This window comes from Mustelus asterias, chromosome 13 (assembly GCF_964213995.1).
Source record: "Mustelus asterias chromosome 13, sMusAst1.hap1.1, whole genome shotgun sequence".
Classification (NCBI taxonomy): Eukaryota; Metazoa; Chordata; class Chondrichthyes; order Carcharhiniformes; family Triakidae; genus Mustelus; species Mustelus asterias.
Window position 1 is genome coordinate 60,420,237 of NC_135813.1, and position 125,425 is coordinate 60,545,661.

Below are 125,425 nucleotides of genomic sequence, written 5' to 3' on the forward strand. Positions count from 1 at the left end.
TAGTAATGCTGTGGGTGCTATTACCGTCCCCTCTCCATTTCGCCACAGTCTATCCTGCCGTCCTTGTATCGCTCCCCTTTCTTTCCACATGGTCTTCTCAGCTATTCCAGCGCCCTCCTGTAATTGTATTACGTCATCTAACGTGGGCTGGGGAATGATACTCCCTACCCCTGGTCCTGGATGTGGTTCTGCTATTTCTACTGGAGCTATTGTAGTTAATGCACATCCTGATATTTCTTTGGCTGCTTTGTCAGCTTTTGCATTTCCTTTAGTCACATTATCTTTTCTTTTCTTGTGTGCCTGACATTTTATTATGGCCAATTCTTTTGGGCCCATCATAGCTTGTATTAAGGCTTTTATTTGACTTTCATGCTGTATTGGTCCCCCACCACTTTTCATAAACAAAGAACAAAGAACAGTACAGCACAGGAAACAGGCCCTTCGGCCCTCCAAGCCTGTGCCGCTCCTTGGTCCAACTAGACCAATCGTTTGTATCCCTCCATTCCCAGGCTGCTCATAAAGCCTCTCTGTTTCCAGATTGATCCAAACAGATGACACACTCCATGTGCATAAGCCGAATCCGTATACACTTCTACTGCCTCCCCTTTTGCTAATTCACATGCTCTGGTTAGTGCTTTAAGTTCTGCTAGCTGGGCCGAACAGGGCTGTTCACATTTTTCTGCTTCTATAACTTCAAGTCCTCCTGGTCTTTGTTCAACTATGGCATAGCCTGCGTGGTTTCCTAAGTGATCCCTGTAACATGAGCCATCTACATACAGTGTCCTTTTCCCTTCTGTCACTAGTCCCTCTCCTCTTAAGTCTTCTCTCAGTTTCATAAATGTTTTTGCTTCTCTTAAGCATTCATGTTCTTCTCCTTCATGAGGTAATGGCATGTAATCAGCTGGATTTACTCTGTTGCACTTTATTATCGTGATGTCTGGAAATGTGGTTAGTATTCGATAATGATGGATCCTAGCAGGTGTCAGCACAAATTTTCCTTGCTCAATCAATTCAGCTACTTTGTGGTGTACATGTATGTTTATTAAATATCCCATTGTGATGGTAGCTGCTTTTTCATAAGCCCACCAAGCAGCTGCCAAACCCTGATAACATGGAGGGTATCGCAGGGCCACATCATCTAACTTGGTGCTATAATAAGCTATTGCTTGTTTCTTTCTTCCTTTACAACTTTCTTGTATTAACACAGCAGTTGCGAATCCTGTTTCCTTGTTGCTAACAAAAAGGTCAAAGGGTTTATCATACGAAGGCAGCATCAGTGCTGGTGCTTGCACCATCTCTTGTTTCACGCTATCAAATGCTTCTGAGGCCTCCCTGTCCCATATCAAGATCGCTTTTAACTCCTCACATCCGGCCTCTTTCATTATTTTCCTTAACGCTTGTGTTTTTTCTGCATAGTTTTCTATCCATTCTGAACTAAATCCTGTCATTCCTAAGAATGTCATCATCTGTCTCACTGTCTGTGGTTTTGGGATTTTCAATACTGCTTCTATCTGCTGGTGAGCTATTCTTTTTTGTCCAACAGTTATTTCTCTTCCAAGGTATTCTACTTTTCTTTGACAGAACTGTAATTTCTTTCTTGACACTTTATGTCCTCCTTTCGCCAGTTTTTCCAGCAGTTTTAAACTTTCTTCCCTACACTGTTCCTTTGTTTCTGTACACAACAACAAGTCATCCACATATTGTATCAGTGTTCCTTCTAGTTGTATCCCTGCCAAATCTGTTCTCAACACTTGGTTGAATACATGGGGAGTGTTTGAATCCTTGTGGCATTCTATTGTATGTGTACCGTTTTCCCTCATACTTGAAAGCAAATAAGTACTGACTCGCTTGTGCCAAGGGCACACTGAAAAATGCTGAGCATAAGTCTATTACTGTAAACCATCTGCTTTCATTAGCTGCTCTCAGGTCGTGTACTAACCTCCACTTTTCCCCATCTGCCTTTTTAACTGGTAATAAGGGTGTGTTACATTTACTTCGGGTTTCTTTTAACACCCCTGCATCTACTAATCCTCTGATTGTTTCTCTTATGCCTTTTACTGCTTCTGCCTTGATTGGATATTGTGGTTTATAAGGTCCTTGACATCCTGGCTTCAATTTTACTTCGGCTGGGGTAGCTGTTTTAACTTTGCCTACATCTGTGTCGTTCTTTGACCACAATTCCTCAGGGAGAGAATCTAAATCTTTTTCTAACTTTGCTCTCCATTCTTGCTCTACTTCTTTATCTTTTAACTCTATTTTTACCTCTTTTGGTCTTCCAGTCATCCTTGCATTAACAGATATTTTCATCATTTGTCCGTCAGTCGACATTCAAATATTCTCATTGTTTGCTTTAATAAATTCCAGTTCCTGTGCCCTAAACGTCATAAGTCCCAAATCCTTTGGTCTGTAATCAGGATTCACCTTTAGCGTAACATGTGGTTCTGTCTCAGGTACTGAGAACCATTTTCTGACCCATTCATTCTTTGTAATTGTGAGGGCTGCTCCCTCTGGTCCGATTAAAATGCTGTCTGAATTTATTTCCTGTTCTTGTCCTGCCTCTTTATTCCACTTCTCCTGTATCTCTGACTGTTGCATTTTATCAAAAATCATTGTGCTATGTAGTTCAGTTTTTGGCCATTCGGCGTCTGGAATCTGTGCCTCTACAAATGTCCCCCAAATTTCCCATACCTGCTTTTTAATTTGTTCTTCTATGTCCCCTAGCCAATATACATTGGCCCACACTTCTCCCCTTACTCTAATTACGTACATGCCCGTCAGATTAATTCCTTGAGTTGTACACTCTAATTTTAACCCTAACCCTAAGATTGCATCTCGGCCTAACAAATTCAGTGGCGTTTTATTGCATACTAACACAGGCACATGAGTGGTTTTGTTTCCAACGGTGATAGGCACCGGCATCGTCATTTGAGTCAATACTGCTTTCCCCGAGAACCCCATAGTTTTTACAAACTGACCTGACAATGGTAGGTGTCCTGCATATTTTTCTTGTATGCACGTACAAGTAGCTCCTGTGTCTATCATCATGGGGATCTTAACCCCACCTATTCTAACATTGATTATAGGTTCTTGATTTGCTGTGTCCATTATTTGTACGTACTGGCCTACCATTTCGGGGTTCTCTGGGCCTCCCTATAGGAAACTCTGGTGATTTACTGGCCCCTGACTCATTGGGCAGTCACTGGTTGGCACTTGCATCATTTGCTGACTCATTTGTTGTTGACCTCCTTGTCTATAGTGTTTTGGGGACAATTCATCTTTATGTGTCCTGTTTCCCCACATCCCCAGCATACCCCTGGAGGGCCAAGTGGTCCTCCCTGCCTGGGGCCTTGATTATATCCTTGGTTTTGTCCCCTCTGATTTTGATAGGGTGCTTTTCCCTGTCCCTGTCCTTTTCTGTTCCAATTCTTCTGATTTTGAGGTAGATATGTGGTCTGATAATTTGGATTGTATCCCCCTTGGTTCATGGGCATCGGGAAACCAGAGATGTTATAGGTTATAATAGGCTGACATCCCTCTCCCCGCCCTCTCTGGTGTTGGGTTGGGGGTTTCTTCAGTAATCACTTCAGTTATTATGGGTGCCATTTTCTTGGGGGTGGGGTCCGCTTTTGACTTTTGTTTAGCTTTTATTTCTTCTAACTGCGCCTGCAGGAGCTTACGGTGTACTTCTTTTAATTGGTTATCTGCATTCTTCTCCACTTTACGGTGACTCTCTACTGCGTGGATAACATAGTCCAGAAATTCCCTGTAAGTTTTTGATTCCAGGCCTACTACTTCATCCAATCTGGACTTAGCTGAAGCCGGTAGGCCTTCTAAGATGGCTGCTCGGAACATGGCCTTAGTTAGGGGGTCTGTCAGGATGTCTCTTTCCGTGTCCCTTCTCCACCTTTTTAACTGATTTTCAACATATGTTGCAGCATTTTCCTCCTCTCCCAGTGGGTCTCCTTTTAGTGATTTCAGATCTACACGGTTAGGGTACAATCCCCTTAGTGCTCGCCAAATTAGTGGGCGGTATTCATCTATGAGCACTCCATCCACATTTGGATCGAGTGCTGCAGTAGGAATTCCAGCAAGTCTCATGACTTCAGCCATTTGATTCATTCCCAGTACTTTTGTTAGGAGAGCTTTGATATCTCCTAGGGCCATTCTTTTTCCTACCATTCCTGCCTCCAGCTGTCCAATCCACCTCCCAGCCCCATCCATGATATTTGGTAATTCACTATTTAAATTGGGTAGGTCCTGTCCTGCCCACGGAATGTACTGTACTCTATTTCCTTTTACAACTACGGGGAATGCTTTTGGGTCTTCCCATTCTATTTCTCCAAACTTGGTAGGTGGTCTCCTACTTCGATTTGACTTTCTTACCTTTTCTTCGTCCTCCTCACTCAAACTGGTGGAGTCTTCCTCGTCCAATTCTTCACATATAAGTTTCATCGGGGTACCCATTGTATCCCTGTCTTGCTTCCTTTTCTTCCTGCACTTCCCTTGCTATATTTACATTTTTCATCCCATTCTTCCTTACCCTCCTTCTCTTCACACCTTGCCTCACTGTCCACTGCCTCCTCACCTTTTTTACTCTGTTCTTCCTCCATTTTTCTATTTGCCCATTTTAACACCCTTACCCGAACCATCTCTTCCTCTAACTCTTGCCTCATACGGCGTATGTTATCCAGTTCTCCTTCCACTTTAGTACCTTCTTCTTCCCTTTTTTCCTTTCTTTCCACCTCCTGCTTTGCCCATTGTTCGCGGGTCATGTCCCTTTCTTCATATTCCCCCTCAAAATTCACTGTCCCCTTTATTACTGGATACAGCCCAGCAAAATCTTGGTTTTCCTTATAAGGGGGCGGGGCTCTATTTGGGTCTTTCAATTTTTCCTTTTCCTGAATCTGAATTGGCATTCGCATTTTCCATATGCGCTTTTTCTCTTTTCCTTCCTTTTCAAATAATGTTAGTATCTCCAACTCTTTACTTTTCTGATTTCTCTTTTGTGATTTATCCCTTAGTTTATAGTTCTTTACTAGTCCTTTCTGATCCTCACATCTTTCTGTACACCAGGTGCCTCCCTCTGGCCACTGTGTGTTTAATTTACTTGTTCTTTTGGTCCATTTTTGGGAGACATGGGCTATGTCTCCTTTCAGGGCTGGGTACTTTTCTCCCAGAATTTCCACCGGTGTCTTAATTTGATGTGGCATGTTCTGTTTCTTTGCACTGCCTTGCGGCTTAATATTTTCTGATATGTTGGTATTTGGCACTATTGTTATTTTTATGCGATATACTGTTTTCCCTTTTTCTGTCCTTGGACTATCTTCCCACTGCACTTCCCTGACTGACACCTGTATTTCCAACCGAGGTCTCAGTATTTGCTTCCCTGTTCTTCCTTCTCCTGGTGCTAATCCTTTTTCTTCTGCTAGTGGATAATATGCCTCCACTTGCTCACTGATTTCCAACAGAGCCTTACTTGGTCTGATTTCTTCTATTAATTCTGTCAATGTTTCTTCTACTGCTTCACTCGTCCAATTTTTGTATATTATTTCGTCCCAATTTACGTATGGCCACTCCTTATTCACTTCCTCCAAATTAACTACTTCAGTTATTCTTCTTAGCAGGGCATTTCTCTCACCCTCATACCACGCCCTAAAACCTCCTCCAACTATTTTTACTAGATCTTCTCTGAAAAAATGTGTGTTAACACCACTACTTAAGAAATCTATTACTGCAATATTCCTACGTGATTCATCACTGTCGTGATCCTGCTTTACACTCCACATTTACCAACAGCTGCTTACACCGCTATTCCAGATCAACCTTTTCAGGCTTCTCCTTGTAGCCCCTTTACTTTATTTCACTACCTATCCCCTCTCTTCTTCCGGCGATCAACGTAGGTCCTTAATTACTATATCAGGTAGGAGACCAATCTCTCCTAGATCTCTCCTTCCTCTCGGCTCACGTCTCTCTCTCCGAGGTCCTGGGTAGGTTTGGACTGGCAGGCTTGCCTACACTTACTCTCCTTGGGCAAGTCGTAACCTGGAAGCCCGCTCCAAACCGCTCGACTAACCTAATTGCATCAATTAGCGTTCGGTTTTTGTAGCGTCTCACTTTTTACCCATTCGTGGACAATACAGTACATACAACTAAAGCGTGCTTTTTACATGCAAAATTTACCCTTCCGATCAGACTCAGTCTCTCAATATTTTACACAATTTTAACTTTACCAATGCAGGTTATCTTTTGGGCAGGTGAGATCCAGGACCAGTGGAGAACCGGGTGCGCCAGGCCTCGAAAACCCCTTTCTGACAACAAGGATTTACATGCATGCAAGTCTGCTTACCTTGTTGACAGAAGGCCGGCTGGGGATTTCTCGGTTCCGGTCGGACCACCGTCTCCCTCGATCCCTCCGGGGTTGAGTCACCGGACGACCTCAACTCTGCCCTGCTCGCAAGCGCCAGATTTGCCGTGGTTCCCCGTGGACGGCAAGAAGAGTTCATCAATCAGAATAGAGAGTCTGAGTCTTGATCTTCCAGGCAGCAAGGCTTTATTAGCTAATACATTTCAATAAAGCCGGGATTTCCAGATGAATCCAAAAAACCAGTGCTCTCAGTCTTTTTTATACACATTTAGCTTCATATTTCATCATTCTTATCTTACAGTCAAGGTTTTTTTTGTTGCAGACCCCAAGGCCACTTTTCGTTAGCCACCATGGTTTACTAGACCTACGTTATCTGCCTTCTTTCTGATTGGTCACTAATGAATGTGCTATGATATCATTGTGGTTACATCTTGCCTTCTTATCTGAAGTTTATTGTCTAATCAGCCAAGGTTGTTGTTTGTTCAACCATTGTAGGGCATCCAAGTCTTTTTTACTTTCTCACGTTTATTTAAGAAATTACTTTCAGCTTCTGTGTGTTTGCTTGACTTCTTTTAGCCTTTATGTTCATTTATGTGAGTATCCATGTGTACTGACCTGGTAAGGTATTGTGCACTTAAAAGGGTACAAGTGCATGCTTAATAAGATATGTGATGATATATGAGAGCTTCTTAAGTAGTGATTATCTCTTCTATGTTAATTATTATCTCCTACTTGTCCTAATAATTATTCCTTCCAATATATGTTGTCTTAATGATTATTCCTTACATTTTCCAGAGTAGAGCTTGATTAGATTGACTGACAGGAAAAAAAATCAGGTGACTGGGTGGAGCTATGCTTACACAGAGAATTCGAGCTCAGTTTGCTGTTTGGGATCTTTAGAGAGAGGTAGCTTTCTCTGTCTCTCTCTGGAGTTGGAGAAAGGAATCTGCCAGGAAATAAATCTCTTTCTCTGAGATTTTGCTGTTTGGGGATGGATCTTTCTTTGGAGGTGGCTGTATGAGAATCAGAAGACAGGTGTCTGGCTCTCTGTCTAGAGGTGTTAAAAGGCTGGAAATCTAGCATCCACATGAATATATTTTTTTTGTGCCGATTCAAGGCAGGGATTTATGTCTATAGGGGATGTTATTTAAATTAGAACTATAGAGATTAATAGTTAAAAATTATACTTTGTCATGTTTAAATATTTTAATTGGTAAAAGTTATGCCTTTTTGTTATATTTTAACTGTGTTCCTAAACAAAGTTTGTTTTGATTACAGCTTCCAAGTTGGCCAATTGAATCATCCCTGGAGTGGAATACTTTATGCTCACCCTAGTGCCAAAATTGAAAGGAAAAGTTAGAGTTTAGGCTAACTTCATCATATATCTTGGAGTTTCTGATCTGGTCCCTAACACTAGCTCTATACCATTGTGCCATGACCTCTGCTTGATTTGTCCTGCTGGTCAACTAGGACGTATCAGGGATAATTATGGTGTTTAGACATTATCTCCAAGTTTTAATTCCTTGAGCATGACTATGTCGGACTGTTGCTGGACTAGTGTGAGATAGCTCTCCCATTCTGGCACAAGCCCCCAGATGTTAGTTAGGAGGACATGGCAGGGTCAGCAGAGCTGCACTTGACATTGTTTGTTTCCAGTGCTTAGATCAATGCTTGGTGGTCCATTTGGTTTCATGCCTTTTTATTGACTTTGAAGTGTAGTATTTAAGAGTCTGCCATATTGCTGTGTGTCTGGAGTAAGGATGGCAGATTTCCTTCCATAAAGGATATTCGTGAACCAGATGGGTTTTACAACAATTGACAATTGTTTCATGGTCATCATTAGACTTTTACTTCCAGATTTTTATTAAAACAATTAAAAACAAAATTCAAATCTGGGCCCTCAGACCATTACCCTGGGGCTCTGGATTACTTGTCCCATGACAAAACTACTACACCACCCCCCTCCCAACAAAGAGGTCAGCACGCATATTGGAAAGACAGCCATTGACTTTGGCAGGCTACCAAAACAGGCATGGATAAAGAACAAACTGACTGCAGGACTAACATAAAAGCAAAATACTGCGGATGCTGGAATCTGAAACAAAAACAGAAAATGCTGGAAAATCTCAGCAGGTCTGACAGCATCTGTGGGGAGATAATAGAGCGAAATAGACAAAGGGTTTAAGAGAAGAGATTGAGAGGAGATTTGATAGAGGTGTTCAAAATCATGAGGAGTTTGGACAGAATAGTTAGGGAGAATTTGTTCCCAATTGTAGAAGGATCTAGAACCAGAGGACACAAGGTAAACAGCAACAGAATAAATGTGTGTGTACTGTTTCTTTTTTAAAAATGCAGCCTCTGGCTATGACCTGGAATACACTACACACACACGTGGAGCAGTATAAATGCTACACACACACGCGCGGAGAGGTATAAACACTACACACACACATACACGCGCACAGATTTACAAACACTACAGACACATGCGCACACAGAGTTATAAACACTACACATACACACAAAGGGAGAGGTATAAACACTTCACACACAGACACACACACAGATATAAATAGTATATACACACCCGTACACATACAAACAGAGATGGTGCAGGCAGGTTCAATCATGGCTTTCTAGAGGGATTGGATAATTATCCAGAGAAAAAAATTGCAGGGCTACACAGGGCCTGGGACTAGTCTAGTTCCCCTTGCAGAGTACTGGCACTGAGATTACCATCATAAGATGCGTTGCAGCAATTTGTGAATGCTTTTTCAAAGGTATCTCCCGATTCTATATCTGCAATCTATACCACCCAGAAGGACAAGGATGACTTAAGAACTTACACTCATAACATAATAGCAGCAGAGAGTAGACCACAAGGCCATTTACACTTCCTCTGCATTCAGTATAATCACGGTTTATCAGTTCTATTCGACAGGCACATGGGAATGCCACCAGCTGTTTAATCTTGTCCAAGTCGCACATCTTCCCCATTTAGAAATCTATTACCGTCCCTTTTTTATTGCTGGGTTAAAATCTGCATTGAAGTACCTTCACCACATGGATGGCAGTGGTCAAAGCTGATGGGTCAGGAGCACCTCCTCAAGGGCAATTAGCTATAGCAATAAATCTTAGCCTTGCCAGCAACATCCACATCTCATGAATGAATTACAAAAAAAACAGAGGATTGAAAACATGGAATTTAACTGCAGCTGTTTTTTATACTTGAGTCTTCTTTATCAGTCCCTCAAAGTCGAGGATGATTTGCTTCCACTACAGGGGGATGGGTTCTGTGCTGCTGAATAGTTCAATCCTGGAGCTGCAGACTCTGCTACAGGTTTGGCAGGTAGTGTTTGATGAAGTGGGTGTGTGAGATGCTCTGGATTCTGTGCTCTCTTCCCACTGTTTACCCTTGGCCTCTGCGTGCTCCAACCAGTGACACTCGAGGGGATTGGCACCTTCGTGGATGCTTCTTCTCCAGTTTATGCATTCTAATGCAAGCTATTCCCACGTAAATGGGAATGTTGCACTTACTTAGGGAGGTTTTCAGAGTGTCCATGTAGCATTTCCTCTGCCCTCCCACTGATCGCTTGCCGTTGTAGAGCTCGGAATAGAGCACTTGTTTCAGGAGTCATGTGTTAGGCATGCGGACAATGAGGCCACCCATCGCAGCTGGTGGCGCAGGGCCTTGATACGGGGGATATTGGCCTGGGAGAGAACACTCACATTGGTATGCCTATCCTGCCTATGGATTTGCAGGATTTTGCAGAGGCAATGTTGGCTCTCCAGGGATTTGAGGTGACTGCTGTGAAGGAGGGAGAGAGACTCTGACTGCTCCGTAGACCATGAGCTTGGTGCTAGATTTGAGACAAGTCACTGCGCTGCGTTGGCTATAAAGTGATTTGGAGCATCCCAAAGTTTCAAAAGACACTATCTAAATGCATGTCTTTATTTGATTGTATTCAAAGGAAAAATCAATCCAAAAGCTGAACAAAATTGCTTTGGATTTCCAGCCGCATACAGTATTGCCAATTTGAAAGCAGAAAATGGCATCAAACTTGCAATTAAAATTTCCAAATGTTTGAAAGAAAACAATTTGGCTCTCATTCAATACATTGTACTTGGAAACAGCTGCTTCTGCTGTTAGATAAAGAAACAACACTATTTTATGGAATCACAATCTTACAGCACGAGTAACTATTTATAAGAACATAAATAGGAGCAGGAGTCGGCCATCTAGCCCCTCAAGCCTGCTCTGCCATTCAATAAGATCATGGCTGATCTGATAATGGGTTCAGTTCCACTTACCCGCCCGCTCCCCATAACCCTTAATTCCCTTAATGGTTAAAAATCTATCTATCTGTGACTTAAACACATTTAACGAGGTAGCCTCTACTGCTTCATTGGGCAGAGAATTCCAAAGATTCACTACCCTCTGGAAGAAGTTCCTCCTCAACTCTGTTCTAAATTGACTCCCCCGTATTTTGAGGCTGTGCCCCCTAGTTCGTTTCCATTGTAAGTGGAAATAACCTCGCTGCTTCTACCCTGTCTAGCCCCTTCATTATCTTATATGTCTCTATAAGATCTCCCCTCAACCTTCTAAACTTCAATTAGTATAGGCCCAGTCTATTCCATCTCTCCTCATAAGCTAACCCCCTCATCTCCGGAATCAACCTGGTGAACCTTCTCTGTACCCCTGCCAAAGCTAATATACCCTTTCTTAAATAAGGGGACCAAAATTGTACACAGTACTCTAGGTGCGGCCTCATCAGTACCCTGCACAGTTGCAGCATGACCTCCCTGCTTTTATACTCCATCCCTCTCGCGATAAAGGCCAACATTCCATTTGCCTTCTTGATTACCTGCTGCACCTGCAAACTGAGTTTTTGTGATTCATGCACAAGGACCCCCAGGTCCCTCTGCACAGTAGCGTGATGTAATTTTTCACCATTTAAATAATAGTCCATTTTACTATTATTCCTTCCAAAGTGGATAACCTCACATTTACCAACGTTATACTCCATCTACCAGATCCTTGCCCACTCACTTAGCCTATCCAAATCTCTCTGCAGACTCTGTGTCCTCCACGCAATTTGCTTTCCCACTCATCTTTGTGTCATCCGCAAACTTTGTTACCCTACACTCGGTCCCCTCCTCCAGATCGTCTATGTATATGGTAAGTAGTTGAGGCCCCAGCACCGATCCCTGCGGCACACCACTAGTCACTGATTGCCAACCGGAAAAGCACCCATTTATTCTGACTCTCTGCTTTCTGTTAGATAGCCAATCCTCAATCCACGCCAACACCACCCCCAACTCTGTGTATCTTTATCTTATGCAGCAACCTTTTGTGAGGCACCTTATCGAATGCCTTCTGGAAATCTAAATACATCACATATTTGGCTCATAACTTACCAGTGTCAACAGCTATCTAGTTACCCCATTCCCCTGCTCTTCTTCCAGAACCCTGCGATTATTTGATTTTCAAGAATACATCCAGTTTCACTTTTGAAAGTTTATGTTGTATATGCTTCCACCACCCTTTCCGACAGTCTATTCTCGATCATCAAGAGTTACCACATCAAAACAAACTCCTTTCGAGTTGCCTGGACACTTGGCAATTCTCTTAAAATTTATATTCTTTGGTTTTTGATCCTCCTGCAAGTTTCTTATCTACCTATTAAAACCATTCATAATTTTATCAAATTTCCCAATAACCTTAGTTCTAAAGAGAACAATCCAAGCTTCTTCAAATCACTGATATCCCGCATCCCTGGTTCTATTCTAGAATGAATCTTGCACACTCTCCAAGACCATCACCATGAGGTGCAAGTGTAAAAAGGGGAGATCATGCAGTTGCTGGCTACAGTATTGGAGAGCAGAACTCTTCTGCCCTTTTCTCTTACTGTGCAACTTACTTTAATTAATTAGTGATTGAAGACAAGAATAATTAAACACAAACAAATCAATGCAAGTAGAGAAATGGAAATGGAACAAGACCGATAACTCCAAGCCAGACAGATGTAACTTTCATAAAGTCAACAAATTGATTAGATTTCCTTGAGGAAGTTATACAGCTGGTTTAAGAAGGTGTTTAATGAGATGCTTCCTGAGAGATATGGGCCAAAAGCAAAGGCTGAAATAAAAGATTTGATCATGCTGGCAAATTATTTAACCAAAATGCATCAGTGGTAGTCATTTTAAATAGGCATGATTAGAGTTTCGCAGATGTCAGCAATCACGGTTCTGTTGGTATTATTTAGTGACATTTGATTAGGTTTTAAAATTAATGAAATCTTTAGATAAAATACACAATTGAAAGAGGTTAGAAATAAAAGTCTAAAAATTAATAGAAATCGTGCACTTAATATCCAGAGATTACTAATTGAAAGTTGCAGACTTATTTAATATAGGAAATATGAATAAATCAATTTTAAGATGTGACAAAGGGGTCAGGTAAATGTATCAATTTGTTGATCTAACATTGGATAGTGTTAGAGTATGTTCCAGTATGGATACCTGCAATGCATAAAGGGAGATGCGTGCGAGTACTTTGAACGTGTATATATATTGGGCAGGATTCTCCAGCCATTCACACCAGTGGGATTCTCCCATCCTGCTGCAGTGAACAGAGATTTGGCTGAGCACCAAATTCTCCGTCCTCTCTGGCAGCAGTGGCGGGGTGTGAAAGGTCGGGAAATTCTGGCGATTGTTTTCATAAGTCCATTTGAACAGATTGAAACACATAGCAAAGTCATGGATTTTTTCCTTTCATATGATAAAGCATCCAATAAAAATAGTAGTCTGCTGCTGGTGATGGAAGCAGTTTAAAAGTTTAATATCACAAAGACAGCATATTGTTTATGGACATTAGTGTGAATTTTGTTTCCCTGCAGGCATCAGAGTGCGGTGACTAGGGGATTTTCCACAGTAACTTAATTGCAGCGTTAATGTCAGCCTACTTGTGACACTAATAAATACTTAAATTTATGGTATAGTAGTGCTTGCCACACTACAATGCAAGTTGTTATGATTGCAAAGGGAAATTCGGTTTTGGATTAATAGTGGTGGATCCAAAATGTAAGAGTACTGTGTTCAGCTGTGGTCAGAGACCTAAAGATAAAAAAGGCAAGGGGACAAACAAAGATATTGTTAGAAGGGAATTGGAGATTATTCTAGGTTTCAGATCATTGCGACATGAAGACCGACAAGGGAAACTAAAACTACAGAAGGAGAATTGCTCTGGGGCTCTCCTGTTGTAATTGCAGCCAAAACTTGAGAAATAGTGTTGATGGCAGTTTTTAATGGTGGTGCTTATGTTCTTCTCTCAGGGATTCCACGAATCTCCTACAAGGGATAGTGTAGCAAAAGATTCAGATCATCCAGGTTTTTGAAGTAGAAAATTTATTAGGTGGACATAAGGGGAATTTTGAGTAAAAGCTGAAGGTAAATCAAAAACATAATTTCTTCATAATTGAGTTTTGTACAGTTGTGGATAGGTTGTATTAAATATGGACCAGTGGATTGAATGTACATTAAATTCATGAGGGAAATAGAAGTTTTTAGGCAGAAAGACAAGTGTTCAGAATGGTGTCTTGAAATATGGTCTGAACAATGGAGCAGACTACCTGGGTTGAACAGCATTTTAAATTCCAAATTCTTTACACTCAACTGTATGTTAGGTTGATGGTCAAAAGAAATTTCAATCAATTGAGATAATAATTGGCATGTTTTTAATTTGTCATGATGTGGGGATGCTGGCGTTGGACTGGGGTAAACATAGTAAGAAGTTTAACAACACCAGGTTAAAGTCCAAGGGTTTATTTGGTCGCAAAAGCCACACAAGCTTTCGGGGCCCCAAGCCCCTTCTTCAGGTGAGCAACACTCACCTGAAGAAGGGGCTTGGGGCCCCGAAAGCTTGTGTGGCTTTTGCGACCAAATAAACCCTTGGACTTTAACCTGGTGTTGTTAAACTTCTTACTTTAATTTGTCAGTCAGGTCTCTCTACTTCTTGGGAGCTGCCCATTATCCTCTGACATCTTGCTCTTAATACGACCAAAAGAAGTGAAATGAGGAGTACAGGTTCAGCATACTGTGTTGGAGCATCTCTGCACTGCACTGATCTGAAGCCATCATTTTGAAACTAGTGTTTGTAGAATTTTACTACCCATTCTTCAGGATTTCTACCCGAAACTTGATTTAGATTTCAATTTATGGTACGATTGGCTTCTCTCTCTGACATTGTGCTCATTATGTTACAATTGAACATTAATCAACAACCCTAGATTTACATCCATACATTGCTGTGATATAACTGTGAGTTAATCAACATCATATAATTGATGGAATGCTGGCCTCGTAGGATTGTTTCTTGCACCAAATTAATCTTAAAAAGAATTGCGAGCCCAAAATGTCAGAAAACTGGTTTACTAAAGGGATATATATATACAGATCAAAAGTCACATTTGTAACCACACCAGATAGTTCTTGGTAATATGTTACATTTGACCTGCAGTGTTCAAATTTCACTCTTAAAACCAGTCACTTCAGTTGACATCACTTGTTCATGTAAATCCACCGGGAACACGACAGAGAAATCCGGTCAATGGAAGAGATGATGCAAAGAATTCCGTTTGAGAACCGTAAAGGCTTTCTTAAAGGAATGAGTGATTCAGTCCTTTGCAGCTTGTGATTTTTCACCTCCCTCAAATGGAAAAGACTCTTCTCCTCCCACCAGGTGTCCTAAGGTTTTCTTCCTTTCTTGCGTAAAGATTGTCCTTCTCCAGAGAATGCAATAAACCTACTGGCTCCGGGATCCTACACCAACAGAAAGTACCATAAGGATTCAACTTGATGCAATCTGACAGAGTCAGAACAAAGAATTTTATAAATCTAAAGAAATGCACATTGCACTAGAAAGATTACTACGTTGGAGTGGGAACTCTGAATATTCCAACACAAACCGAGCAATGTTATAGCTGAAGACACAAAGGACAATGTCAACTACTGAAATATCTAGTTTGATAAAAAGTTTTTAAGTTTGTATTAAATTCAAGATGGAATATGAACAATCAGGGAGTAGTGAATTCACAACAGAGGTTAAAACTTCTTTTTCCTCTGAAATAGCTCAAATACTTGGGAACAATCACTTTCTATAGGAACGCCATCATCATCTGAACAAGCCAAGCTTTTGCTGGATTTGAAGTTTATATGCTGATCTGACATGGTTTGCATTTGCAGATTAATTAATTAGAAAGAGATCTTGGTCAGACAACAGAGGCTACGACAGAATGTCGCTGCAGGCTTGATGGATCAGCCAGTCTTTCCACCAGCCTGTCACTATTAGATGTAGTTTGGTGTTATTACATCACTTGAAGCATTGGATATTAAGCTGCTCTTTGTAAAGACAACAAGGATAATTTTAACCCAACACCCACTTGGTTACAAATTTAAAAAAATGGAAAACCCAACACTTAGCCGCCCATTTCCGCTTGTAATAGAGGTGGGTTCATAGAAACCCTACAGTGCAGAAAGAGGCCATCTGGCCCATCGAGTCTGCACCGACCACAATCCCACCCAGGCTGTATCCCCATATCCCCACATATTTACCCGCTAAAATCCCTCTAACCTACGTATCTCAGAACACTAAGGGGCAATTTTAGCACGGCCAATCAACCTAACCCACATATCTTTGGGCTGTGGGAGGAAACCGGAACACCCGGAGGAAACCCATGCAGACACGAGGAGAATGTGCAAACTCCACACAGACAGTGACCCAAGCCGAGAATCGAACCCAGGTCCCTGGAGCTGTGAAGCAGCAGTGCTAACCACTGTGCTACCATGCCGCCCCACCACAGTGTTAACCACTGTGCTACCATGCCGGGTTGTGGGGGCAGGCAGAGCAATCAGGCAGGCCATGAGGAAAGGGAACTTTATTTCGCATCGTGCTATATTACATATAAGCCTAAAATGATTACAGCAAATATCCAGGCCAATCAGCATGTCTTGTCCATGCTGGCTATCTGCAAAACAAACTCAACTAGTGCCACTCCTCTGCCTTTTCCCAATAGCTCTGTAATTTTCTCCTCTTCAGTTATTATTCAATAATCTTTGGAAAGCCATGATTGATTCTACCTCCACCACATTCACAGGCAGTTCATTCCAAATCTTAACCACTGGCTGAAGTTCTCATGTTGCCATTCACTTGAATTGACGTCCTCTGGTCCCTGACCCTTCCTGCATGATTTTGAATGCCTCTATCAAATTTCCTCTCAACTCTTGCTTCTCTAAGAACAGCCCCCTCTTCTCGAATATATCCTCATCCTCGAAACCATTCTTGTAACCCTTTACTTGGTCCTCTCCAATGCCCTCATATCCTCCCTAAAGTCCAGTGTTCAGAAATAGACACAAAACTCCAGTTGAGGCTGAACCACTTTTATAAAATGTTATCCATATTCACCTTGCTTCTGTTTATAAAGAGATCCTGTATGCCTTATTTAACCACTTTCTCAACTTGTTCTTCCATCATGAATGATTTCCACACATACACATTTGTATTTATTTTATATTGCCTTTTCTCATTTTTCCTACCCAGCTCTTTCACCTCACTGCATTAAATTTCATCTGCTCATTCCACCAGCTTGTCCATGTCCTACTGAAGTAAATTACTACTCTCTGCATAATTCACAATGCTTGAAGTTTTGTGTCATGCACACCCAAATCCAGGCCATTAATACAGAAGAAAAGGAATAGTCATAATAATTATCCCCGGGGAACCGCATTAGATACCTTCCTCCAAAAAACAACTATTCATCACTACTGATGAACAGTCACAGAGACTGGTCACCAAGTATTCCCACTACTTTTTCTTTATTTTGTTCACTGTTACTCTGTTTCTTGTCACCCAACTAACTTAGTATTCATGCTGCCTTTTATTCCATAAGTTTCCTACATTACAGCAGTGAATACACTTCAAAAAATATCTTTGTTGACTACAAAGCACTTCGAGATGTCCAGTGGTCACGTAAAGCTCTGTACAAATAAAGTCTTTCTTCTTTCACTTTGCTGACTAGCCTGTTATGTGGCACTATCAAATACATTTTGGAAGCTCATGTACATCACATCAACTACAATACCACCGTCCACCCCTTCTGCTAGCTGATCAAAAAATTCTTTGTCCTTAACAATTCCATGCTGTTTTTTCATAATTAATCTACATTTGTCAAACCGGCTGCTAACCTTGTCCCAGATGATTATTTCAAAAAGCTTTCCCACCACCGAGGTTAAACAGACTGGCCTGCAGCTGCTGGGATTATCATTACATCCTCTTGAGAAAGGGAGTAACATTTATAATTCTCCAGTCCTCTGGCACCACCTCTATATCCAAGGAAGATTAAAAGATTATGCCAGTGCCTCTGCAATTTCTCCCCTTACTTCTCTTTGTATCCTTGGGTGCATCTGATCCAGTCATGGTTATTTATTAGCATCTGGCCCTAGACTACTTCATTTAGATACTTGATGCCTTAGTTCCATTTCTCTACCCGAGTACAAATTTACAAGATATATAAATGATGATTGACTAAGGTGAAACTTATCTCTACAAATGCAGGTTTAAGTCTAATTGCTGTTGAGCCGCATTACAAGCTGATTGGTGGAAGAAATATTGATTACCTATTTGACTAACTTGCATTTAGAACCCATGTCAGATTAACAGGGAGAACACCAAGGTTGGCAACAGGTGTACTATCTAGTAAAGCCTATTTCATTGTGTAATTACTATGTGTTCTTAGCTGTTTATTCCAGTTAACATTTTAAACACATTTACTCTATTATTAACTCACCTCCTCTACTCGTTTGGGCTGTGGTCGTGAATTCCTGATAAAGGTGATTTTTCCAATTTTGAACTCATAGTTTGGGATTCCTCTGTACAATAATGGTAAAAAGTTAGTGTGCAGTTACCTTTAACTGATACTGTCTAGGAATTATGAACGTATGTTAGTCTTCAGCATTTTTCAGATACTTGGTAAATTTGCACTGTCCTTTAATCATTTGGTCACTGTTTAAATATAAATATCCTAAACACAGTCTTTAGCCTTGTTGCACTCTGTCAAGTTGTCACAGGCTCAAGCCCACTAAAAACTTGAGCACATAATTTTGACTGAACTTTAATGCAGTATTAAGGGAGTGCTGTTCTGTTGAGACTGCCTCTTTCTTGGAGGAGATGTCAAAACGTGTCCGATCTGCCCCCTCAGGTGGATGTAAAAGGATCCATGGCACATTTGAAGACCAGAGGAGCTTTCCTATGTCCCAGTCATTTATGATACTAGCAGTGGTTCAAGAAAGTCAGTTGGTGAAATATGGTACAGGAGCTGATGTTTACAGCGTGAAGGATAACAAGCATACATCTCCTAATTCAACTACACCCCAGTTTGAGTCAGTGTCTCTTTATATCTACCCAAGTGAAACCACAATTAATAATATTATTAAGAGTTTGATTGGTAATTTATCTGTATGTGGCTACTTTCTGTACACAAATTGGCTACCGCGTTCCCCACAATAGTAACTATACTTTCAAAGTAACTCATTGGCTGTCAGTGCTTTACAACATCCTGATCTTCAGGATGATGGAGATGCTATATCATCTCCATCATCCACACTTTAAGCATTTCAAAATTTGGATTTTAATGCAAAAAAAAATGCTGAATGAATAGATTCCATTATTTTCAATTTCCCAATCTTAAGCAGTGCTCAGAGGTTTGGGAATTAATCGCTCGACTTCTCAGCCATAGGAAGAATGGAATGTTATCATGTTTCTTTGTTCTTTACTCTAACATGAAGAAATTAACATTACTTTTTCAGATTGCCGTAACAATTTTTGAATTCTTCAATAATCCTTACTGCACACATCTGTACTCTTCCAATTTTGTCATATTCTTTGAAAGGCAAGTGTCCAAAATCGCACACTGCAATGTGACTTAACCAAAGCCACAGAAATACATCCCACCCTTCTTCCTTGAAGTCAGTGAGAGGATTTTGATTGTCCATATCATGTTCAAGGTACCATCTGAAGCATCACTTTTTTGAGGAAAGTTTGTTGAAGAGCAGTAAAGTTTGGTTATGGAACCAGACATGTTATAGGTCACTTTTCAGTCCAATGGGAATGGTAGAAGTTGTACAAGTGAATAGAACTCTATGATGACTGCCTTTTCCAGTAAGAAATTCTCTCCCTTCTCTAGTTCTAAATCATATAGGTCTCTCTTCAAAGCCAAGTTTTTTTAAATATTCATGGACATCTCTGATCAAGCTGGCATTTAATGACATCCTTAACTGACCTTGAGAAGGCGTTGAGCAGCTTCTCGAACTGCTGCAATCCATATGGTGCAAATACACTCTGTGGTGTTTTGTAGCAGTTTCATGCAATTGCACGGCTTGTTCTGGCATTTCAGAGGGTTGTTAAAAATCAGCCACATTGCTGGGGATCTCAAGTCATGTGTAGGCTACAGCATGTAAGGATGGCAGATTTCCTGTCCCGAAGGACATTAGTGAACCAGTTTTAACAATAAGTTTAAGCTTCTTTATTAGTGTCACAGATAGGTTTACATTAACACTGCAATTAAGTTACTGTGAAAATCTCCTAGACGCCACACTCCAGCGCCTGTTCGGGTACAGTGAGGGAGAATTTAGCATGGCCAATGCACTTATCCAGCACGTCTTTCAGACTGTGGGAGGAAACCAGAGCACCAGGAGGAAATCCACGCAAACGCAGGGAGAATGTGCAGACACTGCATAGACAGTGACCCAAGCCAGGAATCGAACCTGGGTCCCTGGTGCTGCAAGGCAGCAGTGCTAACCACTGTGCCACCATGTCACCCATCTGGTAATAATCTGGTAGAGTAATAGTCATTACAGCATTGAAGGAAGCCATCTGGTCCATTTAGTCCATGACAGCTTTCCGTACAACAATTTAATCAGTCTCATTACTTGCTCTATCCCCATTGCCCTGCAAGTTTATAGGTGCCCATCCAAATTCCTTTTGAAATCACTGATCATCTCCACTTTAATCCCGGGTTGCATTTGCTGCATTAAAAACAAAATCTTCACTCCCTCTGCAGTTTCATGATTAATAATGAGACTAGCATTTTATTCCAGATTTATTAAATAATTGAATTTAAATTTCCTCACAGCTGTCTTGATGGGATTTGAATTTATGTCTCTGTGAACTCTGGAGCATTTGTTCAGATTACCACTATACTTCTGTCCTCAGAGAAAGAGAGAATACACGAGAGTGATTGATAAAGGCTCTAATTAATAGGCTTCTCTAGGACTATGAGGACTGAAAGGCAGAGATGCAATGACCTTAGGATACTCATCAAAAATACCCAAGATTAAGACACATGATTAATTAGTTACTTGATACACAGCATTAATTATAACAGACTAATACTTCTTTGACACTCGGTAACAGTCTGACACTAACCTTTTAATATCTTCTGGGTTGATTTGCGCTGGACTGGGATCAACTCCTTTCTTCTTCCCATCCAGCCGATTTCCGGCACCAGTAAATGCCTGAGAGCATAACAAACCAACACAAATGTATAACTATCTTGATCATAGGCAACAGGATGCATTAACCCTGGGAATACTCATGGAATTTGTTCTCTATGAATTGCTAATTCAAAGTGTAGGAATAAAGCAAGGTGAAAAGGAGTTTATCGGACTCTATGTGGATGGGACAAAAGTTCTTTATTTTGATCTGACATTTTGGCAGCTGTGACTTTAAAATGCAATCTGCAAAATAGTTTACCAAACATCCTTGATTTCTCCTATTGCAATGTTGCAAGATTTATTATTTTAGTCTCATTGCTGACAGGTTTGAGCCCATGATTTTATATTTTTCTCTAAGGATATGGAAAATACTGGGAAAATTGCACGCCTTGCTTAATCCCTAGAGTCCTGAGAATGTGGTGATGGGTCTGCTCCTTGAATCATTGCAGTTCTTGTGATGATGGCACTCCCACAATGGTTTTAGACAGGGATATTGACCTTTCAATGATGAATGACTATCTTCATTCCTGGAGAGTGGTGAACATTCCATCGTATATCTTTTTAAAGCACCTTATTTCTATCCTAATATTGCAGCCACTATATTGGTGTAGCTATTTCAGTTTGTCACGATGTTGGGGGATTAGATGATGATGGTGGGTTCTCTCTTGTTCGAGACTTTTATCCACTACCTGTGAGCCCAAGCCTATATGTTATCCAGGTTCTGCTGCAAATTGACATTATTGGAGGAGTTGAACACTGGAATTATCGGTGTAATGGCCCACTCTTGGTCTTCTGATGGAGGGACAGCCATTGCTGAAGATGACTGGACTATAGGGAAGTACCGCATGCTATCTCGCAGTGACATCCTGGGACTGTGTGACTACTGTCTGAATCTACATTTATTTTCTTTTTGATGAGATTAAACTCCAACCATTTGTGGAATTTCTCTGAATCTCACTGACGCAAATCTTGCTAGGGCTGCATGGTGCCATAGGTTCTTGGAAGTCAAGAGCAGCTACTCTCACTTCTCCTGTAACATAAAGCTCTTGCATCCATGGCCGAATCAAGCCCATGATAAGCTTGGGATCAGAAATCTAATGATGGCATGACTAATAACTCCCTCCTTCACTTGACAGATGATTGGGAGAAGATTGATGGGGCATTAAGTGGCTGAGATAAATTTATCCAGTTTGTTTGTGCAGTTCCTTTAAAGTGAGATGCGAGGTATGTTTAAAAAAAATAACACTCTAGGATGTGTTCTGCTCTCTATGAACCTGGCTCTGGCATACATGTTTGATTCTAGGTAGTTGGAGAATCTCACATAAGGCAGTTTGCAAATCTTAAAAGTAAACAGAAAACCATTTGAAAAGAACCACCAAAGTTGATATTGCAACAAGTACAGAAATACTACTTGTATTTGAAAGTGGATTCAAAGAGTTTAGGTTAGTTCTGAAGAATTGCAATTTAAATTATTTTATCAGCTTGACACAGAAACAGACACAACTATACTGTTAACATGAAATACATTTTAGAACAAGCAATTATCTGCTTTGAACAAGGGTTCATGGGCATTGGAGGTGGTGCTTATGGGGACACAAGATAATCTGGTACTTGGAAGCATTTCCTAAATAGCGTCTGCCATTTTTTTGCCTGGGTAGATTAAGAAATGCTCATCTTGCAAATGTGGGACAATCTTGCATATGTGGGACTCTATTAGAGCAATCATCCACCCAATGTAATACAGGATAAAGAGGTTAGAATAGAGCATACTGACAAGATTGGAGGCAGATTGCATAGAGACTGTAAATTGGGACGATAGCCAATGTAACAAAATGCACTATCACTAATCCCAGGCACCCTATTACAGGACACGAATGCGTTTTGTTTTCGCCTTACCCTGAATCCTAAATCAACTGGCACAAAAACAGTGTGGTCAGTCTCAATATCCTAGAAATAAAACAAAGATAATCCATGTCAAACATCAGGCAGTAAATATGAAAAAGTTGAAATAGACTTGACTTGAATGTTACTGCTGAAAAGACTTGTGGGAGGTGACCTAGAAGTAAACTAGTTTTATATCACATTATTTTAAAGTAAATAAATGCTCAGCTGGGATGTAATTTCCATAACACTTCTAAATCACAGAATACTTTCGTGATCAAGCTTAAACTATTTGAAGGACTTTATACTAGGGTTGCAAAATAAATCCAGGAAGATACATTGTTAATTAGGTCAACAAACATGTAGTTACACTGAGAAATCAAAATAACCCAATAAAATAATAGATGAGAAACATAAATGGAGGGGTCAATTCCAGAAAATGTTTTGTATGTACTACAGTGAAGTGAAGACAGAGATTCTTGTTTAAGTAACAAGAACCAGGTGGTCACTATTTTTATTATAGTAACAAGAGTGCAAAGAATAAATTCACTAATAAGTTAGTCACTTTGAGCCATTGCATTTCCATGCATCTTCAGGCCAGCTTAAAAAGTACAACTGAACAAGGATCTAATTTGTCATTTGAGATCTCAGAGCAGGACAACAGAAAACATGATCAGCGAGAAACAGCAAGATTCTGAACAAGAATATCAGAGCAGATTTGGCAGTCACAAGCATTGAGATTATGACGTACCTGCTCCAACACATCCTTTTCTTTTTAGATAGTAATAAAAAAGACGTGAAAGCAAAATATTGGTGCCTTTAACAACCTCAGGACATCCCAAAACGCTTTGCATCAAGTGTAGTCACCAATGAAATGTCGGAAACAGTGGTCAATTTATGGATAGCAAGGCTTCACTAGAGCAGTGTGATAGGGACCAAATAATCTGTTTATGTTGCTTGAGAGAGAACTATTGACCCATATATTGATTCTCAGCCTCTCTTTTCATCTTTCAAACAAACCATGATTAGCACTCTGGACCACAATCGAGTAAGTATAGGCAGATGTAATAGAAACTCATGGCTTCAGACTTGGTAGAATATCTAATAAATATCACTTTTTCTTCATGGGAGCTGAATCATAAAAAGCTCTCCAGGTCATATGTGGATATCACTGGTGTACATAAAAGGTCTGTTCTACTAACTGTGAATAATAGAACCAGAAATTGAGTGGCCAAACATTTAATCAAGTTATAAATTCTTTGCATATATTCTATAACTTTTTTTAAAAACCTCAAATATGACTCATCAAAATGCATGGACACACACTAAAGCCTTACAGATGCAAACATCAAGTCACATCAAGAAATAGCACAAATACAAATTTGTTCCACATCTAGAAACATAGAAAAACTACAGCACAAAACAGGCCCTTCGGCCCCACAAGTTGTGCCGAACATATCCCTACCTTTTAGGCCTACCTATAACCCTCCATCCTAATAGAAAATCTGATTGCAACCCTTCTCTGTATGACCATCTATAACTGAATAATTAAAAAGACTTGGTTACAGTATTTTCATACCGAGGTGTCTTCAGGCTGGTAATGTCTCTCGGGTTCTTTATATCCCAATGGAGCATCAAAATCTACCTGCGCATTAAATAGAAAAACTGTGAATAGTGATGACTTCCCTTATACCAGACAGAAGAAACAATAAACACAAAAGATGCACATTTGTACATCCTTTTAATTGACATCATGAAAATCTTTCACAGAAGACTAACAAATTTGTAGCAAAATAATCCTTATGATTTCTAAGCTGTTCACCATCCTTGACTGGATGAGGCTACCTGAAACTTTACATCCAACCCTATAGTGCAACAAATGTATGCTTACAGTAGTTGAGGCAGACGGACCAGGAGATTCCCAGGTTTGATCACCGGTTAGTGCTGGGCTTTGTTCAATTGTGGACTTGCTGATAGCAGATATACTACTATTTGCCTCTGCATCACTGGATTTTCAAGGTGCCAAAATATAATTAAATGGGGTTCCTACATCGGATTGCTTTGCAACAATCTCCGCTGGAATCACAGGAGGAGAGGGCAGGATTTGGCTTGGTCCCAATGAGATTTGCCAGACACCCCACTGACACTCACCTTACAACTCGTACATTAACAATGACCATTTTGATTAAGCACTAATCCCCTGTGCGAGGCATTGTTAGAACAGCAGTGGAAGAAACTGGTGATGAGAAGGATCGAATTCGCAGCATGTTTACAGTCCCAAATATGAAAGTATTGCAAAAGCCTTTCCTCTAAACCTCAGAAATAACAAGTTGTGTGCTCAACTGCTTTTAAAATTCAACAAGAAGGCAGCACAGTGGTTAGCCGTGCTTCCTCACAGCACCAGGGACCCGGGTTTGATTCCGGCCTTGGGAGTCTGTCAGTGTGGAGTGTGCACACTCTCTCCATGTCTGCGTGGGTTTCCTCCAGGTGCTCCTGTTTCCTCCCACAGTCCAAAGATGTGCAGAGTAGGTGGATTAGCCATGGTAAATGTGTGGGGTTACGGGGATGGGCCTAGGGAAGATGCTCTTTCGGAGAGTTGATGCAGACTCGATGGGCCAAATGGCCTCCTTTTGCATCATAGGGATTCTATGATTCGAAGAGCTGCTGCATGGTAGTACTTGATTTATTCCATCACTTATAAACAGTGAAATGTGCAAAGAGCAGTCAGGGGAAGGTTGAACAAAGATTGGCACTTCTGTAGCAACAATCGAGTCCTCTGGATGTCCCAAGGCACTTCACAACCAGCAAGTTACTTTTAAAATGCATCACTGCTGTTGTGTCGGGTAACATGGCAGCCAATTTTACACATAGCAAGATCCAGCAATGAGATGAACCACTAATTAAACAGTTTTAGTGGTAGTATTTGAAGGATAAATACTGGCCAGGACACCAGGAGAACGTCCTTGCCCTTAAATTTTGCTTTGGGATCTTTTGTCTACCCAAGGGCAGACAGAATCTCCGTTTAACATCTGTTGAAAGAAGTCACTTCCAATAGTGCAGTATCTCTTCAGTATTGCACTAAAATCCCAGATGAGATAATGTACTTGTGCTTCAGTAAAGAGCAAACCCAAAACCTGACTTAGCTGAGAATGTTGGCACTGAACCACAGACAAAACCTTTAATTAACTCTCAGGATCACCCGGTGGGGTGGCTACACATCAGCAGATCAGGCAAGCACCTTCTCTTTATCACACATTAAATTTCACATTTAGTCATAACGAGAAGCATTAAACACCAAGCTAATTGATGAGACTTACATTCATATCACATTCAATGATTGAAACAGCTTTATCTGGTTTTGTTTCCATGACCCGAAGCTCATAGATCTGAAACACACAGAAACTTTTCAACACCCTTTACCATATCTACGGGTCACGTTGCCACAGTAAATTAGCTCCACTTTGTAACATTCAGCATGCACTTTGAACTTGTCAAAACAGTTGCACAATGTGTTCTAATGCATATACAGTGGTATAGGGGATAATGTTCAGGTCTGAAGGGGAGGGACATTGTGAGTTTTGTCAATGCAGTTGCACAAATAGAGTTATAGCAAGCTTCCCCCACCTATATCCTGCCCTTTATATTTTGAGTACCCTATCTACACCTGCATACTTTATATTGCCTCCAGTTATTCTTCCTAGCAAAATAAATCATAGAATCATAGAAACCCTACAGTGCAGAAGGAGGCCATTCGGCCCATCGAGTCTGCACCGACCACAATCCCACCCAGGCCCTACCCCCACATATTTACCCTCTAACCTACGCATCTCAGGACTCTAAGGGGCAATTTTTAACCTGGCCAATCAACCTAACCCTTCACACTTCTCTGCATTAAATTTCACTGCCACTTGTTTTCTCAGCCTGTCTATGACTTTCGAAGTTTAACACTTTCTTACTCACAGTTCATACTTCCAAATAATTTACAGTAATTACTGAGGGATTACTCAGGCAAAGTTATATCAATACCATACGCACTCTCTTGGGGTAATTTTGATGTCATTTCCCCAAAATATGCTCTTGCTGCATGCTCTGTAATGGAGAGAAAAAAAGCTCCTCTTTGGAATCTCATCTCACTGACCCAGCTTAAAATCAAACCTATGACTCCTTATTGGATTCCCATTTTGGTAGGAAGAATAACTGGAGGCAATATAAAGAATACAATTCTAAAAGGTGTAGATGGACCTTCTAGGTATATGTGCACAAATGATTGAAGGTGACAGGGCAACATACATACATAGCCGCCAATGAGAAATAATTAGAACCTGGAGTTCCCATACAGCACTGGCCACTCACTCACCTTCTCATTGTAGTTGATAGCAATGACATCACCAGTGGTCAAACATGCAAAGTTCCTCAAGGCATTTTCCAATCTGAGAGAATATTAAGGAAAAAGTACAAAACATCGTAGCTAGACAACTGGGTAACTAATTTCCAGCAAAAAAGTGAACAATTTCAGCACTGAACCCAAGTACTTCTAGGTAACAAAATATATGGACAATAACACAATTACCGTCAGTCATGCATCTACTGTGGATCTTAAGCTACCCTGTCCCTTCTCGGTAAATCAAGTGAGCCACTGTTAGAATCTAGACCTTATCTTATAAAACTAGAACATAATCTGACTCAAGATTTAGTGGTTGTTTCATAATAGGACAACCGTCACTGTACACTGTATTTAACTCTGGCTATTCGTTCAAAAAAAAAGTACCTGGCCTGCAGCTGAAACACCAGTTAGTTACATTGTGTGCTTTCAGTACAGCTCCTGCCACTTACATCCATATATGGGATGAATTTCCGAGGCGCATTTTTGACTGATTCTGATATATAGTCATTATGTCGATGACCTTGGACAAGGATTAGGGGGAATAGATGAGAAAAGGGAATTGGGAGGAGAGTATTTTTAAACCCATGTTCAACTGGCACACCAGCAAATGAATCAAAGCTGGGTGCACAAGAGAATGGAAAGGGTGTTACAAATTTCAATAAAATGACCTTCACTGACAGTTTAAGTGGTCCTATATATTATGTTTATTTTACAGCTAGTCTACCACACATGTTGCCCATGTGAAATCAAATCTTCAAGTGAGGTGCAGTTAGAGCGAATGGATAATTTAACTAAGGTTAGGACAAAGGAGATTCTCTGCAGTACTGGTTAAGGAGTCCTAGAGATACAAATCAGGCAGGCAAGAGAGCAACTAGTGGGGAGAGGCTCTAATTATAGCATGGTAAGTGTACTTGAGCCATTTTTATTATAAATGTGGAGATAGTAATTTATAATAGCAAATGCTTAAAAAAGTAAATTAACTTTTTGTGTAAATTATATGCAGACATGAAGGATTAGCATTTTTCTCAAAATAGTTGTGGGGCTAACAGCATTTTCTGTTATTTGTCTAAATTGTATGTGCAGCACGATGGCACAGTGGTTAGCAAGGCTACCTCACAGCGCCAGGGACCTGGGTTCGATTCGCGGCTTGGAATAATTAATTATTATTTTTGGCGCAACTTGGACACCAGCCTTTGGATATTTGTGTTTAATGCTGCATCATCATCTCACTTGAATTTGTAAAAAGTTAAAAAGTTTATTAGTCACAAACAGGCTTACATTAACAGTGCAATAAAGTTACTGTGAAAATCCCCTAGTCGCCACACTCCGGCGCCTGTTCAGATACACTGGGAGAATTGAGCATGTCCAATGCACCTAACCAGCACATCTTTCGGACTGTGGGAGGGAACCGGAGCATCCGGAGGAAACCCATGCAGACACGTGCAAACTCCACACAGACAGGAATTATTTTTATTTATTTTGCTCAGTCATGCACACAAAGGGCCAACTTATGCACGAGTTTGTGGGAAATTTCACATTCCAGGGCCAAGCAGCTTAGAGGGAATATTGCCAAGGAGTGTGAAGAATTGCATACACCCTGAGGCACAATCACGGAAATAAACTACTCGTCATTAAAATTATACATTCATTCACATCCGGGAGTTGCTACTCTCAGGTGTGACAATGCTGTCTTATGGCTGCTCCATAATGTTGGTGTTTAAGGGATCGATCACTTTGGAGATCAGTCACACATTCTGTTTCTTGTCTTTGGTCACTGCCACAATGTTAAAATAATTTACTGCCATTATTATTGAGAACTACATTGTTCAGTTTCAAATTACAAGCCAAACTGATCTGATATGAGGTGAACGCAAACACTCAAAACAATGGCAGACAGGAAAAAGATCAACTGGTTCACCAAGCCTGTACTGTAATTGTGCCATAAGAACACAACATAAGAACTAGGAGCAGGAGTAGGCCATCTGGCCCCTCGAGCCTGATCCGCCATTCAATATGATTCATGGCTGATCTTTTCATGGACTCAGCTCCACTTACCCGCCTGCTCGCCAAAACCTTTAATTCCTTTACTGTTCAAAAATCTATCTTTGCCTTAAAAACATTCAACGAGGTAGCCTCAGTTGCTTCACTGGGCAGGGAATTCCACAGATTCACAACCCTTTGGGTGGAGAAGTTCCTCCTCAACTCAGTCTTAAATCTGCTGCTCCTTATTTTGAGGCCATGCTCCCTAGTTCTAGTTTCACCTCCTTGCTTCTATCTTATCTGTTCCCTTCATAATCTTATATGCATCTATAAGAACTTCCCTCATTCTTCTAAATTCTAATGAGTAAAGTCCCAGTCTACTCAGTTTCTTCTCTCAGCTCTGGAATCAACCTCTTGAATCTCCTCTGTACCCCCTCCAGTGCCAATACATCTTTTCTCAATTAAGGAAACCAACACTGTACAAAGTACTCCAGGTGTGGCCTCACCAGCACCTTATACAGCTGCAACATAACCTCCCTGTTTTTAAACTCCATCCCTCTAGTAATGAAGAACAAATTCCATTTGCCACCTTAATTACCTGCTGCACCCGCAAATTTGTGGTTCATGCACAAGGACACCCAAGTCCTTCTGCACAGCAGCATGCTGCACTTTATTTAAATAATAGTCCATTTTGTCGTTATTCCTTCCAAAATGGATGACCTCACATTTATCAACATTGTATTTCATCTACCAGACCCTTGCCCGCTTAAACTATCTATATCCCTCTGTAGACTTTGTGTCCTCTGCACACTTTGCTCTACCACTCATCTTAATGTCATCTGCGAACTTTGACACACTACATTTGGTTCCCCAACACTAAATCAGCTATGTAAATCGTAAACAATTAGAGTTCCAGCACTAATCCCTGAGGCACACCACTAGTCATTGATAGCCAACCAGAAAAACACCCATTTATCCCCACTCTTTGCTTTCTGTTAGTTAACCAATCCTCTATCCATGTTATTACATTACCTGTAACACCATGCACCTTTATCTTATGCAGCAGCCTTTTGTGCGGCACCTTGTTGAATGCCTTCTGGAAATCCACATTCATCAATTCCCTGTTGTCCACCACATTTGTAATGTCCTCAAAGAATTCCAGTAAGTTAGTTAAACATGACCTGCCTTTCATAAACCCATGTTACATCTGCCCAATGGGACAATTTCTTTCCAGATATCTTGCTATTTCTTTCTTGATGATGGATTCAAGCATTTTCCCCATTGCAGAAGTTAAGATAACCAGCCTAACCATGCCATCTTGTGCGTCACAATACTGTACATATACTCCTCACCTAGAAGCTGTGTAATTTTCTGGGAGAGGCAAAATTTCAGTTAACTACCCAAGGCCAATTAGGGAAAATAAAAGCTGCAAAATCCCTTCAGGTGATCATACTCTTTATGCCTCAGGTAGTAACCACTTCTGTGGCGTCACTGAAGGATACACGGCTTTGGGATTGGTGATATCCAGGAAGTCTGGGGCCTGCGGCTGGAATTTGGAGTAAGTGGCGACCATGAGGTTCACGCTCTCTATCTGGACCAGGCCCCCTTCCTCCAACAGCAGGTTCTGCATCATCTAGAGACAAAGATATGTTAATTAGAACACAGAGATAGAGGCTAACAGCTATTAAAGCTGACCAAGTTACTGGTGTATTCTTAGTATGTCATGAACTGGGATACATCAATCAAGAAACCATTTTACAGGTTCAGTACATTGATTCGATTCAAGGAGACAAGGTTTGACTCAAGTATTTGGAGCACTGGTACTAGTGAACATTTGTGCATCTGACCTCTCCTAAATTGATTCAGTTAATCTTAGCTATGCCACCATATAGATATGTCAAGCAGAGCGTAGGCATTCACTTTTTTGATGAGGTTGGGATTGGGGTGAGGGGGGTGGTGCAGGTACGATTAGTGGTAATGGGTGCGAAACGTAAAAAGTACCACAGTAGAGCGATCTCAGTCCATTTGTCTTAGTGGCCATATGTACGGGAGTAGGCTATTCAACCCTGGAATCTGTTGTGCCATTTCATTATAGCATGACAGATGTGTATCTGAACTCCATTTTCCTGCCATTGTTGTATATTGTTAATTGTATCAATCGAGGTTAAGTACATACAGGCAGGTGAAAAGCATTGATTGGTTGGTTACGTTAGCATTTAAAGAGAGACTCCTGCGACTCGTGGGCACCCCAGGGGCTGGAGTGCATCATCAGCCCACAAAATGGGATATTAAATTTAATTTTGATCAGTTTCTGTGGCAGTTTTTGTATTTAATTATACTGCCCTTTATTTGTTTGCTAAACAGAGTGTAAAGAGACACTTATTGACACAGGAGTAGAGTGGAGTCAGGAGACATATACCCATAAAGTTTCAATTTGGGAATATCTCTATTCAAATAAAGACTGGCTGTGTTTTTTTTTCCTTCACTGACTGGCTATCAGGAGTATAATGTGCAATGGGTAGAACTGAGAAATAAGAAGGGGGAAATCACTTTGATAGGGTTGTACTATAGGCCCCCAAATAGCCGGCGGAAAATTGAGGAGCAAATATGTAAGGAGATTACAGATAGCTCCAAGAAAAATAGGGTGGTAATAGTTGGAGATTTTAACTTTCCCAACATTGACTGGGACAGCCATAGTATTAGAGGATTGGATGGAAATAAATTTGTTGAGTGTATTCAGGAGGAATTTCTCATTCAGTATGTGGATGGCCCAACTAGAGAAGGGGCAAAACTTGACCTCCTCTTGGGAAATAAGGAAGGGCAGGTGACAGAAGTGTTAGTGAGGCATCACTTTGGGACCAGTGACCATAATTCTATTAGTTTTAAGATAGCCATGGAGAATGATAGGTCTGGCCAAAAGTTAAAATTCTAAATTGGGGCAAGGCCAATTTTGATGGTATTAGGCAGGAACTTTCAAAAGTTAATTGGGGGAGTCTGTGGGAAGGCAGAGGGACGTCTGGTAAGTGGCAGCCTTTCAAAAGTGTGTTAACCAGGGTTCAGGGCAAGCACATTCCTCTTAGGAGTGAAGGGGAAGGCTGGCAGAAGTAGGGAACCCTGGATGACTCGGGCTATTGAGGCCCTGGTCAAGAAGAAGAAAGAGGCACATGACATGCCTAGGCAGCTAGGATCAAGTGGACCCCTTGAAGAGTATAAGGGGTGTAGCAGTAGAGTTAAGAGAGAAGTCAGGAGGACAAAAAGGAGACACGAGATTGTTTTGGCAGATAAGGCAAAGGAGAATCCAAAGAGCTTCTGCAAATACATAAAGGGCAAAAGAGTAACAAGGGAGAGAGTAGGGCCTCTTAAGGATCAACAAGGTCATCTATGTGCAGATCCCACAAGGGATGGGCGAGATCCTAAATAAACATTTCTCATCCGTATTTACTGTTTAGAAAAGCATGGATGTTAGGGAACTTGGGGAAATAAATAGTGATGTCTTGAGGAATACACATATTACAGAGGAAGTGCTGGAAGTCTTCAAGTGCATCAAGGTAGATAAATCCCCGGAACCTGATGAAGTGTATCCCAGGACATTGTGGGAGGCTAGGGAGAAAATTGCAGGTCCCCTAGTCGAGATATTTGAATCATCGATAGTCACGGGTGAGGCGCCTGAAGATTGGAGAGTGGCAAATGTTGTGCCTTTGTTTAAAAAAGGCTGCAGGGAAAAGCCTGGGAACTACAGGCCAGTGAGCCTCACATCTGTGGTGGGCAAGTTGTTGGAAGGTATTTTGAGAGACAGGATCTACAGGCATTTAGAGACACAAGGACTGATTAGGGACAGTCAGCATGGCTTTGTGAGTGGAACATCACGTCTCACAAATTTGATTGACTTTTTGAAGGGGTAACCAAGAAGGTAGATGAGGACAGTGCAGTTGATGTTGTCTACATGGACTTTAGCAAGGCCTTTGACAAGGTACCGCATGGTAGGTTGTTGCATAAAGTTAAATCTCACAGGATCCAGGGTGAGGTATCTAAATGGATACAAAATTGGCTTCTTGACAGAAGCCAGAGGGTGGTTGTAGAGGGTTGTTTTTCAAACTGGAGGCTTGTGACCAGTGGTGTGCCTCAGGGATCAGTGCTGCGTCCACTGTTATTTGTCATTTATATTAATGATTTGGATGAGAATATAGGAGGCTTGGTTTATAAGTTTGCAGATGACACCAAGATTGGTGGCATATGGACAGTGAAGAAAGTTATCTCCGATTGCAACAGGATCTTGATCAATTGGGCCAGTGGGCTGACGAATGGCAGATGGAGTTTAATTTAGATAAATGCGAGGTGATGCATTTTGGTAGATTGAACCAGGGCAGGACTTACTCAGTTAATGGTAGGGCATTGGGGAGAGTTACAGAACAAAGAGATCAAAGAGATCTAGGGGTACATGTTCCTTGAAAGTGGAGTCACAGGTGGACAGAGTGGTGAAGAAGGCATTCAGCGTGCTTGGTTTCATCGGTCAGAACAATACTGTGTACAGTTCTGGTCACCCTATTATAGAAAGGATATTATTAAACTAGAAAGAGTGCAGAAAAGATTTACTAGGATGCTACCAGGACTTGATGGTTTGAGTTATAAGGAGAGGCTGGATAGACTGGGACTTTTTGCTCTGGAGCGTAGATGGCTGAGGGGTGATCTTATAGAGGTCTATAAAATAATGAAGGGCACAGATCAGCTTGATAGTCAATATCTTTTCCCAAAGGTAGGGGAGTCTAAAACCATAGGGCATAGGTTTAAGGCGAGAGGGGAGAGAGATACAAAAAAGTGTCCACAGGGGCAATTTTTTCACGCAATGTCTGGAACCAGCTGCCAGAGGTAGTAGTAGAGGCAGGTATAATTTTGTCTTTTAAAAAGCATTTAGACAGTTACATGGATAAAATGGGTATAGAAGGATATGGGCCAAATGCGGGCAATTGGGATTAGCTTAGAGGTTTTTTAAAAAAAGGGCAGCGTGGACAAGTTGGGCTGTAAACCATGCTGTAAACCTCTATGACTCTATGAGTCTGCACAAGTACAAGTAACAGAAGAATAAATTCAGAATAGTACTACCCATTTTGCGTGAAAATGTGTTCCTGGTTTCAAACGCTGAATGGCCTAGTTCTAATTTTAAACTGGTGGCCCCACATTTTAAATTCATCCACTAGATCAAAAAGGGTTTTTCAGTATATATACACTATTGACTTGTTTTACGGTTTTAAAAACCTTTATTAGATAAACCCTCAATCTGCTATCCTGAAGGGAAGTAAGCAACCTGTCTGTACAGTTCAGGGGTAAGCAACCTGTCTGTACAATTTAACCATTTAAGACCCAGTATAATTGTAATGAATCTATGCTGTACCACTACACAGCCAATGTTCATCACTTTGTAAGCGAAACATGAATAGTCACCCAATTCTACCTCAGAGGTGAAATGAGGAGGGCTCAAGCACTGCAATTATTTTTTCTGGTCTTTCTGGGCCTCCACAGATCTCAAAATGTTGAATTTTAAGGATATTCCTTCAGTTACAGTAAACATCTTCAACACAGAGTTTGAGACACAGGGTAGAGATATCAAGGTGGAACATTATTATTGAGATAATTCAAATATCTTTAAAACATTAAAGTTAAAAGTTTATTTATTAGTCACAAGTAAGGCTTACATTAACACTGCAATGAAGTTGCTGTGAAATTCCCCTAGTCACTACAGTCCGGCACCTCTGGGAGGAAACCAGAGTACCTGGAGGAAACCCACACAGACACGGGGAGAACGTGCAAACTCCACACAGACAGTGATCCAAGCCAGGGATTGATCCCGGGTCCCTAGCGCTGTGAGGCAGCAGTGCTAACCACTGTGCTACCGTGCCACCCCAGGGACACATACATCAGGGTAAAAATAGCATCTGATGATCTCTCAAATATCTCAAAGCATCTCACACACAATGAATTACTCTTAACCGCATTGGTTGTTTTTGTGATACAAATGCAGTAGACATTATATGCATAGAAAGTGTCAACAATAGAGTTGAGCACAAGTTTGCTTGCTTGATGTGGCATTATTTCAGGGATTGCTATTGGCCAGAACATCAACGCAACCAGCTGTTGGGCTTCCAAGTGCATAATAGTCTTTTCAAGATGCCAGCGAAGGAAACAGGGTTTAATCGCCAATCAAACAAAAGAGCAAAGAAAATTACAGCACGGGAACAGGCCCCACGGCCCTCCAAGCCGGCACCGACCATGCTGCCAGACTGAACTAAAACCCCCCCTACCCTTCCGGGGACCATATCCCTCTATTCCCATCCTATTCATGTATTTGTCAAGACGCCCCTTAAAGGTCACTAGTGTATCCGCTTCCACTACCTCCCCCGGCAACGAGTTCCAGGCACTCACCATCCTCTGTGTAAAAATCTGCCTCGTACATCTCCTTTAAACCTTGTCCCTCGCACCTTAAACCTGTGCCTCCTAGTAATTGACTCTTCCACCCTGGGAAAAAGCTTCTGACTATCCAAATCGAAAGGAAATCAATCATAAAATTGTTAATCTACTTAATTAGAAGTTGTTTCATTCAAATTATATGATAGTATCCTACTATACTGAATGTAAGTTGCTCAATTCAAATTAGATAATTCTGTTTTTTAAAGCACACAACACACTATCAGATGTTAAATGTGCATTCCAAAAGAATTCCAAGCTGGCCTCTTGATTACAGTAGTCATCTTCACGACATTCCTGACATTGGTACATGCCTTCTCCCAGCCTCAGCTCCCTGAGCATCCTTCGGAAATTAGTTCAAAATATTCACAAGTCTGTCTTGTTAACACCTCAGCAATAACACCTCAAAATATAGTGCTGTTGTTTTACTCCCCACCAATCCCCACTCACCCAGTGAGGCAGATAACAGATCCCTTCCTCTGCCACAAATTCCAGGACGCCACAGTGTGTCATTCGATCAGTCTTCCTGTTAGTAAGTTTAAAAAGCATTGGGTATGTAATATTCAGACGACCTGATGGAGAATATAAAAGAAATGGTTTAAGTCCAGCCATGAAAGGAAAAGAACTAATTCAGGCAGAGGAAAACTTCAGCAAGCCCATCTCTTTTTGGAATATGAAATTCCACCTGCCCACCTTCTTGCCACATCCCTCATTCCTGCTTAATTGCTTTCAAACCCGTTCTACCCTCTGCTGTGACAAACTCCCGCGGTAATTTATTCCACTTGTACATCAGCCTTTAGGTGTTGGAAGATCTGCACAACTTTTGCTCTTGAATTCCTAGCTTTAATCGTTTACCATACCAATTTTGCCAGTCTCCTTCAAAAAGTTAAAAGTCTTAATTCCAAAGGGAAGCTCTTAAATCAGAATGCAGCACATTTCTTATGGCAAAAAAGGAACTTTGGTATGGGTTCATGACATGTTTTAGGAATGAGAGCTGCAGAGGGAGTTCCTTTTTAAAAGAAAATCTGCTAGGATGCTTACAGACACAAATCCTAACCAATCCTTCTCATGAACTGTTGCTGGTACATGTACAAAACAAAAATTCACTTTTAAGACTACCCTTAACTTGCTGGCAAACAGTGGTAAAGACTATCCTCAGGGATTCAGATACTTACTCAGTTGATCCAGAGCAGATGGTGGCATTATTACTGCAGAAGAAATAAAATAAAATCCAGTTAAGTATAAAGAGCAAGGCACCCTCATTTCTGTGATAGAAACAACAGCAATTTTTATTTATATGCCTCTTTAACATATCAAGCACCATGGCATGGTTTATTAAGAGTATGGCAAAACAAAATATTATACTGAGCCACACGAGATAGATTAGGTTAGGTGACCAAAAGCTCAGTCAAAAATCTTGATTTCATGGAGTGTCTTGAAGGAGGAGCGGCATAGATGTTTAGAAAGGGAATTCCATTGTGGGCTGAGGTAACTCTAGCACACCTTCCAATCCAGTTCAGACTGTTAGGATACAAGGACTCGAGAGTATAATGAATTTGATCTGCATATGCATGTCGGAGGGTTGTGGGGCTGGGGGAGATTACAGAGATAAGGAGTGTAGACATTTGAAAACAAAGTAAGAAATTTAAAATCAGGATGTTGAAGTATCAGAAGCCATTAAGCACAGGAGTGTTGGGTGAATTTGGTGTGAGTAATGACTCAGGCAGCAATGTTGCATGATCTCAAGCTTACGGAGAGTAGAATATGGGAGATCAGCCAGGTGTACATTGGAATATCGAGTCTAGAGGTAACAAAGGCACAAATTAGGGTTTCAGCAGCAGATCAGCCTAAAACAGGGATGAAGTTATGTCAATGTTACAGGAGCAGGAAATAGACAGTCTCAGTGAAGGCACAAATGAGGTTGGAAGCTCACCTCAGATTAAATATTTTACCAAGGTTGCGAGCAGACTGTTTTAGTCTCAGAGTGTTGCCAGGGAGAGGGTGGAGTCAATAGCTAGGAAATGGGGTTTGAAGCAGGGGCCGAAACAATGGCTTCAATCTTCCCAATATTTAATGAGGAAATTTCTGCTCAAGTCTGATAGCAGTCTGATAAGTTAGCAACTGTGGCGGAGTCAAGAGAGGTGATGGTGGTGAAGTAGAGATGGTCAGCGTACATGTCAAAAACGTCCGTATTTTCGCACATAATCACTGATGGAAAACACATCGATGTAAAATGGGAGAGGGCCAAGGAAACGTCCTTAGGGGACAGCAAAGGTAACAATTCAGAGCAGGAAACCATTGCAAGTGTTTATCTACAATAAAATAGGTAACAATGAAACCATGTGAGAAGAGTCCCACCCAGCTGAATGGCAGTGAAAAGGAATTAGAAGAGGCTGGTGTGTCTCAATCATATCAGGTTGCAGTCAGGTTAAGACACATGAGGAGGAATAGTCTACCTTTGTCACTTTGGTAAACCATTCAATATTGTGCTAGCGGTAGAGCTGTGATTGGAGGGATTCAAACATGGGAGTTCTGGGGAAAATGGGTGCGAATTGGAGGAAACAAGCTCAAGGGCATTGGTGTGGAAAGGGAGGTTAGAGATCAGGTGGTAGTTTGCAAGGATGGTGGCTCCAAGAGCTAATTTTCCAAATATATTTTATTAGTAATATTGGTTAATGTGAGGACCTGGAGGGGCAGTTGGGTGGTCAACAATTTATTGGGAATAGGATTGAGGGAGTAAGAAGTGGGTCTCTGGGACAAGATGAGCTCGGAAGGGGAATGAGGGCAGACTGGAGATAAATAATAAACCAAGTTCAGGGGATGTTTGACTCAGTAACCTAGGTATGTGGCAGAGGCAGCTGATCTGATGGTCTTGATCTTAGTCATGATGTGGAGATGCCGGCGTTGGACTGGGGTAAACACAGTAAGAGTTTTAACAACACCAGGTAAAAGTCCAACAGGTTTATTTGGTAGCAAATGCCATTAGCTTTCGGAGCGCTGCTCCTTCGTCAGATGGAGTGGAAATCTGCTCACAAACAGGGCACAGAGACACAAAATCAAGTTACAGAATATGGATTAGAATGTGAATCTCTACAGCCAGCCAGGTCTTAAAGATACAGACAATGTGAGTGGAGGGAGCATTAAGCACAGGTTAAAGGGATGTGTATTGTCTCCAGACAGGACAGCCAGTGAGATTCTGCAAGTCCAGGAGGCAAGCTGTGGGGGTTACTGATAGTGTGACATAAACCCAACATCCCAGTTTAGGCCGTCCTCATGTGTGCGGAACTTGGCTATCAGTTTCTGCTCAGCGACTCTGCACTGTCGTGTGTCGTGAAGGCCGCCTTGGAGAACGCTTACCCGAAGATCAGAGGCTGAATGCCCGTGACCGCTGAAGTGCTCCCCCACAGGAAGAGAACAGTCTTGCCTGGTGATTGGCAAGCCGTGTTCATTCATCCGTTGTCGTAGCGTCTGCATGGTTTCCCCAATGTACCATGCCTCAGGACATCCTTTCCTGCAGCGTATCAGGTAGACAACGTTGGCCGAGTTGCAAGAGTAGGTACCGTGTACCTGGTAGATGGTGTTCTCACGTGAAATGATGGCATCCGTGTCGATGATCCGGCACGTCTTGCAGAGGTTGCTGTGGCAGGGTTGTGTGGTGTCGTGGTCACTGTTCTCCTGAAGGCTGGGTAGTTTGCTGCGGACAATGGTCTGTTTGAGGTTGTGCGGTTGTTTGAAGGCAAGAAGTGGGGGTGTGGGGATGGCCTTGGCGAGATGTTCGTCTTCATCAATGACATGTTGAAGGCTCCGGAGGAGATGCCGTAGCTTCTCCGCTCCCGGGAAGTACTGGATGACGAAGGGTACTCTGTCCACCGTGTCCCGTGTTTGTCTTCTGAGGAGGTCAGTGCGGTTTTTCGCTGTGGCATGTCGGAACTGTCGATCGACGAGTCGAGCGCCATATCCTGTTCTTATGAGGGCATCTTTCAGCATCTGGAGGTGTCTGTTGCGATCCTCCTCATCTGAGCAGATCCTGTGTATACGGAGGGCTTGTTCGTAGGGGATGGCTTCTTTAACGTGTTTAGGGTGGAAGCTGGAGAAGTGGAGCATCGTGAGGTTATCCGTGGGCTTGCGGTACAGTGAGGTGCTGAGGTGACCGTCTTTAATGGAGATGCATGTGTCCAAGAATGCAACCGATTCCGGAGAGTAGTCCATGGTGAGTCTGATGGTGGGATGGAACTTTGAACAATACCATGGGGTTCTTAGTTACTGAAAAAGGCTGCTGCAGCACTGTCCCTCAGTACTGCACTGAAATATCAGCCTCAGCTGTTTTACTCAGGTCTTGGTGCAGGGCTTAAACCCAGAATCTTCAGAGTTCGTGATGAGAGTGTTACCACTGAGCCGAGCTTATCTCACAAGGCAGACTTCTTCACAGAACTCCCTTACCATTCAAGGTCTTCCCAATTAGTGATTTTCCTAACTCTTGCAAAGAGACATTATTATGCAATAGAATACTGAACATCAAATCTCTTTCACCTACATAACTCACTGTTCAGCCCCCTTCATTCATGGGGCAAATTCCTTTCCCAACAAATATTCAATCCTACCCAATCCCATTTCCCCATCCACTTACTTTTCCCTCCTTTTTCTACATCTGATCGATCGCTGCCTGCAAACATAGAGACTGAGTAGCATCGGTACTGTGTTGAGAAACGATTCCGAAATGCATGCGGAATTGCCTGGTCGAACATATTGAAGGCAAACTATAGAGGGAGGAAAAAAAGAGAATGACGAAATGGTTGTCAAAAGAAAATCAAAATGCATCACACCAAGGAAAAACGTGTTCACTAAATGATTGATTATAGAATCCTACAGTGCAGAAAAAGGCCATTCGGCCCATCAAGTCTGCACCAACCACAATCCCACCCAGACTCTATCCCCATAACCTAAATGCATTTACCCTGGCTAGTCCCCTTGACACGATTGGGCAATTTAGCATGGCCAATCCACTTAACCCACGCATCTTTGGACTGTGGGAGGAAAGCACAGCATCCGGAGGAAACCCACGCAGACATGGGGAGAATGTGCAAACTCTACCCAGACAGTGACCCAAGCTGGGAATCGAACCCAGGTCCCTGGTTCTGAGGCAGCAGTGCTAACCACTGTGTCACTGTGCCGTCTTGTAAAGCTTCTACGGGTTTTACCAAAGGGAAGTCAGTAGATATGCTGGAAAGTTTCATTTATTAAGGTCTTTCTTTCTTGTTTGAATACTCCAGATTCCTCTTTTCAGGGTTCTAATATTCATGAATAGGAATGACATGCAACACAAAGGCACCACAGTCACACGTAGTTCTTCTAAAGGTAATGACAAACTTCCAAGTTTTGGGTTACTGCAAAAACATAACAGCACAAACCCTATCCTCCATTACTGTTAGCAATTAGAGTCATAAGAGTTTTACAGCACAGAAAGAGGCCCTTTGGCCCATTGTGTCTGCATTGGCCACTAAGCACCTATCTATTTTCATCCATTTTCCAGCACTTGGCCTTTAGCCTTGTATGCTATGGCATTTCAAGTGCTCATCTAAATACTTAAATGTTGCGAGGGTTCCCACCTCTATCCCCCTTTCAGGCAGAGAGTTCCAGATTCCCACCATCCTCTGGGTAAGAAAGTTTTTCCTCCCATCTCCTGTAAACCTCTTGCCCCTTAACTTAAATCTATGCCCTCTGGTTATTGACCCCGTTCCCCTGTGAAGGGGAAAAGTTCCTTCCTGGGCCCCTCATAATTTTATACACCTCAGTCAGATGCCCCCTCCGCCAAGGAAAACAATCCCAGCCTATCCAGTCTCTCTTGATTGCTGAAACACTCCAACCCAGGAAACATCCCGGTGATTCTCCTCTGCATCCTTTCTAGTGCAATCTCTTGGTTCCTATAGTGTGGTATCCAGAACTGCACACAGCACTCCAGCTGTGGCCTGATCAGTGTTTCATACTTGGGATGTTTCAGCACAGAGCTTTTGTCAGCTCCTCATCACCCATATACAATCCCAAGCTCCAGGCAGGAGTTGTGTAGGGACTGACGAGGCCAGATATGATACCCATGGATGCACAATGACGGTGCAGTCTCATCGTATCTCTCCCCTCCCCCACACAATGGCAGCGCCTCCCAGCTCACTCCGGATACTTTACCATGTTTGAGTTGATCCTGGTTGCGATGGCAGACTAAGTCGTTAAGTAGTTTCGCTCTTTGCCCAATAATTCGGCCGTTGACACAAACAAATGCCCACAAGTGAGCTGACTCCGCGAAGCTACGCTCCAGGGCCGGCTGGCAGGGGACGGGCTTCTATTGGCCAGCGGCAATAACATTGAAGCCTTATTGGCTGCCGCGAGGCGGCCAATCACCGGCTCATTATCTGTCGTTTCCAGGGTCAGCGGGTCAAGAAAATAACCAATCAGTGCCGGGGTTAACAGTGTCGATGTGTTTTAATTGGTCCGTTTCAGGCCAGCTTTACCCAATCACACATCACGTTTGCTGACAGGCTGAGCGGAGCCTGTGACGGACGGAGCAGCCGGCGCCATATTTGTGAAGGAGAGGATGGGCCTTAGCAACCAGGCTGAACTAAACTGGAGGAGCTATGATAGCGGTAATGGTCTATAGCCACTTACATTGCAAATATCCCCAATCAGTCCGGTAAAGATGAGAAGTGGAATGCTTCAGGTTCATCTTTTTAAAACATATTAATTTAAGAAAATACACATTAAGGATAAAATCAATATGTTTTCTTATCAGTTTAGGGTTGCCAACCCCACAGCCCAGGATTGTCCTGGAGTCTCCAGAAATTGAAGATCAATCTGCAGGGCACTGCTCTGTGCAACCTTGGGGGGAAAAAGCACCAGGGCATTTGAAAAAATGCTCTTTTTGTAATTTTCTTTGAACAGTTAGTTCTCTTTGTCAGATATTTTAAAAATTGAAGGGGACAGGCTATTTAGCTGACAGTCAAACATAATCCAATCTTTCTGATTTCAAATTGGCACAGGAAGGCATTGCGTCACAAGGATGGATGTGTTAACCAACTAATAGCTGGAGACTGTTGTGGTGAAATCATCAGAAATACGCTTACTTACAGTTGGCAACTGTATATCAATGCATCTGAAGTGCTTCCCAAAGTTGTCAATATTCTCTGTTAGATGTGTTGAGGTATACTGACTAGCATAACTTGGCAGCAAACTGATAACATGAGAGGAGAGACATGATTTTACCACCCTTTCTGCTGGACAGATAATGAAGAATTTGCCAATTTTGTGAAACCCAGTAGACACTATACACACAAAATGACTTGGCAATTATTTACTAAGTGATACCCCAGCTGCCTTCTTTACAACTTAAATCATAGAATGTGATATCATAGAAATAAGTCTGTACCGGTTTAATCTCCAGCTCACATCTGAAACTTTTAATAATTCTCTGTCAAATAACTATAAGCTATCTTTTAAAAGAATGTATGGACCCAGTTTCAGGAAGAATCTGTGGCAGGGAATTCCATATTGTAAACAAATGCTGTGAAAAGACTTTTTCAGATTCTCCAGCATCCCTTGTGCCCTCTTGTTACCATCTCACTGAGAAATTGAAACAGTTTACCACTGTTGTTCTAAACCTACATAATCTTGAATACCCCCATAATGTTACCCCTTAAAAAGTCTCAAATTATCTTGGCAACACATTAAATACCTTTGTGATGTCATCATGCTAGGTTACGGCATGTTGATTGCTGCAACTGCATGTTGATGCTGCATATTTGTGTAAAGCTAAGCTGATAACTGGAACAAAAATGCTAAATTTGAGCTGAAAGGACTATTAGTATACATTATTAACTTTTCAGTCATGATTCAACTCAGAGAGCTAAAAGTACACTCATTTGAGTCAGAAGATTATGTCTTCAAGTCCCACCCACGAACATACAATCTAGGCTGATACTTTGGTGCGGTACTGAGAGAATTATTAGAGGTGCTGTCTTTCAGACGAGACATTAGACCAAGGCTCCCTTTGCCACCTCAGATGGATGTAAGGGGTCCGATGGCAATATTTGAAGGAGAGTGGGAAGTGTGCCTGTTGGTCATTCTCATTGCTGATTGTAGGAACATAAGATAAGAACCACGCTGTGCACCAATTGAGTGCTGAATTTCACTGCTGCATTTCCCTCAATCACAATAGTAGCTAAACATCAAACAAGTTCCTCATTTGTTTAAAGGGCTGTGCGACATCCTGAGGTCACAAATGATGCTATATAATGCAGGTTATTTTCCTGTTTAAAGACAAGGACTCCAGGCTTTGTGATGAAGCTAGTGGAAAACTGCTTCAATTACTGAATGTTCCAGTTGAAAGGCTGTTATGTACAGCAGACTCCTATGTTGAATTGCTAGTTAAGGCTCACCCTATTTAAAATACAAGTAAATGGCTAATTTTAAAGGGATTACACCACTAAAATGTTTTAGGCTGCCACCTTGTCTACAGGCAGTGAGCAAAGAGGCCAAGGATTCGAAGTTTAGGAGTGGGGTGGTGAGCAAAGTGGCAAGTGGGGCGGCGAACAGGGCAGTACAATTAAGTTGTTCGTAAGTGTTCAATGGGCACACAACAATGATTTGATTTATTATTGTCGCATGTATTGGTTTTCAGTGAAAAGTATTGTTTCTTGCTCTATACAGACAAAGCATACCATTCATAGAGCACATAGGTGAGAAGGAAAGGAGAGAGTGCAGAATATAGTGTTACAGTCATAGAAAGATCAACTTAATATAAGATAGGTCTATTCAAAAGTCTGATGGCAGCAGGGAAGAAGCTGTTCTTGAGTTGGTCGGTACGTGATCTCACTTTTGTATCTTTTTCCCAACAGAAGAAGGTGGAACAAAGTACGTCGGGAGTGTGTGGAGGCCTTTGTTATGCTGGCTGCTTTTCTGAGGCAGCGAGAATTTTGGATGGAGTCAATAGATGTTAGCTGCACTGCACATGTGCCTAGTGGCAGAGTGAGTGCCAACATCTTGGTTGCAGGTTGTTGACACCAATGGCACTGACTTCCTCTTCCAGTATGGTGGCAGGCGAAATGGTGCTTTTTTGCATTGTTGCTAGCCAGCGTTAGCTGGGCAGCACAGTGGTTAGCACTGCTGTCTCACAGCGCCAGGGACCTGGTTTCAATTCCAGCCTCTGGTGACTGTCTGTGTGGCATTTGCACGTTCTCCCCGTGTCTGCGTGAGTTTCCTTCGGGTGCTCCAGTTTCCTGCACAGTCCAAAGATGTGCAGATTAGGTTGATTGGTCATGATAAATTGCCCTTAGTGTCAGGGGAATTAACAGGATAAATACATGGGGTTACGGGGATAAGGCGTGGGTGGGATTGTTGTCGGTGCAGACCTGATGGGCCGAACGACCACCTTCTGCTCTGTAGGAATTCTATAAAATAGAGAAGCAAGCTAGCACACAAAAGTGGAAAGCATACTGTCTTAAACCACACACCAGGCTAGATGCAGGGATAGTTTTGCTTATCATCCCTTTTGTCATTTAATCTCTTACCTTCCACTTTCTCACACACCTTCCAGTTTATTATCATCCCTTTCCCTCATTCCCTGTCTTACTTAAAAACTGTAAGAAGTCTCACAACACCAGTTAAAGACTTTAACCTGGTGTTGTGAGACTTCTTACTGTGCTTACCCCAGTCCAACGCTGGCATCTCCACATCATTACTTAAAAACTTACATCTTTAAATTCTCTCAGTCTAAAGGGAGGTGCCAGACCTGAACTGTTAACTCTTTCCCACACCACAGAATTTGCCAGAGTTGCTGAGTATTTCCAGCATCCTCAGCATTTGGCCTTTATCCTCTGTTTATTTGTGTGAATTTGCTGAACCAGTCAAACTGTTGTCATTTTTTGTCCAATCAAAAGATGGGATTTGAACTTCCTGTCCAATCAGACCGAGGCAGGGCGGGTGTCCAATCGGTGTGCAGCGTTTAGATTGTCCAATGGAGCTGCCGGATTTTGTCCAATCAATGATTAGATTCCGCGCTGACATCCAATCAGCTGCTGCGTTTGGTGGGCAGTTTGGCGCCAAGTTTGGAGTTGAGGCAATCGGCTCGGTGCTGTAGGAGTCCCGGGCCCGCGGAGTGAGGGAACGCCGGGTGTGGGAGCCCCGGACCCGCGGAGTGAGGGAGCGCCGGGTGTGGGAGCCCCGGGCCCGCGAAGTGAGGGAGCGCCCGGGGGTTACGGGCTACATCAGCGACACGCACCATGTTTGTGTCGGATTTCCGCAAGGAATTCTACGATGTGATAGTCAATCAGGTGAGGAGTTTCTCGAAGAGGGAGAAGGCCGGTGGCAGCGGCTGGTGCACAGGCCTGGTCTCTGAAAAGCCGAGGCATGAATCTGCCCGCAGCCTATTGTTGCTAACACTAGGAATTCGGCTCCCTCTCTGGACAGCTTTCTTACGATTGAACCAGGTGGTACTTGGCGTTTAATATGCATAAATCAGATCCAGCTGTCACAGATAAACATTATTTAGGGCATGCTGGACACTGAACAGGAATAAGTTTAGTTTATTAGTCACAAGTAAGGCACAAGTTAACACTGCAATGAAGTTGCTGTGAAATTCCTCTCGTCGTTATACTCCGAATGTGGGAGGAAACCGGAGGACCCAGAGGAAACCCATACAGACACGGGGAGAACGTGCAAACTCCACACAGACAGTGACCCAAGCCGGGAGTCGAACCTGGGTTCCTGGTGCTGTAAAGCAGCAGTGCTAACCACTGTGCTATCGTGCTGCCCCACGGGGCGAATATTGTTGCCTTTTGTAAACAAACAAGAATGAAACAATTAATTAATGGAAGATCTGTGTTCATGTGCAAATCATTTTTGTTGATAATGAAATCACTGAAAAAGCCAGCATTTATAGCCTATCTCTTGATGCCCTAGAGAAGGTGCTGTAAGTTGCCTTCTTGAACTGCAGCAGTTCATGACTGCCAGAGCAGCCAGGTGTTAGGGAGGAAAATTCATGATTTTGATCCAGCAACAACGAAGGAGCAGCGATGTGTTTCCAAATCAGGATTATGGGTGTGTGGCTTGGAGAGGAACTTGCAGGTGATAGTGTTCCCATTCATCTGTTGCCCTTGTTCATCTTGGCAGTGGAAGTTGTGGGTTTGAAAGGTAATTTTGAAGGAGCCTTGGCATGTTGTAAATGGTGCCCATCTACCACTATGTTTGTAATGGAAGGAGAGAATACTTAAGGTGGTGGATAGGGTGCTAGTCAAGTGGGTTGCTTTGTCCTGAAGGATGTTGAGCTTGAGCGTTGTCAGAGCTGCACTCATCCTGGCAAGTGGAGAGTATTTCTTTATAATGTTCAGTTATGCCTTGTAGATGGTGAATAGACTTTTGGAGGCAGGAGTTAAGTTACTTGCCACAGGATTCCCATCTTCTGACCTGGTTTTGTAGATACAGTATTTATATGGCTGGTCCAGTTAAATTTCTGGTCAGTGAAAACCCCTGCAATGTTAATAATGGAACATTTAGTGATGGTAGTACTGTTGAATGTCAAGGGTAGATGGTTAGCCTCACTTTAGTTGGCGATGTTTCTTGCCTGACATTTGGGGCACAAATGGTGCTTGTCATTTATTCCTGCAAGTCTGTTGCATGTGGACACAGAGTACTTCAATCTCTGAAAAGTTGTAAATGGAATTGAATGCTGCAATTGTATACAAACAGCTCCACTTCCTACTTTATGTTGGACAGAAGGACACTGATGAAGCAAGTGAAGATGTTTGGGGCCAGGACCTCACCCTGAGGAACTCCTGGAGTGATTTATTGAGGCTGAGAACATTGACCTCTATCCACAACCACCATCTTTTGTGCTAGGTATGACTCCAATCAGTGAAGAATTTTCTCCCTGATTCTCGTTTGTTTCAATATTGCTACGGCTCCTTCATAGAATCATCATAGAACCCTACAGTGCAGAAAGAGGCCCTTCGGCCCATCGAGTCTGCACCGACCACAATCCCACCCATGCCCTACCCCCATATACCTACATATTTTACCCGCTAATCCCTCTAAACTACGGACAGTAAGGGGCAATTTTAGCATGGCCAATCAACCTAACCCGCACATCTTTGGGCTGTGGGAGGAAACCGGAGCACCCGGAGGAAACCCACGCAAACACAAGGAGAATGTGCAAACTCCATACAGACAGTGACCCGAGCTGGGAATCGAACCCAGGTCCCTGGAGCTGTGAAGCAGCAGTGCTAACCACTGTGCTACCGTGCCGCCCTTGGCCACCCTTGGTCAAATGCTACCTTGATGTCAGCAGTCACATTCTCCTTGTGTCTCAAATTCAGTGTTTTGTCCATGTTTGGAGCAAGGCTGTAATGAGGTATGGAGATCAGTACACCTGACGGAATCTAAACCCAGTTTTGGTGAGTAGGTTGTTGCTGAGCAAGTGCTGCTCGATAGCAATCTGAACAACTCCTTCCATCACTTTTTGCTGCGGATTGAGAGAAGACAGATTGTGATAAATGCCAAATTGGGTTGTTCTATCTTTTTATAGACAGGACACAGTTGGGCAATTTTCCGTGATTGGCAATGTTGTAGCTATACTGGAGCAATTTGGCTGGGGCTGGAGCTAGTTCTGGAACAAGTTGTGAATACTATAGCTGGGAGGTTGTCCAGAGCCTTAACTTGATGTAACCTGTGCAGTCAGCCATTTCTTGATATGACGTAGAGTGAATCGAATTGTCTGCCAAATATATTGGTGGGAACCTCAGGAGGAGGCAGAGTTGGATAATCCACTGAACACTTATGGCTGTAGATGGTTGCAAATGCTTCATTCTTGTCCTTGGCATTGAGCTGTGGCATCATTGTGGATAGAAATGTTTGTGGAGCCTTCTCCTCCGGTTAGGTGTTAATTATTATCACCACCATCATCTATCGTTTATCCTAAAAATCAATTATGTGGAATTTCCCCTCAACCACAACACTGAAATGCTTCCAAATGGAGTTTCAACTCTGGATAATCCCACTAGCTTCATGAAGCCTTCACTGTTAATATTTTGAAATTGATGACCTCTGCATTATCATACTGGAATAGAAGTTCTAGTGCTATATGGGGGCCAGGTATTCAAACCTGGACAGGGCCCCTTTTGCTGATGCTTGCTAGATGGAAGATGCACTGATTTACACAACAGCAAAACAGTATAACTGGTTCTTCCAGTTAGGGTGGGTCATGACTCCCATTCTCCACTTTGTCTTTAACAAAGGCTGTTTATTCATTTGCCTGGGTTCTTCAGATTGTTAATATTCCAACCATTAAGAATTTGAAAGGAAGGTTACAGGGCCCTTTGTTCTAACAGATGACTCCGCTCCAGTTGGCCAGGCTTGGCTTATGGAATGAAGATGACCTTTTGTATAGTTCCCTTTGAATTTGGGCTCTGCAGTCCACAGATCTTTAGCATGCCTTCAGAGATCATGTTGTGCAGGTCTCTATGGTACTGCCCTGATTGCTCTTTTACTTCGGGTCACAGCCAGATATAGCTTCAGTGATCTAAAAGGTCATTGTCCAGTTTTAAAATGTTGTAAATTAGCTATGAGGCTATAGATATACTATATACATATACAAAATATATTATGAAAAATATAATGTGAGATCTTAACCCTGTTACACCAAACTTGTGTTTTGTTTTCCAGAGGGTATTATTACTTGTTGCCTCAGACGTTGATGCACTGTGTGCATGCAAAATTCTTCAGGTGAGTGGTGCTGAATATAATATTCACTAATCCATGTTGGATTATTCAGTTTATTGTCGTGGTTTTAGTGTGTCCCCTGCATCAGTTTTAGAGTCTGATGCTGGAAGTGTTCAATGGTGGGTCATTCCATAGGATAACAAACCATAGGATTGGTTTTGTTATTCTGAAGGCAAAAGTGGAAATCATTATGTCATATTTCTTCACCGTTAAGCAGAATTCCTGAATAGAAACATAGAGTTGGAGATGGGTGAGACAGGAGTAATTGCTGTCTGTCTTCTTCACCAGACATCTTGAACTGTTGAAATCTCGTGCAACTGAGTACAAAAGGCCTATGGACTCTGTTTGAATCTGTGGATAAAATCTATTGGTAGTTTGAAATGCCCTGTCTAAGTCATTCAGATGGCAATCAACTCATTGACCCAATTTTGATAGTCCCCTATTATTCCTGAAGAATTTTGATGATTCAAAGTGGCCAAATAACTTGCCATGCTGCCGTGAGTGCTAATTAGGATTTGACATATTATAGGGCTGGAAAGGACAATTAATGATTAAATTCTGAAAGGGCGGTCCTTAGGCTGAGCTAATATGATAGGAATAGAAGACATTTTAGTTCAATAGTTCCATATAGTATGAAGATGGGTTTTGCTGAATAATTTCCAGAGAACGCTCTCATTTTATATAGTAAAAGGTTTTGTACTCCTGCACATACTTTCAAGAGGATACAAGATTGAAGGGATTTCTGTTTTTGTTTCTGTGGGGCACCATTATAAAGGGATAGCTTTGTCACTTCTCCATCCTTGCATGAAATGTAATGTGTTAGTACTGTAGATGTAGAACAGTATTCCTCAGAAATAATACTTCTCCATATGACTTTCCACTGGCGAGGTCTGTTGGCTTGTCCTGCCTTTTTGCCTATAAATTTGATGACTGATATGCTTTCTACAGGTGCAGTTTGTTTTGCTAGAGTCCCTGAAATTCTATACAGTTGGTTGGGTTGGGGAACATGACGAACTTTGTCAGGTCCCTTCCATCTTAGAATTTCAAGCAGTCTGCAAATCAAAACAAAGACTGCAAAGTTTGCTGCCTGAGATATTGGAGGGACACCAACTTAAATTGAGGTCCATAACCACCACTTTGTGGCAGGATATGATGCTCGAATAAAGAAATGAACTGTTTGTTTAATTCATTCCAGGCCCTTTTCCAGTGTGACCACGTTCTGTACACATTGGTTCCAGTGGCGGGATGGCAAGACCTGGAGACAGCATTCCTTGAGCACAAAGAACAGGTATGTGAGTTCCTACTCAGCCTCTGCATGGTAAGAAAAACCTGCTATTATATACTTTTCCAATCCATAAATATTTAGGTTTGTGCCCAGCTGGAGGGGATGATTAATTATTAAATTCTGAAAGGGTCCCTTAAGCGTGAATAGAAGGAATTTTAATAGAATAGTTCCTTTAATAGAATAGTTCCATCTAGTGTAAAGATGGAGTTTTGCTTCATAACCTCGAGAGGACATTCCCTGCACACACTTTCGATATACTCTTTTTTTTATGAATTAGTATGCAATCAGGAAAAAAGATTCATGCAACACGGCAAGACATCATATAAATGATCATCACCGGGATGTTTAATCTATATTGGGACGAAACAATAACCATCTGTCTAGAAGCTGGGCAGTCAGATATGCTTTAAGTGAAGAGAGGAGTATGACAAGGCTGTGCACTGTTGCCAAATTATTCAATTCAGGAAATAAAATATCAGTATTTCAACCATTTGATCAGAGCTGAAAAGCTCCAGAGGTCTCTTCTGGAAGGCAGGGTGGCAGGCAGCAGAAAGAAGAGTAGACCTAGACATAGTTGTATGATGGACATCACAGAGCAGTTGCAGGCTACAGTGGATGTGTGAGGCTGGCACAAGATCTACCATGACAGCAGATTGGAAGGAGTTGCTACAAGCAGGACAGGCGGATATTATTTTGTAAAGAACAGTCAGAAGAATGAGTTAAAGCTTCTAATTAAACTATCTGTTATCCATAGAAGTACTTGAAGCTCATCTTCTTTGTGATGTGCTTGTGACAGATCAGCATTTAGGATGGAAAATTGGAAGTGGTTCAACAACCTCTTAAAAATCCTGCTTTTGACAAAATCATTTATCTTTTTTGTTTGTTTTTTTGTTTACCCAATTCTCCAGATCAGAGTTCCCTTTACTCCCAGCATGTGAAGCACTCTGGGATGGTTTCTTTGTTCAAGGGATGCAGAATAGATTTTGGTAATTGCAGAACATAACAAAAGTCAACAACTTGCATATAGTGCCTTTAATGTAGAAACCCTAAGGCACTTGGAACAGAATTGACACCGAACCAAAGAACAAGATATTAAGACAGTTGACTAACAGCTTGTTTGAGGAGGTAAGATTCAGGGTGCATCTTACAAAGGTGAGCGAAGAGGAGAGATTTTGGAGGGAATTCAAGCTGGTGGCTTAGATGGCATGATGGCTAATGGTGGGAACTAAGAAGTATGGGATGCACATTCCTTAAGAAATTCAAGCAATAGAAGTTCCTGGAGAACTGGAAAGTTAATTTTATGAAGCTGTTTGCTGTGTTTCAAGGTGAGAGATTGTTGTGTCTTAGCAGGTACGTGAGCGCTAGCATGGGGAATAAGCAGTGCAGTTTACTTCTGCATGTAGAGTACTTAAACATAGTATTGTGCTTCTGGCATCAAGTCCTTTGCGTACAGAAAAGGACTGAATCTGTAACTTTCCTGTTTGCAAACCACTGAATCTGTAACTTTCCTGTTTGCAGTTCAAGTACCTTGTGTTGGTTAATTGTGGTGCTAATCTGGATCTTCTGGAGACATTGCAACCTGATGAGGATACTGTCTTCTACATCTGTGATACCCACAGACCCATCGACATTGTTAATGTTTATAATGATACACAGGTATGTCTGTCAATTAAATTAGTTCTTTACGCTTGTTTTAAACTGATTTCTATGTGTAAGTCATTGGACTTGGAATTGAATTTTACTCCCTGCACTGCTCATGTATATTTTCTTTTAAGAACATAAGAAATAGGAGCAGGAGTAGGCCATCTAGCCCCTCGAGCCTGCCCTGCCATTCAACAAGATCATGTCTGATCTGAAGCGAATCAGTCCACTTACCCACCCATATCCCTTAATTCCCTTAGCGATCAGAAATCTATCTACCCGTGATTTAAACATATTCAACGAGGTAGCCTCCACCACTTCAATGGGCAGAGAATTCCAGAGATTCACTACCCTCTGAGAGAAGAAGTTCCCCCTCAACTCTGTTCTGAACCGGCCCCCACTTATTTTGAGGCTGTGCCCTCTGGTTTCCCTTCTAAGTGGAAAGAATCTCTCTACCTCTACCCTATCCAGCCCCTTCATTATCTTATATGTCTCTATAAGATCACCCCTCAGCCTTCTAAACTCCAACGAGTACAGACCCAATCTGTTCAATCTCTCCTCATAAGCTACACCCTTCATCTCCGGTATCAACCTGGTGAACCTTCTCTGCACTCCCTCCAAGGCCAATATATCCTTTCGCAAATAAGGGGACCAAAACTGCACACAGTACTCCAGTTGCGGCCTCACCAGTGCCTTGTATAGTTGCAGCAAGACCTCCCTGCTTTTATATTCTATCCCCCTCGCGATAAAGGCCAACATTCCATTCGCCTTCTTGATCACCTGCTGCACCTGCAGACTGAGTTTTTGCGATTTGTGCACAAGGACCCCCAGGTCCGTCTGCACAGTAGCATGATGTAATTTTTCTCCATTTAAATAATATTCCAATTTACTATTATTTCTTCCAAAGTGGATAACCTCACATTTGCCAACGTTATATTCCATCTGCCAGATCCTCGCCCACTCACTCAGCCTATCCAAATCTCTCTGCAGACTTTCCGCGTCCTCCACGCAATTCGCTCTCCCACTCATCTTCATGTCATCAGCAAACTTTGATACCCTACACTCAGTCCCCTCCTCCAGATCATCTATGTAAATGGTAAACGGTTGAAGCCCCAGCACTGATCCCTGTGGCATGCCACTGGTCACCAACTGCCAACCAGAAAAGCAGCCATTTATTCCAACTCTCTGCTTCCTGTTAGATAGCCAATCCCCAATCCACGCCAACACCTTACCCCCAACTCCGTGTACCCCAATCTTCTGCAGCAACCTTTTGTGAGGCACCTGAGCGAATGCCTTCTGGAAATCTAAAAACACCACATCCACCGGTTCCCCTCCGTCAACCGCACAAATGGTTGTTTCAAAAGTTTTGGTTTGGGTAGCAGAACATTTCCTACTGTTTCCATCTTCTGCATTAAGAAATTGCAGCTGAGGAATAGCTTGGACCCAATGCAGTGTGAAGCTTGCTTCTACTGTGCCCTAGAAATGTGCTCCAATCCCAGTCTTGGACAAACATATCAATTTCATTGATATTTTGTATATTTTAAACACCAAGCTTTCTTTTTGACGTTTTGCACTTATTCTTTGTTTCTACACAATTGTAGGACTTTTCAATAGCTTGATGTATTCAGAGACATGTAATTATAATACTATGGATTGTTAATGTGGTAGTGTAGTACCAGTCCCCTTTGGCTTGAAGCTTGTTTTTTAGGTAGGCTTTCAATAACACATCCAGGGTTAAAACAAAACAACCTTTCTATTAATTGCTTTTAGTTGCTGAAACTAACATGGGCCCTATTTTTATTTAAAAAACACAATCGCAACTTAAACAATAACTTGAAATTTAAATTCTCATCTTTGTCGCTCCTTAGTCGAGCGTTCTCTCTGGGATGTGTTTTCCCCCTCATTTGCGCTCTCTGTTTCTCTCTATACAGATTAAAGGGGAGGAGGTGCTTGCTGTCTTGAGGCAAATCAGAGTAGATAAATCCCCAGGACCGGACAGGGTATTCCCTTGGACCTTGAAGGAGACTAGTGTTGAAATTGCAGGGGCCCTGGCAGATATATTTAAAATGTCGGTATCCACGGGTAAGCTGCCAGATGATTGAAGGATAGCTCATGTTGTTCCGTTGTTTAAAAAAAGCTCATAAAGTAATGCGGGAAATTATAGGCCAGTAAGTTTGATGTCAGTAGTAGGTAAATCATTGGAAGGAGTACTAAGAGATAGGATCTACAAATATTTGGATAGACAGGGACTTATTAGGGAAAGTCAACATGGCTTTGTGCGTGGTAGGTCATGTGTAACCAATCTATTAGAGTTTTTCGAGTAGGTTACCAGGAAAGTGGATGAAGGGAAGGCAGTGGATGTTGTCTACATGGACTTCAGTAAGACCTTTGACAAGGTCCTGCATGGGAGGTTAGTTAGGAAGGTTCAGTCGCTAGGTATACATGGAGAGGTAGTAAATTGGATTAGACATTGGCTCAATGGAAGAAGCCAGAGAGTGGTAGTGGAGGATTGCTTCTCTGAGTGGAGGCCTGTGACTAGTGGTGTGCCACAGGGATCAGTGCTGGGTCCATTGTTGTTTGTCGTCTATATCAATGATCTGGATGATAATGTGGTAAATTGGATCAGCAAATTTGCTGATGATACAAAGATTGGAGGTGTAGTGGACAGTGAGGAAGGTTTTCAAAGCTTGCAGAGGGATTTGGACCAGCTAGAAAAATGGGCTGAAAAATGGCAGACGGAGTTTAATGCAGGCAAGTGTGAGGTATTGCACTTTGGAAGGACAAACCAAGGTAGAACATACAAGGTAAATGGTAGGACACTGAAGAGTGCAGTAGAACAGAGGGATCTGGGAATACAGATACATAATTCCCTAAAAGTGGCGTCACAGGTAGATAGGGTCGTAAAGAGTGTTTTTGGTACATTGGCCTTTATAAACGAAAGTATTGCGTACTGGAAGGTTCTTTGGAACAGTATGTAGATAGCCCAACTCGAGAGGGGGCTATACTGGACCAAGTTCTGGGAAATGAGCCCCATCAGGTCGTCAAAGTTTCGGTAGGGGAACATGTGGCAAATAGTGACCACAACTCTGTTAACTTTAGGATAGTAATGGACAAGGATGAGTGCTGTCCTACGGGCAGGGTGCTAAATTGGGGGAAGGCTAACTATAGCCGGATTAGGCAGGAATTGGTGGATGTTGATTGGGAGAGGATGTTCGAGGGTAAGTCCGCGCGTCTGGCATGTGGGAGTCTTTTAAGGAACTATTGATAAGGCTGCAGGATAGGCATGTGCCTGTAAAAAGGAAAGATAGGAAAGGTAGGATTCGAGAGCCGTGGATAACCAGGGAAATTGAGGATCTGATTAAAATGAAAAGGGAGGCGTACGTGAAGTCCAGGCAACAGAAAACAGATGGAGCTCTGGAGGAATACAGAGAGAGTAGGAAATAACTCAAACGGGGAGTTAGAAGGGCAAAAAGAGGTCACGAGATGTTCTTGGCAGGCAGGATTAAGGAGAATCCTAAGGCATTCTATTCATACGTTAGGAACAAAAGAGTTGTCAGGGAGAAAATCGGACCTCTCGGGGACAAAGGAGGGGAATTATGCTTAGAACCCAAGGGAATAGGGGAGATCCTAAATGAATACTTTGCATCGGTATTCACGAAGGAGAGGGGCGTGTTAACCGGGAGTGTCTCGGAGGGAGCTGTTGACCCGTTAGAGAAAATCTCCATTACAAGAGAGGAAGTGTTAGGTTTTTTAGGGAACATTAAAACTGACAAAGCCCCAGGGCCTGATGGCATCTATCCTCGACTGCTCAGGGAGACGAGAGATGAAATTGCTGGGCCTCTGCCGGAAATCTTTGTCGCTTCTATGGACACGGGTGAGGTCCCTGAGGATTGGAGGATAGCGAATGTGGTCCCGTTGTTTAAGAAGGGTAGCAGGGATAACCCAGGAAATTGTATGCCGGTGAGCTTGACGTCTGTGGTAGGGAAGTTGTTGGAGAGGATTCTTCGAGACAGGATGTATGTGCATTTAGAACGGAACAATCTCATTAGTGACAGACAGCATGGTTTTGTAAGAGGGAGGTCGTGCCGTACAAACTTGGTGGAGTTTTTTGAGGAAGTGACAAAAACGGTTGATGAAGGAAGGGCCGTGGACGTCGTCTATATGGATTTCAATAAGGCACTTGACAAAGTCCCACATGGCAGGTTGGTTAAGAAGGTTAAGGCTCATGGGATACAAGGAGAAGTGGCTAGATGGGTGGAGAACTGGCTTGGCCATAGGAGACAGAGGGTAGTGGTCGAAGGGTCTTTTTCCGGCTGGAGGTCTGTGACCAGTGGTGTTCGGCAGGGCTCTGTACTGGGACCTCTGCTATTTGTGATATATATAAATGATTTGGAAGAAGGTGTAACTGGTGTTATCAGCAAGTTTGCGGATGACACGAAGATGGCTGGACTTGCGGATAGCGATGAGCATTGTCGGGCAATACAGCAGGATATAGATAGGCTGGAAAATTGGGCGGAGAGGTGGCAGATGGAGTTTAATCCGGATAAATGCGAAGTGATGCATTTTGGAAGAAATAATGTAGGGAGGAGTTATACAATAAATGGCAGAGTCATCAGGAGTATAGAAACACAGAGCGACCTAGGTGTGCAAGTCCACAAATCCTTGAAGGTGGCAACACAGGTGGAGAAGGTGGTGAAGAAAGCATATGGTATGCTTGCCTTTATAGGACGGGGTATAGAGTATAAAAGCTGGAGTCTGATGATGCAGCTGTATAGAACGCTGGTTAGGCCACCTTTGGAGTACTGCGTCCAGTTCTGGTCGCCGCACTACCAGAAGGACGTGGAGGCGTTAGAGAGAATGCAGAGAAGGTTTACCAGGATGTTGCCTGGTATGGAGGGTCTTAGCTATGAGGAGAGATTGGGTAAACTGGGGTTGTTCTCCCTGGAAAGACGGAGAATGAGGGGAGATCTAATAGAGGTGTACAAGATTATGAAGGGGATAAATAGGGTGAACGGTGGGAAGCTTTTTCCCAGATCAGAAGTGACGTTCACGAGGGGTCACGGGCTCAAGGTGAGAGGGGCGAAGTATCACTCAGATATCAGAGGGATGTTTTTTACACAGAGGGTGGTGGGGGCCTGGAATGCGCTGCCAAGTAGGGTGGTGGAGGCAGGCACGCTGACATCGTTTAAGACTTACCTGGATAGTCACATGAGCAGCCTGGGAATGGAGGGATACAAACGATTGGTCTAGTTGGACCAAGGAGCGGCACAGGCTTGGAGGGCCGAAGGGCCTGTTTCCTGTGCTGTACTGTTCTTTGTTCTTATTGAGTATAAGAGTTGGAATGTTATGGTGAGGTTGTATAAGACATTGGTGAGGCCAAATTTAGAGTATTGTGTGCAGTTTTGGTCACCTAATTACAGGAAGGATATTAATAAGTTTGAAAGAGTGCAGAGAAGGTTTACAAGGATGTTGCCGGGACTTGAGAAACTGAGTTACAGAGAAAGATTGAATAGGTTAGGACTTTATTCCCTGGAGCGTAGAAGAATGAGGGGAGATTTGATAGAGGTGTATAAAATTATGATGGGTATAGATAGAGTGAATGCAAGCAGGCTTTTTCCACTGAGGCTAGGGGAGAAAAAAACTAGAGGACATGGGTTAAGGGTGAAGGGGGAAAAGTTTAAAGGGAATATTAGGGGGGGGCTTCTTCACACAGAGAGTGGTGGGAGTGTGGAATGAGCTGCCAGATGAAGTGGTGAATTCCGGGTCACTTTTAACATTTAAGAAAAACTTGGACGGTACATGGATGAGAGGGGTGTGGAGGGATATGGTCCAGGTGCAGGTCAGTGGGACGAGGCAGAAAAATGGTTCGGCACAGCCAAGAAGGGCCACAAGGCCTGTTTCTGTGCTATAATGTTCTATGGTTCCCTGATGCGCGTGCATGCCCTCGCTCGTTGTCCCTCCATTGTGTGCGATCCCCTCTTGTGCTCTGTCTATTGCGCTTCCCCTCTCTTTTGGGGTTTCTGCTGCCCACGCTCTCTCTCCTTCTTTGCCTCACCCCTGTCTGCCTTTGTGTGTCTCGCTCTCTACATGTGTCTCTCTCGAACTTGGTAGAGTACTTTTGTATACAATGTTTCTTTTCTTGCTGATGATATCTTAGCCTATCCTCTTGAGAACGTTGAACAGACTTGCAACAGCTACAGATTTGTAAATATTTCCAAACATAGTTGCTGAGACTTCCTGGCTTTTGAATAACTTGTTGATCACATTTGAAAATTGCTGGCTGCCATACATAGAACTGAACAAATCGCAGTTTATTCAAAAATAGCTTGGCTTTTTCCTCAGAGTTTTGCACAGAACTATTCAGTATTAATAGTTCCAACAGATCCCCATCCCCCACCTGTCTGTATTGCTGCATCATTAGTATTGAGTTAGGCTGATCCTAATATTCTACCAGCAGCCTGTTCTTAGGATAGAGATTCACCTTGGGTTGTTTTGCAAATGTTATGTGCCGAATCTGGCTTTGAATCCCATGGAACCTAATATTAGCAGATCTGCGAATATCAGTTTTACACCATTGCCCGAAATGCGTTTCTACTGCTTTGTGTAGTGAGAATGGATTTAGAGGTACGACCAAAAGTATTTCTATCACAGGATTGTCCTCTCACTGAGTCCTCCAAATTCCTGTAGAGCGAGAATTCAAGAAAACAGACTGGACGTCAACAATGGACACCTGGGAACCTGCTTTTAAAACATTTTGTAGTTCCAATTTGGGATGGGATTCAATGTTGCCTGTTTTTGGAACTTTACAGCAATTCATATGTTTAATACATTGTGTCCTTTAGGTTAAATTGCTGATTAAACAGGATGACGACCTCTGTGTCCCTGCATATGATGACCTCTTCAGGGATGAAGATGATGAAAACTCTGAGGATTCTGGAAATGAAAGTGAAGGGTCAGAGCCTTCTGGAAAGCGCAGGCGATTCGATGAGGTGAGTGAACAGGAATCATTGTTCTGAGAATATACAGTGCTGTGGTTATTCGGGCAGATGAAATGTTTTAACAACTAAACTGAAATCAAGGTTGTTCTGAAGTGTAAGCCTCTAAAGAATTCGGACAGATGAGACATTCCTCAAAGGATCTTCAGCCTGCCCAAGTCTTGGACTTATTAGTATATTGTGGTGTTTGTGCTTATCATCACAGTTTACTGATCACAGTTAGAACATACTGCCATGCACATAGATTGCCAACATTGACTCATGGCTACAACTGTTTCTTCTGAATCAGAGCAGTAGGGAGTCTGGAACAACTAATTTAAATTGTAAATGTGATTTTCTTTTTGAAACAGAAGATCCATTGAGTCAGCAGTTCGTTTCCTTAGAGATTAGAGGAAGAGAAAACAAGTCAGGAACTCAAAAGAATAAGGAGTAAACCCCCTGAGTCTCTGCTGTCATTCAGTTAGATCATGGCTGGCTGGTATCTTGACCCCATCTATCCACCTTGGATCCTCAACCCTCAGTACCCTTGCCTAACAACAATCACCATTGACCAAAACTTGATGGAACAAGCCACATAAACACTGTTTACTAGAGCAGGTCAGAGGTTGTGTATTCTGCAGCAGGTGACTCGCCGCCTAACTCCCCATAACCTTTCCACAAGGTAGGAATGCTCTCCACTTACCTGGATGTATGCAGCACTAATAACACTGCTCGATTGATTTCTCATTCACCATTTTTAGCCTTCAATACCTTTACCACTGCTGCAACATAGTTGCAGTCTGCACCACCTAGAAGCTGCGATGCAGCAATGTGTCAAGGTTTCTTCAACAGTATCTCCCAAGTTCATGCCTTTGCTGTCTAGAATATGAGCAGCAGGTACATGGGAACACCACCACCTAAAAGTTCCTCTGAAAGTCATGCACTATCCCAACTTGGAAATGTATCACTATTTATTCATCATATCTGGGTCAAAAGCTTGGAATTCCCTGCCTAACAACACTGGGAGTACCTTCTCCACACAGGTTGCAGCGGTTCAAGAATGTGGCTCACCCACCACCTTCTTAAGGGCAATTGGGAATAGGCCATAAATTATTACCTAAGTTTGACCAAATCAAAATAAATCTATTAATCTCAGATTTTAAATTTTCAAGCTACTGTATACCAGCTACCTGTCTGTTCAGGCACCAGAGATTGCAAACATTACTTTTTTTGCCATCCTCCAGAAGATCCCACAGTCGGCCAGAAGAGTGCCGCCTCCCACTGCCAAGAAAATGCCGCGGGGCATAGATCTAGAATAGCCTGTTCTTCTAGTTAGCTGTTCAACATTTTGCCCTCGTAACCCATCACTAATAAACTCCAGAAACTCGTTCTTCTTGGCATTAGTGCTCACTTGATTTAACCAGTCTATGTGCAAGTTTTAAGTCACCCATGGTCACCGTATTGCCCATGTTGCATGCTTCTCTCATCGCCTGATAAATACTATGCCCTAAATTACCATTACTATTAGGTGAGCTATTAATAACTCCAACCAATGGCCGCTGTCTTTTTCTGATTCTTAGCTCCATCCAAACAGATTCTGCACATTGTTCTTCCGATCTGAGATCTTCCCTTACTAGTGCACTGATCCCATCCCTTATTATCAGCGCAGCTCCACCTTCTTTTCTTGTTTGTCCTTCCTGAACATTAAATATCCTTGAATATTCAATTCAAAACCTTGGTTACTAGGCAGCCATGTTTCTGGAATGGCAATTATATCATACCCATTTACCTTTATTGTGCCTTTAGATCATCTACTTTGTTATGAATGCTGTGCACATTCAGGTAGAGTGCCCTTAACTTTGTCTTTTTGACACTAGTTACCATTTGGTGCATGCTCAATGCAAATCTCCTTGCAGGTATATCAGTGCCAGAGCATGTATAGGTCCCACCTGCTCCAGAACCAGTCCCAATGTCTCAGAAATCTGATGTCCTATCCCCTGCACAATTTCTACAGCCATGTATTTAATCGAGCAGTCCTCCTATTCTTATGAGCAGTAGCACATGGAACTTGGAGTAATCCTGACATTACTGCTCTAGAGATCCCGCTTTAATTTTCTTCCTAACTCCCTGAAATCTGCTTCCTGTATTCTTATACCCCTTCCTACCTAGGTTGTTGGTACCAATATGGACCGCAAACAGCATCGTGATTCTTGTTCCTCGGGCCACTGACTCATGAACAATGATCGGTTGGACGAGTTTCAGAACACTCGTGATGCCTGTTTAACAATATTGCACTCAAGGAGAGAAGCACGTTGAAAAATTAATAGCTGAAGTGGAAACTTTGTTTCATACACCTTTATTTAGGATGATATTACTCATGAGAAAACTTTCTTGCAGTTTGATCATGTCCTACGCACTGTAGCATGGAGAACTTTGAATTCATTCTACTTCTGTAACCCATTATTTGACATATGTTTATGAAATCCTTCTGAGTCAGAGGGAGTTGAACCCTTCAGAATGTCTCCTAGTTAGTTTGTGTTGATGAGAATGTTGTTGTAATTCAAAAAAATATTCTATCTTCAAGGTGGCCATGGAGAGGCGAATAGATCGAAGACGTCAGCGCCGAGAATGGGAGGACCGCAGGTACCAGTCACTGATTCAGTTTCGTGTATCTATTTGTTTGAATGGTTCTAAAAACAAATTGTACATTTTAATATCAAGACGGCATGTTCTGTACATATTGAAGTGCATGAGTTTACCAGAGGGTAACTTGGTGTTTGTTGTCGTCTCCCCCCCCCCCCCCCCACCCCCCCCACCCTGAACTGTGAAAGCTTTTTTATTTCTCTGCTCCCCTCATCACAGACATCCCCAATCAATACCAAGTAAAATAAAGAATTGCCATCAATTAGGTGTGGTTTCTTCTCTTGAGAGAATTCTGAATCTCAGCTGGGCCATGTGAAGAGATGCTAACTGGGGATATGATGTGCACCCCTGCCCCCCAAACATCCTTTGGGGGTGACGGTGTACAGTGACAAATTTGCTGTGTTGGGAAATTCTTAAGTCTTTCTCCCTTTTTAGTCTTGTCTTTTCTATATTTGGATCTACTTCATCTACTCCATGCTGGTGGCTGGCATTACACAAATGATGTTGTTTAATGTGCAGAGATACAGTGCCTTCCACAATCAATTTGTGCAGAGATTCTATAGTTCTCATTGTTTCATCATTGGCAGTGTTCTATTAATTCATCTGAAATAAGGTATTGTTTTGCACAGGACTTCTCATCAAATATTTTGTTCAGTTGATGTAGTTCCTTATGTGGAGATTTGGGGCAGAAATTTCTGATCCCACCAGTGGCAGGAGGCATGACAGGCAGAGGCACAAAATTTGGCACGATGACCAAAGTCAGTTTCCCACCAGTGAAATTGGTTTGAAATTTTGTTTCTCCAGTGTTGATGGCGGGCTAAAGACTTTCCCGCTGATTTTTGTCAGGAACCACATTTGCATTCATTTACAGCTCATGAATGCTCATTAAAAGGCTAACTTGCTGGAATCATGCTCCCCCTCCAAATTAAGCGCACACTAGTGGATAATTAGAATGGTATGTTTCCTGACCATATATAAGCAGCATGCACCTGGTCAGCTTCTTTTCATCAATGACTTTGAGGTACATACCTACATTTAACAGTGTTGCTGCAAGATTTTGAGTGCTTCTGTCACAAGCTTTGCCAAGGCTGGGCACAGGAGGCAAGACCAATGGGAAGGTGGTAGATGGAGGCAGGACCGGGAGGTATGGGGAAGGAGAAGTTGGAGGCAAGACAGAGGGGATGTGGTGGCAGTGCGGCAAGGAATAGAGGGGAGTAGTGAAAGACTGTCCTGGGTCAAGAGTTACGAGACTGTCCCAAGGAGGAATCAAAGACTATCCTGGAGCTGAGACACATTGAAGAGATTGTCCCTGGGCTGAGGCCACGCTGTGGAGATGCCGGCATTGGACTGGGGTAAGCACAGTAAGAGTTTTAACAACACCAGGTTAAAGTCCAACAGGTTTATTTGGTAGCAAATACCATTAGCTTTCGGAGCACTGCTCCTTCGTCAGATGGAGTGGAAATCCACTCCGAGGCCACGCTGTCAGGGCTATTTTGAACAAACTGTCTCGGGATTGAGGCCATGCTCAGGCATATTGATCAGACTGTATGGGCTATGTTGGAGGGCTCTGAATGGCAGGCATATCTTTATCCTGGGTCTTGGGGGTACGAAGGCCTCTCCTGGCAGTTATGCACAGCATGGCCCCACTGAGTGTGGCCAGTCATCTAAGGAATTTGTTCGAGAGGGTTAGAAGCAATGTACCATGAGGCAGATTGCACACTTGCGTTCAGGGACAGCATCTGCATCCTATATGTCAGGAGCTGAAATATCTAAGGGGGCGGGTGGTATTAGATTGTCTCATGAAGAGTCGTCCTTAAAAGTCAGAGTGCATGTGATCTTGAAGGGGAGGGGTCAGAGTGATGAATGGTATGGAGACTCCAACATTCAAGGGTTCAGGAATAGGGCAAGGATATCAATATGAATAATGATGGGTTGAAGGGCAACAGGGAGTGGTAAGAGGAAGGGGAATTAGAGGTGCTGAGGATGGGAGGGACTTGGTGGGTGATAGAGGAGGTCGGAGCTGGCCTCACACACATATAAGCAGTACCATTTTCCATTTTACCTTCCAGTGGTGCAGTTCAAAAATTAAGCTAAAAAAATCAGCTGTGTGAAGTCTTGTCCTGAATAAAGGCAAATGGATTGACTGAGAGCACTCTGGATGAAGGAGCAGTTCAGAAGCATGTTTGCTGATTGCGTGTGCTAAGCCCTCTCCAGGATCTTACATGAGATAGAACCATAGAATTCCTACAGTGCAGAAAGAAGCCATTCGGTCCATCGAGTCTGCACGACTCTCCAAAAGAGTACTGCACCCCAATGTCCCATCCCTGCAATCCCATGCATTTAACATGGATAATCCAGCTATCGTTCGCATATTTGGACACGAAGGGGCAATTTAGCATGGCCAATCCACTTAACCTGCACACCTTTTGGAGTGTGGGAGGAAACCCGAGCACTCTGAGGAAACCCACGCAGACAGGTTGAGAATGTATAAGTTCCACACAGTCACCCAAGGCTGGAATTAAACCCAGGTCCCTGGTGCAGTGGTAAGCAATGGGCCATCGTGCCACCAACATGCGATCTTAAAGTGGCTGGCTGACATGCCGTGCTAATGTCCCAACTGCTGGTGGTGTGTGACATCCCTGTAGACTAACCCTGAGACTGCCCAGTGTCCTTATGGGAGTGAGAGTTTGGAGTCAGGCAAAGGTTCACTTATCCTTTTCTTGCCATCCAGGGTAGTCCTTTTTTGTGACAGATGGGTGCTGTACAGCCAGGAGGAGAATTCTCAGGGAGGCCTCAGTGAACCATGGTGGCAGAGGGTTTGTTTCTTTTTGGGACCATTGTTAGTGAGTTTACATCTTTGCTGTTTACACATCAGAACCTTTGACCCCATGAGGTAATGGTGAGATTCGTCAAGCTCCTCATTGCATAAATAATAAGCAGATGATTTGGTGTGAAAATCTCCCCTGCTGCCCAGTAGGAATCACGGCAGCTTTCCCATCTGCACCCCCCCCCCCCCCAACCTCCAAACTTGGCCACCAGAATGGAAAATTCTGTCCATTTCTCTGCCTGTACTTACATTAATGATGCTTGAGTACGCTTTGTTCTCACTTTCCAGCTCACCCCAACAACTGCCCCACACCCTGGCCCTCCAAAAAAAAACTTTACTCTCCTAAAGGAGAAACCTTATCTTGAGGACTCTTCTTATACTAAACCTTTCCCAGTATTAGCCAGACACAGCAGTGTTGTTGGAGGCATTTAGGAAAATGTACTACTGTAATGGGTGTAAAGCGGGAATGATTAAATTAATATAAAAGATTTACCAGTTGGTTGCACCTCATTGCTGTAATTTTGGAGGAATGTGCTTTCATGTGTAGAGTGCATAGCTGAGTGTACTGTCCATTTATGGAAGGTCAGAAGACAGGATATACAATATACCTTTAGATATGTGACTGAGCTTTCTAACCAACATATCTGGACATCTACTGGGAAATCACACACATTTGTCCAGTTATGTGGATTAACATAAGTTACACTGGTCTTATCTGAATGCTTCTCATTGAAATTTCAAATGAATAACAGCTTTTAACTGTTAAAGAATGGCTGCAAGGCTATAGCAGATTACCAACAATCTATTTGTTCTTTCTTTGCAGGAGGGAGATTTTGTTTGAATACGAACAGTATGAATACCATGGAACTTCAGTACGTATGTATAGCCACAGTGGGAATATATATATACTGTTTTTAAAAATTGTTAGGGTCCTGGACTAGAACGCCAAGTTACTTTCGGTACCAGATTTGGCCCCAACAATTATTCTATTGGCACAAATGCGAGGATAGGATACTTCGCTCCAGAAGGAATTCCATTGACAAATTAAGGATCATTTATATTAAAATAAACTTTATTAAAGAGCACAATTTAAATCTAACTCTAACAAATGAAGCAGCTTAATTATCAACAGTTAAACAATATTTTTTTTAAATGGGTAAAAATCCTTCAATTTCTAACTTATCTGTTTCCGTTCCAAATGAGCAACATTCCCCTTGCAGACTCAGATGCCATTTTAAATACAGTTAGCAACCATAAATATACTTGCTCTCAGTGTAGACAGTCTTGAAGTTTTCAGAGCAAGGGAATGAGTCTCAGTGGCTTGCAGAAGACCTCTGTCTTCAAGCAATTCTCAGCCAGAACTGAAAAACTGTTTCTCTCCTACAGACCCAGCTCCTCCCATTAACCACATCATCACACATTCCATTCCTTTAATCAAAAGAACCCATGAGATCTTTTCTTTCTGTAAACAAAGTCCATTAGCTCTATCTGAGTAAACATTACATGGCTAAAATGAGCAATTAACTGGCTCTCCCAGCACCTGAGCTAAATGTTTCCCAGACACGCTGACTGCTCGCAGAATAGGGTTAAGTCTGTAAACAATCCCCTTAAATATAAAATATATATATATAAATCTATAGCAATAGCACACTATCATCACAAAATGTAAATGTTTATTGGAACAGAAATTCCTGTGGAACAGGAATCTTCTTTCGTAAGGGAAGGATTGTCACTCTTGTCATAATCCAACCTTTTCCATCAGAAGATAATATATAAGGACTTAACTTGGTGCCTTAAAAAGGTTTTTCTGAATGTATGAATCAATAAGATCTGAAGTTTAAGGCAGGGATCCATTGAAGTAACATCTGCAGGACAGATCAGGTTATGCTTTGGCAATATTTAATGAAGTTGATCCCTTTTGGAGAAAGGCAACAAAGGCATTGGAATTTCTTTGAGTTGGTGACACATAACTTGCAACAATCAGCAAAGATAGGGCAGTGAGCATATTTAATCTCAGACTTCCTTTTTTCCTTCATGCCTCAGTGCTGTACAATCCATTCAGTTACTGCATGGAAGCCTATCATGGCCATTGTCAGATAGCTAAGTACTGGAATGAATTGTGCTTTATCCTTCATTGCTGTCCTAAAGCATTTTTATAATTGTTTAACGGCAGAACTATTTCTGGAGAATTAACTATTTTTGTATGCTTTGTGAGCATGGAAGATCCTCACTGTCCTGCTTCATAATGGCTGCAAGACTCATTGTTAACAGTTACTCATTGCCTCTTGGAAGATTATTAGCAAACATTTAGCAGGAATTATTAATTTAGTTTCATTTTACTTTTTCTTTTGGGGAAAAAAAATGTCTTATTGATGTAGTTTGTTATTTGGGTAATTGTATGCACTAAAGTTGGCTCCTGTCCTTTAGGAGTTTGGTCAATTTTCTTTCAAAGTGGTGACAAAACAGTTAATTTGCCAATGTCAGCAAATTCACTTGTGAGCTAACGAGCACAGCTCATTCTGTTAAAGGTAATGGAAATCGGAAATGGCACTGTCAGTTGAAGATTGAGTGACACAGTGGTTAGCACTGCTGCCTCACAGCGCCAGGGACCGGGGTTCGATTCCAGCCTTGGGTGACTGTGTGGCCTTTGCACGATCTCCCCATGTTTGCGTGGGTTTCCTCCGAGTGCTCCGGTTTCCTCCCACAATCTAAAGATGTGCAGGTTAGGTGGATTGGCCATGCTAAATTGCCCATTAGTGCCCCGAGATGTGTATGTTAGCGGTATTAATCGGGGACTCGATGGTGAAGGGGACAGACAGGCGTTTCTGCGGAGGTAGGCGGGATTCTCGCATGGTGGTCTGCCTCCCTGGGGCCGGGATCCAGGATGTCGCTAGTCGCGTCCCGGAAATCCTGAGGTGGGAGGGAGAGGAGCCTGAGGTAGCGGTACATATTGGTACCGCTGATGTGGGTAGGAAGGGAGAAGGGGTCATGAAAAGGGAGTACAGGGAATTAGGGAGACAGCTGAGAAAGAGGAAAGCAAAGGTAGTAATCTCAGGATTACTGCCTGTGCCACGGGAAGGTGAGGGCAGGAATGGAGTGAAGTGGAGGATGAATGTGTGGCTGAGGGACTGGTGCAGGGGGCAGGGATTCAGGTTCCTGGACCATTGGGACCTCTTTAGGGGCAGGGGTGATCTGTATACAAAAAACAGGTGGAACTTGAATCACACGGGGACCAATATCCTGGCCGGTAGGTTGGCTAAGGCTACTGGGGAGAATTTAAACTAGATAGGTTGGGGGGAGGGGAGCTAGAAGAGTTGACTAGGATCAAGGAACTAATTGATGGAGGGGAGGATGCAGGGGTAAGGGGAATTACAAAATTAATGGTAGAGGAGAGGGTGCAAGTGAATGAAGGCGGTAATTTAGATAAGGGAGTAGAGGGAGAGGGTGTTCGCGACTCATCAAAGCGGGTCCAGATAAAAGCTGGAATAAGGACACTTTGCCTGAATGCACGAAGCATTCGGAACAAGGTGAATGAGTTGATGGTGCAAATCAGCACAAGTGGGTACGATCTAGTGGCCATTACAGAAACGTGGCTGAAAGGTGACCAGGACTGGGAGATGAATATCCAGGGGTATCAGGCGTTTAGGAAGAATAGACAGGAAGGAAAAGGTGGTGGGTCGCGCTATTAATAAGAGATAATATCAGGGTAGTACTGAGGGATGACATAGGCTCTGAGGAACAAAACGTGGAATCATTATGGGTAGAGATGAGGAATAGTAGAGGGAGAAAGACACTAGTAGGTGTGGTATATAGGCCCCCAAATAATAATGTTGAGGTAGGGAGGGCTATAAACAAGCAGATAAGGGATGCGTGTAAAAACGGAATGGCAATAATCATGGGGGACTTCAACATGCACATTGACTGGCAGACTCAAGTCGGTAAGGGTGGAATGGAGGAAGGGTTCTTAGAATGCTGTCGGGATAGCTTCCTTGAACAGCATGTTACGGAACCGACGAGGGAACGAGCTATTTTGGATCTGGTATTGTGTAACGAGGTAGGTAGAATTAAGGATCTTATTGTGAAGGACCCTCTTGGGTCTAGTGACCACAATATGGTCGAATTTCTGATTCAGATAGAAGAGGAGAAAGTTTGGTCTCAAACCAGTGTCCTCTGTTTGAACAGAGGGAAATATGATAGGATGAGGGATGAATTGGCTAAGGTAGACTGGGAGAGCAGGCTGGCAGGTAGGATAGCTGAGGAACAGTGGAGGATTTTTAAGGAGATCCTTTTCAGTTCTCAGCAAAAATATATTCCAGCAAAAAACAAGGATTGTAAGAAAAGGGAGAACCAGCCGTGGATAACGAAGGAAATAAAGGAGAGTATTAAAATAAAAACAGCTGCGTACAGAGTGGCCAAAAATAGTGGAGAAACAAGTGATTGGGAAAAATTTAAGAAACAACAAAGAGAGACTAAGAAAGCGATAAAGAAAGGAAGGATAGACTATGAAGCTAGGCTAGCAATTAATATAAAAAATGATAGTAAAAGTTTTTATAAATATATAAAAAGGAATAGAGTGGCTAGAGTGAATGTTGGACCCTTGGAGGACGAGAGGGGGGAGTTAATAGTGGGAAATGAGGATATGGCTGAGTCTTTAAATAAGTTTTTTGTGTCGGTCTTCACGGTGGAGGACACAAATAGTTTGCCAAATATTAACGATAGAGGGTTGGCAGCAGGAGAAATACTTAATACGATTAATGTTACCAGGGAGGCAGTGCTGGGTAGACTAATGGGACTGAAGGTGGACAAGTCCCCGGGTCCGGATGGAATGCATCCCAGGGTATTGAAAGAAATGTCAGAGGTAATAGTGGATGCGTTAGTGATTATTTATCAAAACTCGTTGCATTCTGGGGTAGTGCCGGTTGATTGGAAAACGGCTAATGTTACGCCGCTGTTTAAAAAAGGAAGGAGACAAAAGGCGGGTAACTATAGGCCGGTCAGCTTAACGTCTGTAGTAGGGAAAATGCTGGAATCCATTATTAAAGAGGAGATAGCAGGGCATCTGGATAGAAATGGTTCGATCAATCAGACGCAGCATGGATTCATGAGGGGAAAGTCGTGCTTGACGAACATGTTGGATTTTTATGAAGATGTGACTAGGGCGGTTGATGGAGGAGAACCGGTGGATGCGGTGTTTTTGGATTTCCAAAAGGCGTTTGATAAGGTGCCCCATAAAAGGCTGCTGAAGAAGATTAGGGCACACGGAGTTGGGGGTAGTGTGTTAAAGTGGATTGGGGACTGGCTATCCGACAGGAAGCAAAGAGTCGGAATAAATGGGTGTTTTTCCGGTTGGAGGAAGGTAACTAGTGGCGTGCCGCAGGGATCGGTACTCGGGCCGCAACTGTTTACCATTTATATAGATGATCTGGAGGAGGGGACGGAGTGTAGGGTAACGAAGTTTGCAGACGACACAAAGATAAGTGGAAAAGTGAATCGTGTGGAGGACGGAGAAGATCTGCAGAGAGATTTGGACAGGCTGAGTGAGTGGGCGAGGATATGGCAAATGGAGTATAACGTTGATAAATGCGAGGTTATACACTTTGGAGGAAATAATAACAAATGGGATTACTATCTCAATGGAAACAAATTAAAACATGCTACCGTGCAAAGGGACCTGGGGGTCCTTGTGCATGAGACGCAAAAGCCCAGTCTGCAGGTACAACAGGTGATCAAGAAGGCAAATGGGATGTTGGCCTATATTGCGAGGGGGATAGAATATAAAAGCAGGGATGTCTTGATGCACCTGTACAGGGCATTGGTGAGGCCGCAGCTGGAATACTGTGTGCAGTATTGGTCCCCTTATATGAGGAAGGATATATTGGCATTGGAGGGAGTGCAGAGAAGGTTCACCAGGTTGATACCGGAGATGAGGGGTTTGGATTATGAGGAGAGGCTGAGGAGATTGGGTTTGTACTCGTTGGAGTTTAGAAGGATGAGGGGGGATCTTATGGAGACTTATAAGATAATGCGGGGGCTGGATAGGGTGGAGGTGGAGAGATTCTTTCCACTGGTAAGGAAGTTAAAACTAGAGGACACAGCCTCAAAATAAAGGGGGGTCGGTTTAAGACAGAGTTGAGGAGGAACTTCTTCTCCCAGAGGGTGGTGAATCTCTGGAATTCTCTGCCCACTGAGGTGGTGGAGGCTACCTCGCTGAATATGTTTAAAGCGCGGATGGATGGATTCCTGATCGGTAAGGGAATTAAGGGTTATGGGGATCAGGCGGGTAAGTGGTACTGATCCACGTCAGATCAGCCATGATCTTATTGAATGGCGGGGCAGGCTCGAGGGGCTAGATGGCCTACTCCTGCTCCTATTTCTTATGTTAGAATAATTAGCCATTGTAAGTGTGTGGGGCTGCGGGGGAGAGGGCCTGGATAAAATGCTCTGTCAGCGAGTCGGTGCAGACTCGATGGGCCAAATGGCCTCTTCTGCACCATAGGGATTCTATGATTCCAAGATTCTGTAGAACATTTTCTCTGTCCTGGGACATATCTGGAGTGAGCATTGTATTCCGGAATTTAAACTATTTGGGTAGGTTCATGAGTTTCTTTGGTGGCGCTTTCACATCCAATAAGTTCCATAGCATTTTTAACTTCTTTGCTTTGTTTTTGTCTGAGAAATGTTTTCCAACGCCTTATTTTGGAACTGGTTTACTGTCAAATCAGTGTTGAATAAAATGTTTTGGCAGTCGCCAAGAGCCCTGTCACCTGAGTCTGTCAATTGCCTCAGTCAACAGTTTGTGAATTCTCTGTCCTTTGTATGATTTGTCCCATGGGAAAACTGCAGTGTTGCTACTGCAAACTAACTAAAAAATGTGAACCCCTGTTTGCTTATGCTTCTAAATTACACTCGAGCATTAAGGCAGTAAAAACCCCCAAGATAATATGCAGAATCTTTGAATTGCCCAGGCCACTGAGCACTCCCCAGCCTCAATTGTATCTCAAGCTCATGAATAAATGCCTTTGTCACACATGATGGCCAAAGACAATTTATGGTTGTTATTGTGTGAAAAGTAATATGGGTATGATGAAAAATAAGTACTTCAGACACTTGAAAGTTGAGATCCTTCATTGAATATTCCTGACCTATTTGCACTGTCAAATAGTGAGTGGAACGCTGGAACCCTACAAATCCAAAAAATGCTCCTTGTTCACTTTGGCCGAGGGAAGTTTGGCCTGTGAATAAAATTGAATACTCACCTCTTCAGTGAATAATTCGTTTGGAAATAGTCATTTGACCTTAAGCGTTGAGCTGTGCATTGTACTTGTCCCACTTTTTGGTGGTGGAGCAAACCGAATATTACACATCATTTGAGCCAGATAGCACCACATCTTCTCTGCATAATTCTTTCTGGAAAGCACTTTTGTCATGACTTTGCATAACAGATGCTGTGTTAGGGCAAAATTGGAATTGTTCTGAATTATATTTTGGAGTGCGTTCATTTCTCTTTTTTGTTTGCACATAACTTAAAATCCAGAACAGTATAAGCTAAGATATTTCAGAACATCACTGCAGGGAAGTTGGTTAAACAATAAACAACTCTATGGTGCTTTGTGTATGTTAAATTTCCAAAGCTGCAGTGCTGAACTTTAAGTCCTTACCGAATATGAATAACCAGAACTGATTGATTAATATCTCTGTCTCTTGCTTTCAGTCTGCCATGGTGATATTTGAGCTGGCCTGGATCATGTCTAAAGATTCAAATGACATGTTGTGGTAAGAGATTCCTGCACATAATGGTTTTCTATTAAATAAAACATATTATTCAATTCCCAGCTTTGTTGCTGAGAATTTCATAGCTGTTATTAGAAAATAAGCAGTTTACCCTACTCCCTGCTGTAATTCTGTGTTACATATGTCTTTCATTTTTCAGGTGGGCTATTGTTGGCTTGACGGATCAGTGGATTCATGACAAAATCACCCAGTAAGTTCTGGAATGCTTCTGTACTTTTAAAGCCAATGTCAATAGGAAGCATTCCCAGGCTAAACAGTATTAGAGTGTCCTCGTGCATGAATCGTAGAAATATGCAGGTATCGCAGGTAATAAGGAAGGCAAATTGGATTCTGGCTTTTATTGCTAAAGGAATAGAGTACATAAGTAGGGAACTGTTGTTGCAACTGTACAAAGTGTCAGTGAGACAGCAGCTGGAGTATTGTGCACAGTTTTGGTCCCTTTACTTGAGGAAGAGTGCATTGGAGGCAGTTCAGATTGGGTTCACCAGATTGATCCCAGAGATGAGGGGTTTGTCTTGTGAAGAGAGATTGAGCAGTTTAGACCTATATTCTCTGGAGGTTAGAAGAATGAGGGGAGATCTAATCGAGGTATGTAAGCTATAAAGGAGATTGACAGGGTAGACAGATGTTTCCTCTCATGCGGAAACCTAAAACAAGAGGTCATAGTTTTAGGATAAGGGGTAGCAGATTTAAAACAGATGAGAAAAATTACTTCACTCAAAGGGTTGTGAATCTATGGAATTCACTAAATCAGAGTGCGGTGAATGCCGGGACATTGAGTAAATTTAAGGAGGAGATGAACAAATTTTTAATTAGTAATGGGTTCAAGGGTTATGGGGAGTGGGCAGGAAGGTGGAGATGAGATCAGCCATGATCGTATTGAATGGTGGAGCAGGCTCGAGGGGCTGATTTGCCTACTCCTGCTCCAAATTCTTATGTTCTTGTGCTTTGTTCTAATTAGATTTGTCCTTTAACAATACATCTTAACTCGAGCTGTAAAGAGAATTTACAACTGCATCAGTGAAAGTTCCATTTCATTCATTTAAACTACCTTTGGCCACTTTTGAACCAAATTACAAAATTATACTTTATGCAGACTTGAGTTGGGGTTGCCAGGTCTTATGCAAGACCCTTTGATTCCATCAGTTTGATAGAATTCCATCAGTTTGTTAGAACCCAGATGTCAGAAATGAAACAATGTTCCAACTGTATCTTCCAAATATTTTTAATTTTTCGATTAATTTAGACCCCTTAATGTGAATGTTTTTGATGTCTTCTCTTTAAATAGATTTTCTGTTGCAAAGGTTAAAGTGAATTAGAGCTTGAATACACCTAACACTGCACAACATTTGTAAGTTAGTTCTATAGAAATTAGTTGTGAGAATTGTTGAATTCAGTTGAGATTATTAATGGGCTAAATAACATTGACTGCCAAAAGTACATTGCAGGCATTCTGTGGGAAAATTAGAAGTTGTGAAAATGATAGATTCCTTAAAAAAACAATCTTGTAATTCTGATTATTTCATCAAAATGAATGGTCAAAAGAAGTCCCTTATTATGAAAATACTATGGGTGGACGAGGAGACAACAAGAAGAATATAAGGACAATGTATTTCTGTTCTCCTTATGCCCCCATAATTGTTCAGGATTCTAAAGAGATGCCCCCACATTATTGTAGTTATACATTTATTCAACAGATATTTTCCAACATGTGCATATTTATTCCTGAAACTGATAGGTTAGATAATGGACTCCTATAAGTACAAAATCCTGAGAATTGTAATATTCTTTCATAGCGTCATTCCCCCCCTCCCCGCACCCGGCAAATTCTTGGTAATCTGCAAGAGCTTTACAAACTTCTAAAGACTGCATTCCTTCAACTCTGACCTCTTGTGTATTCTCAACTATCTCTGCCCCACTATTGCCTTCAGTTGTCTAGGTTCTGATCTCTGGAATTTCCTCTCCTAACCTCTCATTCGCTCTCTCTCTTATCTGAATATGCTTCTGTGAAGTGCTTTTGGAAGCTTTGTAACGGCACTAGATAAGGCTTGGATGAAACTTCTGAATTTGATTTTTGTTTCTTTTGGTCATAAAATGAGGTTTAATTACAGCATATCTTTTTGCTCTGCAGCATAAAATATGTGACTGACGTTGGCACTGTGCAGCGTCATGTCTCACGACACAATCATCGCAATGAGGATGAGGAGAACACACTTTCTGTTGACTGCATGAGGATCTCCTTTGACTATGAGTATCCTTTAATCACAGAATGGAACAAAGCAATTAGACAAAAATAAAAAAGCTAATACCATAAGCTACTGTGCAGTGAGCATCAAAAATGTGATCCTAATGTAGCAACTGTGCTTTCTTAAAATGCATTTGTTTTGTTACTAAGTTGAACTTTATTATTTCAGTAGGTTTCAAATCAAATAATTGATTATTTTCAATATAGCGAAGAAGCACATTATGCAACCTTGCTGGAGTTGTATCTAATGGCTTCATACCACATTATGACCTGGTGCTCATACTATTGGTCATGGATGTGAAGGTTCATATTTCTTTAACTATTCAGTATTTCAAGCAAACAGAAGCAATGTTATCCTCAGGATCTTAGTTGATGCATAGGAAGGAATCAAACATGATTGGCCATTTTATTATCGATTTTCTTAATTGCAAAGACTTAATAGGGGCCCTTGGGATAAGTTGCCTGTCTGCTTTGGTAATGAATGTTCCATTCCAGAAAGTCGGTGAAGAAGTTAACTTGAGCTAATCTTTACACAGATTTGCGCATGACAAGCATACTTCTCTGAACCCAACAACCACAGTTTTCATTTGTGGGGCTCAATTCCAGTTAATGCCCACCATCTGCTTATTAAACTATTAATCTACAACTAACATAGAAGGTGTATTCAAATGTGGAATACAGCAGAAAGGGAGTAGATAAATAACTGACTGCGAAAAGAAACAAAATCTTTAATTAAGCTATTATTCAGTGAAATGGAACAAGAGGCTCCCCCATCTGTTGTCTACCACACAGTGTAACGTTCAGAGGGGGATGGTCGCAGTGGATGACACATGATCCTAGGTAGCACTATTGGTAGACCTTGTGATGATCTCTGGCTCCACTAGTGCTTTGCAGACTCTGAGAGAAAGAGAGTGGTCTAGTGACGCTTAACAGATGATGCACTAATTCTGGATTTAGTTAAAAGTTTTGTGCAAAACCTATTTTGTGTTGATACTAGAATTTGAGTGTGAATGCAGCCTTTGCCACTCGTGCTTCACTTCTGTGGCCGGTCCACTTTCTCTCCAGTTCCTTGGTAGGACGTTTAGAGACTGTATTTTGTAATCCTCTCATTACGAGCTGAACTTTCTAAATATTTGGCTGATTTTTGTTTCTCCTTAACTGCATGCCTGCTGCAGCCTACGCTTAGCCCTGTATCAGCATTGGACACTGTATGAAAGTATGTGCAACTCCAGCTACACCTATGCCAATCTCAAACTGTGGTCCATGCAAGGTCTGAAGAGGCTACAGGAATTTCTTGCAGACATGGGGTATGTGAATCCTTTAAATCCACTTTTGTCGAGAGTTTCAAGAGTGGGCCAGAGGGGAAACAGTGAGACAGTGATGAGAGCTAGAAGAGTGGGCCAGAGGGGGAGCAGTGAGACAGCAGCAAGATTTTAAAGAACTAGACGTGAGTCTGTGGGTTCAGAGTGGACCGTCTGTGTTCCGAAGAAAATTAAAGTGTGACCTGACAAGAAAAAAAGATTAGGGATTGATTAGTGAGTATTTTTCTCTTTTCTTTCTCTAACCTATGGTGGTTTATTGAAATTAAAAATATTATAAATAAGTTAAGTAAAACATAATAAGAATGGCTGGACAGGTAATGCGTTGCAGCTGTAGCATGTAGTAACTGGTGATCACTATGTGATCCATGGCAACCAAGTATCTGTAGCTCTAGGAACTTGGATCAGAGTTGATGAGCTGGAGTCTGAGTTTAGGACACTGCAATGCATCAAGGAGTGGCAAAGTTACCTGGAGACTTTAAATCAGAAGAATCTAGCCTAGGGAGTGTGACTGTCTTCTGGAATAGTCAGTGGTTAGACCAGAATAGTATGACTTTGAGTGAGGCAGGTATGGGGGTTGAGAAGCTGAAAGTAGAGGAGTCTCAATCCTTGCAATTGTCCAACGGGTTTGAGGTTCTTGGAGCTTGTGTGGACAAGAGCAGTGACTGCAGGATGGATGAGGAAACTGACCACAGCACCATGATGCAGGGAGACATTCCAGTTGGAGGGAGTAAAAAGAAAGTAGTTGTAGAATGGGACAGTATAATTAAAGGGTTGACAATCTTTTCTGAGCCAAGAGCATGAGTCTTGAAATTTGTATTGCTTTCTTGGTGCTGGGGTTGGCATGTCTGCTCGGGGCTAAAGAGGAACTTGCAACGGGAGGGGAAGGATCCAGTTGTCATGGTCCACCAGGGTACTAATAACATAGATATGACCAAGAAGGAGGTTCAGCTTGGGGATTAAGAGCAGCTAGAGGCTAAATTAAAGAAGCAGAACCACAAAGATAATCTCCGGATTACTACCTGACCCATGAGTGAATTGGCAAAGGGTAAATAAAATTAGAGTTGAATGCATGGCTCAAAAAATGCTGTGGGTGAAATGGGCTTTGATTCCTGGAAAACTCACCAGTGCTGGGGAATGAGGGAGTAGTACCATTGGGACTGTCTTGACCTGACTTGCACTGGGACTAGTCCCTGGTGAATTATATAACTAGGGCTGCAGAATTTGGCGGGGGGGGGGGGGTGCTGAAGGGGGTTAGGTCCGTGGAGCAGGGCTAGGCCAGGGTGGCCCGATCAGGGAAGAGGGCGCTGCCACTCTTCTTATGATCGTGCGGGGGGGGGGGGGGGGGGGGTGGATGCTGCCGCTCTGCATGCGATTGGTGGGGGGAGAGGAGCTCTCTGCCACTCTACAGGAGGTGGGGGGAACATGATTGGTTTGGGCAGCAGGGGCAATATTTGTGGGCAGTGTGGGGCTTGCAATTGGCTGCAGCCCCTGTGATCGTTGGGTGAAGGGGTGGCTGCTGGGTTGAGGCCAACTGCAGCAGCAGAGGCCTGACAGATGTCTCTCCCTCTGTCAGTCCTCTGCTGTTGCAATTGTGCATGTGCAGCCACAGAGGTCTAAAAAATGTTATGTAATGTGTATTTAAAATTGTGAATAATTACTGGTCTGTGCTCGTAACAGTCAATTTCAAGGAGATTGATAATTTCCACAGTCCTTCAAGTATGGAACATATTTTCTAAATATCCTATTTTTGTTTTAACTTCCTCTCCTCCTGACAGCATTAGGTACAATGTACTCATTACATACTGTTTCATGGTTGCTGGTTGTCCTCTAGTTATGCTGTGGAGATGTCGGCGTTGGACTGGGGTAAACACAGTAAGAAGTCTCACAACACCAGGTGTTGTGAGACTTCTTACTGTCCTATAGTTGGCAGGTGACGTACAATGTGGGAGATATACTGCCCAAAACCCCAAGAAGCCAATTTATTTGTGTGCCTAGACAGTCAATGTTCGTAAGCTGTTTTGACGACACTGGACTTTACAGCTGAACCTGATCCTATGCTCACTTAATATTTACATGTCGCTCTTGCCAGGAGTCACAAGCTAGAGATCAGGAACTGGACTGCTGTCATTTTGTACTCCCTGGCCCAAGGAGTGGAATGCCCAATTTCAGTGAACACAGTGCAGAGGATGATTCAAATCTATGAGTCTTTGGTCTGTATGGATCACCCATATTTGGTCTTTACAAAGGGAGTCAGCGATGTTACATTTAAACCTCCCTGTTTGTGCTGTGGTGTCCATGTAACTGCTGGTCTTGGATTTGTTTAGTTCAATCTAAACATTAATTTTCTCACTTATGTTGCAGACTTCCCCTGAAACAAGTCAGGCAGAAGTTTAACTCCATGGACATCTCGTTGAAGGAGAATTTACGGGAAATGATTGAGGAATCGGCTAACAAGTTTGGGTATAAACAAAATAATCTTAAATTTACAGTCGTAGAATTACTATGGTTTGATTTTATCAAAGCCAAAGTGAATGCACGCTGCTGAATAGTGAGCGGGAGTTGATTTCCTGTTGCATTGTGGGCAGATTGAAGCATTGAAGGTGCTTTTGTACTGCACTCAAAGTAAAAGATAAATATGATTAAGATTTTAGTGACGGTATTGGGAAGTGCCTTTCTGGGGAAAGGTGGAAAGAATTAGTTCTCCTGCACCTAGAAACAGTTAGCAATTTTGAGTTCTGATTGTTTAAGCATTGCTGAACTGCACACGATCAGAAACAGAGTTTCTTCATTCTGTTTCCATCCTGAAGTCATTAGTAATGATAATGAAAGTAGCTTTCCGTGTTGATGGCTGCAGATTTGCAATTGTAAAGTTCACAGTTCTTGATTCATCTCGTTCTCAAATTATTCTTTATGCAGTATGTTACTGTTTGTATTTATTATTCCTTGGGACATGTGTGCCACTAACAGGGCCAGCAATTAATGCCCATCCTTGGTTGTCATTAAGAAGGCTGTGGTGGGCCACCATTTTATATCACTGCAGCCCCTATTTTACAGGTGTTTCCGCACAGCTATTGGATGAGGAGTTTCAGGATTTTGATGCTGTGAAAATGAAGGAATGATATATTGCCAAGTGTATAACTTGAAATTTGATGGTGTTCCCATATACCCCCTGCTGTCTTTGCCATTCTAAATGGTAGAGGTCATGTGTTCAAAACTTGTGTGTGAAGTGCCTTTTGGAGAGCCAATCGCATGATTGTCAGCTCGGCTTGGTTTGTAGTAAAGGTAAAGTCGCAATAGCCCCAGATGACCATAGGCTGCTCTCCCCTTTGAGGGGGAGAGCTGACTTCTGGTGATTTAACCTGAGGGTTTCCACACCTAAGGTGAGGGGCAAAATTGAGAAGGCAGGGCCTTCATGAATACCCTCAGCCGGTACGGGAATTGAACCAACCTGCATTCCAAACTAGCTGCCCAGCCAACTGAGCCAAACCAACCCCCAGCAGGTTTGTAGCACCCACCTCTGAGTTCTAAGGTTGTGGATTAAAACCCAGTAACAGACTTCAGCACGTTATCTAAGCTGATTAAATTTTTCCATGGGAGAGTGCTACATTGTTGGAAGTACTGTCCTTGGGATGGTTCTTTCTGTAAAGCTGCTATTCCAGTACAGGTTGTTTTACAGAAGGTAAAAGCAGCCTAGCAAAAATTACTGAGTATTTATAATTAATTTGAAAAAAGCAATGTTAATTTATTTCTCATGTATGGCATGCTTCCCTTTTAGAGGGACCTGTACTGTGGAGTAAACTGATCGTCCTTTGTTTTGTCCAGTAGAGGGCATGTAAGAATTGACAGCAGATAGCAAAAGCAGCATTCGATATCTTTGAGTGTTCTCTATCATAGTAGTTAATTAGCTAGTTGATAGAGCAATTTGTAACTGTCACACTGGTGATGGAGACATTGATTTTATTTTCAGGATGAAGGATATCCGAGTGCAGACTTTCAGTGTGCATTTTGGGTTTAAAAACAAGTTCCTTGCCAGTGACGTTGTTTATTCAGCAGCTTCTCTGCTTGAAAACATCGAGAAAGACGATGAGAATGGAAACTTCATTGAAGCCTTAGACAGTCTTTCCAGGTACAGCTTCTCTTTACGTTCTGGGCAGGATCTGAGCTGTACTGCAGATATTACTGTGCTAGGATGGAAAGATATTACTGGAGTAGATTGAATCTTTTTGAAAGTAATTTAATATTCTTGTTTCTAAGTTTTGTGTTAAACATGGAATACATTCTCTTGTTCTGAAGAAGAACCATATTCAAGGCAAAATGTTAACTCTGTTTCTCTCTCCACACTTGCTGCCAGGTCTGCTGAGTATTTTCAGTATTTCTGTTGTTATGACAGATTTTCCTGTTCTATTCCCAGGGCTATTGTAACACCTGGGCATTGAGAAGACAAAAAACGTTTGCTGAGGTGGCGTATGCAACTGTAAGGGAACACACCTGGTTTTTTTTTTGCATTTAAATTGATGGATCAAAAATTCTGTCGGGTTGTGCAGTTCCTCCAGTCTGATTGTTTCCTGCCTTTGCTGTGCCCAGAAGGTCAAGTAGATCCAGACACAGAAACAGGAAAATCTGCTTTGTATATCATGTTATAGTATTGTTAGTGAATTAATCCAATCTCTGCTATGCTGGTTCCATCTGAAACTAATGGGCATGCGCTTGGTTAATGCTTCCACCAAAGGTGTGAAAGTTTGGTTTTGTCGGGTAAACATTACATTCACCTGATTTGTTGTGAGTTATGTATGAATTTCACAATCCAGCAGCAGGCGCGATCGTTACTTAAGGTGGCACAGGTTTACATCCAGGAGCATAGGTAGGACAAACAGAAAATGTTCAGTATCATGAAAAATATTTTGGGCATGCGTTTATTCTGGTTTCGATCCAACCTAAAGCATAGGGAAAGCAACATGTCATTCATTCAGAAAAATGCCCCAAGACGCTTGAATGTAATCAGACAACAATTTTTTTTTAGCTGGTAAAGGGGATGTTAGAGGCATGTTTGGTCCAAGAATGAGAAGTCTCTTAAAGGAGCAAAGGTGGAGAATGTTGGGGGGTTCCAGAGTATGAAGGCAATACAACTCAGGATATGGCTGCTAATGTTGAAGTGAAAGGAGAGGATGATGAACAAGAAGCAAGCGTGGAAGAAATGTGAAGTTCAAGGAGTTCAAAGCTGACGGGAATTAAAGAGGGGAAAGGCCATGAAGCAGTTTAAGCATTAGGGTAAGTGTTTTAAATTGGAGGCAGTCAGGGACATCAGTTTTCCAAGGAAATCTGAAATTTAATGTAGGTCTAAAACCCTGCAGACCTTTTCCAAATCTAATTTTCTAATAATTCTTCCCATATTTAAGCTTTCAATGACGGTCTCAAGAATGTAAGCAGACGTTGCTTAGTAGTCATTTAGATGTTTGACATCAAGGGTCACTGAATCATGCTGTAATCTTTAGAGTAAGTAAGTCTGGCAATGAGATGGCTGCATTGTAAATTAATACAGTTGCTTTGAAATGAACTTTGAGAGGTATTTATTTTGGCCGCTGATGGCCAAAAATCGTAGTTTTTTTTCTTTATTCTTTAATGGATGTGGGCATCACTGATAAGGCCAGCATTTGTTGCCCATCCCTAATTGCCATTGAACTTAGTGACTTGCTGGGCCATTTGAGTCAGCCATATTGTTGTGGGCCTGGAGTCACATATGGGTCTAATAGGCATTTGTGAACCAGATGGTTTCTATAATTGATAATAATTGTTATGGAAACCATTACAGTGACCAGCTTGTATTCTAGATCCACAAGAGATGGGTGAGATCCTAAATGAATATTTCTCATCAGTACTTACTGTTGAGAAAAGCATGGATGTTCGGGAACTTGGGGAAATAAATAGTGATGTCTTTAGGAGTGTACATATTACAGAGAAGGAGGTGCTGGAAGTCTTAAAGCGCATCAAGGTAGATAAATCCCCGGGACCTGATGAAGTGTATCCCAGGACATTGTGGGAGGCTAGGGAGGAAATTGCGGGTCCCCTAGCCGAGATATTTGAATGATCGATAGTCACGGGTGAGGTGCCTGCAGATTGGAGAGTGGCAAATGTTGTGCCTTTGTTTAAAAAGGGCTGCAGGGAAAAGCCTGGGAACTACAGGCCAGTGAGCCTCACGTCGGTGGTGGGTAAATTGTTGGAAGGTATTTTGAGAGACAGGATCTACAGGCATATAGAGATGCAAGGACTGATTAAGGACAGTCAGCATGGCTTTGTGAGTGGAAAATCATGTCTCTCAAATTTGACAAACCTGTTAGAGTTCTTTGAAGAGATAACAAATAGGTTAGACCAAGGAGAGCCAATGGATGTTATCTATCTTGACTTCCAAAAGGCCTTTGACAAGGTGCCTCACGGGAGACTGCTGAGTAAAATAAGGGCCCATGGTATTCGAGGCAAGGTACTAACATGGATTGACGATTGGCTGTCAGACAGAAGGCAGAGAGTTGGGATAAAAGGTTCTTTCTCAGACTGGCAACCGGTGACAAGTGGTGTCCCGCAGGGTTCAGTGTTGGGGCCACAGCTGTTCTCTTTATATATTAACGATCTAGATGACGGGACTGGGGGCATTCTGGCCAAGTTTGCCGATGATACAAAGATAGGTGTAGGGGCAGGTAGTATTGAGGAGGTGGGGAGGCTGCAGAAAGATTTAGACAGTTTAGGAGAGTGGTCCAAGAAGTAGCTGATGAAATTCAACGTGGGCAAGTGCGAGGTCTTGCACTTTGGAAAAAAGAATAGAGGCATGGACTATTTTCTAAACGGTGACAAAATTCATAATGCTAAAGTGCAAAGGGACTTGGGAGTCCTAGTCCAGGATTCTCTAAAGGTAAACTTGCAGGTTGAGTCCGTAATTAAGAAAGCAAATGTAATGTTGTCATTTATCTCAAGAGGCTTGGAATACAAAAGCAGGGATGTACTTCTGAGGCTTTATAAAGCACTGGTTAGGCCCCATTTGGAGTACTGTGCGCAATTTTGGGCCCCACACCTCAGGAAGGACATACTGGCACTGGAGCGGGTCCAGCGGAGATTCACACGGATGATCCCAGGAATGGTAGGCCTGACATACGATGAACGTCTGAGGATCGTGGGATTATATTCATTGGAGTTTAGGAGGTTGAGGGGAGATCTAATAGAAACTTACAAGATAATGAACGGCTTAGATAGGATGGACGTAGGGAAGTTGTTTCCATTAGCAGGGGAGACTAGGACGCGGGGGCACAGCCTTAGAATAAAAGGGAGTCACTTTAGAACAGAGATGAGGAGAAATTTCTTCAGCCAGAGAGTGGTAGGTCTGTGGAATTCATTGCCACAGAGGGCTGTGGAGGCCGAGACGTTGAGCGTCTTCAAGACAGAAATTGATAAATTCTTGATTTCTCGAGGAATTAAGGGCTATGGGGAGAGAGCGGGTAAATGGAGTTGAAATCAACCATGATTGAATGGTGGAGTGGACTCGATGGGCCGAATGGCCTTACTTCCGCTCCTATGTCTTATGGTCTTATGATTGAGTTTTTTGAAGGGGTAACCAAGAAGGCAGATGAGGGCAGTGCAGTTGATGTTGTCTACATGGACTTTAGCAAGGCCTTTGACAAGGTACCGCATGGTAGGTTGTTGCATAAGGTTAAATCTCACGGGATCCAGGGTGAGGTAGCTAAATGGATACAAAATTGGCTTGATGACAGAAGCCAGAGGGTGGTTGTAGAAGGCTGTTTTTCAAACTGGAGGCCTGTGACCAGCGATGTGCCTCAGGGATCAATGCTGGGTCCACTGTTATTTGTCATTTATATTAATGATTTGGATGAGAATATAGGAGGCATGGTTAGTAAGTTTGCAGATGACACCAAGATTGGTGGCACTGTGGACAGTTAAGAAGGTTACTTCGGATTGTAATGGGAGCTTGACCAATTGGACCAGTGGGCTGATAAATGGCAGATGGAGTTTAATTTAGATAAATGCGAGGTGATGCATTTTGGTAGATTGAACCAGGACAGGACTTACTCAGTTAATGGTAGGGCGTTGGGGAGAGGTACAGAACAAAGAGATCTCGGGATACAGGTTCATAGCTCCTTGAAAGTGGAGTCACACGTGGACAGAGTGGTGAAGAAGGCATTCAGCATGCTTGGTTTCATTGGTCAGAACATTGAATACAGGAGTTGGGACATCTTGTTAAAGTTGTACAAGACATTGGTACAGCCACACTTGGAATACTGTGTACAGTTCTGGTCACCCTATTACAGAAAGGATATTATGAAACAAGAAAGAGTGCAGAAGAGATTTACTAGGATGCTACCGGGTCTTGATGGATTGAGTTATAAGGAGCGGCTGAATAGATTGGGACTTTTTTTCTCTGGAGCGTAGAAGGCTTAGGGGTGATCTTATAGAGGTCTATAAAATAATGAGGGGCACAGATCAGCTAGATAATCAATATCTTTTCCCAAAGGTAGGGGAGTCTAAAACTAGAGGGCATAGGTTTGAGGGGAGAGATACAAAAGGGTCCAGAGGGGCGATTTTTTTTCAGAGGGTGGAACAAGCTGCCAGAGGTGGTAGTAGAGGCAGGTACAATTTTGTCTTTTAAAAAACGTTCAGTTACATGGATAAGATGGGTATAGAGGGATATGAGCCAAATGCATTTGGGATTAGCTGAGGAGTTTTCTAAAAAGAAAAAGGTGACATGGACAGGTTGGGCCAGACACTCGCCACCCTCTGGAAAAAGAATCGCCCCTCTGGACCCTTTTGTATCTCTCCCCTCTCACCTCAAACCTATGCCCTCTAGTTTTAGACTCCCCTACCTTTGGGAAAAGATATTGACTATCTAGCTGATCTGTGCCCCTCATTATTTTATAGACCTCTATAAGATCACCCCTAAGCCTTCTACGCTCCAGAGAAAAAAAGTCCCAATCTATTCAGCCTCTCCTTATAACTCAAACCATCAAGTCCCGGTAGCATCCTAGTAAATCTCTTCTGCACTCTTTCTTGTTTAATAATATCCTTTCTGTAATAGGGTGACCAGAACTGTACACAATATTCCAAGTGTGGCCATACCAATGTCTTGTACAACTTCAACAAGATTTCCATGCTGTAAACCTCTGACTCCATCTTCAATGAATTCACATTCCACCAGTTGCTGTGGTGGGATTTAAACCCGTGTCCCCAGAACATTAGCCTGGGCCTCAGGATTATTAGTGATGTTACCACTTTGTAACCTCTCTCCCTAAACATATTAATGACATGAAGGTATACATTTCTTCCAAAACTTGCATTCTTAATTTTCCACCGAAAAGCTGAAACAAACATGAAGGTGAAGGACAGGAAAAGACTGGCTTACCTATCAAGCTTTACCCCTCACTCCTACCCTCTCCACAGCCCCCCTCAATCCCACAACCATGTAAACTCCTGGGAACTACATAGATGTTTGTTACACGTTTATGTCAGTAAGCCAGAGAAAATAATTTATTCTCTAACCACAAAGAATAATCACCACCAGACTTATGGGATGTGTTTTAGCAAGTTTCACCAAGATGGCAACGTAATTTGACGGTTCCAAAAGCTCTTGCTCTTAAGGCCATTTTATTGAGCCTCTTGTACCTCCATCATAGCTGAGCAAGAGAGTAAACCACTGTTACATACTCAATGGTCACACAGCTTAGGGGGGACCGGTGCATTGGAACATTTAGCAATGGAAACACCTTTCTATGTTGTAGTGTCTTGTTTCAACCACCAGATGCTGTCCATGTACTTGTTACCTAACCTAAAAGGCGGTGGTGGGGTGAATACAGCAATCTTAAGTGGTTCTCAATCTTTAACCAGGTTGCAGTATAAAGCCAAATGCTAATCTCTCGTGTTTTCAAATAAAACTTTCTATTTCTACAGTTCTGATTATTCTTGAGTTTAGAGTCTGTTGCCGTTGTGTGCCATGACAATGAGTAGCTAGTTTGGGGAAAACAACATCTTGAAAACGGGAAGTAAATTCTGCGCAAATTCTATTCAATTACAAATGGAAATGTGGGAATTGAGGGAATTGGCAGTGTTTGGATTCATTTCCTCTTTTATTTTGTTTTGCTACTTCAAAATGCCAGTATATACAGACATCAGTTGTAATAGCCACATATGGAGTCTTCAGTGAGCTCATGTTACACGATCCAACATGAATACTCAGGCAGATCATATCACCATTTTTTCCAGTATGATTATACAATTCTTTATTATTGAGTTCATGACTCACTAGAAGAACTCTGGTACTTCACAATTTTGCTCTGATACCAATTCTACCTTTGATCCTTGCATGCCATACGTACCACTGTTAAATCAGAATGCATCAAAAGACATTCAATGTGACATCAGATATATCAACACAGTAACCAGGAAGATGCACTTAACCCATCTCAATCTCTCTCCGTTACCACAGCAATATGTTCTACTCTACCTTTTCAATCACTTTATCCTATAATCGCCGAACCCTCAAAATGTGTTTGTGCGACAGCCATTCATTCTTCCAACTCCTTATCATTGACTTAGGCCTGCTTCACAAAATCATCCTGTTTAGTAAAGCTCAGAGCCGTTTTAACTCGTGCTAAACCTACAAACTACTCAAGGTATTGAGGTATATGGATAATGTGAAATCATATTCCCACAGACAGCTGTGAGGTTTCAAGTTGCAATACCTTGTTTTATTAGACTTAAGCACAGTCTAGCTACTAAATTCTCCTTATATACAGTGGAAAAGAATTGTAATCAAAAAGAATTGAGTGTATGTGTGCTTTGAAACAACACCTAATTGGACAAAAATGAACAGAAGCAGCAAATACTAAAGTTAGTGGCTGAATCCAAACCTCTATCTCATCTGAGTTATTGACCTGGAAATTCCATGGGATTCTTCCCAATCTCCCATCAAAACGCTGGTGGAAAACATTTACACCGTTTGTCTAGAGGTTCTGCTAGACTGCCCGAGAGATCGTAGAAGACTGAACCAAAACCCCTGCAAAATTTCACTGCCAGTAGCTTTATATGAACCTATCCGGGTTCAGGTGCTGTCAGGAATTGAGTTAAATGAATGTTTTGGGTAGTATTTATAAAGACAAAAGAGGTGATGGAAATTATGACATGGTCTCCCATTCATCCGCTGTATGTTTCATGCAAGAGCCATGGAAACCCTGGAACAAGAGGTTTCCAAATATATCGTGATTTTAACACTCAATCTTGTTTTCATATATCTCCATAATTTTCCCCTCTCTACCTCCGTAATCTTGGCCAGCCCTGTCACCCTTGAGACCTTTGCACTTCTACAATATTAAGCTGTGTATGTCCTCAGTTTTTCATTGTTCCACAGTTGTGCATCATTCCTTCAGCTGCCTGTTTCCCTCAATTTTGCTCTGCTACCAATTCTACCTTTGATCCTTGTGTGCCATGCATACCACTGTTAAATCAGAATGCATCAAAAGACATACAATGTGACATCAGATATATCAACACAGTAACCAGGAAGATGCACTTAACCCATCTCAATCTTTCTCTGTTACCACAGCAATATGCTCTACCTTTTCAATCACTTTATTCTATAATCGCCAAACCCTCAAACGTAGTTGAATGAATTCCCTCATTAAATCTCTCTACCTCTCCCTTTCTTTGACACTCCTTAAAACCTACCTCTGTGACCAAATTTCTGAGCACCTGTTCTAATAGCTCCAATTATCTGATATTCTGTGAAGGGCTTTGGTATGATGGACATAGAGGGTGAACTGGAAAACCCACAAAAATCCAACCCACCTCTGCTTCCCTGCCCAAGGTTCTTTTTGTTAATGTGGTGCACAAAGTGAGAGTCTATAGGTTGAAAATCAGAATTCATAATGAAAGTATTAACTACCTTTTGTTAATTTTGCTTCCCTAGAAGTAACCTGGATAAGCTGCAACAGGGTCTGGAATTAGCCAAACAACAGCTTCGAGCCATTCACCAAACAGTTGCTAGCTGCCTTTGCACCAACCTCATTATCTCGCAAGGGCCTTTTCTATACTGTTATTTACAAGAGGTAAGGATCAATTTGGGACAAGCTTGAGACATTTTTAGGGAATTTGAACACTTTTACAAGAGTGCAGACTGGCTGGAATGTGAACAAAGTGACCAGGGAAGTCAAATCAGACTTGGATAAACATATTTTTACAATAGGTACAGCCCCTGGGGCAGGGTTATGCCATTTTTACAAGAAAAGCATCATGAGAAACCAGGGTTTCCCACAGACCGTAAACATAACATATTAAGGGCACTTCCTGTGCAATGGGGACCCATAAGCAGACTGGACAATAGCTTAAAGGGTTTTTTAATTTTCATTGTTTTATTCTCATTTATTTATTCAAGAATATAGACAACATTGACAAAACTATATTATTTGCCATCCCAAGTTGCTCTGAGTGCCTGCCTGCCTCAATACATTCCTTTCCCCTAAGTTACTTCACTTTCTATATTTCATTGTATTTAGTACCATTCCTGTATTTCTCTACTCCTTGTCTTGCTTTGCTGCAGTTTCTTGCATCCTACATGCCAAAGTACTATTGCTTGACCTGAAGGAACTATTTGGCTGCAACTCCAGAACACAGAAATAGTTCCGTAATTTAAATGCGTATAAAAATATTTGAGTAAATCATTATATGCAATTAGTGTCCAATCTCACTGTCTTCCATCACTTCAAAAACGAACGTCTTTCATGCCAGACCTATACAGTTCTAATTCATTGTTTATTTGCACATTAAGGTATGAACAGAAAAGCTCAGTAACTAGGCAAAAAAAGTACAGAAGAGTATATTTGTAAAAATATATGCAACTAAATCAACTCCTGAAAGTTAGTTACTATTCTCCAGTAGAAGTGTTTCCCTCGTAGAAGCTCCAGGCAATAATTGACCTCATTTAGGTTTTCACAATTTTCTCCAGACATTCTTTTGCACACACTGTCCTCATCTTGGGGCTTTGTTTTGCCTGCTTCCATATCAAACTGAAACAGTCAGTTAAACAAAAAAAAAAAGAAACATGGAAATGGTGCTGTTTGTCCTATGACAACAGCACAGCCTCTCTTTTTATATCACAGAACCATCTTCTGAGTTTAAAATGCAGTAATGTATGAGGAAGACATGTGGAATCCTGACACTGACCACATTGCAGGGAAGATGACACCTGCTGACCTGCAGTTGCAGAGCACAGGCTGTCAAAAGGATTACTCAGTCAAACTGTTGCCACCATTATAAAATCAAATGACTGGCATCATTTGTCATCGCCCAGCACATCCCTCACTCCTTGATCAGCATCAAGCGAACATATCAGAGCTGCTCAATATGAAGTGTAGAAAGAAGGCCTTGCCAGGAGTGGCACCAGGAACATCTTAGAAGGAAGTATAAATGTAGTGAAGCTACTACACATGCCAAACGCCAGACTAAACACTAAAAGTTATGGAGAGAACTAAGAAGTCTTATAACAAATTAATCCCAAGCAAATCGCATCCATTTAGGAATGATAGTGGGAAAGTAAAAGGATTTGCTATCTATATGAATGTTCTCATGTTCAAGCATGGTGGTAATCAGCATGTGAATGCACAAGGGAAGGCTGAAGTGTTTGCAATTGTCTTCAACCAAAAGTGCAAAATGCATAATCTTGGATCTTATTGCACCTATTCCTAAAAAAGAGATGTGTGTCTTCTAATTTATGATGAGGACAGTATATAGGGAAAAGGTTGTGCCTTCTGTGGAAGACTAATGTCTTATGGTATTTGCTACCAAATAAACCTGTTGGACTTTAACCTGGTGTTGTGAGACTTCTTACTGTGCTTACCCCAGTCCAACGCCGGCATCTCCACATGAAGACTAATGTACCAGGGTTAACCTCTTCCTATGCACAACATTTGTCTGACAATATGACAAGTATGTCTTAGAATCTTAGAAACCCTACAGCACAGAAAGAGGCCATTCGGCCCATCGAGTCTGCACCGACCACAATCCCACCCAGGCCCTACCCCCATATATTTACCCACTAATCCCTCTGACCTACGCATCCCAGGACACTAAGTGCAATTTTTTAGCATGGCCAATCAACCTAACTGCACATCTTTGGACTGTGGGAGGAAACCGGAGCACCCGGAGGAAACCCACGCAGACACGAGGAGAATGTGCAAACTCCACACAGACAGTGACCCAAGCTGGGAATCGAACCCAGGTCCCTGGAGCTGTGAAGCAGCAGTGCTAACCACTGTGCTACCATGCCGCCCTATCCACAAAAAACAGACTAAGGCCACCCTACTACTAAAGTGATAGGAGTCATCAGTAGTTCCATCAAGCAATACCTACTCACCAATAACCTACTAACTAGCACTCTTGTCCTGGTTCTGCCAGAACCATTGACCTCCTGACCTCCCTATACACTTGATAAAAATACAGCTGTAGGAACTGAGTGCCAGAGGCAAGAGTAGTTGTCCTTGAATCAAGACATTTGTCTGAGTATGGTACCAAGGAGCTCCCACAAAGTTGTGATCAAAGGAAAATCCCTCTGGTGGCAGGAGTTGCAGTTGATACAAATGAAGATGGTTTTAGTTGACTGAAGCTCAGTACTTTACTGGAGAGGTTTCTCAGGAAAGTGTTCTTGCCTCCTGATCACTCAAAGTCCCTGCTGCATCTGCAAAGCTCAATTCAGAAGAGTGCTGTCATTCTCGCCCTAGCTGAGTGAAGGCATCTGCAACAACAGGTCGAGCTCTGTGTCATCAGCAGCCACTGGACTCAATTTCTACACATCGGACTTGGGTATAGTTGCCCTGAAATTCACTATCCAACATGGTTATGACATGCTATTACTACAAGAACCTCAACAATTCAATAGAAGACCTTGGGGCAATTAGAGATGGGCAATAAGCTCAATGTTGCCACTGTCAGTCTGAGGAATAACATTTTTTAAAGCAAGAAACAAAGCAGACATCAGGTCTCAACAATGTACACTGACCTAAAGCAGACAAGAAAAAATATAAAACACAAACAGAAAAGGCTGTAAATGCTCAACAGGTCAGGCACATTCTGTGGAGAAAACAAACAATTAACTTTTCAAGTATGATCCCCTTTTCAGAACATATCGATTTGGCATTATAATTGTCAGCTGTTTCAATTTTCTGGACTTTCTAGCATCCTTAACCAAGATGGTGACTTAGCTAACATGTGCAGTCCAGTAATTGTGTTGTTGTTTTGAGTAATTCCTTTCCTTCATCTGCAGGGCACCCCGGATGTGAAGATCTATTCAAAACCCATTTGTATGAAACTTTTGTGCAAACACCTGCTGAAGTGCTTTGTCCGCTCGGTATGTATGTATTCAAGGTCAGAAAGGAACTTCACTGGGACCAAGGGCTTTGCAGTAGCACATAATGTAGAAATCAGCAAGATGTGCAGGATTTTTCAAATGGGGTTTCCTGCCCCATCACTGAAGAGTTGGCAAGGAACTCCTTCCGATTTCGCCCCCCCCCCACCCCGCCCCAACTACCTGAAAGCATCCCATGCAGCTAAAGCTGTTAGTTTACTTGGTGTGGGCAGCCCCCTGCCACGTGTAAAATAACAGCAGGGTAGGATGTGGCACTTAATTGGTCACTTGGGGCTTAAACCACTTCCACACTGAGTAGACTGGGACTATACTCATTGAAATTTAGAAGAATGAGGGGGATCTTATAGAACCATATAAAATTATGAAGGGATACATAAGATAGAAGCAGGGAGTTGTTTCCACTGGCAGGTGAAACTAGAACTAGGGGGCATGGCCTCAAAATAAGGGGGAGCAGATTTGGGACTGAGTTGAGGGTGAATTTCTTCACCCATAGGCTTGTGAATCTGTGGAATTCCCTGCCCAGTGAAGCAGTTGAGGCTACCTCATTGAATGTTTTTAAGGGAAAGATAGATAGATTCTTGATCAGTAAGGGAATTAAGGGTTATGGTGAGCGGGCAGGTAAGTGGAGCTGAGTCCACAAAAAGATCAGTCATGATCTTATTGAATGGCGGAGCAGGCCCGAGGGGCCAAATGGCCGCCTCCTGCTCCTAGTTCTTATGTTCTTGCATACAATGGGAGACAGGTCAGGCTGGGCAGCGGTACGTTGGCCACAGGCTTCATTTTATGAACCCCCCCCCCTTCTCAAAATCTGCCAGCGGGGGATTGTAAAACCTTACCTGACATTTCCCTGGATTCATTTACTGAATTATTTGCAGCTAGTTTAACACTGAACAATACATAATTGTGTTGGAGCTTTTTTGCTGATTCATTTTGCAAAGGAAATACTTATGAGCCATTCAGAACTAAAGATCCCTGGTTTGTATTTCAGTTTTTGCAGTCAACTGACCTCAGTTGGATGGCAGTTGGGATTTTGCAATTGGCTTCTGTGCACCTAAACTATAGATAAACTAAGCTATCAGTCTGGCCTTCTGATTCTAATTGCTACCCAGTAAAATATGCTACTGAGTTACTGTGTGACTTTAAGGATTAAATTGAGTTTAGTTCTGACGTAGAAATATTTGGGCTCCTGCATGGTGAAAAACTGCTTGGTAAGATGCTTGGTGCCAGTGGTCCTGTACCCAGTCATGAGTTGGTGAATGAAAAAGTGAGGTGGAGGAACAAAGAATTAATAATATTTGCTTTGGGAATAATTTATTCACCCCTTAAATGTGTGAAACCCTGCACATACATTGATTTGCTTACGTATCTCTAGAAATACTTGACTCACTTTTAACATTCATTCATAAAATTGAAGTTAATGTTGCTCATGCTGCCAGTTAGATCTAAAAGGTGATTAAGTGTAAACTTCTAAACGTGTAGCAAGGATTTAAAATAAAACTTGAAGAATTGTGTATGTGTGTCCTTATTTGGGACCTAGGCACCTCTACCCTAGTACCCAAACATTCATTAGTTTGCTCTGCATGTGACCCATTATCTTTCCACCCTCATTCCATCATGTGCATTGTGCAAATAATTCTAGATATTGGTCACTACTGCTGATTGAGGCAAGGGGAAGAGTGATAAAATTATCTCTTTTTGACTACTTGCTCTGTCCTATCTGTTCTACTTCCGTCATGACCATTGCCTGCACTCCCCATCTTTTTCCTATTCTTCTTACCCCCCCCCCCCACTTCCTGTCCCCTCTTCTCCTTTCGCATCCCACTTTGTCTCCTTCTGCCTTCCCCTCTCTCCTACTGCCCCTCTCCTCTCTCCTCCTTCTGCATCCAAATTTGTCCGCCTTCTGCCTCCTCTCTTTCTCTCTCCCCCCACCTCTCTCACTCTCCTTGCTCACCCTCTCCACCCTCAGATAATCCTTTGAAAGCCAGTTTGACCTAAAAACTATACTTGGCATTGGCTCCCTGCATGCAATACTCCCCATGTCTGCGTGGGTTTCCTCCCACAGTCCAAAGGTGTGCGGATTAGGTTGATTGGCCATGCTATCTGACCCTAGTGTCAGATTATCAGGGTAAATATGTGGGGTTATGGGAATAGGGCCTGGGTGGGATTGTGGTCAGTGCAGACCCGATGGGTCGAATGGCCTCCTTCTGCACTGTAGGGATTCTATGAATGCCATAAGTGATTGACTAGTATGTGGGGGATGTGTGTGTGTCTCTGTCTGCTTGGCTGTTCAAATGAATGAATAGAAGCAGATTGAATTCATAGAATATTTAATGAGCACGGTCCGTACCGTCTTCAAACTGCATTTGTTATTCCTTGCAGACCAAGAACAAACGGTGTAAGGTGCTCCCATTGGTCATGGCAGCACCAATGGACCTGGAGAAAGGAACTGTGATAGTGATTGGAATCCCACCCGAAACCGAAAGCTCAGACAAGAAGAAGTGAGTCTGTAATTAAGCACCATCTTTATGGTGTATAAATGGAAGCTCCAATACTTGCCCCAATGATGAATCCAGCAACTGCTGTGGCGTTGAGCCAGGCAGAGCAAGTAGTCTCCCTCCAGGTTTGATCTTCAGTTGTACTGAGTTTGCTGATCCCAGAGGTAGCAATCCTTCCCTTAGAATCAGTTTTGTTTAAAAAGAGATAAAATGGAAAACTGAATTATTGTCTTCATATTCATAGAAACCCTACAGTGCAGAAGGAGGCCATTCAGCCCATCGAGTCTGCACCGACCACAATCCCACCCAGGCTCTACCCCCACATATTTACCCGCTAATCCCTCTAACCTACACATCCCAGGACTCTAAGGGGCAATTTTTAACCTGGCCAATCAACCTAACCCGCACATCTTTGGACTGTGGGAGGAAACCGGAGCACCCGGAGGAAACCCACGCAGACATGAGGAGAATGTGCAAACTCCACACAGACAGTGACCCGAGCCGGGAATCGAACCCGGGACCCTGGAGCTGTGAAGCAGCAGTGCTAACCACTGTGCTACCGTGCCGCCCATATTCATTCTTTTTAAATCGTTATCATTTAGCTGGAAGAGGCTGTACCTGAGATTTGCTAGAATGGTACCAGACATGCAGAGCTTCAATTACATGTAGAGACTGAAGCTTCTGAAGTTGTTCTCCTTCGAGCAGAGAGGTGTTCAAAAACATGAATGGTTTTGATAAGAGTAAATAAGGGGAAACTATTCTCAGTGACAAGAGTATCAATAACGAAAGGACACAGATTTAAAGTAATGAGAAAAAAAGAATGAAGTGAATTTGAAATGTGGAGGAACAGATTCAATAACGACTTTCAAAAAGGAACTGGGTAAATACTTGAAGGAAACCATTTTCCAAGGATGTGAACTAAGAAGGTAGATATTTCAAAGAGCCAGCGTGAGAAATTCGGTGGAATGGTTGCCATCTGTGCTGCATTGCTTCAGCATTTAACAAAAGCTCTATAAAACCATAGAATCTCTACAGGGCAGAAGGAGGCCATTCAGCCCATTGAACCTGCACTAACAACAATCCCACCAAGGCCCCCCCCCTCCGCACAACCTCTCATATTTACCCTGCTAACCCCCTTGACATTAAAGGGCAATTTAGCTTGTCCAATTCACCTAACCTGCACATCTTTGGACTATGGGAGGAAACCAGAGCGCCCAGAGGAAACCCACGCAGACACGGAGAGAACGTGCAAATTCCACACAGTCACCTGAGGCTGGAATTGCACCCAGGTCCCTGACGTTGTGAGGCAGTGCTACCACTGTGCCACCTTGTATAACAAAAGGACCATAGGACTTGGAGTGTAAAATGAATCTAAATACTGGGAGAATAGATTCTGACACACATGACCAGTATCAATTTTCAATCTCACACAGACAAGCTGTAGGAAGGTCGTATATGAGATGAATCAATGTCTGGTGCAAATGGTTGTGCAACTCTGAATTCAACACAAAGTTTTACTCAGTCTTTGATTGCTGTACCTGACCTTTTGAATGTTTAGATACTAAGTGACGAAATGGAAAGAGAATTCAAGATTAACACCTTTCACCTTTAGTAAACATAAAATATCGTTCTTGTATGAATTTTAAGAGGGGTTCTGACTGCAGCTGCTATATCTAGAACCAGTTGATTTGCAAGACTGTCATGTTGTTTGGATCAATTTTATAATTCCAAGTACATAGAACCATAGAATCGTGACCGTGCAGAAGGGGGCAATTTGGCCTGGTGAGTCGGCACCGACTCTCCAAAAGAGCATCCCACCCCTCTGACCTATCCCTATAACCCCGTGCATTTACCCTGGCTAATCCACCTAACCTGCACACCTTTGGATGGTGGGAGCAAAGCGTAGCACCTGGAGGAAACCCACAAGGACACAGGGAGAATGTGCAAACTTCACACAATCACCCAAGAACGGACTCAAACCCTGGGTCCCTGGCATTGAGGCAGCAGTGCTAACCTCTGTGCCAGCGTGCAAGTAGAGTGTTGTTTCAAATTCAGAAGTTGAGTATATAATTGCTGAAACAATGGTGCTGGAAATTCAGTAAATAACCATCACTTTTTTCCAGTTTCTTTGGCAAGGCATTTGAGAAAGCAGCAGAAAGTACCAGCTCTCGGACTTTGCATGATCACTTTGATACTTCCAGTAAGTAACCTTTTAGATCACTGGTGCTGTGAAATTAAGTTCAGCAATAAATGCTGTAGTGACTCCTCCCAGAAGGCCAGTTTGAGGAAGAATCTTTCTTTGTTTCTCTGTGTAATTGTGATTGATTGCAGGGAGGTAACTCTTTGAAGTGTGCGTGTGTGTGTGAGTAATACGTGTCAAAATTTTGTGCATCGCTTCAAACAATTGTTTTCGGATTTCCTTGTAATACAGTAGCGGGAAATCATTCCATACACGAGTATTACAGGATGGAGTTCTATGCTAACTGGGGGGTGGGGGGGCAGCAGGCAAAGTTGAAGTAATTTTAGAAAGGTCAGTTTTCTTATATAAAGAATACTCTAGTAGCTAATGATGTGTAGTAAATAAAGAACATATCCTGATAAATTTTCGATCCTCTAGTATCTGACATGTAGTCTAATATTGTGTACTTTCAAGATAGCATTACTATTCAGTGGGATGTCATATTTGTGAATGTGGGGATGGTGCTTGCTGAATAAACATTTCACAACAATGAATATACATTACCAGTACAGTGGACTACACTTTTATCCACTTGCATCTTGATTACTCACATGAGGTTAAAAAAAAGGTACACGCGCAATAGTCCTGGATGACCATAAGCTGCTCTCCCCTTTGAGGGAGAGAGCTCACTGGTGGTAATTTAACCTGAGGATCACAACACCTCGGGCAAGGGGCAAGGTTGAGAAAGTGGGGCTTTCATAAATAACCTTAGCCGGTACAGGAATTGAACCTGTGCTGTTGGCGTCGCTTTGCATCACTAACCAGCTGTCCAGCCAAATGGGCTAAACTGACCCCCACCACCACCTCATGGTGTACATCACATTCCAGCTTGATTGTATTACTACTTGTGCATATTGACTTATGCCAGCAGGGATTTGCCTTTCCACAACCTCTCCCATCCCTTTCTCTAGTCATCTGTTTGGTACTGGTTTGACTCAGTGGGACTAATTGCCAGTCATATTGGTGCAGGTGTTAAGATAGTTTAAGCTGTTGCCAGCTCCTGGATGCATGCCCAGTGGCAGCATTCCAATAATAAATTATCTTTTTATTGCAGTAATTGAACTGAAAACTGAGGATCGTAGCAAATTTCTGGATGCGTTGATCTCTCTGCTGTCATAAAGGTGAGTGCAACTTCACTTACTGAAGCAAGAGTACCCAGTGCTTCTGGTCTAACATGACAATGATGCTTCAGAAACATATTTTATTCCATTTTACGAATCTTTGACACAAAGATAGGTAGTAAAGTAAGTTGTGAAGATGATGTCAGGAGTCTGCATAGGCACATGGCTACATGAAGGCAAAATTTTGGTAGCATTATGAGAGAAAATGTGCACTTGTCCCATTTTGGCAGGAGGAATAGAAATCAAGTGTTTTGCGTTCTCTATATAAAAATGTGGTACCGAGGGATCTGGGTGTCCTGGTACAAAATTCAGGAAAAGTTAGTATGCAGGTACAGCAAGTGATTAGGAAGGCAAATGGAACATTGTCATTTATTGCAAGGGGATGGAATATAAAAGTCAATGTTTTCCTGCAGTTGTACAGAGCTTTGTTGAAACCACATCTTGGAGTACCGCGTACATTTTTGGTCTCCTTTAAGAAAATTTATAAATGTGTTGGAAGCAATTCAGGGAAGGCTCACTTGACTAACGGCTGGAATTGGAGAGGTTATCTCACGATGAAAGATTGGACAGGTTTGGGCCTGCATTCATTGAAGTTTAGAAGAATGAGAGATTATCTTATTGAAACATACAAGAACCTGAGGGGACTTGACAGGGTGGATGCTGAAAGGATATTTTCCCTTGTGGGAGAGACTACAACTAAGGGACACAGTGTAAAAATAAAGGGTGTCCCATTTAGGATGGAGATGAGAAGAACTTTTTTTCTGAGGGTTCTGAATCTTTGGAAAACTTCTAGAGAGCAGTGCAGGCGGGGTCAATTAATATTTTTAAGGCAGAGGTGGATAGCTTCTTGACGAGGCAGTCAAAGGCTATTAGGTGTAGGAAGAAAGTGGAATTAAGGTCACAATCAGATTGGCCATAATCTTTTTGAATGACAGAGTAGGCTCAAGGAGCCAAGCAGCCTACTCCTGCTCCTAATTTGAATGTTTACAAATCTGCTGATTTTATAACTGAGTTGTTCGTATTATGTCCAAGGAAAGTAGAAATACCTTTTTGAAATAATGATTTGTGAAACTGGGGGCAGACCCCTGGCTATCGACCAATTGACATCAGTCTACCAACTATCACATCTCCTTACAATGAGGGCATCATATGAATAGCAGCTGAAGTCAACTAATTTTAAACATATCGTGATGACAGAATAACATACATGCACATGTGAGCTTCATTACCTAGGAACGGTGCCAAGGTTGGAGAGAATGGAAAGGCAAACAGTAAAAGGTTATACCAATATAGTAAAATATTCCTGCAAGCACGATCAAAAAGAAACGTTTAAAGTATAAACAGATGCTTATAACATAGATTCTTTTTGCATTAGGTGCAGGATAAATAGCTTGTTAAAATGTACATGCAAGCAATCTGACTCTAAAATGGCTGTTTTGACATTTTAATTACATTCAATCCTAGATCTTGTTAGTGTTTTCTCTTTATTCCAAATACATACTGAGAGATTGGTTTTATAGTCCTGTTGATCACTCGCAGCTACATGATTATTCATGAGCATTTTTAGCATTTATTTTGTGAGATAAACCTATCACTACGTTTGATTAATGCCTGGCAGTCAGAATGGAAGGTCACAGAGTTATGCCTAAAACTGATTTATCTTGTACTTCATCCTGAGGAAGCACACTTTTTTAAACTCTAAAACAACACACTTGAGAAGCTTGATATTTACTTGAACAAACTAGAATGGCATTCTGAATCCTGTTGCCCAGGCAAACATAAGTTTTTGTGGTGTTTTAGCTCCCTAAATTTGGTTAGGTTCAACTAATATTTGCTGCTTCTCATTCTTCAGGAACATACCTGGTGATTTTTCACTCTAAGAAGACACAAGATTTGTTGTTTTTTTGTTGTATTTAGTTTTGTATTGTGTAAAATGTATAAATTATCTCCCTGTCATGATATAATGTGTTTTACTGACTTTTTTTATATCGAATATTGGATTGTAAATTATATAATATTGAAGAGGTACAATTTGCTTGATTTTACTACCATAAATTTTAAATAAAATCAGTACCAATTTTACATGACTGAATTGTCATATGATATTGCCTTGTGCTTTTCTCCTTTTATGGAAGTTCTTATCCCTGAAAGGCCATAGGGTGCTGAATTTTACTGGCACACAGGTGGCAAGACAGCAGTGAAATAGGGGGAGCCATGTTAAGGGGGAAGCGATGGCTTAGTGATATCATTGCTAGACTATTAATCCAGAAACTCCCCTAATCTGGGAACCCAGGTTCAAATCCTGCCATGGCAGATGGTGGAGTTTGAATTCAGTTTCTGGAATTGAGAATCTAATGACCATGAATCCATTGTCGCAAAAACCCATCTGGTTCACTAATGTCCTTTTAGGCAAGGAAATCTGCCATCCTTACCTGGTCTGGCCTGCACATGACTGCAGAGCCACAGCATTGTAGTTGCAAACAAATGTGCCCTTGAACTGGGTTCGAGAGCAGTTGAGAGTCAACCATGGATGGACAATAGATGCTGGCCAGCCAGTGACACCCACAAATGAATAATTAAAAAAAATAGCTCCGAGACACTGTCCCACTGCAGGGACATTTCCAGGAGGCAGACCGACTTGTGGATCGATTATCCCCTCTTCAGATGGGCAGCTGATTTGCTTAATTAAGGCCCCAATTAGGGGCCATTAAGCAAGACAGCTGGCATTTTGCCACTGATAGTACGACCTTGCAGCAGCCCAGCACGGTCCTTTACAATAAATGTAACATTCAAACTAAATGCTAAATTACAGTTGAGCTCACTCATTACACACAGCTGTTATGAAGCAATGAATTAGGTGGCTGCTTTCAATAAATTTGCAGAGGCGGTCTGCTCCCGGCAAGTGATGGCTTGGGACCCCCTATTGGTCCTAATGTTCGGATCCCAAATCCTGCAGAATCACTGTTGGGGCTGCTACTGAGGCTCCTTCACTTTTTTCTTTTAAAAAAAACTTAAGCCAACAGTCATTAAATAGTGAAAATTGCAAACAAATGTGGCAACTTGGACCAACTTGTGGTTTTCTTTTGAGTTTGCTAATAATTTTCTCCTATCTCTTAACCAGTCCCTACACTTCAGCTAATTATTATTTAGAATCATGGAATGGTTACAGTACAGAAGGAGGCCATTTGGCCTGTCAAGTCTGTGCTGGCTCTCTCTCTCTCGCTCTCTCTCTCCCGGAACAGTTTCCCTGAATACACCAGTACAGCTTTGCATCAATTTGATAAAAGCTCTCAATTTTGGTTTAAAGAATGAGGACAAAGCTGTAATCCCTCCTGCATCAGCGGCAGTGAATGGCACCATTGAGGAACTGGGTGACTATCTGAAAGGCCTGTCTTGTTCCTATGACAGCAAACAATACAAGTTCTTCCCACAGCAAGAGGCTTCACAAAAAAAGGGCATCATCAATTATTTCTGTGTGTAACAACCCCGCCCCCTACCTGTCCAGGAAATTTGGCTGAGTTGTTTTATTTGAGGAAAAGCTTTTCCTTTGAAAGAACGTTTTGGCACTGCCTGTTCACTATTTCATTTCTGAGCCCAGACTCTCCACTTCTGTGTTCGCAGTCCTGTATATGTTTCTGGCTTATTAAGTTTTTGCACAAACTCACTTGTTGCTGAACGCAGATGCAGAAAACTCCAAAATCTAGTTCTCCATATTACTTTTTCCAAACTGATCTTTGCACTATACAATGGGTCTTGACCGTACACATGTCTCTTTTTCAAGCAGTGGAGTTGTTTCATACTTGTTTAGGTTCTAGCCTCTATTGAAATTGTAATATATAATTTTAGGCTGATTTGAGAGCACCCTGGCACTTGCATATTCTATATTAATTCATTATTGATTATGCTAATTTAGTTAAATACACTCTAGTTTATAGGAGTAAACCCAATCCTGAAAGTCTTATCACCACATAAATGGTCGCTACATAGTACAGATTCTGGATAATTAGCAATGAAGCTAGTGGAAATGTTACTGGATTCTTATTCCAGGAGCATAGACTAATGCTCCAGAGATGAGAGTTCAAATCACACCAACATAGCTGGGGGAATTTGAATTCAATTAGTTCATCAAATTTGGAATAAAATGTCATAATCATGAAACTACCCAATTGTTATAAAAACCCATCTGGTTCATTAATGTTCTACCGAGAAGGAAATCTGCCATCTTTACCAGTCAGACTTGGGCTGATAAGTGGCAAGTATCATTTGTGCCACACAATTGACAAGCAATGACTATCTCCACAAGAGCGAATCGAACCACCTTCCCTGATATTCAGTGACATTGCCATCGCTTAAACCCACACTCAACATTCTGGGACTACAACTGACCAATGCATTAACTGAACCAGTTACATAAATACTGTGGCTACAAGAGTAGGTCAGAGACTGGGAATTCTGTGATGAGTTACTCACCTAACTCCCAAAGCCTGTCCATCTACAAGTTGGGTGTGATGGAATACTCTCCACTTGTCTGGATGAATGCAGCTGCAATAGCACTCAAGCAGCTCAACACTATTCAGGACAAAGCAAACTGTTTGATCAACACCCGATTCACCACCTTATGCATCCACTCTCTCCACCACCAATGCACAGTGACAGAGTAGCGTGTACCATGCACAAGGTGTATTGAAATAACTCGCCAGGACTCACAGAATCCCTACAGTGCAGAAGGAGGCCATTGAGCCTACATCAACCACAATTCCACCCAGGTCCTACCTGCATAACCCCATGCATTTACCTTAGCTAGTCCCCCTGACACGAAGGTGCAATTTAACATGGCCAATCCACCTAACCCGCACATCTTTGTTCTGTGGGAGGAAACCGGAGCATCTGGAGGAAACCCAAGCAGACACGGGGAGAATGTGCAAACTCCACACAGACAGTGACCCAAGCTGGGAATCAAACCCGGGTCCCTGGTGCTGTGAGGCAGCAATGCCAGGAAGCAGTACTGGCCACCGTGTCGCCCTCCCCTTTCAAAGCACCTTCAAAACCTGGGACCCCCTCAGCCTGACTTGGAGCCTGCAGCTTGGATTCAGTTCTCTCCATTTCTTGGAGTCAGTCCCCTCCATCTGCACACAGCTTGGAGTCTTCTACACCTAGAAAACCGGGGCAGGAGACCTAGGAATATCACCACCTACAGTTTTCCTTCAGGTCAAACACCACCGTGACTTTGAGCTATATTGTAGCCCCTACAATATCACTGGATCAAAATCCTGGAACTCCCTAACGGCACAATGGATGTAGCTACACTACTGGATTGCAACAGTTCAAGAAAAGGGTTTACCACCACCTTCTCGAGCTTAATTAAGGATAGGCAATAAATGCTGGTCTGTGAATCTACCATCTCGTGAATTAAAACAAAAATCTTATCAGCAAGCTCCAGGTTTTAAATTTTAAGTAATGAATACTTTTTTTTATCCCAAAGCAATCCAATTTTTCACCTATTTATTATGAAGCCTTCCTTTTTTTTGATTCAATTTAAACGTGCCAACATTTTCTTAAGAACTTCAAAGTGGTGAGACGACATTAAATGACTTCAAACTACATCAAGTTGTGCAGCTGTTTCCTGATTTCCTGGTAACTGGCAGAATAGAAAGCGAATGGTGTTCTGTGCTTTCCAATTTGCATCCAGTGTTTAATGAATGTTTTAAAAGATGTTTGAATTGCATTTTAACAGTGCACAGTCTCTTGACTCGCAGCCCAAAAAAGGTTTTTGTTGTTCAATAGAAGAAATATAACTCTCTCCACAGACAACTCTGGAGAGATCAGTCTTGGTGTAATTTGAATCCATATCAAATTCCAGACCTCCTTGACATTTTCATGCGCTAATAGAAACATGGTTTTGTAAATTTATTTTGTGTTGGAGGTGTAAAAGTTTTGAACTTTACTGAATAGATTTCTGATCTGTGTTGAATTTGTTGATGTTAGCCAAGGTGGTATTAGACCTCAGCACCTTTCAGTTAAGGAAAAGCAGATTTCCTGCCGGTGGCCTTCTTGGACTTTTGGATGTCATCCAGATGGTTGATACTTTTCACAAAGAGCAGCAGAGACTAGGGTATTGAAGAGTTTCAAGGTTGAGTTAAACTGATATCTGATTGACAAAGGAGTCCAGGGTTATGGGGGACAAGCAGGAGAGTGGAGTTAAAGCCACATTAGATCAGCTAAGATCTTATTAATGGCAGAGCAGGCTCAAGGGGTCAAAAGGCCTACTCCTGCATCTGTTTGTTATTATGTTCTTTAGGAGACTATAGAGTTGGGGAAGAGAGAGGTCATTTTTGAATTTTAGAATTGAGGCATTGTTTGCTTTAGAACTATATTGGTTAGAAAATTTAAGAAAGCCCATAAGGGATGGAGGCAAGGTAAAAGTATGCATCATCAAACTGTCAGCAGTACCAGGGTGCAGGGTGCTGCTGCAACGGAGAAATCAAAGAGAAATGTAGTAGTAATTGGGGATAGTGTAGTTAAGGGCATAGACACTGTTCTCTGTGACCAGGATAAGGAATACCGTAGGTTGTGTTGCCTGCCTGGTGCTCGGGTCCAGGATGTATCATCTGGGCTGCAGAGGAATTTGGAGTGGGAGGGTGAAAATCCAGTTCTCATGGTCCATGTAGGTGCCAATGACATAGACAAAACAGGAACTAAGGATCTGCAGAGGGAGTACAAAGATCTAGGGAACAAATTAAAAAGCAGAACCAACAAGGTGATAATCTCTGGATTACTACCTGTGCCACGTGCGAATTGGCGCAGGGTCAATAGGATTAAGGAGACGAATGCGTGGCTCAAGGATTGGTGTGGGAGGAATGGGTTCGAATTCATGGGGCATTGGCACCAGTATTTGGGCAGATGGGACCTGTATAGATGGGATGGTCTCCGTTTGAACCGTGCTGGGACCAGAGTCCTAGCGAATCGTATCACTAGGGCTGTAGATAGGGCTTAAAATAATTTATGGGGGGGAGGGTTCTGAGGTAAGAGGAATTACGAAATCAATGGTAGAGGAGAGGGAGCGAATGCAAGTGAATGAGGGCATTCAAGTAGTTAAAGGAGTAGAGGGAGAGGTTGATAGAGTTTCATCAAATCGGGTCCAGATAAAAGCTGGAATAAAGACACTTTGCCTGAATGCACGAAGCATTCGGAACAAAGTTAATGAGTTGATGGTGCAAATCAGCACAAATGGGTATGATCTAATGGCCATTACAGAAACGTGGCTGCAGGGAGACCAGGACTGGGAGATGAATATCCAGGGGTATCAGGCATTTAGGAAGAATCGACAGGAAGGAAAAGGTGGTGGGGTAGCTCTGTTAATAAAAGATAATATCAGGGTAGTAGTGAGGGATGACATAGGCTTTAAGGAACAAAACGTGGAATCGTTATGGGTAGAGATAAGGAATAGTAGGGGGAAGAAAGACACTAGTAGGTGTGGTCTATAGGCCCCCAAATAATAATAATGTTGAGGTGGGGAGGGCTATAAACAAGCAAATAAGGGATGCATGCAAAAACGGAACAGCAATAATCATGGGGGACTTCAACTTGCATATTGATTGGCTGACTCAAGTTGGAAGGGGTGGGATGGTGGAAGAGTCTTAGAATGCTGTCGGGATAGTTTCCTTTGAACAGTATGTTCCAGAACCGACGAGGGAACGAGTTATCTTAGATCTGGTAATGTGTAACGAGGTAGGTAGAATTAAGGATGTTCTTGTGAAGGACCCTCTTGGGTCAAGTGATCACAATATGGTCGAATTTCTGGTACAAATGGAAGAGGAGAAAGTAGGGTCCCATACCAGTGTCCTCTGTTTGAACAGAGGGAAGTACGATAGGATGAGGGCTGAATTGGCTAAGGTGGACTGAGAGCGCAGACTGGTAGGTAGGACAGCTGAGGAACAGTGGAGGATTTTTAAGGAGATCCTTTTCAGTACTCAGCAACAATATATTCCGGTGATAAAGAAGGACTGTAAGAAAAGGGATAACCAGCCGTGGATAACGAAGGAAATTAAGGAGAGTATTAAATTAAAGACCGATACGTACAGAGTGGCCAAAAATAGTGGAGAATCGGAAGATTGGGAAAACTTTAAGAAACAACAAAGAACGACTAAGAAAGCGATAAAGAAAGGAAAGATAGGTTATGAAGCTAGGCCAGCTCTAAATATATAAAAAGGAATAGAGTGGCAAGAATGAATGTTGGACCCTTGGAGGACAAGAGGGGGGATTTAATAGTGGGAAATGAGGAAATGGCTGAAACTTTAAATAAGTTTTTTGTATCGGTCTTCACGGTGGAAGACACAAATAGTTTACCGAATATTAACGATAGAGGGTTGGTAGGAGGAGAGGTACTCAATACAATTAATGTTACCAGGGAGGCAGTGCTTGGTAGACTAACGGGACTGAAGGTGGACAAGTCCCCGGGCCCGGATGGAATGCATCCCAGGGTACTGAAAGAAATGTCAGAAGTAATAGTGGATGCGTTAGTGATTATCAAAATTCGTTGGATTCTGGGGTAGTGCCGGCGGATTGGAAAACGGCTAATGTTACGCCGCTGTTTAAAAAAGGAAATAGACAAAAGGCGGGTAACTACAGGCCGGTTAGCTTAACGTCTGTAGTTGGGAAAATGCTGGAATCCATCATTAAAGAAGAAATAGCAGGCCATCTGGATAAGAATGGTTCGATTAAGCAGACGCAGCATGGATTCTTGAGGGGAAAGTTGCGCTTGACGAACTTCTTGGATTTTTATGAAGATGTGACTAGTGCGGTTGACGGAGGGGAACCGGTGGATGCGGTGTTTTTGGATTTCCAAAAGGCGTTTGATAAGGTGCCTCACAAAAGGTTGCTGAAGAAGATTGGATCACACGGAGTTGGGGCTAGGGTGTTAGCGTGGATTGGGGATTGGCTATCCGACAGGAAGCAGAGAGTCGGAATAAATGGGTGCTTTTCTGGTTGGCAGATGGTAACTAGTGGCGTGCCGCAGGGATTGGTACTGGGGCCTCAACTATTTACCATTTATATAGATGATCTGGAGGAGGGGACTGAGTGTAAGGTAACAAAGTTTGCAGATGACACAAAGATAAGTGGAAAAGTGAATCGTGTGGAGGGCGTAGAAGGTCTGCAGAGAAATCTGGACAGGCTGAGTGAGTGGGCGAGGATCTGGCAGATGGAGTATAACGTTGACAAATGCGAGGTTATTCACTTTGGAGGAAATAATAGCAAATTGGATTATTATCTAAATGGAAAAAAAATTACAACATGCTACTGTGCAAAGGGACCTGGGGGTCCTTGTGCATGAGACGCAAAATCCCAGTCTGCAGGTGCAACAGGTGATCAAGAAGGCAAATGGGATGTTGGCCTATATCACAAGGGGGATAGAATATAAAAGCAGAGATGTCTTGCTGCATTGGTGAGGCCGCAGCTGGAATACTGTGTGCAGTATTGGTCCCCTTATTTGCGGAAGGATATATTGGCCTTGGAGGGAGTGCAGAGAAGGTTCACCAGGTTGATACCAGAGATGAGGGGTGTTGATTATGAGGAGAGACTGAGCAGATTGGGTTTGTACTCGTTGGAATTTAGAAGGCTGAGGGGGGATCTTATAGAGACCTATAAGATAATGAAGGGGCTGGATAGGGTAGAGGTGGAGAGATTCTTTCCACTTAGAAAGGAAGCTAGAACTAGAGGGCACAGCCTCAAAATAAAGGGGGGTCAGTTTAGGACAGAGTTGAGGAGGAACTTCTTTTCTCAGAGGGTGGTGAATCTCTGGAATTCTCTGCCCACTGAAGTGGTGGAGGCTACCTCGTTGAATATGTTTAAATCATGGATAGATGGATTCCTGATCGGTAAGGGAATTAGGGGTTATGAGGATCAGGCGGGTAAGTGGAACTGATCCACTTCAGATCAGCCATGATCTTATTGAATGGCGGGGCAGGCTCGAGGGGCTAGATGGCCTACTCTTGCTCCTATTTCTTATGTTCTTATATCTTATGTTCTTATCAGCATACATGTGAAAACTGAGGCTGTGTATTTGGATGGTGACCCTAACAAGCATGTAGATGGGAAATAGGAATCAGTTGGTGAAACACCAGATGTAATGCTGCAGGAGTGAGAAGAGATTTGATTTGATTTGCTATTGTCACTTGTATTGGTATAAGTGAAAAGTATTGCTTCTTGTGCGCTATACAGACAAAACATACCGTTCATAGAGAAGGAAACGAGAGAGTGCAGAATGTAGTGTTACATGTCATGTCAAGTTTCGAATGGCGGAGCAGACTAAATGGGCCGAATGGCCTAATTCTGCTCCTATATCTTACTTACTAAGTGATTCTCTGGTTCTAGTTTCATTTGTATGAAAATCTATCCATCATAACCAATATGGTCCCACCGAGCTGGACAATGATGGAGAAACGTTGAAGTAAAATTTCGTGATCGACTATCTCATGGAATTTGATATGGATTCGAATTACACCAAGACTGATCTCTCCAGAGTTGGCTGTGGAGAGAGTTATATTTCTTCTTTCCAACAACAGAAACCTTTTTTGGGTTGCGAGTCAAGAGACTGTGTACTGTTAAAATGCAATTCAAACATCTTTTAAAACATTCATTAAACACTGGATGCAAATTGGAAAGCACAGAACGCCATTCGCTTTCTATAGGTTGAGGATGATAGTTTACCTTTGTCATAATCAACGAGGATGCCATTGCTGACTTCGGTAAGAGCAGTTTTGGTACTATGACAGGGGCAGAAATCTGATGGAGTTCTTTAAAAAAAAACATGAACAGTGATTTGGTTGGCGACAACACATTCAAGGACCCTGGAGGACAAATGGAAGTGGAAGATGGGACAGTAGTTTGCAACAACAGACAGGTAAAATATTGATATTGAGGAGTAGATTGGATAGATTTGTAAGTGCGACACAACCTGAGAGGAAGCAGTCATTAATGATGCCATCTGACATAGGAGCCAGGAAGGGAATTCAGAAAATACTACTTCTTTCCTGATGTTAGAATAATGTTACCTCTGAAGTCAATAGGATTAATGCAACTATCGGTGTGTGTGTGAAGTTAATAGAAAGTTAGAAAACTTATTTCAGCAGATACCGACAGGTGCAGGATACAAACTGAAGCAGAATTCTGCCCAAATTCCAGTCTCACCCACTTGACTGTTCTGTGATATGTCTCCCATTGCTTGAGTTAGAAACACAGGGGCACGTGACTTCTCAGTTGGAATCCTGAAGCCACAGATTTCAGCAAAACATTGTGTCCTGGAAAATTCTTCATGGTTCGACGCACCAGATGGGATCCAGCTGGCTCTGGTCCTTTTTCTCTCCTGTTTACTTAATGTTGAAAACTAAACTCATTGAATAGTTTCTTTTTCAAACTCATTCTTATCCAGGATCTCAAAATTTTGGAGCTTCTTACCTGCTTCAGTCTTTCCTCACTCACGCAATCTTTTAAAACATAAGCTTGATCGCAACAATCAGTCGCTAAGATCACTTACTTTCACTGCTGCCTTGACCACTGCTCCATTACTGGTGAAATCTTTATCTATACTTTTATCAGTTCTGGTTGAATTTCTCCATTGATCTCCCATCTGTGACTGCATAAATTCCAGATTGTCCAAAACTCAGCAACCCATATCCTCTCCCATGCTAAAGCCATGAGGGTCATGATGGCATTCAGCTCATGCTGGCTCGATATAGAAATTCAGTCAATCCCATTCCCTCACAGGTTTGCAGGGCTACATGATATTTTTCTCAAGTTCCAATCCTATCTCCTTTTGAACTCAGTGATAGTCTCTACTTCCATCAATCTTCTAGATAGCGAGTTCCACATTACCACTGACTGCTTTAAAAAAAACCTGCCTTCCTCACATATTCCTTTTCTTACCCAAAACGTTAAATCTATGTCCCTAGTCTTTGTATCATAAACTAATAGGAACAGCTATGTCTACCTTTTTTAAACCTATCATAATCTTGTACACCTCTATTAGGTCTCCCCTAAACTTCCTTTGCTCCAAGGAAAACAACCCCAGCTTCACCAGCCTAAGCTTGTAGCTAAGTTACCTCATCCCTAGAATCATTCATTCTGGTAAATCTCCACTACACTGCCTCACAATTTCCCTGGAGTGCAGTGATCAGAAATGGATGTGATCCAACCAGAGCTGTAGAATGGTTCAACATATCTTCCCTGCTTTTGTAATCGATATCTCTATTTATGAAGTCCAAAATCCCACATGCTTTGCTAACTACTCTTCCAAAATATCTTCAAACATCTCTACGCATAAAGCCTCAGATCCTCTGACCCTGTATGTTCCTTAAAAATCCACCATTAGTATATATTATCTCTCCCTATCTCTTCTGTCAAAATGCATCATTTGATACTGCTTCATCTTCACTGAATGGCAATGATTCCCCATGTGTTAAATTTAAACTCCTTGTCCTCTTCTTCAAAACTCTCTATGATTTTGCTTTGCCTCCTTCAATGTTTTAAAGTTCTTTCACAGGATGTGAGTTTCACCGGCAAGACGAGAATTTGTTGTCCATCTCTAATTGCTCTTGAGAAATTAATATTCTCGAACCACTACATCATGTGGTGTAGGTACATCCACAGTGTTGTTAGTCATGCTGTTCCAGAATTCTAAACCAGTGATTATGAAATAAGGATGGTGTGTCACTTGGAGGGATACTTGCAGTTGGTGATATTCCCATGCACCTGCTGTCACTTTGTTCTATTAAGTGGAAGAGGTCATGGATTTGGAAGCCGCTGTCGAAGTCTTGGGGAGTTGGTGTGTTGCATGGAGGCTGAATATAGGTTGGTGAACGAGGTGTCAGTCAAGAAGGCTGCTTTGTCCTGGATAGTATTGAGTTTTTTGAGTGTTTCTGGGAGTTTATTCATCCAGGCAAGTGAAGAGTATTCCATCACACTCCTGACTTCAGCCTTGTGGATGGTGGAAAAGCTTTGGAGAGTCAGGAGGTATACTAATAACCACAGAATACCCAGCCTCTGCCCCTGTCATTATATTCATGGAGCAGGTAGAGTTAACTTTTTTCTCAGTAGTGATGCCCATAATGTTGATAGTTGGAAATGCTTTTTTGGAATTCTTTCCCAGAATGTGGGCATCACTAGCTAGACTAACATTTTTATTGCCCATCCCTAATTTCCCTTGAGAAGGTGATGGTGAGTCACCTCTTGAACTGCTGCAGTCCATGTAGTGTAGCTACAACCACAGTGCTGTTGGGGAGGAAGTTGCAAAATTTTGACCATGCTGATGTTATCTGTGAGGGTGTCCCAACTTCCATCAATCTTCTAGACAGTGGGTTCCACATTACCACTGACTGCTTTAAAAAAAACCTGCCTTCCTCACATATTCCTTTTCTTACCCAAAACGTTAAATCTATGTCGCTAGTCTTTGTACCATAAACTAATAGGAACAGCTATGTCTACCTTTTTTAAACCTATCATAATCTTGTACACCTCTATTAGGTCTCCCCTAAACTTCCTTTGCTCCAAGGAAAACAACCGGTTCGTGGTGGTGTATAGTTTTGTTTTTGGAATAGTGTGAGCAGTCACGTGAAACCCCAGTGAGAATCACCAGTCTAGTCATCATGTAACAATTATTAAAGACAATTTATTAAATTAAAGAAAAGACATGCACATAAACAAAGCTCAAATACTCTAAGACAATTAAGTATATGAATCACTAAACACAGTTTATGTAGAAATTACCCCCTTATTCCAAAATATATCTATGATTCCTGAACTCCTCAAGACTTCCCCCTTCCCTAACAACATCCAAATTGAATAGACCTAGAAGTCAAATCCAGCTTATAGGTATCACACAAAACACGGCTGAGGATCAAGTCTGGGAAACATCTTTTTCTGGTCCAGTGATGATATTTAAACTGCCTTTATGAATGTTTCTGCAATGCCTAGGCCCTAAGACTTAGATGCGGGCCTGACCTCCTGGCTGTGAGTTGTAGACTGGCCTCTCAGGCTGTGAGAGGTAAACGCACCACTCGGCTGTTAGATGTAAGCTGGCCTGCCTGTTTCTGAGGGTGCTGGCAATTATACCATTCTTCCTCTTTAATTCTTCATTCCGTGGATTTCGCTGTCTGCATTTCTCAAATTCTGTGACTCTAGAAATTAGCATGTGTATACCTCCACTGATCTCTCAGTCGTCTAGGTAAGCTGTTTCCCGCTAATAGAGTAATTTACACTTAGTTCTGCCTGGATGTCTGTTAATCTCATTACTGGGAAGATCACATTTTGAATTATGATTACTACTGTCGCAAGACAGATTTCTACTTGTTGCTGGACAGGTCGAAGCCTATCATGCCTTGTTAAATGATTTTTTTACTGCTGTTACTAGGCAGATCGATGACACAGAGAAGGAACAGTGATATAGTTCCAAGTCAGAATGGGTGTTTCTGTGGGGAACTTGCAAGTGGTGGTGTTCCCATGTATCTGCTACTCTTGTCCTTCTAGGTGGTCGGGGGGGTTGTGTTGTCTTGTTGGAGATGGTCATTGCCTGACACTTCTTTGGTACCAGTGTGACTTACACTTATCAGCCCTTGCCTGAATGTTGTCCATGTCTTGCTGTAGATGGACATGGGCTGCTTCAATATCTGAGCAGTCGCATATGGTCCTGAACATTTTGCAACCGCCAGCAATCATCCCCACTTCTGACCCTATGTAGAGGGACAGGTAGTATTGAGGAAGCAGGGGGGCTTCATAAGGACTTGGACAGGTTAGGAGAGTGGGTAAAGAAGTGGTAGATGGAATACAATGTGGAAAAGTGAGGTTATGCACTTTGGAAGGAGGAATGGAGGCATAGACTATTTTCTGAATGGGGAAATGCTAAAGAAATCAGAAACACAAAGGGACTTGGGAGTCCTTGTTCAAGATTCTCTTAAGGTTAACGTGCAGCTTCAGTCGGCAGTTAATAGAACATAGAACAGTACAGCACAGAACAGGCCCTTCGGCCAAGATCAAGCTATCCCACTCCCTATCATCCTGGTGTGCTCCATGTGCCTATCCAATAACCGCTTAAATGTTCCTAAAGTGTCTGACTCCACTATCACTGCAGGCAGTCCATTCCACACCCCAACCACTCTCTGCGTAAAGAACCTACCTCTGATATCCTTCCTATATCTCCCACCACGAACCCTGTAGTTATGCCCCCTTGTAATAGCTCCATCCACCCGAGGAAATAGTCTTTGAACGTTCACTCTATCTATCCCCTTCATCATTTTATAAACCTCTATTAAGTCTCCCCTCAGCCTCCTCCGCTCCAGAGAGAACAGCCCTAGCTCCCTCAACCTTTCGTCATAAGACCTACCCTCCAAACCAGGCAGCATCCTGGTAAATCTCCTCTGCACTCTTTCCAGCGCTTCCACATCCTTCTTATAGTGAGGTGACCAGAACTGCACACAATATTCCAAATGTGGTCTCACCAAGGTCCTGTACAGTTGCAGCATAACCCCACGGCTCTTAAACTCCAACCCCCTGTTAATAAAAGCTAACACACTATAGGCCTTCTTCACAGCTCTATCCACTTGAGTGGCAACCTTTAGCGATCTGTGGATATGGACCCCAAGATCTCTCTGTTCCTCCACAGTCTTCAGAACCCTACCTTTGACCCTGTAATCCACATTTAAATTTGTCCTACCAAAATGAATCACCTCACATTTATCAGGGTTAAACTCGATTTGCCATTTTTCAGCCCAGCTTTGCATCCTGTCTATGTCTCTTTGCAGCCTACAACAGCCCTCCTCCTCATCCACTACTCCACCAATCTTGGTGTCATCAGCAAATTTACCGATCCACTCTTCAGCCCCCTCCTCTAAGTCATTAATAAAAATCACAAAGAGCAGAGGACCAAGCACTGATCCCTGCGGCACTCCGCTAGTAACCTGCCTCCAATCCGAAAATTTTCCATCGACCACCACCCTCTGTCTTCGATCAGACAGCCAGTTACCTATCCAATCGTCCAACTTTCCCTCTATCCCACACCTCCTCACTTTCATCATAAGCCGACCATGGGGGACCTTATCAAACGCCTTACTAAAATCCATGTATATGACATCAACTGCCCTACCTTCATCAACACACTTAGTTACCTCCTCAAAAAATTCTATCAAATTTGTGAGGCACGACTTGCCCTTCACGAATCCGTGCTGACTATCCCGGATTAATCCGCATCTTTCTAAATGGTCGTAAATCCCATCTCTAAGGACCTTTTCCATCAATTTACCAACCACCGAAGTAAGACTAATCGGTCTATAATTACCAGGGTCATTTCTATTCCCTTTCTTAAACAGAGGAACAACATTCGCCATTCTCCAGTCCTCTGGCACCATCCCCGTGGACAGCGAAGACCCAAAGATCAAAGCCAAAGGCTCTGCAATCTCATCCCTTGCCTCCCAAAGAATCCTAGGATACATTTCATCAGGCCCAGGGGACTTATCGACCGTCAGTTTATTCAAAACTGCCAGGACATCCTCCCTCCGAACATCTATTTCCTCCAGCCTATTAGCCTGTAACACCTTCTCTTCCTCAAAAACATGGCCCCTCTCCTTGGTAAACACTGAAGAAAAGTATTCATTCATCACCTCGCCTATCTCTACTGACTCCATACACAAGTTCCCACTACTGTCCTTGACCGGCCCTAACCTCATCCTGGTCATTCTTTTATTCCTCACATAAGAGTAAAAAGCCTTGGGGTTTTCCTTGATCCGACCCGCCAAGGACTTCTCGTGTCCCCTCCTAGCTCTCCTAAGCCCCTTTTTCAGCTCATTCCTTGCTAACTTGTAACCCTCAATCGAGCCATCTGAACCTTGTTTCCTCATTCCTACATAAGCTTCCCCCTTCCTTTTCACAAGACATTCCACCTCTTTCGTGAACCATGGTTCCCTCACTCGGCCATTTCCTCCCTGCCTGACAGGGACATACCTATCAAGGACATCCAGTATTTGTTCCTTGAAAAAGTTCCACTTTTCATTAGTTCCTTTCCCTGACAGTTTCTGTTCCCAACTTATGCCCCCTAATTCTTGCCTAATCGCATCATAATTACCTCTCCCCCAATTGTAAACCTTGCCCTGCCGTACGGCCCTATCCCTCTCCATTGCAATAACAAAAGACACCGAATTGTGGTCACTATCTCCAAAGTGCTCTCCCACAACCAAATCTAACACTTGGCCCGGTTCATTTCCCAGTACCAAATCCAATGTGGCCTCACCTCTTGTCGGCCTATCCACATATTGTGTCAGGAAACCCTCCTGAACACACTGCACAAAAACTGCCCCATCCGAACTATTTGACCTACAAAGGTTCCAATCAATATTTGGAAAGTTAAAGTCCCCCATGACAACTACCCTGTGACCCTCACACATATCCATAATCTGCTTAGCAATTTCTTCCTCCACATCTCTATTACTATTTGGGGGCCTATAGTAAACTCCTAACAACGTGACCGCTCCTTTCCTATTTCTAACCTCAGCCCATATTACCTCAGTGTGCAGATCCCCCTCGAAGTGCCTTTCCGCAGCCGTTAAACTATCTTTGATTAACAATGCCACTCCTCCACCTCTTTTACCAGCTTCCCTACACTTAGTGAAACATCTATACCCCGGAACGTCCAACAACCATTCCTGTCCTTGTTCTACCCACGTCTCCGTAATGGCCACAACATCGTAGTCCCAAGTACCAATCCACGCCCCAAGTTCATCTACCTTGTTCCGGATGCTCCTTGCATTGAAGTAGACACACTTCAACCCACCTTCCTGTCTACCGGTACCCACCCTTGACCCTGATACCTTCCCCAATACCTCACCACCCTCACTGACTTCTGGACTACAACTCCTTTTCCCACTCCCCGAACAAATTAGTTTAAACCCCCCTGAAGAGCCGTAACAATTTTCCCTCCTAGGATATTGGTGCCCCTCTGGTTCAGGTGCACCCCGTCCTGTTTGTACAGGTCCCACCTTCCCCAGAATGTGTTCCAATTATCCACGTATCTGAAGCCCTCCCTCCTACACCATCCCTGCAACCACATGTTTAACTGCACTCTCTCCCTGTTCCTCAACTCGCTATCACGTGGCACCGGCAACGTACCAGAGATGACCACATGTTTTGTCTTGGCTCTCAGCTTCCAGCCCAGCTCCAGAAATTCCTGCTTTAAATCCCCGTCCCTTCTCTTACCTATGTCATTGGTACCAATGTGTACCACGACTTGTGACTGTTTCCCCTCCCCCTTCGGAATCCGGAAAACACGGTCTGAGACGTAACGGACCTTGGCATCCGGTAGGCAACATACCATCCGTGAGTCTCTTTTGCTGCCACAGAACCTCCTATCTATCCCTCTAACTAACGAGTCCCCAATAACTATTGCCCTCCCGCTCTGCCCCTTACCCTCCCGAGCCACAGAGACGGACACAGTGCTGGAGATCCTCACTGCGGCTCACCACTGGTATGTCATCACCCTCAACCGTATCCAAAGCGGAATACTTGTTGCTAAGGGGAACGACCATCAGGGATCCCTGCACGGCCTGCTTCCTCCCAGCCCCTCTCACCGTCACCCATCTGTTTTCATTCCTCGGAGTAACTGTATCCCTAAAGCTTCTGTCTATGGCCACCTCTGCGTCCCTAATGGTCTTAAGTTCATCCAACTCCAGCTCCAGTTCCCTAACACGGTTTTGGAGGAGCTGCAGATGGGTGCACTTCCCACAGGTGTAATCAGCAGGGACACTGTCGTCGTCCCTCACCTCAAACATAGTGCAAGAGGAACATAGCACTGCCTGCACACCCACCCCCTCTAGATACCTTGCCAGTGCCAGGTAGAAACAGCAAAAATGAATGAAACTCACCCCTGCTCGCCCTTTCTGCCTAAGCCCTGTGAGCCAAAGCCGTATAGCTCACACTCTGCTTCCCACGCACTCCACTGCCCGCTCCCGACGCTGCCCGCTGTATACTGCAGCCTACCTTTTATACTTCACGCGCTTAAAAAACCCTTCCCAGACTCCTTAGCAGCCCACTTCCAGTTTTCACTTTAAACTTAAAATACTGCTGCAAAAGTAAAGGCCAAAATAAAACACACACTAGCTGACTAATTAAATAAATAAACAATTCAATTAATCTCTCACCAGCACTGCTGCCTCCAATCACTCCCTCTCATCTTGCTCCAGTGGAACAATGAGGGGGAACCTCCCAGGTAACTGACTTTTAAAGTTAAAATAAAAACCCTTCCCAGACTCCTTAGCAGCCCACTTCCAGTTTTCACTTTAAACTTAAAATACTGCTGCAAAAGTAAAGGCCAAAATAAAACACACACTAGCTGACTAATTAAATAAATAAACAAATAAACAGTTAGGAAGGCAAATGCAATGTTAGCGTTCATGTCGAGAGGGCTAGAATACAAGAACAAGGATGTACTTCTGAGGCTGTATAAGGCTCTGGTCAGACCCCATTCAGAGTATTGCGAGCAGTTTTGGGCCTTGTATCTAAGGAAGATGTGCTGGCCTTGGAAAGGGTCCAGAGGAAGTTCACAAGAATGATCCCTGGAATGAAAGCTTGTCATATGAGGAACAGTTGAAGACTCTGGGTCTGTACTCATTGGAGTTTAGAAGAATGAGGGGAGATCTTATTGAAATTTGCAGGATACTGCGAGGCCTGGATAGAGTGGACATGGAGAAGATGTCTCCACTAGTAGGAAAAACTAGAACCAGAGGGCACAACCTCAGGCTGAAGGGATGATCCTTTAAAACAGAGATGAGGAGGAATTTCTTCAGCCAGAGAGTGGTGAATATGTGGAACTCTTTGCTGCAGAAGGCTGTGGAAGCCAGGTCATTGAGTGTCTTTGAGACAGAGATAAATATGTTCTTGATTAATAAGAGGATCTGAGGTTATGGGGAAAAGGCAGGAGAATTGGGATGAGAAAAATAGCAGCCATGATTGAAAGGCGGAGCAGACTCAATGGGCCAAGTGGCCTAATTCTGCTCCTGTGTCTTATGAAGCAGCTGTAGATGGTCAGGCCGAGGATGTTATGCTGAGGAACACTTGCAGTGATGTCCGGGAGCTGAGATGATAGATCTCCAACAAGCACAACTATATTCCTTTGTGCCAGGTATGACGCCAAACAGTGCGGAGTATTCCCGATTCCCATTAGCTCCAGTTTTACTAGGACTCTTTGATGTGCACCATCGATCAAATGCTGCCTTGATGTCAAGGGCAGTCACTCTCACCTCACCTCTTGAGTTCAGTTCTTTTGGCCATGTTTGAACTAAGGCTGTAATGAGGCCAGGAGCTGAGTGACTCTGCTGGAACCCAAACTGAATGTCAGTGAGCAGGTTATTGCTGAGTAAGCACCACTCGATAAGACTGTTGATGACCCCTACTATCACTTTGCTGATGATCGAGAATAGACTGATGGGGTGATAATTGGCTGAGTTGGATTTGTGCTATTTTTGTGTACAGGACATACCTGGGCAATTTTCCACATTGCTGGGTAGATGCCAGTGTTGTAGCTGTACTGGAACAGCTTGGCTAAGAGCGTAGCTGGTTCTGGAGCACAATTCTTTAGTACTATTCCCGGAATTTATCTGGGCCCATAAGCTTTGCAGTATCCAGTGCCTTCAGATATTTCTTGATATCACTTAAAGTGAATCAAATTGGCTGAAAACTGACATGTGATGCTGGGGCCTCAGACTGAAGCCAAAATGGATCACCCACTTGGCACTTACTGTCATAGAATACAGAAAGAGGCCCTTCGGCCCATCATGCTAATCCCAATTTCGAGCACTTTGCCCTTAGCCTTGAGCGCTATCATGTTCCAAGTTCATCCAAATGCTTCTTAAATGTGAGGGTTCCCACCTCTACCAACCTTCCAGGCAGTGAGTTCCTGATTCCCATCACCCTCTCAATCTCCTGCCACCGATCTTAAATCTATGCCCCCTGGGTATTGACCCTTTAGCTGAAGATTGTTGCAAATGCATCAGCCTTGATGTTTGCACTAATGTGCTGGGCTACCCCATCATTGAGGATGGGGATATTTGTGGAGCCATTCAGCAATAGCAATGCCATTGAATTTCAAGGGCATATCTAGTTGGAGGTGGTAATTGCCTAGCACTTGCATGATGGTGGAAATGTTACTTGCTACTTATCAGCCCAAATCTGAATATTGTCAGATATTGCTGCGTTCTTCACTCCTCTTTGAAATAAGGTTGACTCTCTGATTTGATATTAATAGTAGGATGAGGGATATGCAGGCCATGACATTTTCGACGTTGATGGAGTACTTTCTGCTGCTAATGATCCACAGCATCTTATGGATGCCCAGTTTTTTTGAGCGGCACTGTCTGTTCTGAATCTTTGTCGCTTAGCATGGTGATAGCGGCATGCTGCATAATATAGGGTGTTCTCAGTGTGAAGTTGGGACTTTGTCCCCATGAGGACTGTCTGGTGGTTATTCCTACCATGTAGATTGGTGAGGATGAAATCAAGTCTGTTTCTCCCTTCAAATTGGTTCTCATATCCAGTTAACTGAGCAATCTTTGCTGATAGATATTGAAGTCTTCCACTGAGACAAGGTTATGTTCTCTACCTTTGCTACCCTAAATGCTTTTGCCAGGTACTATTTGTGTGTCAGTTGCGGTTCAGTTGATAGCACTTTTGCTCTTAAGTCAGCAGGTTGTGCGTTCATATTCCACTCCAGGACTTCAACACTTAGGCTGACACTCCAGTGCAGTGCTCAAAGAGTGCTGCACTGTCAGTGGTGCTACCTTTCTAGTGAGATACTAAACTGAGACCACATTTGCTCTCTCAGATGGATGTAAACAATCCTATGACACTATTTCAGAGAGGAGCAGGAAGTTATCCCTCGTTACCAGGCCAATCAACATCACAAGTACAGACTGTCTGGACGTTCGCACATTGCTCTTTGTAGGAGTTTTCTGTGCGCAAGTGGCTGCTTTGTTTCCTCACCACCCCCACCCCCGGTCCTATATATATGCTTTTCACACCATCCTTATCTGTGTAACACAGCTTGACAAGAGGATCCTATTTCCTAATGTTTTGAGCCTTGTGGTTTTCTAGTTTGCAATTTATTATGCAGCTCGAAAAGTAGATCAACCATTCATAAGTACCTCTTGAAAAATTACCTAACATTTAGGCATGAGGTTTACAATCAGAAAGTCCCTCCAGCAAATCAATTTCTAAACTTGCATAGATCATTGTAGTAATGCAGGCAATAAGACAAATACTAGTTAAATGAATCAATCAATGACAATCTGACAAATCCCCACCTTATGCTGAAGGGATGGTCACTGATGAAGTAGCTGAAAATGTTTGGGTCTAGGACATTAAGTGATATTCTGGACAGGGATGATTAGCCTCCAAAAACTATTTCTACTCACTGTTCAATGACTTCTTCTTGAGCATGTAGCAGAGAACCACATCTGGACAGGCACTCCCTTATGAACAGTGGCCTTCAGCTGAATTGGGGTAGGGGTGGAGGGTAAAGTAAGACCACAAGACATAGGAGAATAATTAGGCCATTCGGCTCATCGAGTCTGCTCTGCCATTCGATCATGGCTCATATGTTTCTCGTCCCAATTCTCCTGCCTTTTCCCCATAACCCCTGATCCCCTTATCAATCAAGAACCTATCTATCTCTGTCTTAAATACACCCAATGACTTGGCCACCACAGCCTTCTGTGGCAATGAATTCCTCAATTCACCACCCACTGGCTGAAGAAATTCCTCCTCATCTCGGTTCTAAAGGATTGTCCCTTTACTCTGAGGCTGTGCTCTCGGATCCCAGTCTCTCCTACTAATGGAAACATATTTTCTGTGTCCGCTCTATTCAGTATTTTATAAGTTTCAATGAGATTCCCCCCTTCATCCTGCTAAACTCCATCGAGTATAGACACAGAGTTCTCAAACTCTCTTCATATGTCAAGTCTTTCATTCCAGGGATCATTCTTGTGAACCTTCTCTGGACTTTCTCCAAAGTCAGCACATCCTCCCTTAGATATGGGGCCCAAAATTGCTCACAATATTCCAAATATGGTCTGACCAGAGCCTTAGCAGTACATCCCTCCTTTTATACTCTAGTCCTCTCGACATGAATGCTAACATTGCATTTGCCTTTCTAACTACTAACTCCGCCTGCAAGTTAAACATAAGCGAATCCTGAACTAGGACTCCTAAGTCCCTCTGCACTTCCAATTTCTGAATCCTCTCTCCATTTAGAAAATAATCGATGTCTCTATTCTTCCTACCAAAGTGCATAACCTCACACTTTCCCACGTTGTATTCCATCTGCCACTTCTTTGCCCACTCTCCTAACCTGTCCAAGTCCTTCTGCAGCCTCCCTGCCTCCGCAGTACTACTTGTCCCTCCACTATCTTTGTATCATCTGCAAACTTAGCCACACTGTCCTCGGTTCCTTCATCGATATCATTGATGGATAAAGTGAAAAGTTGTGGTCCCAACACTGATCCCTGAGGACCCTTTGGGTGGCACAGTGGTTAGCACTGCTGCCTCACAGCACCAGGGACCCAGGTTCGATTTCCAGCTTGCACCACTGTCTGTGCGGAATCTGCACGTTCTTCCCGTGTCTGCGTGGGTTTCCCCCGGGTACTCCGGTTTCCTCCCACAGTCCAAAGATGTGCGGATGTGTGTGTTTTTTGGGGGTTATTCGGGAGGCACAACAGAAATTCATCCCAAGGAGGAGGAAACATCTAAGGCGAGGATGAGGCATCCATGGCTGATGAGGGAAGTGAAGGATAGCATAAAAACAAAAGAAAAAGCATACAAAGTGGTGAGAATTAGTGAGAAGCCAGATGATTGGGAAGCCTTTAAAAGCGAGCAGAGGACAACTAAAAAGCAATAAGGGGGGAGAAGATGACATATGAGTGTAAGCTAGTAATATAAAAGAAGACAGGAAGAGTTTTTTTTCAATATATAAAATATAAGAGAGAGAGAGAGAGGCAAAAATAGACATTGGACCACTGGAAAATGAGGCTGGAGAAGTAATACTAGGAAACAAAGCAATGGCAGAGGAACTGAATAGTTACTTTGCATCAGTCTTCACGGTGGAAGATACCAGTGGGATGCCAGAGCTCCAGGAGAGTCGGGGGCACAGGTGAGTGTAGTGGCCATCACTAAGTTGAAGGTTCTGGGGAAACTGAAAGTTCTGAAGGTGGATAAATTACCTGGACCAGATGGACTACACCCCAATGTTCTAAAAGAGATAGCTGAGGAAATCATGGAGGCATTGTTGGTGATCTTTCAGCAATCACTGGAGGCAGGGAGGGTCCCAGAGGATTGGAAAGTAGCTAATGTAACACCGCTGTTTAAGAAGGGAGGAAGGCAGCAGACGGTAAATTATAGGCCGGTCAGCCTGACTTCGGTCAATGGCAAGATTTTAGAGCCCATTATTAAAGATGAAATCACGGAGTACTTGGAAGTGCATATTAAAATAGGACTGAGTCAGCACGGCTTCATCAAGGGGAGGTCATGTCTGACAAATCTGTTAGAGTTCTTTGAGGAGGTAACAAGGAAGTTAGATAAAGGAGAACCAGTGGACGTGATTTATTTAGATTTCCAGAAGGCCTTTGACAAGGTGCCATATAGCAGACTGTTAAATAAGTTAAGAGCCCATGGTGTTAAGGGTAAGATCCTGGCATGGATAGAGGATTGGTTGACTGGCAGAAGGCAGAGAGTGGGGATAAAGGAGTCTTTTTCAGGATGGCAGCCGGTGACTAGGGGTCGGTGCTGGGACCACAACTTTTCGCAATAAAACTTAACGATTTGGAAGAAGGAACTGAAGGCACTGTTGCTAAGTTTGCAGATGATACACAGATATGTAGAGGGACAGATAGTATTGAGGAAGCAGGGGGCTGCAGAAGGACATAGGCTAGGGGGGTGGGCAAAGAAGTGGCAGATGGAATACACCGTGGAAAAGTATGAGGTTCTGCACTTTGGAAGGAGGAATGGAGGCATAGACTATTTTCTAAATGGGGAAATGCTTAGGAAATCAGAAACACAAAGGGACTTGAAATTCCTTGTTCAGGATTCTCTTAAGCTTAACGTGCAGGTTCAGTCGGCTGTTAGGAAGGCAAATGCAGTGTTAGCATTCATGTTGAGAGGGCTAGAATACAAAAGCAGGGATGTACTTCTGAGGCTGTATAAGGCTCTGGTCAGATTTCATTTGGAGTATTGTGAGCAGTTTTGGGCCCCGTATCTAAGGAAGGATGTGCTGACCTTGGAAAGGATCCAGAGGAGGTTCACAAGAATGATCCCTGGAACGAAGAGCTTGTCGTGTGAGGAACAGCTGAGGACTGGGTCTGTACTCGTTGGAGTTTAGAAGGGTGAGGGGGGATCTTATTGAAACTTACAAGATACTACAAGGCCTGATAGAGTGGACGTGGAGAGGATGTTTCCAGTTGTAGGAAAAACTAGAACTGGAGGGCACAACCTCAGACTAAAGGGACGATCCTTTAAAACAGAGATGAAGAGGAATTTCTTCAGTCAGAGAATGGTGAATCTGTGGAACTCTTTGCCGCAGAAGGCTGTGAAGGCCAGGTCATTGAATGTCTTTAAGACAGAGATAGATAAGTTCTTGATTGATAAGGGGATCAGGGGTTATGGGGAAAAGGGAGGAGAATTGGGATGAGAAAAATATCAGCCATGATTGAATGGCGGAGCAGACTCGATGGGCCGAGTGGCCTAATTCTGCTCCTATGTCTGATGGTCTTATGGGTTAGGTGGATTGGCCATGCTGAATTGCCCCCTATGTCAGGGGGACTAGCTAGGGTAAATGCATAGGGTTGTGGAGATAGGGCCTGGGTGGGATTGTGGTTGGTGGAATCCCGATGGGCTGAATGGCCTCCTTCTGCACTGTAGGGATTCTAGGAGCTCCACTAGTCACCGGCTGCCATCCTGAAAAGGACCCTTTTACCCACACTCTGCCTTCTGCCATTCAACCAATCTTTTATTCATGCTCGTACCTTGCCTCTAACACCATGGCTCTTATTCAGCAGCTTCGTAGAGGGAATACTAGTATTTGAAGAACAGAAGTCATTAAATTTGCAAGAAAATTATCAATAGGACCAGCTTCTTAAGCAGTTGAATTCTTGACATACATGCTACTTAGATCAGAGATGCCATTGGGCCCGAACCTTTGAGTTACAGTTTAAATGTATTTTTTTGAGGTAAGATATTTCAAATAGCAGATAACTTGCAAAACATTTAACTTCACTGTCACATTGATCAAGAAATAGTGAACTACTGAGCCGATAATTATATCTGTTGCCAGTTCTTCAGCCTTTAGTAACTGTATTTATCTGGCTTCAGGCTGGTATGAGGTAGATTATTGTTTTAAATATAAGAGCAAATTACTGCAGATGCTGGAATCTAAAACCAAAAGAGGAAATGCTGGAAAATCTCAGCAGGTCTGGCAGCATCTGTAAGGAGAGAAAAGAGCTGAGGTTTCGAGTCCAGATGACCCTTTGTCAAAGCTCTTCTTTCTCTTTTAGATTGTTATTTTCCTGCCTCTGTCCCATTGGCTCCATTTTGATATTTTTGCCAGATTCTCTGCTCGTATTTATTGTCTGTTTCCTCTCAGGCCCCTGTTAAGCTTTTACTTTCCACTCTCTGAATCCTTGGAATTCCCCTCTTGTTTATTAAAACGTTTGCATCAGGTCAGCAGAAAAGAAAGAAATCAAAGAAATTCTCCAATGGGCTGGAATTCAACACACCAGGGGAGGATTGAATCACTCTGGCATGGCAAAGTAAGATTTCTCCCATCAGAAGAGTTCTTACTGGGTACTAAAGACTGACTTCTATAAGAAGATCTTTAAAATGCATGACATGGAGTTTCTCCACATTTACACCCAGATACACCTGCACTCTTCATTTGTGAGATGTAAGCGTCACTGACCAGGCCCATATACATTGCCCACTCTAAATGCCTGGAGAAGGTGGTAGTGAGCTGCCTTCTTGAATTCTTGGCAGTCCATGTTGTTTTTTTGTTCATGGGATGTGAGTAATTCTGACAAGGCCAGCATTTATTGCCCATCTCTGGTAGTGGGGAGTCCAGAGGAACTCCTGCAGCAATGACTTGGGACTGAGATGATTGTACTCCAACAGTCATGAGCATTTCCCCCTCACTGATTCTCATTTACATCAGTTTTGCTAGTTCTCTGATGTCACACTGAGCCAAATACTGCCTTGATGTCAAGAGCAGTCCCTCTCTGGAATTCAGCTCTCTGTTCATGTTTGGATCAGGACTGTATTGTGGACTGGAGCCGGAGGACTCCTGGCTGGTGCAAATTACATGGCTTAGATTTTGTGCAATTTAGGCTTGTGCATCTAACTGCAAGCCTTACAAAACTGGTCTTTTCATCTGTCTATTCAAACCTTCCACCTGAATGAAACTTCAGCCACAAACTTGACCAAACCCCTGTCTCTTATGTGTGAGTCCAATTGTGCTTGTTCAGAAGCTCCCAAAATTAGAAAGGTCTCGCTGGAAGCAATCATGCTCTGTTTGGATAATTTCACTTTTTCTGAGCACTTTTTAAACTGTCCTCAATGAGACCTGTTTCCAGCCCAGCAACACCTCCATTTTAAATCGTATTGTGTTTGCCTTTGGAACGGCTGTTAACCAAAAGGATGGTGGTTCGGTCCTAACCAGGATGAAATACTTAGCATTTTGGGGCGGCATGGTGACACAGTGGTTAGCACTGCTGCCTCACAGCGCCAGGGACCCGGGTTCAATTCCAGCCTTGGATGACTGTCGATGTGGAGTTTGTACGTACTCCCTGTGTCTGCGTGGGTTTCTTCCGGGTGCTCCGATTTCCTTCTACAATCCAAAGATGTGCAGGTTAGGTGGATTGGACTTGCTAAATTGCCTCTTAGTATCCCAAGATATGCATGTTAGGGCGGCACGATGGCACAGTGGTTAACACTGCTGCCTCACAGCGCCAGGGACCCGGGTTCAATTCCAGCCTTGGGTCATTGTCTGTGTGGA

The 125,425-nt window shown here is 42.6% G+C and overlaps 2 protein-coding genes across 3 annotated transcripts; one reads left to right on the plus strand and one right to left on the minus strand.

The window, feature by feature from the left end:
- Positions 1-14,778: 14,778 nt before the first annotated feature.
- ufd1l (ubiquitin recognition factor in ER associated degradation 1) lies at positions 14,779-42,002 on the minus strand. Its single transcript, XM_078226851.1, has 12 exons — positions 41,796-42,002; positions 40,243-40,372; positions 36,791-36,823; positions 36,066-36,187; positions 30,659-30,789; positions 27,150-27,222; positions 26,110-26,178; positions 24,372-24,437; positions 22,808-22,858; positions 20,844-20,932; positions 18,208-18,289; positions 14,779-15,184 (listed from the first exon to the last, which is right to left on the minus strand). Exons 1-12 carry the CDS (start codon positions 41,796-41,798, stop codon positions 15,110-15,112), a joined length of 924 nt encoding a protein of 307 aa, XP_078082977.1. The 5' UTR covers positions 41,799-42,002; the 3' UTR covers positions 14,779-15,109.
- A 189-nt stretch (positions 42,003-42,191) lies between these two features.
- On the plus strand, positions 42,192-99,461 carry cdc45 (CDC45 cell division cycle 45 homolog (S. cerevisiae)). Of its 2 annotated transcripts, none has more exons than XM_078226853.1 (19): positions 42,192-42,250; positions 49,317-49,376; positions 50,569-50,661; positions 52,177-52,314; positions 59,142-59,288; positions 61,858-61,916; positions 65,567-65,615; positions 72,455-72,516; positions 72,674-72,724; positions 74,666-74,785; positions 75,955-76,086; positions 78,463-78,561; positions 80,069-80,227; positions 88,058-88,196; positions 91,406-91,489; positions 93,887-94,005; positions 96,126-96,202; positions 97,296-97,362; positions 99,215-99,461. In XM_078226853.1, exons 1-18 carry the CDS (start codon positions 42,242-42,244, stop codon positions 97,358-97,360), a joined length of 1,662 nt encoding a protein of 553 aa, XP_078082979.1. In that variant the 5' UTR covers positions 42,192-42,241; the 3' UTR covers positions 97,361-97,362; positions 99,215-99,461. The 2 variants fall into 2 exon arrangements, with proteins under 2 accessions (XP_078082979.1, XP_078082978.1); XM_078226852.1 differs by lacking the exon at positions 42,192-42,250 and adding an exon at positions 45,697-45,931.
- The last annotated feature ends 25,964 nt before the right edge of the window (positions 99,462-125,425 follow it).

Excerpts from the sequence above, each read along its gene's own strand:
- cdc45 (XM_078226852.1), top strand. The coding sequence starts at position 45,881 with ATGTTTGTGTCGGATTTCCGCAAGGAATTCTACGATGTGATAGTCAAT. Across the intron at positions 65,616-72,454 it reads ATGAATACCATGGAACTTCA|TCTGCCATGGTGATATTTGA; the intron begins GTACGTATGTAT and ends TCTTGCTTTCAG. Across the intron at positions 76,087-78,462 it reads GAATTTCTTGCAGACATGGG|ACTTCCCCTGAAACAAGTCA; the intron begins GTATGTGAATCC and ends CTTATGTTGCAG.
- ufd1l (XM_078226851.1), bottom strand. Across the intron at positions 36,188-36,790 it reads ATCTGCTCTGGATCAACTGA|GTCGTCTGAATATTACATAC; the intron begins GTAAGTATCTGA and ends ATTCTCCATCAG. Across the intron at positions 15,185-18,207 it reads AGCCCAAACGAGTAGAGGAG|GATCCCGGAGCCAGTAGGTT; the intron begins GTGAGTTAATAA and ends CTGTTGGTGTAG.